Source organism: Molothrus ater, chromosome 5 (assembly GCF_012460135.2).
Source record: "Molothrus ater isolate BHLD 08-10-18 breed brown headed cowbird chromosome 5, BPBGC_Mater_1.1, whole genome shotgun sequence".
Classification (NCBI taxonomy): domain Eukaryota; kingdom Metazoa; phylum Chordata; class Aves; order Passeriformes; family Icteridae; genus Molothrus; species Molothrus ater.
Window position 1 is genome coordinate 46,872,223 of NC_050482.2, and position 130,302 is coordinate 47,002,524.

The 130,302-nt window shown below is 40.4% G+C and overlaps 3 protein-coding genes across 3 annotated transcripts; 1 reads left to right on the forward strand and 2 right to left on the reverse strand.

Annotated features, from left to right (window-relative positions):
* The first annotated feature begins 1,708 nt into the window (after window positions 1-1,708).
* On the forward strand, window positions 1,709-64,840 carry UTP20 (UTP20 small subunit processome component). The gene is given in 64 exon segments (XM_036400484.1): window positions 1,709-1,784; window positions 2,320-2,400; window positions 3,520-3,586; window positions 3,778-3,910; window positions 4,388-4,576; window positions 5,575-5,656; window positions 6,748-6,885; window positions 7,269-7,424; window positions 9,034-9,180; window positions 9,678-9,812; window positions 11,253-11,330; window positions 11,940-12,118; window positions 14,069-14,224; window positions 14,752-14,840; window positions 20,438-20,543; window positions 21,739-21,889; window positions 22,281-22,343; window positions 22,654-22,812; window positions 23,748-23,824; window positions 24,694-24,773; window positions 25,436-25,679; window positions 26,238-26,450; window positions 28,577-28,667; window positions 30,391-30,476; window positions 31,030-31,155; window positions 31,691-31,857; window positions 32,373-32,581; window positions 35,398-35,541; window positions 37,456-37,535; window positions 38,406-38,632; window positions 39,540-39,684; window positions 40,120-40,207; window positions 41,244-41,387; window positions 41,992-42,042; window positions 42,137-42,289; window positions 42,820-42,975; window positions 43,351-43,491; window positions 44,223-44,271; window positions 44,274-44,359; window positions 45,586-45,725; window positions 46,216-46,295; window positions 47,039-47,328; window positions 47,810-47,949; window positions 48,409-48,565; window positions 49,357-49,455; window positions 50,055-50,222; window positions 50,901-51,067; window positions 51,985-52,126; window positions 52,418-52,493; window positions 52,496-52,533; window positions 53,247-53,417; window positions 53,921-54,049; window positions 54,530-54,640; window positions 55,881-55,960; window positions 56,703-56,772; window positions 57,783-57,965; window positions 58,785-58,916; window positions 60,057-60,189; window positions 61,226-61,425; window positions 61,772-61,843; window positions 62,052-62,318; window positions 63,000-63,126; window positions 63,961-64,106; window positions 64,438-64,840. Coding segments are annotated over 64 exon segments (8,385 nt in total). The 5' UTR covers window positions 1,709-1,739; the 3' UTR covers window positions 64,594-64,840.
* Window positions 64,841-65,264: 424 nt separating this feature from the next.
* ARL1 (ADP ribosylation factor like GTPase 1) lies at window positions 65,265-71,329 on the reverse strand. Its single transcript, XM_036400485.2, has 6 exons — window positions 71,176-71,329; window positions 69,237-69,374; window positions 67,860-67,941; window positions 66,768-66,879; window positions 65,833-66,011; window positions 65,265-65,645 (listed from the first exon to the last, which is right to left on the reverse strand). The coding sequence occupies exons 1-6, from the start codon at window positions 71,177-71,179 to the stop codon at window positions 65,615-65,617; spliced, it is 546 nt and encodes a 181-aa protein (XP_036256378.1). The 5' UTR covers window positions 71,180-71,329; the 3' UTR covers window positions 65,265-65,614.
* A 620-nt stretch (window positions 71,330-71,949) lies between these two features.
* Window positions 71,950-117,626, reverse strand: NUP205 (nucleoporin 205). The gene is given in 44 exon segments (XM_036401274.1): window positions 71,950-72,877; window positions 73,938-74,011; window positions 74,715-74,843; window positions 75,689-75,812; window positions 76,219-76,385; window positions 77,075-77,201; window positions 77,739-77,803; window positions 77,806-77,866; window positions 78,642-78,718; window positions 79,644-79,770; window positions 79,984-80,122; window positions 81,193-81,314; window positions 82,074-82,265; window positions 82,969-83,117; window positions 84,249-84,347; window positions 84,789-85,059; window positions 86,638-86,829; window positions 87,662-87,742; window positions 88,713-88,870; window positions 89,652-89,726; window positions 90,647-90,796; window positions 91,786-91,900; window positions 92,663-92,787; window positions 94,866-95,030; window positions 95,462-95,543; window positions 96,035-96,155; window positions 96,818-97,007; window positions 97,250-97,387; window positions 98,892-98,991; window positions 99,760-99,969; window positions 100,643-100,693; window positions 101,349-101,531; window positions 102,950-103,155; window positions 103,927-104,077; window positions 105,130-105,267; window positions 106,433-106,549; window positions 108,459-108,634; window positions 109,366-109,530; window positions 109,687-109,915; window positions 111,086-111,245; window positions 112,095-112,239; window positions 113,157-113,328; window positions 114,351-114,493; window positions 117,549-117,626. Coding segments are annotated over 44 exon segments (6,042 nt in total). The 5' UTR covers window positions 117,577-117,626; the 3' UTR covers window positions 71,950-72,724.
* Window positions 117,627-130,302: the final 12,676 nt, after the last annotated feature.

Below are 130,302 nucleotides of genomic sequence, written 5' to 3' on the forward strand. Positions count from 1 at the left end.
CTACTGTCCTGGCCATACTGGTATTGATACCTGGGCTATAAGCCTGAGGCTCACTCAGGTGTACCTCCAAGTGTGGTATTCAGTGCTGGCTGACACGCAGGCCGTGAGTATCTTGCAACCAGAAACTCTCAGGAACATCAGCAGCTGCAGGTTTACCTTGTCTCAATCTTCTAAGAAATTGCTAGTTTACAAACACAAAAAGAGCATTTTTCGCCTTTTAAAAACTTCCTCTAATGTCTTTTATTTTTGCTGATGATGACTTCTGCAAGCCAGAGCACACCTGAGCTCTTCTCCCCATTACTTTACATGAATGTTAGATTTGGCTCATTTCCTTGGATGATTTTGTAGTGCATGCATCCCAAAAAGTTCTACAGCTCTATGAATAGATGCTATTCATAATGGAAAAAAGATGACTTTTTTCACAAGTATACAATAGGTAGGAGACATAGTAAGTGAATTTACTAACCACTTCTGGAGGGTTGTTTGTGCTCTTAAACAGTTGCATATTGGTTCCTAAGGTCTTGTGGATCCAGACCTCTCAACATGCTTTTGGCTGCACTTTCTATGGAGATATTTGGCCTTGAAATCACTTAAGCCAGCCTTTTCAAACTTAAATGCCTAATTAGGCATTCTCTTCCCACCTAATGCAAACGCCAGAAGTCCTTTCTATTCCTACAGCAGAAGAAAAAGGTTTAAAGCTGCCTCAGTAGCTCTGACTCCACAGGTGCTGAAACAAGCACGTTCCCCTACCTATCCAGATGACTATCATGCTAATGCCTTACTGCCTGCCTGTGGGCAGCCTTTCTGGATGCACCTGGCACTGTTTAACCTGCTGGGTCTGTTCGAAGCTGTGGGTCCCTACGTGCTCCTAATCGTGAACTTCAGCCGTGCTCAAATCCACCTGTGTGTCTTTCCATCAGGACAGCCTGCAAGCCTGGTTTCTGACAGGGGCCTGGTCTGAACAGCCTGGAGCCTGGCTTCTGACAGTGCCTTGAGCTGCCTGCAGCAGGCAGGACAGGCAGCATCGGCAGGGACAAATTCTCAAGCTGGGCAAGACGCAACCTCGAACGATGGCGTGGTTCTGAGCTGTCCTTACTACACCTGCCCGCACCAAAGCTCCTTCCCACTTTAACTTCATCTCCCACCTCACTGACACGTCCTTCCCCTCCTGCAACTGCAGCCGCAGGCAGAAGCTCCCATAAACCGTGGTATTGCAAGGGACGACCAGTCCATAACCATTTGCTCTTGTAAGAGAACTTGGTTTGCATGCACTTTATCTGCGATGAACATTTTTGTTTAAATTGTTGAGGTCCGGACAAAAATCACTACTGAGATCAGGGAGCTGGGCAGCGGCCGTTCCGGGACGAGCCATCAGGGCTGTGCTGTGGGCTGCATTCCGCCCCATCATCTTTCGCCATAGCACAAACTTCTCTTCCCTGGGCACCGCTGTGGCCTCCCCCAGGTACCGAGGTGCCTCAGCCCGCCGCCCTACACCACAGCGGCGGGGCTGGCCTGCTCTGCCCACGGCGCTGGGGAAGACCCACTCGGAGCCAAGGTGAGCCGGGGACAGGACCTCCCCCGGCTCCGGGCACAGCTCTCGTTTGGCATCGCCCGCCCCTTCCGCCGGCGGTCCCGCCCCTGCTCCCGGCAGCCCGTGCCGGCATGGCGGCGCCTGGCGCCTAGGGCCGCACGTGTGGGACCCGCTGTGGGGCTCCGCCGCCGCCGCCGCCACCGCCACCATGAAGAGCAAGCCCACGGCCCACAAGTCGGGCAACACGCACCGGGTGAGCGCCGGTGTTAGTTCAGTGGTCGTGCCCGGCTGCCGAAGCGGCACCGCGGCAGGAGGCGTGAGGGTCGGCGGCGTGGCGGGCTCTGCTCAGCGCTGCGAGGGTCCCCGGGGCCGAGAGCGGCTGCTGCCCCGTAGCCGGCAGCTCCGGCCGCCGGGTCACCGTGCCTGACAGGCAGCAGGCTCACCGCCGCCCTAGCGTAGGAAATAATTCAGTGACATTAACCAGCGTTGTTTCAGGAAGCCTGAGAGCGGGGCAGTTTGCTGAAATCTGGGTCGATTTCTCTGCATCTCTGTCATCGTGTTGTGCAGACGCGTGGGCTGTGAGCCTCTGTGTGCAGGTTGCGGGGTGGAGGGTCAGTCTTGCTCCTGGGTCTTTTGCCTTCATCTTCCTGTTGGGCTGATATTGAGGAGTATTATCCGGCAGCCCGTCTTTAGGAGTGGGATTTCTGTTCGCAGTGTGTGTATGCTGTTGAGAGATTTGGAAGGGCTGTGCTCAGAATTGAGCAAGAAATGTGTCTTTTTTTTTGCAGTTTCTTACCTTTTCGGAGCGCCTAAGCAACATTAATATTGATATTATTCATCGGATTGACAGAACTGGGAGCTATGCTGAGGTGAGAGCAGCAATTGTGATTATTTTCTGAAATAACATCACAAATAGACATACTCCGTGAAAGAGTCACTTAAGAAATTTATTTAGGAGGAAAATAGAAAGAAGCTCCTGCAAGAACTGCTTTTTCTGGAGCCTCGTTTCATGCTTTGTTCCCTTTTACTTTTTTACCTGGTCTGCAGTATTGCCATTGAGGACTTTGTCAGTACCACCCTGATGTCTTCCATGTGGCTGGTGGACCTGTTTCTGAATATGAAGGATGCTGCTGTTTCATTTAGCTATCCTAGGACCAGACTTGGAAGACTTGCATGTGCTGAGTAGCTGAGTAGTTGCAATAGAATCTGAAGTTTGAAAATCATAAGCTGAAAAAGACCTCTAAGATTATTGAGTCTGACTGTTAACCTAACACTGTCAAGTTCATCATTAAGCCATGTCCCTAAGTACTACAGCTGCACATCTTTTAAATATTTCTGTGGATGATTGTTCAACCACTTCTCTAGGTGTCCTGTTCTAATGCCTGACCACCCTTTCAGTGAAGAAATGTTCCCCAATATCCAGTCTAAACCTCCTCTAGCACAACTTCAGGCTGTTTCCTCTTGTCCTATCACTTGTTACCTATGGACACCCACGTACTGGCAACATGTGTATAAAGTAGCAACATGTGTCTTTATGGATCATAAGGATCATTTCTATGTGTTATATAAATATATAAAACATCATTATGATTATAGCACTTTGCGAGTTATTGCCACCTGGCCTTCTGGATTGTTCTGAACTTCCCACTCAATAGCTGAGAGGATGCCAAAAGAAAATCCCAAGGCATTGTGCTGGGTGAACTATGGCTCAGCGTCTTAGATTATCAAGGTCAATCAATGGAGGTATAAAAAGCAGTTATGTAAACAAGTCCTGTCATCAGAAAATATTTTCAAATGTGTTTTGAATATTGAAAGAAAGGCTTATTTTCAGGGAAACTCCATAGTGCCTGTTGAAATGAGTAATTAAGATTTCTTAGAATATTCTTTAAATGTTTAAGGCACTTGATAGTTGTCTTCATTTGAACCTCTCATCTTTACAGGACACGTTCAGTAGGGTTGGTAGCTATTCTTCATCTTTGTTTTGGCAGGAGGTTGAAACCTACTTTTTCGAAGGACTGCGGAAATGGAAGGAGCTGAACCTCACTCGCCATTTTGGTATGTCATTTATATTCCTGTTTCCTGCTTCCCTTAGACTGCTAAAATATGGTTTTCTTCATCCAGAGCCCAGTGGGAGATTATTGACTGGTTTTTGGACTGGGCTCTGGAGCACTGTTATTCTTTAACACCCTACATGCTTACCAGGGATTGGACAAGTTTTCAGGGCTTCTCTTTTGTTGTTTGAACAGTGCAATTCTATAATGAAGTGGCCAACAAATGCCAGTCCTTCAACCAGCTGGTTTATTACCAAAGTGCTGTTGTGCAGAGCTTGAAGACACATCTGCAAGTCGAAGGCAGTCTTGCTTACCAGCCCCTATTAAAGTAAGTATATGGTCACAAGAAATAGTCATAACCCTTGATGGTATTACAAGTAAGCATGGTTCCTGTTGTAAATGTTCTTTATCTTTATTGTGCTTGAGGAAAATAAGCAATGAGATGCCCAAAGTGGTCATATTTCCCTGGTAGAGCTTTACAGTTCTAAGTCTTCAAAAAACACAGTTGTGACAAGGCAAACAAATTAGCTGGAGTGTTACTGAATGTCAGACATTATATTAATGTGCTTTGCTTGACATTAATAATTCGTTTTCTTGTTTACTGTTGTCTGCTTGATTTTTTGAAAATCTTAAGATTCTTGCTATCCGCAACTGCCTAATAGGTGATATTTTTTTAAAAGTGGCACATAAAAGTGATGTTGCCTTTCTTTCCAAGGAGACTGTGCTGGATTATGCAATGTTTGACTAGGTTTTGATTAGTTTGTTTTTGAAATGCACTAACACTGGTGTATTTTCTGAAACACAGTCTAGTGGTGCAGCTGGCTCGAGATCTTCAGGCTGACTTCTATCCTCACTTTCCTGACTTCTTCCTGGCCATCACCAAGTTATTGGATACACAGGATACAGAGCTGCTAGAATGGGCTTTTACCTCTCTTTCCTATCTCTACAAGTATTTGTGGAGATTGATGGTGAAAGACATAGACAATATATACAGGTAAAAACCTTATTTAATGTCTGTCTTGATCAGCAGTTACTAGATGCTGTAGAAGTGTAAATGCCACATGAATACATGGTTTAATGCTTCAGTGTATTTTTTAGCATGCCTTCTCAGCTTTTTTCAGAGAGGAACTGGCCAAGCTCCAGGGAGTTACCAAATGCAGGGACTTCTGGGCTTGGGAAGTTCCTGAGCTACAGGTGCTTGAAGGCTGATTTTTTATGTGCTTACTGTGTTTTTAAACCTTTCCTAGGTATCTGCTTTTGGCAGGTGCTGTAGACTGACTGAGCATGTGGCCTGACCCAGTGTGACCACTTGTTCAGTTTGAAATTGCTGATGTAGCTGGGCTCTTAATTTTGACATAGACAGTGGTTCCATGTTTTTTCCTCCTAATTTCAGTTTGGAACAGATGGAGCAAAAAACTGGTTACAAATTTCCTCCCCAGCCCAGGCTAAGCTGTCGAACATATTGAAAAATGATCTGCTCAATTTGAGAGAATCTGAGGCACCACTCCCTCTGCAGTGAACCTGTGATGAGCCATCTGCCACTGTTACTGATACCAGAAAACTGCAAATATTTGTCAGCCTTGCAAACTGAATCTTTCAAAATTTTTAAGTGTACAGGAGAGCCTGTTGGCTCAACTGGAATACAAATCTGGCATATAAATCAACTTTCGTCTCACTTATTGCTGCTAAACATATATCTTGAAAATCTTGATGCTGCAGTTGAATCTGTGTAGATCTGCAGATTTGAAAGCTATTTCTGATTGTGGCTTAATTTGCTTGGCACTGTCATTTGACCTTCTTTGCAAAACTCCTGTTCTTTATGCAGGGAGAGTGGAAAGGAATATAGATGAGGGAAGGTATTGGCCCTCTCTAGAGGCACAGGTTCTTAGTGTTTGTAAAAAGTGGCAATGTAAACTGGAAACAATTTTTTAACCAGCTGATGGCAATTCTTGCATTGCCCCTAAGACAATGGTTTATTTTGTGTCTTTGTAGCCTGTACAGCACCCTGCTGGCTCACCACAAACTCCACATCAGAAACTTTGCTGCTGAAAGTTTTGTCTTTCTAATGAGAAAGGTAAGTCGGATGTTTGTACTTTGATGCTATCTTCATTTTGAGGTGGTTTTTGGATTCAATGTGCAATATTAGGTTTTCTCCAGAGAAGGGTTATCAAAGCCTGAACTGGCATACAGTGTGTCCTGAGTTGTCATTTTGGTTTTTTGTTTTGGTTTTTTTTTGTCATACTGAGGATGTCATGTGTTCTATGTCAGTAGTGGCAAATAGAGGCCTTAGCACTCTCTGTTTAGAGACATTAAACTAAATGCCTGTGGTTGGTTTATGTAAAATGACTAGAAATAGTAAGGTTATCCTGCAGAAGGGAGGCTTGAATTTGTATGTGCACATTTTTTTACTGTCTTTTTCACCAATACTTAAAGGCCTTTGTAGAACTGAAATTCTTGTGACATTTTTCCACTCCTGAAGATCACTGTATGTAACATTCCCGGGCAGATCAGCCAAGATCAGGCAGCAGCCTTTCATGGAGTAAGGAAAAGGGAGTGTTAGTATTTGGGTTTTCTTTAGTCAAAATGTACAAAAGCCAGGATTCCTTAGACTGGCTAGCAAGTTTGAGTATCCTCATTTTTGTCCTAAGTTGAGAGACCTTAATAAAGCATGTTCATTTGCTTGGTTGTTTTTGGAAATTTCTGAACTTTAGTCAAATGATCGGAAACTGAGGTGTTTACAATATTGGACCAGAGGTCCCTGCAGTATTCTCAAGTGTGGTTATAGTTTTGGACAACTGGGTTCTGTGTTCAGCTGATTCATGTCTCTGTCTCATCAGGACAGGGACTTTTTTGTTTCAGTTGTGACCAGTTTAACAGTGCATTTATGCACGTGTTTAAATGTGCATGAGAAGAATGAAACCCATATATTTCAGCTGCAGTGACCTCAGCAGGCCTGTGTACATTCTGGGGTTGTGGGAGCTGTAGTGACTGAATAGCTGATCAAATTTCTTTGAATTTCCTTGTGTGGTCACAGAAATAATGAGTTTGAACTGTTGTAGGAAGGCAGAACTAGGAGAGCATGGTGCTGTAGAGCCTTTTGATTGTCTCTGTCCGTCTGGCAGCTCTGAATAGCGGATAACAGTTTTTTCTCCTTATGTTTTGTAGGTTTCTGATAAAAATGACCTCTTCAATTTAATGCTCCGTGACCTGGGAGAGCACCCTGAAAAGGTGGAAGGTGTAGGACAGCTGCTGTTTGAGATGTGCAAGGGTGTTCGGAACATGTTCCACTCCTGTGCAGAGACGGTAAAGACAAGATTGCTGCTTTAACTGTTACTGTAACTGGCCTTAGGCGGTGCTCACTGAAACCAGGAGTGTTTTCTCCTTCACCTCAGTGGCTCCTTGGTGATAAGCATGTTGGTAATTACATGGTAGGATCTGAAAGCCTTCTAAGAATATTTTTGGAGACAGGAAGGTTGTTTTAAGTAGTTCCTTTTCAGTATTCCTGTATGCTGAAATCACACTTCTTGCTGATATTTCAGATTTTAGGTGATAGCCTATTTTTTTCTCAATTCTAGAAAGAATTGAGATCACTGGAATATTTTAGCAATACCTTGCACTAATTGGTTTTAGGATTGCTGGATTTATTTTCTAAGTGTAAGAACACTATATACTCTTTTCCTGTTCAGGCTATGAAGTTAATTCTGATGAAGCTGGGGCCTATGACTGAAGAAGAAATTGAGCTACCATGGGTAGCTGTTGGAGAAGCCTTCAAGCAAATGATCAAATCAGCTGCAGTGCATATCCACAAGGAGCATTTTGACATTGTCTTCAAGTGCCTGGAGGTACACTAATTGTTTTTCTTCTTACTGTTATTTTTTTATTCATGAGTGACAGAGAAAAAATTCTGCACTTATTGAGGAAAGTGTTTGTGTTTTACTGGACCAGAAATGGGTTTTTATCTGCTTTGGAAACACAAAATACAGAGTCATGGGAAAAATTCCACCCTTCTTTTCTAAGCTCAGAGTTACCCTGGTGGCTGTTTAGTGAGTGAGAAGGGAGCTACTGCAGGTGAGACTTGGAACTCAGTGCTGTGGCTGGGCAATGATGGTTTGTACAGTCTGCCTTTGCATGCACTGCAGAACCCTTGTTGGAATGTAGTGCTTGTTTTATGTTGCTGAACTATTGGTGGTTCAAAACCACTTTATGACAGTAAAAGGGAAGCTTTTTGCCCTTCACATCTTTTTAAGGCAAAGAGTTAGGTTAAACCTGAAAATCCAAGTTTGAGCCAAGTAGTGAAAATCAGAATGTTTTCAGTCTGGGTGTTCCTGTGTTGCTGCTTGGGGGTTACACTCTGGTTTGAAGGAGCACAGCTGAGTGGGGTGGGCTGTGCTGTGTTGGATCAGGGTGATGTAGAATAATCAGCAATGACACAGCCTGGCAGTATGTTTTGCTTACCTGGCCAATATTTAAAAGTTTGCAAACATGTGGTAGGGGGATTGAAGCCTCTTGCAACTGACAACAGACGGTGTCAGTTGTGCTCCTGAGAGGGATAAAATGGGAAACTGCAGGAAATGGTTCCCATGAGCTTTTTTAAGGTAGTCCTTCCAGCATGGGTAAATAATTCCTATTGGTTCCTTCTTGAGACTGCTTTCCTGTGATTAGCCAGTTTCCTAGAAAATCCCATTCTGTTTCTCTGGTCTCACCCAATATGATAAGCAGTTTTTACCTGACTGTCATTAGCTACAGATTTGTTTATCACTGAATGTTTTGTATCTCTGAGGATACAAACCCTTTGTATCTTTGACTCATCATCTGCAGTCGTTACGAAATCTTGGAAATTTGTGACATATTTCCTTTTATTTTTAATGAGGCTTTTTCTTTTACCTTGGAAACTGATGGATGCACAGGGGATATCTTGCTCAGAGGGAAGTATTCATGTAGTCTGTGATTGCTGTCTAAATTGAGTTCAATTTGTTGGATCAAGGGTAGAAGTTTATTTCTTCTGTCTCTCTGGACAGAAAGAGACTAATGTAGAATGTAAATTATATAAGTAATCTCTCAGCATCCACATTAGCAAAATGATGCATAAAGTGTAAAAGTACCTAAATTCTGATAATTCCAGTGAAAGCTGGGTGCTTCCAACCCATTGTTGGTGTTGAACCCAATATTTCTCTTTCCTCCTTTGTATGTCAAGTGTCAGCCTTTCTGGGGACCCTTATTTTAGGAGTTCCTTGTGTTTCTGTCCAAGGAGTCTGGGATGTGTTTTTACCTAAGGGAAATTTCACAGTGTTTCTGCACAGTTTAATTTGTGGAATATGTATGAAGGAGCCAACAATAGTTTGTTGGGTAGCTGAGATACTGATTCTTCTGAATGTCCTTCAAATAGCAGTAACTGAAAGAGAGTCTGCTCATTTATCTGAAGCATTTAAGTTCCCTATTTTATTTAAACAGGAGTCACTCCTAGATTTGCAGAAGAAAATAACGAAGGTCAACAGCTCTGTGGCTTCAGAGCAGATGGAAAGGATTCTGCAAGCTTATCTGATCTTAGTGGAACATGCAAATGGATCTAAAATCTCACTGCCTGAAGATGTCTGTCAGGTGGGTCAGACTGGCACTTATATGTGTCAGAGAGGTATTGTTTGGATATGGAAGAGGTGTGGTCAGCTGAAGCATTTTTACACATTTCTGATGCATGTCTGGGCTTGGGATTTGAGTGAATGGAGACATACATATATTTTGAGTATTGCTACCTCTCTGATCCTGTGAGATTTTACCTCTGTATGGTAATGCTAGTGTAGCCCAGCTTTAAATGAGCAGCGGGGAAAATGAGCTACTGCTTCTAGAGTCTGTTCCTGCCACTGTGGAGGAGATCCCCCCATATCACTGGTATAGGGCAGTTCTGCCAGATTCACATACATTTGACCCCATTAGGTTAGATTTAGGGCTTTTGGACTTCAGTGGGGCTAGTAGGATTTGTTTCTGTGGGCTGAAGCTTAGAAATCTGTGCCCTCCTGATCCAGGGGACTGTCCAGGCCATTCAGACCAGATAATCATTATCTTCATGGACAAATATGAGTTCTCTCTTTTCATTTCAGGTTTTAATGAAAATGTTACAGACACCATATCTCTCATCATCTTGCTGCAAGATGCTGCTGAATGCCATTTCTGCGTTCTTGCTGGCAGAAAATGTTTTGTTGCCAGATTCTTTGACCAAGGAAGCTATCCAGAAGGTAACAAGGATTGCTGCTTATACCAGAAATCCCGGTCTTCAAATTCCCTAGAGCAGGGTGATTTCTGGACATTCTATTTCAGGCTAGGAAATATGCTGTAAGGTTCCCTTCAGTCTTTTGCACAGATAATGAAGAACCTGCCCAATGCCTTAAATGAAGTCTGATGAGGTGTTGGGATTACCTGACAGTCTTGCACAGTCTGTCAGTATAGCAGTGCCACCATGGCAGACATCATTGCAATGAAATCCAGGCTCTAATTCAAACACCTACAGCCTCTGTAGAGAAAGGAAGGACAACAGTGAAGGAATGCATCCTGCCTGTGATGATAAATGATAATCGTCTGATAAAGCAGATCATTGAGTCAAACTTAGCGGAAAAAAAAATTAAGTTTCCAAGCATTTAATGAGCATGCCTTAGCCTTGTGGACAAGGTTCACACAAGTGCAGTTTTGATTTAGAAAGTACAGGGATAAGCATATTTCAGTACTACCTTTGCTCCTGGAGCATTGACATTATTATCTGCATACATTCCTATCAAATGCTGGTGTTGCAAAGATCAACAGGAGATTATACTATGGAGTCTGATTCTTTAGTTTTCACGTTACAGTAAATTATATTTTTGCAATTAACAGTGTGGACCATAGTTTTTAGTGTGTGTGAAAAAATATTTCAAATAAAAATGCCACGCGATTTACAATGGGAAAGCAAGACTTGCAATTGTTTAAAGAAGATCAAATTTCATCTGCTCTTCAGTGTTGACTTGTGCTGAAGTAAGATTGGTTTTGCCTGTGGCATGAGGCCAGTTTTGCTCAGCAGACTTCGTCAAACATTTGAGGATATTTGTGTGGGCTTCTGTTAAACTGGAAGGAGGCTTAAAGCTGTCCTTGTGTTCTGAAGGGTCTGGGAAAGAGAGTCTGTGTCTTTTATGTTGGCATTGAGGAGTACTGATCCTGGGTATCTCAAAGGACTGTTCCTATTTTGGATCATTCAAAAGCACAGAGGTTTGCTCTGCCCATGAGGTAGTAAGCTTTCTGCAACCTGCTATGAAAAAATGCCTAGTTGAAATATGTTTTGGGCCTAAGCTTTTTCCTAACACTTAGTGTGTCTGTGCTGCAGTTCTAGAACTTTCAACTTCTGTTTTCCATATCACACTGAAGAGATAGCTCAGTTGGCTTTGCACAGAGACAGTAGGATTGAGTAGTGTTTGTCAAAAAGGGTTGTGTCAGTAGGGTTTGTTAAAAAGGACTGTACATTTCTGTACCTAAATTGTCTCTTGGAAACAAACCTACTCTGTGTGCTGGAATTAGCAAGAGGGCCAGGCAGAGTATCTCAAGAGTTCAAAGAATGCTTGATTTGTATACCAAAAAACATGTCCCATGGGTAGTGAAGAGCTCACTATGAAATGTCTCTCTTTCTGCAACCTTTCACTTGCATCTTTCAGGTATTTGCAAGTAGATTTGAATGGCATTTTCTTTTGGACTTCTCTGAAGCAATGTTCACAATGAAGCAATTTGAGAGGGTAGGTGGAAGTGATTGTGCATTATGTTTATTTTTGTTGCTAAAGGGAACTGGAGATTCCACAGTATACTTACCTGCCTTGAATGCTGAAGGATTGTTGTGTATTGACATGATGTTTATTTAAACTTCTGTTATGATCTGATAAGAAGGAAAGAGGTTACTTGTGCTATTGTGTTCAAGTTGTTAAGGGTTCTCAGAATTGGAGAAGGTGATAGAAACCTGTTCACAAAAAGAAGCTTGTTAAGAGGGTGAGTGTGATATGGGTGGGAGGAAGAGAATGAGTTCTGAAGAAATTAAGTGGAAATGAAAAATAAGCTGTATAAGTGGTGATCTGGGAGGAATCAAATTAATTAAATGAAATGGGAGGTGAAAGCCAAGTCAAGGATCTGGAGTGTCCTGATAAGACTGGATTTGGTGCAAAATGAGTTTTTGCATTAAATTACAGTCCCTGCTGGTGTCTAGGGGCACCAGAACTGATAAGTCCAATGCTTTGCTGGCTTATTTGTGAGCATTTGGATTTCCCTGTGGTTTGTGTCAAGGGTTTTTTTGTGGATTTGATGATGATTAAAAGACTTTCCAAGCTTTGACTTTTTTTTTTTTGTCTCTTCAGCATTTTCTCCCATGCTTTCTAGAATACATTGGACATTGCTTCTCTGGCACAGATGCCATCACAAAGGATGAGGCCGTGGCGATTCTGGCTAAACTCATTTTGGTGAAAGCAGAGCCTCCTACAATTGGTTCAATGGCATTTGAAAAGTATCCTCTTGTTTTCAGTGAGGCATCTGTCAGGTGAGACTTGTCAAGTTCAGCAGACACTAGATGTGTCTGTGTGGCTCTAGGCCTGAGGGCAGTGCAGAGCACATAAAAGTTGCCCTCCAGTATTTGCTGGAGTTGCATAAAATGGCAGCATTGCTGGCAGATTTGCAAACCAAGTGATATAGTATGACATCACTTGACTTTTTGAAATCATATGAGAAGAGATGCTGCTTTGGAAAGGTGGTCACTGATACAAACAGAGTTGTGGTGCATATATGATGGGGATCTGTTACACCAGGATGCAAACTGCATCCCTTGGCAGTTAACCTTTGTAGTGAGTGCAGCAATTCAGCTTCTCATCATTGCTAACCTCCTGCCTGTGCCCCAGCTTTTTTCCCTGTATGCATATGTCTTGTCCAGGAGCTTTCTTGGCAGCAGTACAATAGTCTTGCCATAGAGCCCAGCTGGATATCAAAGGACATGTAATTAATCCAGAAGCAGCACTGTGCTGGCACAGCTTGACTGCTTTTAGTTGCAAACCTAGCTTGGTTGCAATGAAGTGGTTGCTTTCCCTGGAGCCTCTTTAGAAAATTAGGGGTAACCACTGAAGCACAGAATGACCATTGCTAATCTAATGATAGTGATTTTTCTAGTAATTCTAACTCAGCTAATTCAAAACTTTTGACTTTGTATTGCCTTTTATGTAAGGTCTGGTTTTTCCTTTAAGCAATCTACTCTGTGTGGTTTTTTTCTCTTTTTATTTAATAGTAGTGGAAGCACTGAGGTTTCGGGAACAGAAGGCTGAGTCAAAATGATTAAATTTGGTTTTCTTCCCTTGTTTTCTTTGTTTCTGGATCTCTGTTTTTTCAGTGGTTTGGAGTACAGAGCTGCAAGGACCTTGGTCCTGCTTGGACTGGCTTTTTGTGCTCTTGCAATGTCAGTGGTGTAAATTACGGTCCAGAGACATCTCAAGAGTTGCATACCCTGTCTCCTACCTAGTTTTTAAATACTCCAATTCTGGAGATTTCTGAGCTGCCTCTGGCAGTCTGGGCCAGTACTTTGGTATCTTTACACTTACACAGGTTGTGTTTTATTTATTTGGGCTTTTTGGCTTTTGTTTTTTTTTTTCTTGGGTTGTTAGGGGTTTTTCCCCCAGTCCTCAGTGTATAACTTAAACCTTCTTTACAGCAGTTTAAATCCCTTGCTGCTTATCTTATCTGCTGGAAACATAAAGAGCAGAATATTTCTTACTCTTTGCATCAAGCTTTTACAAATAGCAGGCTTTCATCATCAAACATGTCTAAGATCTTTCTCTGGACCAACAATCCTAATTCCTTGAGGTTTATTTCATAAATGTATTTTCTTAAGCTTCTAATAATTCTTATTGTTGGCTTTTTATGAGCTTCTGTATTTCTTGACGAGTGAAGCCTATGCAGCCTTCTGACTGTGATCTTGCAAGCACTGGGTGGAATGGAAGGACTGCTGTGCATGAGTGTGAAGGACTCCAGTTCATATGTTCCACTATGGTGTCAGCCCTTTCTGCCTGCCAATAGGCTTGTTGGTTTGGGCTCACCTTGTGATTCCACTTAAGTCCCAAAACTTTTACCTCACTGTTCGTTTTCTGTCATCCATCTGTGTCAATGTTATCATGGTATATTAACAACAGTTATAGAGATGACTCTCAGGTGTTTCTAGAGTCCATATGTCCCAGTTGTGAGGGTGTCCAACTGAGAACCAGTGTCTTTCTAGAAATATTATTTGACCTTGAAATAAAGAGCTGATATTTCTTGTGGGCCATGTTTTATGCTCTTCAGCATGACTAGATGATGTTTTGTGCAGTAGAAGGTACTAAGAAGAAAAAAATCTGTGTTATGCAAGTCCTTTTTGCTAGAAGTAGACAACATAATTTTGAATATCATAGGAGTAAAAAAAAATCTCTGATATACAGTGGTGAATTATTAAAAATTTTGGGTTTATTTTTAGCTCTAATACAAGGCAACAAACAAGTAAAAGACAAGGAGAAAACACAGGAGTATCAGTGTTGGATCATGTACTGTCTTTAATGCATTTACCGAAGGAGGAAGACATCACTGACCTTTCACAGTCTTGGGTTGCCTTGGTTGTACTACCACATATTAGGTAAGGGATATTCTAAGGTACTGTTGTCATGTATTTCTGTAGTACTGTCTACTTTCTTACTGCCTATTTGCTCTCTTTCTGTAAGAAATCACTTTACTAAGGAAAGGACAATAAGTGCTAGTGCTAGGCTCAGGAAACTGGGGTTAGAAGACAAAAACAAGTGCTGTATGGAAATACCATGAGTCAACAGTAAAGACTGGAATAGAATATCAGCTTCTTGATTGCCTACTCACTAAATATGGTGCTTTAGTGTACTGAGATGTTCTTGACACATTTCAGTTTGTGTGTTTTAAGCACTATCCTCTCTCAACAGTATTTTTTCAGTAATTATTGAAGGACTAGTTAGAAAGAAGATGCAGTGAGTGCTACAACTTAAATTGTGAGTCAGAAATAGCAAAAACATTTTGCTGCTGGTTTCAAACTTGGAATGAGCTACCTGTAATTTGATAGAGATAAACAGGATAGAAAATTTTATATGTAGGTGTGAGTGTAACAGAAATAAAAGTCTTCCCATTTATTTTCAACAGACCAATGAACAAAGACCACATTCTGCCTCATGTGACGAATTTTATAGACTCTCTCTTCACAGCCATTGACAAAGGAAGCCTCTGCAAAGGTCAGTTACAGTTACTTCCTGTTTATTTGCTTTTTGTTGATATATAAAAAAATAAAAGCAGTTTTTCTGATCGTACAAAGCATGAAAATGAATAGTGGTAGCATTGTATCCAAAATTACCAGCTTGACTTAAACTAGAAGAGCAAAACTTGGGAGGAAACTGCCTCCAGGAAAATGGAGGAACATTTGCTGTTCATAATAATGATGGGGTGACAGATGTCCTGCATAGTGGAAGACAGAGGTGATTGGGAAGAAAAAGAAGAAAGTGAGGAAAAAAAAAGAGGAAGGAAATCTGTCTAAATCAAATCCAGGCTGAAAAGGAGAGACTGACTCATAAGCTCCAATTCAAACCTATAGTGCAAAGTTTAGGACGTTAGCATCTGTCAGTGAATAGCTACTCATCAATGACAGCTATAAACTCCAATTAAATATCATTGTCTCAAACCCTTTGAGCTTTGTGTTGGGTGCCAAAGAAGACCCTTGTGGTTTAACCCCAGCTGGCAACTAAGCCCCACCCAGCTGCTCACCTGCTCATACTTGCCCAGTGGGATGGGGCAGAGAATCAGAGTAGTAAAAGTGGGAAAGTTTGTGGACTGAGATGAAGGCAGCTTAATAGGTAAAGCAAAAGCTGCACACAGAAGCAAAGCAAAACAAGGAATTCATTTACCACTTCCCATGGGTGGGCAAGAAACTTCCAGGAAAGCGGCATTATGCCATGCATAATAGTGACTTGGGAAGACAAACACCATCACTCTGAACATTCCCACTTTATCTGCTGAGCATGACCATATGGTTTGAAATACCCCTTTGGTCAGTTGGGGTCAGCTGTCCTGGATTTGTTCCTTCCCAGCTCCTAGTGGGCTGGTGGGAAAAGCAGAAAAGGCCTTGATGCTTTGTGAGTGCTGCACACTGATAACAAAAACATTCCTGTGTTGTCAACACTATTTTCAGCACAGATCCAAGCCAGAGCCTCATACCAGCTGCTATGCAGAAACTCAGCTCTATCCCAGCCAAAACCAGCACATTCCCTGCCTGTTATTCAATACCATTTATGTCATACTCAGGTACCACACTATCCAATGCAGCCTCATTATCCACCTCTTCCCCTCCCATCCTTTGATATATCATTCCCTTAGTCTGTGGACCACCCCTGTAAAATGTTCACAGAATTATCTGCTGAGTTCATTTTATCCACAAATCTGGGTTCCATCTGTTATGGTGGTCACTCAGGACAGGAGAGTTGGTGTCTTGTGTGGAATTGTTTGCCACCAGAGTCAGCTCATGTTAATTCACTGCTGCACTTACACTGCTTCTTGTAAAGCTTGTCCTCCATTGGCTTGGGTGGTTCCTGCTATAGTAGTTCCTCCAACATGTGCCTTAAACCTACCACATACAAATGAAATGGGTTACAACAATTTAAAGTTGTATCTGTTATAATCTCCACCCCAGTCCCTTTGGGCCAGGCCACAGGGCTTAACATTGCAATGAACTCTTCTCCTTGCCCCTGCTTGGGTTTGAATTTACCCACAGTCTTGTGAGGGGAATACCTGCTCCAAGTGGAGTCTTACATACAAGTCCCAGTTTCTCCTGGGGTATACCTGCTGTGGTGTAGGCTTCCCCATCACCACAGGTGTTTTGGGGTGCACCCGTTCCAGGGCAGCCTTATCCATGGGCCACAGTGCCTTCAGAGATGTACCTGCTCCAAATGTGGCCTTACCCATAGCTGCTCTCCCTCAGGAATGTACCTCCTGTCATGAACTTGTCTGTGGCCACACACTTTGAGGTGCTCCAGCGTGACCTCATGCATACCTGGGGAGGACTCACAGTGTACCTGCTGCAGCATGTACTTACCCACAGCTACAGATGCTTCAGGTGTACTTTCTCCAGCCTGGATTTACCCTTGGGTCACAATTCCTTCAGAGGTACACCTGCTGCAGCATAGACATAACTAAAGCCATAGTTGCTTTGAGATGTATCTACTCTGTCATGGACTTAACCACAGCCACAGATGCTCTGGGATATCCTGCTCCTGTCTGGACTCGTCCATAGGTCACAATCTGATTGACTCAAGTTCACAGTGGAGTTCCAGCCTGGCTGGTACAGCAGGACAAAAAGAGCAGCACTGCCCTGGCCACCTGCCCACCTGGGTGCATTGCCATGGCTGTTACCAAAATGTTCCCAGGTACAGCAGAGAAGGATGCTAAGCAGTACAGCACTACAGCTGTGAAAGCAAAAAGCAGTCACTAATGATCAGTGGCTGCTAATATACAGTAAGACAAGCAAGCCTTATGGCAGGCACAGAAGCTTGCCAATTAATATTAATAGCTAAACAGCAATAACAGCTTTCAATCAGGGTTCAGCCTGCACATTGCAACCTTGCACTGCTCAGGCTCTGTGTGCCAGAGGCACACTGCTGTTTCTTCTAACCTTGCAAGCCACATGTTGGGTACCAGAAAGAAGTGTTGTATTTTAACCTCAGCCAGCAACTAAGCCTCACACAGCTGCTTGCTTACTCAGCAGGGATGAGGGGAGAGCATCAGAAGGGTAAAAGGGGAGAAAACTCAAGGGTTGAGATACAGATAGTTTAACAGATAAAGCAAAAGCCATGCATGCAAGTGAAGCAGAACAAGAAATTCATTCACCACTTCCCAAGGGCAGGCACGTGTTCAGCTATCCCAGGAAAGCAGGGGCTCCATCACTCATAACAGTTACATGGGAAGACAAATGCCATGCCTTCTTGCCCCTGTTTTAAATGCTGAGCATGGTGCTGTATGATAGGGGATATCTCTTTGATCAGTGGGGTCAGCTGTCCCAGCTGTGTTCCACTGGTGGAGTTAGTTTTCATCACAGCGGCTGGTATGGGGCTGTGTTCTGGATTTGTGCTGAATACAGGGTTGATAATACAGAGATGTTTTTGTTACTACTGAGCCTACTGCTGCTGCCAAGGCCTTTTCTGCTTTTCATGGTGCCGTGCTGCCAAGGAGGCTAAGGGTACATGGCAGGCTGGGAGGAGGCACAGTCAGAACAGTGACCCCAGCTGACCAAAGGGGGATATTCCAGACCTTATCACTTCATGCTCAGTATATAAATTGTGGGGAAGGAGGAGGAAGGGAGGGGATGTTTGAAGTGATGGCATTTGTCTTCCCAAGTCACCCCTACAAGTGATGGGGCCCTGCTCTCCTGGAGATGGATGAACACCTGCCTGCCCATGGGAAGCAGGTTCTTGTTCTGGTTTGCTTGTGTGCGTGGCTTTTTTGCTTTATCTCAACCCACAAGTTTTCTGGCTTTTACCCTTCTGATTCTCTCCCTGATGCTGCTGGTGGGGGAGTGGGCAAGTGGCTGTAGGGGGTTTGGTGGCTGGCTGGAGTTAAATGACAACACCCCTCCCAATGCCTTGTGTACCTCCAGCCTCCCCACTGGTGGAGTGGGGTGAGGAGCAGGAAAGGAGCAGGAAAGCCCTTGTGTGAGTGCTATTCTTTGGTAACAGAAACATCCTTCTGTTATCAACAGTTTCCAGCACAAATCCAAAACAGAGCTACATACTAGCTGCTATGAAGAAAATTGCCTCTATCCCAGCCAGAACCACCACACCATCTCTGACCCAAGTGGCGCCACCAATTCTAAATGCTGCATCTTTTCTCCAGGAAGAGATGGTTACTGGTTGTCTTCCCTCTCTTGCCAGAAAAGAAAAATTAACTGAGCCTGCATAGAGCAGGGCAGTTACTCAGAGAGCTAGAAAGTATTTGACCTTGTGACAAGCTATAAACAACTTTCTGAATGCTCCAGGTTGAGTATTCATTGTTCCTTTGTTTGTAAGAGCTGTCTGTCATTTTCCATTTATAATACCTTTGTTAATATTCCTAAATGTATCCACCAATCAGCTCTATTGCTTTTGCTTCTTTAAAGAAGCTTTGTCAAGCATTTAGGTCTTCCTTTTATCATATTTGCAGGTTTTTCATGCTGTCGTGATTGTTTTATTGGTAATGTACTTAGCCTAAAAAAGGAGTATCTAGAATTTCTTTTCTTGGGTCTCATCTTTGCTGGCAGTAGTAGCAGCACTGCTCAGGCTCTGTGTGCATGCCAGAGGCACATTGCTATTTCTTCCTTTGTTGATAAGGGAAAAGAAAGTAAATGCATCCTCAGTCCTGTACTCATGCCTCCTATTGTCCCATATTACACTTATTTGCTTGGTTTTCTTCACCCTTCCCCCAAACTGGATACTTTTCTCATCCCCTGGCATTCTTTCCACCTCCATCATTCCTGCAATTCCTTCACCTTCTACTAGGACTCCAGTCTTTCACTGCCGCTGCAAGGCTCCCTGTGCTCTATTTGACCTTCCTGCCCTCTTAGCCCTGAAGCAAAGTGCAAGTTTCAGAACTGGGTATTTCTGGTGTTCTGGTTGCTGTGGAGTGCAAGGAAACGGGCTTGAAAACTGGGTCAGAGCAACAGCAAGGTATCTCTGGCAGCTCTTCAGGGCCAGTATGGAAGTGCTTCCCTTATTGATCACACAGGAGTGTCTGTAGTGAGGTGGAAGCTGCTATCTTTGTCCAGCATGGGCATACTGCTACCAAAGGGCATGCAGATTGCACCTTGGGAACTGTCCTTACACTATGCAGATAGATGCAGAAAGTTTCCTCCTGTCATTACTTGATGTTTCTTCTCTCTTTGAGGAGCTCCTTGTGGAGGTTAATGGTTAGCAGGATCTGGGAAATCACATACCTGGGGAATTACGCAACTTAGAATAGAGGAATGTTTGCAGAGGAATAAATAGGATATGAATGCTCACTTCCCTTTCTTTTCCATTGGCAGCATGTAAGAGAGCTAAATCTTTTAAAAACTTTCTTTAATTTGCCTGGTTTAGGAACAATATTTCTTTAACCTGGAAAGAGATGAAGGAGGGGAATTACTCTTTTTTTTTTTTTTTTTTTAAAGCAACCTATTTGCTAATTTAGAAGTGTGATGGGAAAGGAATTGCCCTTTCTTGCCTGGCAGGGCATTGGCTATCTTGTGCTTCTGGGAAACCCTCCATCTCGAAAGGAGTCTGAGAGGTTTAGAAAGGAGACAGAATTCAGCAAATCCACCTGCCATTCATTAATATACACTCAGTCTTTAGGTACATGGGACAGCTTTCAAGATCTTACACAGTAGTGCATTGCCAAAGTTCCAGAGTTTTATAGGCACCTGTGTAGTGGTGGCATCAGTGTGTATTTTTGCTTTGCTTTTGCTGCATTCATATCAATTTAGCAGCATTTCTTCCTTTTGAGCAGAGTGCTGTCTGTGACTCCTGCCACAGTGCTTAGCTCCAGATCCCTGCTTTCTGCACATGTGGGTGTGATGGAAACATGCAAACTGGGAGCTGTCACAGCTTTCAGTGCTGGCTTGCTGCAGGAGGCACTTACTTTGATAGCCAGGGAAGCACTTCTTTTATGTGTTATGGTTATGTGTTATGGTTAGAAAATACACATGCCAGTTCTGGGCTCCATATGCTACCTTATTTCTCTGACTCCAGCCGTTCCAGGATGGGAATGCACCATACAAGCACAAGTCACTGAGAGCTGAGTAAATTTACAAGATGTTCTTGTTCTTTCTCTGCTCCAGGAAACCTGTTTGTGGCCTGCCAAGCTGTAAGTACTCTCCTTAGTTTGGTGGAATCTGCTGAAGTACTCCATTTGTTACCTGTGGAGCGTGTCAAGAGCTTGGTGACGTAAGTAAACTCTGCCTGTTCTGTGGTGCTTCATGGTTTTCCTTGGAAGGGCAAAAACTTGCCTTTGCCTTTATATAAGAGCTGGTTAAATGCTTCTTTGTGTGCTGTCCATTCTGTTATGCTGGTGCATTGCTTCAGTATTGTGGTTATGTAATGGAGCAAAGTTGTAGGCTCTTTCTTTGGAGAGCTAGGTAGATGTAGTTCCTGTTCAATGACATTTTCTCTGCAAACTGATACTTTCTTAGCTGCAGCGTAGTGTGTTAAGTAAGTTGGTTCTAGTTTTATGTTGGAGTGCTACCCTGGTTCTGGTTTTGCTTTGGAATGCTGCACCTAGTAATTCTGTGTTACATTATAATGACGAAAGAGACAGGAACAGCACTTTCTGAGCTGTGTCAAAAGCCTGAGTTTGCTCCTGGTATTGGGATTCCACCATGTCCTTGCATACCCCTGTTTGTGCTTGCTCCACAATGGGAGGAGATTTTGTGTACTCCATTTTATTTATTTTCACTCTATTTAACTTATAATTAGCACAGAAAACTCTTTGGCTGGAGGGACAGGGAGAGAGCTGAATGCTCTCTCTAGCATGTCCGAGTCTTTAGTGGCTTGAGCTTCAAAACATCCTGTTCATTTAGGAAGTTATGGTGCTCATGTCTGGGGCATGATGGAAATAAAACAACTTGCCCAGATCAGACAGGAATTATTGGCAATGAGCTTTAGCCTAATGTTTTCCTGTCAGCTCTGTGCAGGGGATGTGAAACCTGCTTGGAGCAAGGGATGTAAGGTAGCAGAAGGAGGTTTCTCTGTGAGCAGACAGGATTCCTGGGGTCTCACCTAAACCTAAATTATTTCTCTTCTGTTGAAGTTGATCACTGACTGAGCACCTGGGCAGTACCAGAAGCCCTGGTGTGACCTATGCAGATTTATTTTCTGCAGCTGTGTGTCCAGCATGCAAGCCTCAGCTTGACAAGCCTGATTGACACAAAGGAGGGATCTCATGCCTCTTGGGCTGTCATGGGTTTTGCAGCTACAAGTCATTGTGCTGGTGAAGTCTAATTTCACTGGCCTGCTGGTGCAAGCAGAGTCTGAAATCATGGAATTTTCCCTTAATGTTGTAGTTATCACTACTGCCTTGTTTTTTAATACCAGTGTTGTTGCAGTGCTTTCTGTATGCTAATAAAATCATCTGTTGTTTTAGCACTTTCCCTTCAGACCCCTCTGCATTGCTGTTGGCTGATCTCTATTACACGAGGCTGGCTTTATGTGGCTGCCAGGAGCCCCTTTCCCAAAGGAACCTAATGGACTTGTTTGAGAAGTTGCATCCTAATATTTCCACTGGTGTTTCCAAGGTAATCTGCTGTTTTGAGCACATGCAAAGTAATTTGTATTTTAACAATCAAACATAAGTAAACTTAGTTAAATGATAAAGTCTGGAAGGAGAAGCAAGATGAGACTGTAAAGCCATTACTTCCATAGTGTCTGCTGAGACCTGTGTCAATGGGGCATGAGTTAACAGAGGTTAACTGTTAGCCCTGTCAGCCTTGCCTCTTCCCTAGAGCTAAATCAGGGCAGGAGCATAATGCATTCACTTCTGATTGCTTTCTAGACTTCAGGAATTCATCTGTTTCTCAGCTCCAAGATGAACCTAGTGAAATCAGTGTGCTGTACCAGACATTAATCTCTCTGGAGGTGTGTATTTGTCAATTCATATTGCCTGATACATGCTTCTCCTTGGAATAGGTCCGGCTGTTGACGGTTCGAATTCTAAACCATTTTGATAATCCACCTTCTGCACAGATTGAGGTAGGGCTAAAGCTTTTCATTTAACATTTCAAAGCTATCTGTGTTTTGTGTGAAGTGTTGTTCACTTAGCAGAAGCAAAATGTATCTGGTAGAGGTGGTCCTCTGCTTTTGTCCTTTCACATTCCAGTCTTATTTCTTTGTCCCCCACCTCCTGGTGTTCTCAGATGTGTGCCTAAATGGTGGAAACCAGAGCAAGTCCTTTGACTTTGTTCTTTTCTCCAGAATGGCTGTGAGTCTGTATAGTTTTTTTAAAGTACTTTTCAATGAGATAAAGGTACTCTAATAGAATTCATGTCACTTGTTTGTTCAGGGTGATGGCACAGGGGAATTCCAGCCATTATTTTCCATATTGCTCCAAGCAGAACTTGTGCCAGCAACAGTGAATGATTACAGAGAAAAACTTCTCCATTTGAGGAAACTAAGATGTGACATAGTGCAGCCTGCAATACCAAGTGGATCTTTGCAGGAGGTAAGGATTTATTGTCAAAAAGCAGTTGTCACATTCCTTTATTCCAAGAGAATGTTCTTATTTCATCACCTGGATTGCAGAGTTTTTAATGAGAGTGCATCAAAAAAGTCAATTAACTCTCAGATTATGTTTTCTAAAACTTACTTGTTAGTAGTGATCACAGATCCCATTGTCCTCAGGAGTACTGTGTTTAGTAGTACAGCAGTGGTAACCAGATAAATGGCCCACAGTCAGATTAATCTGCGTTTGAAGTCATGGAAAGGAAGGCAAATGATTCCAGGGAGAAACGAGATGTGAGCAAATTTAAACTCATGACCTTGCCATGTCCTCAGTGTGGTTGAACATTGGTAGGACTTTCACTGGCTGTTGGTGACCCCACTTCTGGATCTTGCTTCAGCAGGAAATTTTTCTATGCCTGTAATTGTTGAATGTCCTCTGCTGCTGAGCTAAAGGGGGCCTCACATCCATGAGGAAGGATTGTAGGTCACTCCTCCATGTAGCTCAGTGAGGAGCCAGCCTAGAGATCATGCCATTAGGCCTAGTGCAGTGAGTACTCCTCTGGGCAAACTTTCATCTGTCTGAGGTCCCTCATTTTGCTGTGGCAGCACTGAAGTTGGCAAGAGAGACAGTCCAGATCATCTGTCCTGAACTGGTTTTTCCATATTCATGTTATTTGGATATAGTTATGAGATCTCAGTGTAGCTTACAGTAAATGGGTTCTAGATTTCCACATGAAGCTATGAAGAAGTAAGTGGGTTCTAGATATTCCACATGAAGAAATTATTATGTATGTGACATCCTTCATCTCTTGTAGCACTCCTGAAAACTTCTTAGACCAAAGTTTCCCCTTTGAGAGAAAGAAAGGTTAGAGAAGCTTGGTTGGTCTTTAACTAGTGTTTCTGCATCTCACAAGATGGTGTTGTGTGTCATTCTAGGTGCCTCTTCGGTATTTACTAGGAATGCTTTATATTAACTTCAGCCCTCTCTGGGATCCTGTAACTGAACTTATAACGTGAGTATATGCAGTTGGATGCCGCAGTCTGTAGTTGTGTCACAGGACATTCCTTTCATTCTTCTGTGAACTGAAGCTGAGGTAAAAAATGTCCAGTTTGGAGAGATTTGTGCATGAGAACCTTCATGTGACATCTTCTGAAATTAATTTGATCTCTCAAATCTCAGCCTGTGTAGACTCTTCAGTTTACTTCCTGATTTTTTTTACTTCAAAGGGAACTTGCAACAAATACAGTCAAATAACATCAGAGTTTCAACAAGAGTTTTTAGTCAGAGGTAGCAGGATTTGATTTATGTTTCACAAATGTTTAAAGGAACAAGAAATCTCTCTGTTTCCTCATCTGCTAACTTTTCTGTCCTTACTGGAAAACCTCTAAATCGTACTAAAGAGTAGGGAAGTCTTAGCATGGTGAAAAAATAAGTGACTTCTTTCAGCATGACTTCATCTTCTTTTTTCCTCCCTTTGTTGTATGATTAAAAAGGATGGGATTTTCCTCTTCAAACCAGTGAATTAATTAAAGAAAAAAATTAAACCAGCTCTTCAAAAGATATGTCCATGGTAATTCTTCCTTTGATTCTATATGATTTGCTGTACAGAAGTCAGTAGAAAGCTTGAGAATATTTTTACTCAATTTTGAGTTCATTTGAAGTCATGGGATACAACCAGATTATTTTAATAACAGTTGACATTTGGGATCCATGAGAAAAGGCAAGGAAGTGCTACAGCTGCATTGTGCAGATGTCCTGTCTCTGGACAGCCACATTAAAGCAGTGATCAAAGCCTTTGATTGTGGTAGTTGATAACTAGCTGAGTGACGCTTGCCTTTTCTTATCTTCCTTCTAATTTCATGCTGTATTCTGCTTTGTTAGTTCTCATGCAAAGGAAATGGAGAATAAACAGTTCTGGAAGGTCCTGTATGAACATTTGGAGAGGGCTGCTAGCTATGCTGGTAAGTCACCTATCCTAAGCATGGTTATCATAGCAACCCAGGTAAATGGTGAATTATATGCCTGTTTTTCAAGTTCCCCAAATTTATGTATGATGGGGGAATTCAGAACCAGTACTGCTGTCATGTCCAGGGCAGGAGTAGAGAGGCTTGTGAGGAAGCTGTGTCTCCTGTCCTAAACACCAAGCAGTAGCTGGAAAAGGCCACCTGCATTACAGGAGGGAGTTGCAGGTTGTTGGAAACCCTGCAGCAGTTTCATCTCTGCTTAAGGCTGGCACTGCTCAGACTGGTCAGGAGCAGTGACAAAACCTGTGTAATGGTGCAGACCATCTTCCTGCTCCGTGGAATTTCTGCACACAGTGTGTGCTCTTGAGGTTTACCTATGGGCATATGCAATCTAATATTTCAATACAGAGTCACAAGTGTGCAGCCATTTGTGAACTTCTCTGTTACTCAGGGGAACTGAGCCCAGTTGAGAAGTGCCAGGGTTGCAAGGCATCCTAGAACACTTTCTGAGCAATGTGTTTCTTTCAGGTCAGTGTTAAATACAGTTGTGTCTAAACAGGTGCATGTCACCAAATGTATTACTTTTGTAATGGGGGATGGATTCCTTGCTATTGGTGATTATGAAGTAACCTGAAAAGATTTTCTTATCTCTTCTGTAGAAATGGAGCTGCAAGATGAATTAGATGAACAGGAGGAGAGCATTGCTGAAACAGAAAGTGAGAAGATGCCAGAAGGAGAGGTGGGGACTGTCTTTCTGGAGCAGCTGAGGAGAAGAACAGATTGCAGTGAACGGCTGGACCACACAAATTACAGGTTCCTACTTTGGAAAGCACTGGATAAGTTTCCGGACAGAGTGGAGCCACGGTCGAGGGAACTTTCCCCACTTCTTTTGAGATTCATTCGGTAAGTAAGATTCATTTTTCAGTTGAGTCGACACATTGCTTTCAATGTATTGCTGAGCTTTAAGAGTGGCTATCCCATTACAGACTTTATTTCTTGAATGCATGGCTGATGACATGTCTGTTTCCAGTAGAGGTAACCTTTTAATTGGAATGTGGATTCTGTTAGAAATGAAGCAGGCTGAAATGAAACTTACAGTAGTAGGTCTCTGCTGCTCATTCATTGACTTGGCATTGTCACTCTCGTTACTCAGTTACAGAGTGATTTCAGTGGAAATGAAGTTCCTCTTTAATGAAAACACACTTTAGTTTGGAATCACAGAATACCAAAGTGTTTTCCCCCAGGATGGGGAAAATACTGATTTTGTTAGAGGCTGATTCAAATTTCTGCCCCTGGAGGGAAAGCAATGGTGTGCTTGCATATGTGTGCACATATCAGACAGTATGATGGACATAATAAGATGTTACAGTAAGAATGGTGAGGTTTTTAGTTGATGTTGTTGCCCTAAAACCTTGAGAAATGTTGTGCTTCTAATTCCTTCCTTCTTTTTTTTAAACACAGAAATGAGTACTACCCAGCAGATTCCTTAGTGGCTCCATCTCAGGATCTCAGAAGGAAAATTAGTGGTACCATAGCAGCAAAACAAATAGTCGCTGAAGAGGTGAATGATGTTGCTATGGAGGAGGAGGAGGAGGAGGAGGAAGAAGAAAAGGAAGAAGGGGAACCAATTAGTATAGGAGTACCAAAAAAGAAAACAAGAAGAGCTGCTGCTAAGTAAGTATTTTTAGTTTTCCCTTTTGCTAGTGCTCTCATGGAAAGGCAGATTCAGCAGCTCACATTGAGATACAAGCTGTGGTTTTGTATATATTATTTTTTCTTCTTTTGCTTGTGCTTCATCATTTCTCAGTGGATTACAAGTCAGAGATTCTGCCTGTACAGTACTAAAAATCCAAACACATTGCCCAGGTTTTATCATTATCGCATTACCTGCTGACCTGTCTGTGGTGTGTTTTACTTTGGGCAAAAAATGTGTAGTATTCTGAAGTTTCCAGAGACTCTTGTACCTGATTTCCCTGGCCTCTCTGTGCATATCTGTTAGTCTTTGAAAACTGTGGGCATTGCCAAAGACTTCAAAAAATTAGATTATTTGTTAAGGTATAGAATATTTGGATTCTGGTATAGAATATTGGTATAGAATATTGGGATTCTGCCATTTCCTGCCCGTTATAAATCTTGTCTTCTTAGGGACCAAGGTTTTTATTTGGTAGTATGAAGCTGCATGTTGCTGAGTGTCATTGTTGCAGTGCTGAATGCATGGAGAAAGTTGCTCTTTGTATGAGTTCTCCCCAGTGATGACCTCTGTCTAATATCCCTTACAAATACAGCTCAAAGAGTTACATTCTGACACTTCTTTTGCAAAGAATCGCCCTTGTAATGACAGAGAACTTCAAAATGTCACCTTATATGTTGGAACAAGACAAGTATACAAGTATTTGATATGTGACCTAAAGTGTCATTTCATCCCAGGTGTCCTATGGGTGTTTCATTTTTTCCCCGGAGTCTGGCTTCTATCTGCAAGTTATCAGCAATTAAAATACAGTGACAGTCCAAGATATTTGGTTGTTTTCCCAGCCTCCATCTCAGAATATCTGTGCAGTGAAGTGGAAACATTAGCACCCGGTAGCTGTAACAAAGGCATGAAAGATTTACCAGGGGTGTGTTAATGAGTTGTGGAGTGACCTCCCTTCCCAGGTCAGGCCTGTGCCAGGGAGGACTCCCTTGTGGGGCTGCACCCTGTGTCCTGGGAAGCATGGCTGAAGCAGGGAGCACCTGCTCCAGGCTCCCTGTGAGGATCCTGGAAGGCATCCTACTCATCCCTTGTCTGTGCCCAGCCATGGAAGAGGGTGGCCCATCTCAAGTGTGTGGAGGTTTCACTGTAAATTAGCAGCTGAATGGGGACAGCTTCTACCAGTCCCACAGCACACATGGTAGAGGAGATCTCATTTATCCTGGTCTTCTCTGTCCCTTTCTGTCACTGACATCTTTCATGAAAAATCCTTCTTAGGATTTTTCCTTGTGAGAAGCTGCAGTTTCAGCAACCAAAAGTAAACAATGGTTATCTGCTGCTGTGGAATGCAACAGGTAGACCCGTGATTGGTCTCCTGTGGATGTTTGGATTTCCTGACCACTCATGGCAGAGCTGGCTCTTGCTCTCTGTCTGAGACACAGATCTTTGTTATTCATTCTTTTCTATTCTTAGCTTAGCTAGCTTCTGAAGAAACCTTTTCCTTTCTATTTCCTTTTAGTATAGTCTTAATGTAACATATATCATAAAATAATAAATCAAGCCTTCTGATCATGGAGTCAACATTCTCATCTCTTCTTCATCCTGAAAACCCTTGTGACCACGGTCACACCTTTCCATGAGGAGGACGTGGGGCAGATATGAGGTGACCCTGCCAGTGCTAGAGGAACTGACTCCCATCTGTCCTTGCAGCCCCAGTACAGTCTGTGGCTGAATGCAGCCCATCACATTGGTAGGAGCAACATGGGCACCAGTTATGGGCAAGTGAATAAACAAAAAGATAAATACAGAGTTTTGGTGTTCTAGGCTGGGTTGGCAGAGAAAAGTAAGCTGCATCCTTAATTTACCCCTTTCTCATGAAAAAACTGAACCTATCCAGTGCTGCTGAAGTAAAGGCGTTCTCTGTGCAGTGAAGTGACAGCTGGAAGGAGCTGCTTAGGGAGCAGGACACTCCTTGAGATGTCTGAAATAGTGCTGAAGACTTGGGATCCTCTTGTGTTGTGTTTTGTTTTCTTTCTTGTTAATGAATTTTAACTTAAGTTCCCTGTTCATTTGTCTCCTGGATCTTTTTAAAAATCATTTCTTTGTTTTGCAGGCAACTAATAGCCCACTTACAAGTTTTCTCAAAATTCTCAAATCCTCGTGCATTGTATCTGGAGCAGAAGTTGAATGCCTTGTATACCCAGGTGAGGCTCTCTGCTTACTTTTAGAAATACTACTAATAAATCAACTCTTTATTTGAGTGCCATGTCTAATACTGAGGAAAGCTGTCATTTTTTGATCTCAGCTGTGACAGCTGAAAAAGGAGCTGTCCTTGAGGGGACTTTCTAACAGGCTTCACTTGAAATGAGCCCCTTAGGCAAAGACCTGCTTAAGATACCTGGCTTAGTTTGCCAGGCACTGGCAAACAGATCTGACAGCTGACAAGTAGTAGTCTTTGGCAAGGTGGAAGAGTGGCTGCAGAGTATATCTGTTTCACTTACACTTCATGCAGGATATGGGGGAGGATTTAGAATACAAAACTTGGGGAAGATCTAAGGAGATCTGTCTTTGTCTATAGTGTTTTGTATACTAAGAGTATGGCCAGTATGTACAAGAGATTATCAAGCATCAAAAAAGGAATTTCTTCTTGAAGAATATTCAATTTGTTTGATTCTAGGGATTTCCCTGAAAGAATTGTCAAAAGTATGACTTCAAAGAGGGATTCTAATTCTTTATTTTACAATCCTTAAAATGTTTTTTTTTTTAATTTTTTAATTTCACAGGGTTGTGTTGGTTCCCAGTTTGTGGATTTGTTCCGGTCATTGGGGATTGCTCTCATTGTTCCTAGTTTGTTTTCTGAGGCTGTGGGTGTTGAAAGCTCCATTCCTTAGTCCCTGAATTTGACAGCCTCTAGTAGACATCCACTCTGTTTCAGTCTATCTCAAAGTATTGCTTAGAAAAACAGTTGATCGATGTGTTTGCTTGCCTGTGTTCTTAGCAAAATATTGGGCAGTCGTGTAAAGGTCAAATCACTGTGGGAAGAACAGCCTGGCACAAGAAGAAAGATTATTTCATCACTTAGTGTTTGCATTTCTGTGTCTTAGTATATGCATTGTGATGGCTGGTGTGTCCATCTGGCATAGGGACGTCATGGCAAAGTGACCTCTGATGACACTTGCTGTGCTATTTAGTAGGAGACTGAAGAACTGATAAAGATGCTGCCTGGGGAAATGATCTGTATTTCTCAACTTCTTTTCCCTGTCCTAATGAATCTCAGAATCACAGAATATGCTGAGTTGGAACAGATCTGTCAGGATCATTGAGTCCAGTTCCTGGCCCTGCACAGGACACCCCAAGAATCAAACCATGTACCTGAGTGCATTGTGCAAACAGTTCTTTAACTCAGGTAGTCTTGGTGCTGTGACCACTCCTTGGTGTTGTTTAGTGCCTAGGTAATGAAGAGTCATCTTCAAGAGAGGTAGAATCTCACTGAGACTTTGCATACCAAGTCTTCCAAGTAGTTTGTGTTTGTCATAGGAAAGAAATACAGATATCTTGGAATGGTTTGGGTAGTCTGCTTTTTAATCCACTCTTCTTAGATACACAGCTGATAACTGGTTTTGATGATGAATGCAAACTCATAGTGGTCCAAAAGACAGCTATAAAAAAACCATAATATTATAACTATCCTATGTAGGTAGGAAGGAAAAGTATATATGAACTGTCAGCAGCCATGCCCCTTTTTATGAGTGGAAGTTGTGCATGTACATCTTGGCTTTATACTGGCAACACATACATTCTGCTTCCATTTGAATAAGTTAGTCCAAAACCTGCTTGAGCCGGTAGCCTTTGGGTTGTTTCACTATTTTCAGTAAGCATTTCTGCCTCCTAGATAGGGACTCATTTTCTTTCTTTTGTTATTTGCAGTTACTGTCTCATCAAGACCAGAATGTGCAGAGAATAGCTCTTGACTGTATAATGACATACAAGCATCCTCATCTACTGCCATACAGGTAAAAGCTTTTATATTATTTTAGCACTGGTGAATTAGCCTGCTAACATATCAGAAGCCTGCTTTGGGGTCAGTTTTATTTGGGGTCCTGTATTTGTTGAAGACATATATGTAAAGTTTAATTTTAGTCAGCTGTATGTTTTGTATCTAAGAGAGGAAATCAGATCTTGAGGTTGATCAGTGTCTCTTTTTTGTTTAGAGAAAAATAGCAACACTTCCAGAATAGTGTCAGTAGCGTTAGTAGTTCCATCATTTTCAAAGATGTCTTTTGTACTGATGATTTATAACCACCCAAAGAAAGTGACAGCATAAAACTGTAGTTTATAGTTAAATAATTTCCTTGGAATACATCCAGGACTTACCTGTCTATATCATTAGCTTGAACTTATTGCTTGTAAAATATTTTTTTAAATAAAAGAGTGAAAAAATAGTACTTTAATATTTTGTATACAGCAAGGATAGATAGGTAGGTAATTAGATGTAGATGCATCTGTGTGTCTATCTGTCTATGTTTATAACCCTACCTGCCCTCAAATAATGTTTATTACTCTCAGGGAGAACTTGCAAAGGCTACTGGAGGACAAGAGCTTTAAAGAAGAGATAGTCCATTTCAGTATTTCTGAGGAGACCACAGTAGTAAAAACAGAGCATCGACCAGATCTCATCCCTGTTCTTATGAGGTGTGTTCTGAAGTGTGAGTTCAAAAGCTTCATGGCGAAGTACCATGAGCAGAGAGATGTAATGCTGCTTCTCATTTTGAATAGTTGGGATAAACCCATTCTTAATGGTATAGTTTAATGACTTAGTTTGTGATATTCTGTATGGTTTTCTTATTAACACATTTATATAATGTGTTATGCAAATGGTGTTTTCTTTAAAAACAGCATTTTGGTACATACTGTTTCTACTAAGGATTACAGAGGACTGTGAGGACATTTCAGTTCATTGAGTGTTGCCAGCTATTTGCAGTGATGTGAATTGTCCTGCAAAGTAACCAGTTTTGTACCTGAAGTTTCCAGCAGAGCTTCCATTGTAGAAGCAGAAGCTGATCTTTCACTAAGATGTTTTTGGGCAATATGCAATAGTTAAGTGGAGAACCTGAAGGGAGAACTTTCATTAGAGAATATTTTTAAACCGAGTTTCTCCTGCAGAATAAGAGGCTGGAAAACAGATAGCTTGCTGAAAGCTAATGCAACCTCTTTTTGGTTTTGGAAGGATTCTCTATGGCAGAATGAGAAACAAAACAGGGAGCAAAACACAGGGCAAGTCTTCAGCAAGCACTCGCATGTCGATCGTTCTGCGATTTCTGGCTGGCTCGCTGCCAGAAGAGATCCGGATGTTCTTGGATCTACTCTTTGAAGCTGTGAAGCAATTCAGTAATGGTAGGTAGGCCATAGAAGCTGGGGGTGTGGTATTTCCTGACTGTAGAGATGTGGGAGGATAAATAGGCTTAGTACTGTTACGTGCTTCAGTTTGTCTCTTAACCAAGCCTTGAAGGGATGAAAGTAAACCCTTGGTAAGGACTGGGTTTCCCCTAAATTTCTCCTTACAAAGCATGATTGCTCTGTTTTACATGTCCAAGGTCAGAAAAACTGAACAACTTGCCACAGCTGTGCAAAAAAGTTGTAGCGGGCCAGGAGTGGGTAGTGGCTGGCATCATAGGCTAGCCTGAGCATCATGGCAGTAAAAAGCTTGTAAAGTGCTCTTATTCTGTAGCAGTGGGAGACATCTAAATATCAGAGAGATGGAGACACAGAGCTGTTCTTATTTAAAAATCTGACTGTGATGATCTGTAATTTAGCGCCAAATTCCACTATTTTTCACTGAAATTATTCTTGGTGGTGGGTGTCTCCATGGTGCTTCCCTAGATAATTTGCTGTTCCTTTGCCTATCACAGGGCCTTGCCAGACTGCAGTCCTTCAAAGTATGTCAGAGCTGGATTTAGCTAAAGTCCTGCCTCTTGGGCGTCAGCATAGCCTCTTCAATGGTCTTGAGGTTGTGTTGAAAAACATGGGACATTTGATCCAGCAATACCTGCCTGAAATTCTACAGATTCTGCTCTGCATGACTGCAGTGGTATCCTGCATCCTTCAGCAAAGAGAGAAGGTACAGTATATGCAAACAATATACAAACATGTAAATTAAGTTTCTTTCTCTCCTCCTCCTCTGAGCTTACACATATAGACAGAGCTTTACTGATTCAGATAAAGATAAGATGAATGCCATGGTGGAGTGAAGCTTAGCAGTTAGAAGTCTGTCAAAATAGAGGCAAGTGGTGTTTGTCTGAAAGTGCTACAGGGCTCAAGCTGTGCAGGCAAAGTTAATGTACTTAGAAAACTGATTTGAACTGTGTTTTTGTTTGAGCTACTGAAGAAAGAGTTGGAGGTGATCTCTGTGCATTGTTCCTATCTGTTTTGTGGAGAGATGGGCATGAGAGATAAATGTTCTGTTGTAAACATGTAACAAGATGGAAGTTGAAATTTGCCGTAAAGATGGAGTTTCTTGGCTGCAAGGATAAAACATTTGAGCAGGGGAAGGAGGGGTTTAAAGTTCCTTCCCTGAAGACATTAGAGCAAAGCTTGTCCATGAGGTGTTTTGTTGCAGTGCTAGACCTCAGGGGAGCTCAGCATTGTGGATGATCACAGTGATTATCTGCCCTTTGTATCTCTTGTCATGGGACACGGGACATGACTACCAGCCGTGCTTTCAGCACACTAGAAGCATCTTCAGCTCTGTATCAGGAGTCATACTAATCCAGTGTTATTATTTGGGTCCTAGCCAGGTATCTGCAGAGCAGTGGAAATGTTTTTTCCCTTGCTGAGCAGTGGCTGTACAAGCAGAAGGGGTCAGGGTGAGGAAAACATCCTGTTAAAGATTGGTTGTACCTGAAGGTAGGGCGTGTTGGTTTATTGCTGCCCTGTGTGCAGGGGGCAGCACAGACATCCCTCAGCTCTAGTCCCGCTACTTGAGGTCTGTTGGCAGCTGCTCAGAAACTGTAACACTGAGCCAGACTTTTCTGTCTTCCTGGTGCAGAGCCTGCTCATGTATTAGGTAGGAAACAACCAAACTGCACAGTCATCATCACTGTGGTGTTGCAAGGTATTAGGAGATGATGGCCTGAGCAAGTGGGAATGAATGTTTCGTCACCATGAGCGTGTTCTTGCCAAGACCCAGCTGTGAGCATTTGAGGTTAGAACTTGCTTTGAAAAAAAATCTATCCAACAAAGCAAGTCCTTGCAATAGGCAGTATCCAGGGTCTCATAGTTGCCTGCAGGCTGGACAGAACCTGATAACTGTCTTAATTTACGAAGAAGATGAGCAAATTTGAGGATGTCAGCATCCCACAGTCTGACTTCAGCAGTGCATTGCATATGCCTGCATGTTTTCAATGAGGACAGGAGACAGGAGTTCTTAAAACTGCTTCATTAACTGCTAGGAAAGCCACATTTTGCCAGAGTTGCTGCAGTAATTCTGTCATGGTTGTGTAATATCAGGATTGACAGTCTGTTGTTTGTCTGAACTTAATTTAGCACTTCATTAGCCATGGGGCTGTTAAAAGCTCAAGGAAGAGTGTGAGAAATCTGTTTATCTTGACTAATAATTAGAAGACATTCTTGGAGTTTGAGAGTAATTTATTGCAGACTGATACTGCCTGGAGAGTTAAACATCAACTTTGACCACTTTAAGACAAGTTATTAATTTACCATTTGTGGATGCTGTAGGACAGAGAGAGAGAAATGCTTACCATTTCTCTCTGTCTGTCCCATGGCATCCACAACCATTTCCTACTGATTGTGTTCACTATTGAGTTTCTTTGTCCTCTCAAAGGCTTGATCTCAGAGAACTCATGGTGATTGGATAGTGGGAAACCCAAAATGACTTCACTTGGAGGTTGCCATTAGCAATAGTATGGTTTGTGCTTTCTTTGGGCTTTCAAACAGTTCATTTGCCACCTGGAAGCTGATTGCACTCCATTGTGCACATTCAGCATAGCTTGGGACGTCCTGTTGCAAGAGCTTGATCAGTTCCTTTTCCACCATCTCCTCTTTGTCTTTTTTACTTGTGATTTTATATTCTTGGATCCACTTGTGGATCATGATATGGGGACCCAAAAGAGCTCCAATATCAGACAGTGGCTTTCATCTGCTCTCATGTGGCTTTGTTGTTTCTGAGGCTGAAGTTCATTACCTCTGCACTGTGGAGCTACTTCTTGTGCTCGTGCTGTGAGCTGCATTGCACAGTATGGAAATAATTTAGGTTACTCAGGTCAAGACTTCTCTCAGGGAGGAGAGTCAGAATGCAGCTCTGCGTGAATTCCCTTACTGAAATGTTTTCCCAAAGAAAGGCTATGGAACATAGCCACTAAATGGGTACAGGAAGCACCTTCCTGTAACCAAATTGCTATAGCCCCCACCCTACTCCACTGGAAGACATAATTCACATTCTTTCCTTCTCTGTTCCTCCCCCCTTCTCTTCATCTGTTGATTTCTTCCCAGAAGATCTCAGTGTACAAAGTACAACTTCACTTTGAAGAGGTGATTTCGGTCCTTTCAAGTGTAAAACAGAATTGTTTAAGTGTCAGAGTTGGAAATCTAATTAATTGCAGTGCAGCTTTCTGCATTGCATCCAAAAGGGGCAGATGCTACGGGGTTAAACCTATCAGCATGGATTTTTTATGACCTGAAGGAGTCCTCTGTAACTGCCTCAATGCAGGAACAGGCAGGCCCCTTCTAGAAACATTTAGGTCAGCTCTGAGGTATACATTGCTACTGTGAACAAGTTACAAGAGAAAACAGAAGTTTCTCTAAAGAATGTGTCTGGATGTGGTCAGTCAATTGCTGGATTTAATTTCAGAGCAAGTTGTTGGTAGTTGTTCTGCCAAGGTCTTACTGGCTTGGGTTTTTTGTTGGTTTTCATTACAGGTCCAACCTAGGTTGATTAATCCACTGAAGAATTTGAGACGTCTTGGTCTCAAGCTTGTGGCAGAGTTTTTTTCTGATTATGAGACCTACAGCTTTAGTGTGGAAGAGATCGATGCAGTTTTCCATGCTGTGGTGTGGCCTCAGGTAAGTATTTCTTGTTTTTCCAAATAACTTGTTTGAAACATGCACCATGCAGAAAACTCCAGCTGTACTGCAGTCCATCATGTCAGCTCTGTCCATCGCTAGATTGGATGTGGCCTTGGACAGATTGTGGCATCCCAGTGTGTCTGTGCAAGGCCAGTGTCTTGGCTCTTCTCTGATTAGTCCTGGAATAATCAAGTCACAGATTAAAGTACAAATTAATTCATCTGAATAAAATGGATGCTATTTCCTTGTTCTTTAACCACAGAAGCAGAGTTCTTCCCTAGCTGCTTCAAGGAAGCTAAATAATACGAGTCTTTTCTAGATGTACTTTGCTACTTTTCTGTGTGACAGCTGTTGGGTAGGGGACTGCAGAAGCAGATGCTGCTGCAGGAAAGGAAGGACCCAGGAGGGTCTGTCAGTGGGCTAAGTGGTCTTGAGCCTGCCTGCGAAGAGTTCCATGTGAGTACAGTGACAAAGCACAGGCATGTGGCTTTTATCAGAGAAATTCAGATCACCTCTGAGCTTGGAAAATGCACTGCTGTGAGATGGAGAGAGAACACAGGATTTAAAATTAAATTATATTGTCTTTGTCAGTGCAGTGTCTCTGAGGTTGTCAGGGAGTGCCTGTACCAGCTGCTGGGTTGTCTCTGCTCTAAAAGCAAGTTGTGTCCATGAAAAGGTTAACTGAGTTAGAGGGGCTGACTGCAAGCATGCTCTTCAGTAGAGGCTTTTAAGGTATCCAAATGCCCAACTTCCCTGCAGCAGAAAAGCCTGTTAAAGAGCACTGGTCTAGTCTGTGAAACCACAGAGCTGCTTCTCTAGACATTGTGTTTGTTTACTCCTACACTGTTTCTCTGCTCTACCAGTAATACTATGTGATGTATAGTATGGTTGTGTGGACAAACAGTAGATGAAAAGTACCAGGCAGTGCATATAGCTCTGTTTTGCACTGGGCTGGGCAACAGGGAAGTGCATGTTCCTGGTTTGTCCATGGAGTCTTCTTACAGCTGAGGTGCTCCGTGGGAAAAGCAGTGGACATTTATTGCAGTTCCAGAGCAGTTCAGGCTATTGCAGTTCCAGGCACTTAAAGCTTTCACAGAGCACAGTGTTTGCAAATTCTGAGTAACTCTGAACAAGATGTACTTTTGTTACTAAATAGTTAGAATGCCTCTTGTCCTTACATATGTCAGGAAGATAGATGGTTTTGAAGCTTGGATGGTAGTATGATCCAGAAGCTCCCTCTGGAGTATTTTCTGGTGAACTTCATGAAGATTTGGTTTTGGCAAAAGAATCGTTTTGACTTGTGTGCTTTCCTTTTTTAAAACTACAGAACTGAGGTGTGTAAAACTGATGGAGAGGGCAAATTGGTTTAAGCCTGTTGAACCTGCAATTGGAGTTTGCTGTTGTTCATAGCCCAGGATTTTGCTGCAGAGACTTGTTAGCAGCAACACAACCCCAACACAGTTGGGGTTGTTTTGGACACAGAACCCTGTTAGGAGATCCCATTCAAGGGAAGCAATATGATGTTCCAGCCTCTCCAGTGTGGAGATACAGACCAGGTGCTGCAGTCAGGGCATAGGAGGTGGGAGAGGAGTGAGTTTTGGGTGCTGTGCTTGAGATTTCCTAGGTATATCTGGGAGAGTTTGCTAAGTCTCTGTGGCAAATGTGAGGTGTTGTGGGAATCTAGTTTCAAGGGAAGGCAAAAATGGTAGCTGGAATATTGTATAAACAGGAGTGAAATTATCTAAGAGTCATTTGACAAATATTGAGAAGTTGGAAAATTACCTTATAAAAGGTTGAAATTACTTTATAAAAAAGGTAAACTGTAGAATATGAGGTCTTTGTTGGAGAGGACGTTTTCAAGTGGCTTTACTTACTTGTGTTGCATTGGTATCTGATTTTTCTCTCCTTTAGGTCTGCAGATTGGCTTCAGAGAGTCAGTATTCTCCAACTTTTCTGCTCAAACTCATTCACACCTGGAGTAAGAACCCCAGGTAAGTGTTCTTTGGCAAAGAAGCCTAAGTACTTCGGAATACAGAAAACACAAAGAAGAAGGAGCACACTAACAGGCTGTGAATAATTGTGTCCAAACCCATATTTTCTTTTTCCATTAGGCTCTTATTCTTTTGATAGCAGTCAAAGCAGCTGGGAAAGCTTTCCAATTTATGCAAGAACTCACTTTTATAATAGGCTACTTTTTCTGTGTATTAATAACTAAGCAAATATGCAGCCCAAACTCAACTCACAGGTGAGGAGGAGGTCTGATTTCTTAGGGATATGTTTGTCTTGACCAATGACTTCTTAGTCTTGTGAGATGGGAAGTCAGTTTTACAATATATAATTTCGTTCATATTTTTAGAGTCTCTATTTCTTTCTATTTTATGAAGGAGTATGGGCAAGTTCAGCACAGAATCTGTGACTGAGAATCTGTTACTGAAAGTTGTAAAAGAGCTTTTTTTGATTGTGAGAAGTTCCAACTCAACTGTCTTGAGTGATTTTTGCCTCTTCCTCAGACTCACTGTTTTTCCTTTGCTAAAGTACCAGGTGTTTCTTTTGAGACACTTCATTGGTAGGCATGAAGACCTTATGCACAAACTTCTGTTAAAAATTATGTTGCATCACTAGGTTAGGAGCAGACTAAGAGGAGACTCAGGCTGTGGAGAAAGGGTTAGAAAAGAGACTTGATAACCTCTCAACCTCCATTCATTGTATTTTTGATGATGCTCTTCTGGTTTTTGTGCACTTTTTTCTTGGTTGAAGTGGAAGACAGTCATTATTTTTGTGTGACTTCTCACACAGAATAATTGTAAGCTGAAAATTCTGAACCTGATTTTCAGTGAACCTTTTTATAATCTTTCTCTTAGGTATTTCCCTTTGCTGGCCAAGCAGCAGCCAGATCATCCAGAGAGTGATATACTGACAAATGTTTTTGCTGTGCTGTCAGCCAAGAATCTGTCTGAGGCCACATCCAGCCTTGTGATGGACATTGCTGATAGCCTTCTCAACAGCCCAGATTTTGAACCCACGGAGCAGGTTTCCAGTTTGAGCGTGACTGACTGTGTTGTCATGGCCACTGGAGACATGACAGAAGGTATGCCTGCCTGAGAGTTCTCAGAGACCTGTTGGGTGCTTTAGATGGAGGTGTTAGATTATGGTGAGGCTGTCTCAGAATACTGGGGAAGAGGACCTCCTGGCAGAGATGGAAACATCAAGGTACAAACTTGTCTTGTGCTCAAGAACTGTAAAGTCCTGCTTGCTTGATGACTGATGAAGTCCACGTTTGAGTGTCAGGATCCTGAGCACAGAGAGATTCCTTATGAAGGAATGTTGACCTGTTCTGTCTGTGAAGCTTTGACTGATACAAGTTCAAGAACTGCATTGCTGACTTGGCTCTGTGCCTAACACCAGGTTTTATATAAAGGCCCCATTCCTGTATGCACATGATCCTGTATCACTTTTATGTTTAGTCTGTGCTCCCTGACTGGAAAGACCTGGCGTCTTTGAGAGTTAGTAGACAGAACAGTAGTGTGCTGTGTTTGATGCTGTGGAGACAGCATCACTGTGCTGCTTTCACCTGCAACACTCAAAGCTACTGGAAAGGAGCATGTGCCCTTGTTATGGCAGCTTTCATTTTACACAAGAGGTCAGTGGTGGAATAAAGAAAACCACATCTACAAATGTTCCAGTCATTTTAGATGTTGATACTGTTGAGGAATGTCCTTGGTACTTTCTAATAAGCCTACGCTTACAAGGGCTGTTACTGAAATCTGTGAGGAGAGTGGTTTGTGCTTTCTTTGATCCGATCTCAGACATGTTAGACCTGGTCTCAGCAAGTGCTGGTGCTTCTTCCCAGCCACCAGCTGCCCTGCATGTTCATAGCTCCCATTTACTAATGAAACCTCCCTTATCCTAATTTCCCCTTAGTATAGTGTTGGATCTCCCTTCTGTTTCTTGCAGCAGAGTTTATTGGGTGTTGCTAACTGTTGTATCTCTTACAGAACCCCTCAGCCTAGGTTGCCAGTTGGTCCTGCCTCATGTTCCTACCATACTTCAGTACTTCAGCAAAACAATGTTAAATGTGGAGAAGGTGAAAAAGAAGAAGTACAGAGCTCAAGTCAGCAAAGAGCTGAGTATACTTTCCAAGTAAGTGATTCTTAGAGCCTGAAATAGTTAAAAAGCTGGAAGGAGGGAGGAAGAAAGAGGCTTATTGTAATAGTTTCCAAATTAAAAAACACTGTGTCTCAACTTTTTAAAATCTGTTGTAAATACCTGGATCTGTCATTGACCTTGTTATTTGCTGGTTATTGAGGTGATAAGTTTTCAGAAGTTGATTCTAGCTGGTTTTGTTGCTGGTACTCAAACCTAGTATCTCTTGAGGTTAGAAAAAGGTGCAGAAATGCCTGCAGTCATGTGGAGCTGAATGCTTAGGCTGGGACTGTGAATTTGGTAGGCACGCTCTGTTAGCCTGGATAGGCTGACAAAGCCTTGTGAAATGACACTAGTGCTGACAGACTTCTTTGCTCTGTACTGGTGATTGAAATGATATAAAAGAGTAAATTACCTTGTCCAATTTTGCAGGATCAGCAAATTCATACAAGAAAAGAGCCAGAATTCAGTGCTTGTGAGCCTTCTCATTCCTTTCCTTTATCAGACTAACATGGAGCAGGTAGGTAAAAATTATTTCCCCGCCCCTACTTAACATATGATTTTATTTTAATCGAGTATATTTGTTTGTTTAAAAGTCATATACATGCCATTTCTCATTATCAGCCTGCAATCAAGTCTTCACATGTTTGTAGTCTGTTCAGAATGCAGTGCCAATGTGTGTAGATGTGCACTACTCACCCAGAGGTGCCAGTGTCCAGACTGATTCTGTTCCCCCTTGTCATGGGGAAGGTCTGCTGAAGTTATTTTACTTTCAGTCTTTACTTTCTTTCTCAATGTAGTCAATCCACCAAATTGCTTGCAGTGTTTGAAATAATTGCTCTTCTTCAGTGTGTATTTTATGCACCCCAAAGCCACAGGGTCTGGATTGCAATGTTCATATGTGGTTGAGTATGTGGTGTGTGTGATGTACTGGAGAGTGCTGCATTAGTCTGCTGCTTTATGAAAGGCAAACTGTATACAGTAATATTTTGGGGTTTAAATCTGTGAAATATTAGGCCACCACATGTGATTGCTGTTGAGGGAGTTCGTACAAGACTTTACTGCGCAGTGGCCGGGCCCCCTCACTGGAGATACTCAAGAAGTGTCTGGATGCAATCCTGTGCCAAGTGCTCTGGGATGACCTTCCTTGAGCAGGGAGGCTGGACTAAATTCACCCCTATGGTCCTTTCCAAGCTGACCTATTGTGTGAAGTATATGGTGCTGTTAATGTTCACCTCTGGTGAACAAGAAAAATTGCTTTTTAAAGCTCTATTAGTTCTCCTGACCTTTGAGTCATGAGGAAAGACACATAAAAGAAGTCTTTATCGTGCTGACAGTCATCTCTTAACACTGTATTGTTTCTAATTGAGAGGCTGCAAGTACTTCTGAGAGATTTGATGATTGCATTGTGTCCTTCTAATTCTTTGTTCTCGTTCAGTATCTCTGATCTGAATGAAGTACAGCAATGTGCACTTCGTGTCTTGAAATATGTCCCAAGGAAATGAAATAATCTTGTGAGGTCTCAGTACTTATTGAGAGTCATGTGTCTCTTTCAGGGTACACAAATTGACATTCTGGAGACGGTGCAGAACTTGCTGAGGCATTGCTCAAACCCTACAAGCTTTCTCAAACCACTGGCAAAGCTTTTTTCTGTCATCCAGAACAAACTGTCTCGAAATAAGTTGTGCTTGGTATTTCAGGTATTGCATTTCTACATCTTTCTATGCCTTTTTAAAATTTGTTCTAAGAGATCAAGAACAAAATAATAGGAGTATTTATTTTTGTGCATGACTTTAAAAACCTTTCTACTCTACTTCTTGTGTGAAGTGAAAATAACAGAATTCTATGTGATAGAAATTAATGAGCTGCACAAAGATTTTTAAAAGTTTTGGCTTGCAGCCTGGTTGATGTGAGCCAGGGGTCTTTAGTGTAAGAGAAGCCTAGCAAAGCACTTAAACTGCAACAAATCCTGCATGTTGATGAAATAAGAATGCATTTCAGTATCCTGAAGACAATTTTTATTTGTATTCTTCTCTCACAGTTTATAGTAGGATGTTCTGTATTACTTTGAAGTGACTTACATAAATTCTTAGCAGTAGAACACGAAACGTACAGTGTAGATATTTGGAAACTTAGGACTTAAAACACATATCCTCCAACTTACATGAGAAAGTCTCTTACAGGTTCTAACAGGAGAAAGGCTAATGCTGCTGCTTTATTTATTTTTTGTCTCAAGTGGTAAAGTCTTGAGTTATCCAAATTTTTAACAACTATAAAAGTTAACTGAATTTTTATGTTTTTTAGACATTATCTGACTTGGATGCTAAGTTGAAGTATATTACTGATGTTGTTAAGGTATGCACAGTTTCTCTCTCTGCTCCCTTTTTCCCCCCAATGATATGATCACATTTCTATCATTTTTCATTAATGACTTGTTGCTCTGTCTTAGCTGAATGCCTTTGATCAGCGACATCTGGATGATATCGACTTCGATGTGCGTCTGTCAGCATTTCAGTCAATCACAGCCCACATCAAGGAAATGCAGACAGTGGATACTGACTTCCTCATCCCTGTTATGCACAACTGCTTCTACACCATCCAGGTTGGCTGAATGTTCCTTCCCTTGCTATATGCACCATGTGTCCCTGATGAATCTAACTTTCAACTTACTTCCATTGCTGTTTTTTGGCACCACATAACATTCAGAAAGTATCTTTAGGTATTCTTACAAACATGTTTTTGAAGTTTTGTCTGTTTACCTTTTCATCTGTGTGTCCCAAAAGGCAAATACAGTGCAGCACAACTTTCTGTTAGTGAGCCCCACAAATGTTTGGTCATTTGTACTGGATAAAAGGCACATTACAGGCTTGAAAGGCTGATTTTCTGTTTGTTGCAGCATGTTCTGGTTGTGTGGATCTGCTGGTAAATGTAAAAGGTTTTTTCCTGATGGGTAGTTTGGGCATTAATTTGGGACTAGAACTTCTATAGGAAAGCTCTCAAGAATTTCTGAGTCTCTACAGGACTCGCTATGTTGTGTCCAGTGGTGCTGTGTCCAGTGGTTCTGTCCCAGCTTTTGGGTAGAGAAAGGTGTCACAGCCAGACTCATGTGGTGCCATTTCTTCATCCACTCAGCTCGGGGATATGGCTCTCAGTGACAACGCAAGCCTTTGCTTGACCAGTCTCATCCACCGACTGGCAGAGATCAGCCACACAGAAGATGAGTACAAGGAGCTAATCCAGCACACTCTCCTGGAGTCTGTGAGAAGGGGTCTGAAGAGTAAGACTGAGGTAAGGCAGTGGTATCTGATCACACATTTCCAGCTGTCTTCATGAGATGTTTTTGGGTGAGTTCTCAAAGTCCTCTACTGGGATAAGAAGTGCAGGTACCCACTGTAAACTTACCCTTAATTTGAAACCTTATAAAATTCTAAAAGATTATAGAAATTAACTGTGTTTCTCTGCTGTTGTTCAGCTTTTCTTAGTTGAAACTCGTTTTTTGGAAGGGAGGCTTTAATTTATATGCAGGCCATAATGGGTGCATTTGTTGTTACCAAGAATTAGGACGTTTGACTGAAACACTTGTTAATGACAGCACTGCTGTTCTCAGGAGTGTGTAGCAGCCTCTCCAAGGGATACTTACCATTCACTGCTTGCTATTTTTAGAGCATCCAGCAGGACTACACATCACTGCTTTCCTGCCTCATTCAGACATTCCCAACAAATCCCGAATTCCAGGATTTGGTCCAGCTGACCAACCGCCATGATCCTGACATGGACTTCTTTGAGAACATGAAACACATGCAGGTAAAAGACAGCAGGCATTTCTTAGTGCCTCTCTTCCCCTGCCAAGCAAAAGCGTCTTACTGTGAGGGGATGTTTTGAAAAGCATCTGTGTGTTGTCTGCAGAGAAATTGAACCTGTGTTCAAAAAAGAGGGATGTAGACATGATAAAGAGTGATTGAGAATCAAAGTCACATTTCTATCTAGAAATGTATTTGGTTTATGGTATGGAATGGGTCTCTTTCTGGATGCTCCCTGCTGCTCTCAGTCTGGAGTCTCTGCAGCCCCCTCCCATTCACAAACCTTAGCGATATAAATGTTACATGAAGCCTGGTTTTTCTTGCAATATGAAAATACATTTCTTCTGCTTTCAGAGGTGCAATCTGAGAGAGTCTTTGCTGTATCTGTAGTTATATGCGAAGTTGTAAGTTCTTAACTTGTAATTTTCTCTGGTCTTTGCATTTCATTGCAGCAGCTGCTGTTTGCAGTTGCCTCCCTTGTCTAACACCTCAAGATGGCACAGTCTTATGATTGTGAATCCACAATGCCATTGACTTGGAATATCTATTGAGGTAGATGAAAAAGTGAAAAGCCCAGAGATTTAAGGAAAAAGGCATGCCTTAGAAATGACTAATATGTTTATGCCATTACCTAAAACTGAGACATTTTCAGAACTAGGAGATGTAGGTACTCTCTCGTGCTAGCTGTGACTCAAGCACCACCTCATTCACTCTCTCCCATGTGACATGTCTCAGATCCACAGGAGAGCACGAGCTCTGAGGAAACTGGCAAAGCAGCTCACTGAAGAAAGCTTGTGCTGTCTTCTAAATCCCTGCAGAATTACATCATGCCTTATGCTACAACTGCAATTTTCAGTGAAAAAATGCTTAAGGTAGGCTCTTTCAATTGAATGCATCTACTTGAATATTTTCCCCCTTCTTTATATATACCATTTCCCTTAAAAACCTAACCCCCTTAGACAGCTGATATGTTTGTGAAATGAATGTCTCCATTGTAGATAAAAGTGCTGTGCTGGTATTGGTGGCAGAAAGAGGGTTTGGAAAGTGCAGAAGCAGTCTGGGCCCAGTCCTGTATCTGCTAAACTTGTCCTGCTTTTCAAAGGTTGATCTCTTAACTGTTTGGGTTAGGGTTTTTTGTTTTGTTTTAGTTTTTACTTCAGGTTTTATTTTTCTTTATTTTTTGTAATCAGCTTCTTATTTTCTTCCCTCTGCCTCCAAACTTCTGCCTTCCTGTTTAGTTGCAATATTCTTTGACAGTAGACTGTGGGAATTTAGTCTGCATCTAGTAACAGAGGTGGGAATAAATACAGTTTTCTCTGGATTTAGAGGGAAACTGCAGGAATTGGCTGAAAACATCTGAAATCAATAACAGCTTTGTAATTAAAATTTGAAGGCTGATGGTTTTTTAGTCACTTTCACTTTCAGTGAAATTACTTGTAATGTCAGTGTGGACAGACTTTCCACCTGTGGCTCTTAAAAGCCAGGTTTCACACTTCTGTAGTTCCCTGCACACTACCAGGAGAACAGCAGAACTGCTTCCATCAAGCAAAGTAAATGTCTAATTTGCTTACTGTCAGAAACATTATTCTGAAGCTGAAACAATTAGAGCTCAGGCACAGGACCCAGCCCCTGCAGCAGTGCAGTCTGTGCCCCTCAGTAGAGTGACTCTTTGACCAGAGGACAGTAAAATGTGTTGATTGAAACTTTGGTGAAGAAATAGACACATTTTATTTCACATCTGAAATGGGTTTATAGTTGACCAGCAATGTGCCATGTGTTTGTGATTGGATGCCTTGACACTGGTTCTTGTTCTTAGTTCTTAGCACAAGTGAGCCCATAGGTTTAAGTATGTGAGGAAAAGTTAAATGTGCAGAATAATTTGGAGGAAGTGGGTCTGGAGATCTGCTTGATGGACTGTGATTTTTTTTTTTTTTTCCCTAACTTGATGCTTGAGGAGGAGATCTAAAAATACTGAATCCCAAGCATGCCCACTAGACAAACTTCTGTCTGATTACTTCTGTCTCTTGTTGCTTCAGGTGCTTTAGGTGCACAATCATTGTGAATGCTAACAGCAGCTGAATTTCTCTCTTTTGAGCAGCATGAAAACATGGTAACAGCCTCAGTTGAAGTTGTTGGAGCTGTCTGCCGACATCTTTCGTGGTCAGCCTATTTGTACCACTTAAAGCATTTCATCCATGTCTTGCAAACAGGACAGATCGGTACGAAGCTGGGAGTCAGGTGGGTACCACAAGCAGTGCTGCTCTGGGTGACTGCTTAGGCACAATTCAGTGGTTTTAGGAGAATCTCATGGACTTCTGCCTCTTCTCTGAGGTGAGAGATTGCTGTCTTTGAGGTGGACTTAGGCAAGTGAAGGTAGGCATGGCTTGCTGCCTGGCGCTATGAAGTTTTAACAGGTTGTTACTTAGTTACACCATGTCTCACTGAGTGCATGGCAGCAGTTCTGTCAGGCTGTCCCTGCTCCTGGGACACCTCCATTGCTCCAGTACCACTCTCTGTGAGGTTTCACATTGACCTGGGTCACAGAATATGTGTAGCTGAGAAGGAACCAGTTTTTATTTTCTGGAGTTTTTCAGGATAAACCTCGTTATGGTGAAATGTCACTAAATCTGATGTTTTCCAAAAAGCACTTGTAAGATTTTTCTGTTGTATATGCATCCTCTTCTTTTTGTGCAGAGGGCTGATCTTTCTTCATGTTTTCCTTCTGCAGCTTGTTAGAGACAGTGCTGGAAGCCTTTCACTTTGACCATAAAACACTTGAAAAGCAGCTTGTGACCATTGACAACCAAGGTGAGCCTTTTGTGTCTGCTTGTTAAAACACTCCTCAGACTACTCAAATGCAGCTGATCAAAGTTTTGTGGTTTACTCTTGACATCAGCTACTCGTGTCTTTTTAAAATGGGCATCCTGGAAGCTAGTGTTGACTTGTCTCCTCAAGAGCAGTGCAGATTTTCCTCCTGTGTGTTGACAAAGTCAGGAGAGGTGTAGGGAATCATGTCAACATTACCACTCCATCCCAGGCTTCTGTAAGCCAAAACAGCCCAGAACCTGTGTGGTTCTCATGGTTATCTGCAGCCAAGATGTCCTCACCTTGCTTCCCTTGCCATTGCATGGGACAAAGTTGTATCTTCAGCTTCTTCACTATTGTGGTTACCTATGTTGGGACCTTTGGGTGAAGGAGGAAGATGTCTCACAGCTGTGCTTGTCAGTGCCTCTTGCCTTGTGAAATCCTCAGTTTTAAGTGAATAGCAGCTCTCTACAGTTGAACCACATTGACCTTTGCTCAGCTGAGGGGTTCAGACACAGAGTAATGTAATCTTTGCTTTAAACCTGGCCCTGAGGGTTGCTTATCAGAAACCAGCAAGCCAAAGCTTCTTTTCCACGCAGAAGAAGCCTGGTGCTTATTGGTGGTTTGCTGTCACTGGTGGTAGCTAGGAGCTTTATGTAGAGCCAAACTGTCACAGGAGTCTCAATTAAGGGCTCAAGTTTTATTTTCTTTTGTATTTACCTGTACTTTTGGCAATTACCTGGTAGAAGCTGCTGCCATGGACCTCGAGCCAGTGGTGGAGGCTGAAGAAGCCATGGAGCTGGAGCAGAGTGAAGGGGAAGAGGAGGAGGTTGAAGAAAAGAATGGGAAGAATCTCTCTGAGAAGCCAGTAGAACCTGAGCAAGCAGCTGAGCCATCTGAAAATGCTGAACAAGTGCCCAAACCTGTTTCGTTCTTACCCCGAAATAAAGAAGAGCTTCAGTGTCTGATCAAACACATTCAGGAAACAGTTACAGTGAACATCTTGCCTAAATTGCACAGGTGTATTGTTGCAAAGGTGAGGAGTTAATGTTTAAAAGGTCTTTTGTAGGCTGCTACTTTAAGGATTGGGATACAGCTTCAGAGCCAGTGAAAAAGCAACACATTAAAAAAAAAAAAGACACAACTGGAGAGAGACCATCTGAAAGCACAAAAAAGGCTTCATGCCCTTTGCTGAGTCTGGAGTTTACTGACAGACCCTCTGGTCATGTGAATATGGTGTCCTAACTTCCCTGCTGAGAACTGTCTCAAACTACACAAGTGAAATGATTCATTTTGTCCAGCCTGTTGAAGAGTTCTCAGCCACTTGCTTGCACCAGCCTAGTTTCTGTATTGAAAACACAGGGATTTATCTCACCTGTCCTTTAGCTGTCTGGGTTTTTCCTGCAGTCATCAGAGGGTAGCAGCCTGTCATACTGGCCTCTTATAGGGTTTGTTGAGAAAAAGCGGAGTTTGTTACTGTATATTAAAAGTGCATTATGTCTTGCTCTCTTAAAAAGGTTAAAAGAGACGAGGAGCACAAGCTTGTGAAATCCAATGTTGTGAATGATGATGAGGTAGTTCGTGTTCCATTAGCTTTTGCAATGGTCAGAATGATGCAGTGTCTTCCCCAGGAAGTGATGGAAGCCAACCTACCAAGGTAAATCCCAGTGGGGCTCCTTACATCCCAGTGGGGCTGTTCATTGTTCATGGAAGGAGTGCAGGCACCTTTCTTGAGCTGTGGTTACGTACATGGCTAAAGAGGGACATCCTAACAGACCTTAAATACTTCTTTTGGAAATTCCTGTTCCTAGTGACATGCACCTCTGCACCTCAGCATTTAACTGCTGTAAATCCTGACCCAAGAGCAGAGCTGTGAATCAAGGTGCAGAGGCAGGGCTGGTTGTGCTGGGGAAAGAATAATGTACAGAAAGAAAGGATAATCAGTAGAACCTGTCCTGAAGGACAGTACGTGTGTGTATGCCTATAAAGCCTCTCTGTGAGGCTGGCTGTGAGTACAGCTGTGGTTGTGAAACAGTGCTGAAAAGCAGCTTCCTTGGCAGGGTAATTAGTTCTGCTCTGCTTGGAGGTGACCAAAGCTGTTTGTCTGTGTTTCCAGCATCTTACTGAAAGTCTGCACATTCCTGAGAAACAGATTTCAGGAAATACGGGACATTGCCCGCAACACCCTCATTAAAATCATGGAAGTGTTGGGAGTGCACTACCTTCTGTATATCCTAAGGGAGATGCGGTCTGCACTCATCCATGGCTACCAGGTAATGCTGAAATTCTTCCTCTTCTGCTCTCTGTAGGCTTTTTTTCTAGTATATTGGGAGGAGAATCCAAAGGGAAGTTGCTATTGGAATTGTTATGCACTGGTAGAATAGCTTGGTATAATACAAGTAAATATTGTTGCTAATGCCTACATCAGTCTTTGTTATGCCTTGCCAAGTGTCGAATAAGGGTCTGTACCCTCAAAGAACTGAGAGTCTAAGCCATTTTCCTAGTGAAGACTTGAGGTATGAAGGGGAAGGATGAATTTCTGGTTCCAGACAGATTAGAGGAAATCTTTCCATAAGGTCATGAGGGCTAAGCAGTATCAGGGGGGGGGGGGGAGTTGCCACGAAGACTGCACAGACAGTGTGTGGTGATGCTAGTTGAAGGATTGCTTCCTAGATCCAGAGCCAAGGCTCTGACTATTAATTCATCTTTCCTCTTTCCATGGTTTGGGTTAAGAATCATTTTTCATGTGAATTACCACAGTGGAGTAGCATGAGCTTCTAGCTGCTGTAACAGTGAAAGAACCAATTAGAGCGGCCTAAGTATATCAGTAAGAGCCTTGGAGAGAGAAGAGATTCCAGCCCTCTTGCCAGTATGGGGTGGGATAGGGATCCTTTTTCTCTCGCTACTACATAGATTCTCATCCTCCCAGTGTCTTTTTTTCCTGTAATGAAAGCTCAAGTGCAGTATGTGTCTTGTGATGTCTCTGGTATGGGAGTGTCCCTATGCAGTATGATTAAAGAGCTCAATGCAGAGGTTTGGAATGATCTGTTCTCTTTTTCTGTAGCTCCATGTGCTGACTTTCACTGTGAACCTGTTACTGAAGGGCCTTACTACCAGGCTCAGTGCTGGTGATTTGGACCCCTGCTTAGATATCCTGATTGAGGTAAAAGCTGTTCAAGGCTAAAAGAAAAAGCATCATGAAGTGCTTGGGACATATTCTAGGAGGGGATGGTTTTGTCTGGATTGTCTCTGACTTGATGGCAAACCAGGCTGTTGTGTGTGTACTGCCAAGGAAGGAGGCACCAGTAGGCCCTGTTGTAGATGGGAATCAAGAGAAGTCAAGTGTCTCTGGGGCTGTATCCTGAGCCCTACATCCTGAGAGGGGATGGATTCAAGATTAAGACACCTACCTGTGTTTTCCTGTACTCTAAATGGCTGAACGAGTCAGCAGACATCTACTCAGTGCAGTCCACAGAGCCCAGGAACTCAGCTGGCCACACAGGTGGGGTATCGTGGGATGTATTGATCTGACTGCAGTCCCATTCCTTGTGTCACAACACCACTGAGGGGTGTGAGAACAGTGTTCTCATCTGGTGTACTTAAACAAGGATGTTCTGTGTTGACAAAGGAAGGATAGACATGATTTGTAGGAAACCTGGAGAATTGTTTTTTCTGTGAGTGGGGGAGAATAGTGTTGTTCTGTTGCTACTGGAGAAACCTGCTTTTCTTCAATCATTCATTTCTCTTGCCTGTTTTCCAAAGATTTTCAACCAAGAGTTGTTTGGGAATGTAGCTGAAGAGAAAGAAGTGAAGGGTATTGTCTCCAAGATCATGGAAGCACGCAAAAACAAGAGCTACGATTCCTATGAAATTCTTGGGAAGTTCATAGGAAGGGGCCAGGTGACAAAACTTATTCTGCCACTGAAGGAGGTAAGAAAAGTCAGCCAGAGTCTCTCTTACAAACTGTGAGCACTCTCAATTCTGTAAGGTGATTCTAGAGCCTCTGGGTGGCTACTTTGAAATCACCTATGGAATCTTGCTTTGGCTTCCCATTTTCCTTTGGGAAAGCAGTGAGACTTTACTGCTGATGTCCAGGGTAGGGAGTGGCATTCTGGGAAGCTTTTAACTGCTGCTCAAGTGGATACATCCCACTTTGAGTTCTCCATGCACTCTCCCTCTGCCTACTCTTCTTTCCTCTGGAGCTTAGAAGTCCTGCAAGGAGCAAGGACTGCTCTGTGGTTTAGTCTCTTGCGCATGGAGGAAATGTCAACAAAATGTATACAGGGACTATCCATGTGCAATAATTGCCTTTTCAAAGATGCAGATTTTTTAGCAGAGTGCAAGCTCACACAGGAATGGAACCCTGGTTTGCTCATTAGCTCTTGTGTCCTGGTGGCTGTAGCTGAACTGGCTGGAGGCTGACAAGAGGAAGGGAGGGATGTTGGTGCAGAGCTGAGGCGATGGGATGCTATTCACCTAAAGAGCTGGAGACTGTGACAACATGATGAGAGAGAAATTGGTCTAGTTTTTCCCATGATTTCTGATTACAGATAACAGATAATTGCCATCAGGCTGTCCTCTTAAATTCTCATGTTTTTACCTTTGCAGACTCTGGAGAGCACTACAAGCTTGAAGATAGTTCGGAAAGTGCATGAGGCGCTGCGTCACATCATGGCAGGGCTCATCTTCAACTCAGACATGAATGCAGAATCCCTCCTCCTCCTCAGTCATGGTCTCATCAGTGAAAATTTACCTCTGCTCACTGAGAAGGCCAAGTGAGTTCCAGGGTGTTGTTCAGCTGGTCTGGTATTGGTTTGCTTGCAGAAATGGCAGTTCTCAAATCCAGCTGATGAAATGCATGAGAGTTTAATTGCTTTCATTCCCCTTTTGTTTTCAATGTAACTGAATCATTTGGGCAGTTACAGGGCAAAAAGAAAGCTTAGTAATGGGAGTTAGCATTTGTGGAACTCATGGGAGTCTTCTCTTGCAAGGTCTCTGGACCTTCAGCAGGGCTTTTTCACTGTCTGATGAGTTGATAACATGCATTAGGATGTTAGGATGGAGGAACAATGAACAGTGTTTAGAAGCAGGCTGCAAACATTTCCATGGGGCCAGGAACAAGGAAAAGCATGGTCTTTCACTTTATTGCTTTGCTGCTGGGGCAGAAGATGAGGAGAACCATCAGATTTTCTCTCCCTCTGGTGGTGTCACTGCTCAGAGCTGGGTTTGGGTGTCCTGCATTTGGTGTTACATAGGCTGGCTTCCTCTAGAAGTCTGCTGTTTGCAGACTTCTTGGAGCACTGTTTGTAAGCCATCAGTAACTGATGTAATGATTAGTAAAGAAGAGCAGTGGGTAGTGGCAGGACGTGTATTTGCTTGAAGGAACTTCCAAAGTTGATCTGTCACTAAGAAAAAAGTGAGGATGTTATACAAATGATTGTGTGTTTGTTATCTCTGGAATAGTGGCATTGTTCTCAAGTCTGAGTCCTGTCTAAAACCAGTTTGAAAGCAGGCCCTCATGCTGCTTTCAAACTGGTTTTATTTCATTGTGGTCCATCTGTGACCTGCTTTTGCTTGCTGTGTGGGAAGCAGCTCAGCACAGTTCAGCTCCTTTTACTCCCAACAGCAGGATTGTTATGGAGAGGGTTCATATCTGAATATTTTCTTTTGCCATGCATACGCTGCTTTTCAGGAAAAAAGCTGCCCCTCCTCCAGACCCTCGACTGCAACCAGAGAGCTGCCTGCTGCTCCAGCCCACTCCCACAAGAGGAGGGCAGAAAGCTCGTGTCAGCAGCAGGACTAACACATATATCCTGGTTGATTCAGGACTTCGGGTAAGATCTCCTCAGATAAAAAACTTTGCATTCAAAATTTTGTTAAAGAGTATGCAAAGGAAAGTATTCTGGATATATTGTTTTAATAGCACAGCCATTAGCCTTAACTTCGCTTTGTATATTGTAACTCCAGTGCTTTGAGATACTTTTTTTAAAGTACCCAGCCTATTGAAATATTTGTGTGGGATATGGCATAAATTCTACTATAACCTGAAACAGTTGTGGGACCTTACTTGTCTCTTTTGCATTCTGGCTGACTTTGAGATAAATGTCCTGATTTTTCTACGACAGCTACTGCACATGAGCCTGAAGAGATCCAAAGTAAATTCTTCTGAGGAGCATGCTTTGGAAATGCTAGACCCTTTTGTCAGCTGCTTATAGACTGCCTGAAATCTATGGATGTCAAGGTACAATTCTGAGCTGAAGTCTGTGTGTTCTGTCTGCTGTACTAAGAGTCCTGCCCACAAATGTCATTAAAGTTAACTTGCAGGAGGAGAGAAAGCCACCAGTTTTTCAAACCTGCTTTAATAAGTGTGCAGATTAAATTGTTTGAGGACATGTAATCCCAAGGGAGTCTTGTGGCTGATGGAGGACTGAATGCTCTGCTCTGTGTTGCAGGGGGCAAGTTCTCCTAGAGAATGGTTATAAGAGGAATTTACAGACTATTTATGAGGATGTTCATGAGATCCTGTGGCTGCTGGGAGCAGTGTTCTCACAACTGTGGTTTCTTCTGATCCAACTCCAAAGTCTTTATTCCTAGCACTGTAGGCAGCCACTTTTTGGGACAGCTTTTGGTTTGAGTGAGCCTAGAGCCCAAGAGTGGAAGGCATACCTCATACCCTGTCAGATACTTGGAGTGGGGCTTTCCATGTCTTGAAGGCAGCTCTGCTTCATATCTTCACCTGATAAAATCAAAGTTATAGAATATTGAAGTCGCAGATAGTGCTTTCAGAACTAAGAAACACTTGTGTTACGCATGAATGATTTGAAATAGGTTGGGTTTGTTAGCTAACTGCCTTTTACCACAGTTTTAGATAGCCTGACCATGTCTGTCAAACAGTGAGAAGAGTTCTCTCAGTGTCATTGTACCCACATGCTGTCCTTTGGCTCTTTCTCCCAGGTCATAACTGGTGCTCTGCAGTCCTTGGTATGGATTTTAAAGTTCCCTTTGCCTTCTGTCAGTACGAATATGGAGTCACTGATCAAGCAGCTTTTCCTCTTGCTGAAAGAGTTTGCCAAGACAGGAATAGCCAAAGGCCAGAATTTCCACCTGGTTGTGAGCTGTTTCAAAGTAAGTCAGACCCAGCTCTGCTCATTTCTGCTTTAGGATTAACTTTCTAGAATGAGACTCTTCTAGCTACAGATCCCTCCTGCAACTGTCCCTGGAGAGGTAGTCTGGAGATCAAAGCTAGTGAGGAATATGTGGCCTTGCTGATTCTTTCCCAAATACAAACTTAAAGATAGTTGCTCCCTAAAAATGGACAGCTTCTATCTGAAGAAATGTCTTTATAGAAACATATTTGCCTTTTTTCTTCATTGTAGTAGTATCTTGTTCCACCTGAGTAAATCCTGGTAGCTGAATTGAGACGTGGGAAGGGTACAATTCACTTGTTTACTTTTGTCTCACAATTGCCATCTGAAAGCAAAATGTGATGAGAATAGTGTTGGCCACATGTTCTGGAGCAGCAGTTTGTCTTTTCAGGCTGAATTTGTATAAATCAAGTCAAACTTTGGTGTGCACCTTTATTTTATGGCATTGCATGTGTACTGACAATGTGCAATTTGATTTTGTAGTGTGTAACAATACTTGTGAAGAATGCAAAGAGTCAGATAACAAGCAAACAGCTCCAGGTGTTGCTTGGCTTTGCTGAAGAAGACATTTACGACTCATCACGCCAAGCCACTGCCTTTGGCCTTCTCAAGGTATTTCTGTGCAGCAGTTGTGAGTGTTCTGTGAGCCACTGGAACAGCAGTGATTCTGCTTCCTGGTGAAAGAAAGGCTGTACATTCTCACATCAGGAACAGGTTGCAGATGCTGTTGAAGCTCTCTGTTATAAGAGAGGAAAAGTCAACAAAATTTTACTGTTTGACTTGTAGTCCCTGTTTAAAAGTGTTGGGGAGGTTGTTTTATACACAGTGCATATGAGGATGTATTTGGATCTGAGTATGTTTTTACTAAAGAATCAACATCTCTGATCATTAGACCATATATTCTGTGTTGCCCAAAAGAAACAGATATGGATGTGTAAGCCATCTTTTGGTTTTCTTTTTTTTTCCTTTGAGTTGCACTTTCTGTGTGTGAAAAAGTCAGTGTTAATGTACCACCTGAGACCAGTGCTGTCTGGGTTGTAGACACTGTATAAGCAGAATGATGTAACTCCAGCTGTGCTTTCACATTTTCAGGCTATTTTATCCAGGAAGCTGATTGTCCCTGAAATTGATGATGTGCTGCAGAAGGTTGCCCAGCTGGCTATCACAGGTCAGAGTGAGCCAGTGCGAGTCCAGTGCAGGCAGGTTGGTGGAGTGAGGAGTCTCTCACTTTTTTTACAGCTGTCTAACAGCCCAGAGGGTTTAGTGTGACCATACTGCCTCTCACAGACATATGCCTTGGCCCTGCTGAACCCTGAATTCCATTTCCCCTTCTTTGCTGATCTTTATTCCCCTTGCTGTCTGGCTTCAGTTCTTGAGACTGGTACATAGCAGAACCATAGACTTCTTGCCTATAGTGAGACTGTGGTGTGCCTTCATAGAACTCTAAAATTGTTTAGGTTTAAGGTCATAGAGTCTAACCCTTAACCCAGCACTGCCCCATCCACGACTAAGCCATGTCCCTGAGTGGCACATCTATACTTCTTTTAAGTACCTCCAGCCTATTTTAAATAATCCACCACTTCCCAGGGCAGCCAGTTCTGGTGCTTGACCACCTTTGCAGTGCAGAACTTTTTCCTAATATCCAGTCTATACTTCCCCTGGCAAAACTTGAGGCCATTTCCCCTTGTCCTGTCACTTCTCACATGGGAGAAGAGACCAACCCCCACCTGGCTACAGCCTCCTTTCAGGCAGGTAGAGAGTGATGAGGTCTCCCCTGAGCCTCCTCTTCTCCAGGCCAAACAACCCCAGCTCCCTCAGCCGCTCTTCATAAGACTTGTGCTCCTTACCCTTCTCCAGCTTCATTGCTGCTCAGCATCTCAATGTCTTTCTTGCTGTGAGAAGCCCAAAACTGAACACAGTACTTGAGGTGCAACCTCACCAGTGCCAAGTACAGGAGAGCTGCTTAGCAGCAGTGACATGGTCTCTCCTCTGGAGGCTTTTAATCCTATGTAACTAAGCTTTGTTCTTTTTTAAGCCTCAGGATAAGTGAATTTTCCACAAATCCATAATTGCTTTCCTCTACTATCTTATTCTTTCCAATGTAAAACCAACTGAAAGACAGAACTGGTTACTTTGTCTCAAGCATTGGGATATAGGTGCAGTAGGATCAGGAAATACAGCTTTCATAGTTACAGGATGGATTTTGAAGGATGCAGGATCTCTTCACAGATGCCTGTGCAAATCACAGTAGTACTTTAAAAACTGATCCTTTTCCAGGCACAGAGTTTGGCAGCAGTTGTTGACCCTTTGTATAATAGGAACAGGAAGAAAGGGATGATTCTCATAAGCTTGCTGCTCTGTCATTAAATTGTCTTCATAACCTTTTTACAAGCTTACCTGAGTGTTTCTTTTAACTCCTCTCCGTATTGTTTTTTCTTTCCAGATTTACTTGAAATACATTCTGGATTACCCTCTTGGTGACAAACTGAAACCCAATTTGGATTTCATGCTTGCACAGCTGGAGTGAGTTTATATTTCTGACTTGCAGTCACTGTTCTGTGAGAAAAGAACTTTGTTTTTAAATATTATTCTAGTATGCCAAAAAGCTCTTTGTTATGAGCAGAAGGCATGGATGAAGTCTTCATTTTCCTACTTGTGAAACACTTCCCTTTTCCCAAGTCTGGCTGTTGGATGAAGCAAATGCTTTTTTCTTATCCCCGTTTCACTGCTAATATCATTCTTTATCTGTTTGTAAGCAAAATTTCTGTTGTTTGCTTAATAGTTTACCACGTGCACTGGCTGTGAATCATCATAAAGTCGCCCTAGGACACAGGTGAAATGGAAAATCCAGGAGGAATAAGGGAAGGTGCATTTTTAGGGGACTGCTGTCCCATGGCAGCGTCTCAAGTGCAATTGCAGGCACAGTTAAAACAACTGTACCGATTCCACAGGAGTGTTGTGCCTCCAGCCTCCTCCTGAGCTTCACCCGTCCCTTGTTCAAGGTGACAGCAGTTACCAGGTTCCCCAGCACAGTGTGGCTGTGCTGACTCAAGTGGGCTGGAGTCAGCACTTCCTGGGCTGTTTGTGTCCCTGTGCTCATTCTCTGACAGACAGATCACTTGTCCACAGTATCAGGCCAGGTCTGGTAGCTGTTGTAGAAAGATCTCTGTCAGTGCGTGTTTCTGGAATTGGTTGTTGTAAATTGTTGGCAACTTCATAGGAGGATTAACTCATTCCTAACAGTTAATCCTTTATTTCTTCGCAGGTATGAGTATGAAACTGGGAGGGAATCTGCACTGGAGATGATTGCATACCTCCTCGACACGTTCCCGCAGGTAACGAGCACCCCCTGGTGTTCCAAGAATCAGGCAGTTACTGTGGGTTGCAGTAACAGCATTTTCCAAGCAGTTAATTTTGGAAGCATTTGCTAGTTCCTATTATCTCTTATCATGAGCAGAACATTCACTTATCTCCAAAGAACCTGGCTTTGCTCCAAAAGAGGAATGACATACTGGAAAGTCTGCAGTACTTCTTTGCCTAATGTGTTCTGTTTGCAAGTAAAATAAAGCTGTGTCAGCTAGAGTTTGGATAAACTCAATTGTGATTTATGGCAGGAAGAAACACAACCAGTTTAGGAAACAGGGTAGGAATAGAAAGTGAGAGTTTTCTTGCTGTAAGGGTTTTTCAATATTCATGAGAGATAGTTGACAGAACTGGTGTGTTCTGTTCGGTTGGCCTGACTGGAGAGGAAGGGCTTCTCAGTGGGGTGGATCAACATAAAAGCTAAAAACTAACTGCATCTATGCAAGATCATATAGGCAAAATCCTAAGCTGCCTTGAATCTGCAGCTGGAGCTTAACTGTGCATTCAGGACACTGGGAGAAGTGCAATCAAGCAGGAATTTGGAAGAGAAATTCTGCACAGTAAGCTGTGCTTCAGCACTGCCTGATGAATTAATATTTCAGATTGGTTCCTGGGAACTCTTTAAGGTGGCAAAGAACTGCAGTCTCTGAGAGAAGGACATTTGGGTGTTGCTGCAATGCTGAGGACTTAAGCCTGTTTCAGTGAGAGTTGGGCATGAAAATGCCCTTTAAGGTTTCACACTCTTTGCTGACCCAGGGATATGGTAGCAAGTCAGAGTCAAAGCAGAGCTGGGGCTGCTGTACACTCCCTGTATGCTCCAACAACAGGGTCATCCCATTTTAGCAGTTCAGCTGCCTTGACATGGAGCCTACTCAGGGCTAACACTGCTCCTGAATATAGTGCAGCAAATACTCCTCTTTTTCTCTTTAAATCCTGGAAGCTCCTTTTGTGTTTGTGGTTGATAATGGTTGTTTCTTTCTAGGATCTCCTGCACAAATACTGTGGGCTGTTTTTTCTCTCTCTTTGTATGATGATGATAAATGATGACTCAGCCAAATGCAAAAAGATGGCAGCTTTGACATGTAAATCTCTTCTCCGTAAGATCAGCAATGAAAAACAAGATCTGATGTTTTCACTGGTCACTGAGTGGTTTCACAGCAAAAAGGTACTCTTTGGTCTTTTCACTGACCAGGTCTGAACTCTATTGGAGGGCTGAGTAAGATTAAGGCAAGCAAGAGATTGCTAGTACCAGAGCTGGTGGGTTGGTGGATTAGTTGTTCCTGACTTAAAGAGCAAGAAATGGTACAGCTTCATAAAGCTGCACAAATATAGGGACCTGCTGATGCTTTAGGTCAACCTACAGACTCTTCCCAGCTGCATTTTGCAGCTCTCTAAAAGTTCCACTTTTGGCTCAGTGTAGTCTTTGCTCAGGTTAGAGTTTTGAGCAAATTCCTTAAAGCTTTTCTGATCCCAGCATTTTGTGCTGACTTTATCTCAGACATGCTTCATTCTGTTGCTGGCAACTGGAAGGCAGCAAACGTGGTCTTCAAGATCTACTGTTTGGATCTGGATGCTTGGGTGATAAGCTGTCCTCTAGCTGAACCCAGGTTCTGTCCTTCTACACTAGTAGAGTTAGCATTCTTAAACACTTCATGGTTTCATCCTAGGATGTTCAGTTTTGGTTTGTAACTGTAAGCTGCCTGTTGCATTGTGCAGAGTTGAAAAGTAACTCCCAGATTTCTGCAGTTGGGATTTCAGCAGTTCTGGCATTCAGTTTTAGGGTGCATTCCCAGGGATAACTTGTGCTGCCAGGTGCTTTTATACCTTGCTGGCAGCATCTCCTTTTTCAGTATTCTCTGAAAACCAGCTTCTCTTAAGGTGCTATTGCTACAGGCAGAAAGTAAGGTTTGCTACCAGCTCCTGCACTTGGGAGCTGCAGGATTTGATTATAAGAGTTAATTTTTTGTTATTTCTTGCGTGTCAGAGCTCACACAGGAGGTTGGCTGCCCAGGCATGCGGTTTGTTTGTTGAAGTGGATGGAGTAATGTTTGAACGGCGCCTTGCAGCAGTCCTCACTTTGATTGAAAAAGAAATCAACCCAAGTAGATTTGAAAATGTAAGTAACTTTTCTCCATGCATGAAGCTCAAGTGAAGAGAATTTAAAAAAAGGGAAAAAGTGTAGGAGAGATTTAATGGTTGAACTTAACTGTTCAAGACTGAGGAAAGGCACAAAACACATACATCTGTTCTGAAGAGGACCTCACTGACCTAGAACCTTATTTTTTGCCTGTAAGCTCAAGTTTGATGTCAAATGTCACAGCACAAGGGAAAAGAAACTTTGCAAAGCCACCTGGCCTGAGCCTGCAACCATACAGTGTAACCAGCGGATATATTGTTCCTTGCAGTGTGGGAAATGTGTCTGCTAGCTGCAGAGATTTGTGTAAGCATTGCATGTCAGGAGTGCATGCATGTGACTGTCTGCTTTGTCCAGGGTTATCTACAGCTTTAACTTTCAAAGTACTTCCTGTACTTTAAGACCATGATTTTGTTGTATGGAAAATCTTTTTAGTGCACTTGATTAACTCAGAATAACAAGGCTGCCTCAGAGTCTGCTTGGCATGTGATAATCCCAAAGGGATCCCAGTCACTGTGCCTGGGGAGTGGCCATGAATGTTACTTATGTTCAGCATGCTGCCCTTGCACAAGAGAGAAGAGACTCTCAAATCTGTAAATTGGCAAGAGATGAAAATAAAATACCTGCAGTGAGGAGAAATTTGCTGTAATCACACTCTGTGCTGTGACATTTACTGACAACTGACATCAAGCCAGCTGGTGGTTGCAGGCACAGTGAGGCCCACAGGCAGCACACACAGTGTTGTCATAACAACTTGGGGCTTCCCAGGTGATACAGACAAATCTGCACTCAGCTGGGCTCTGACGATGAGAATCAAATCTGCACAAGTACGTGCACAGACATAATGTGTGTAATTGCTTGCATGTAGAAACCCAGCAGTTTGTTACAGTCATGTCTGTATGAAAAACAAGAAGAATGATTCTAATACAATCTCCTGCAGAGATTGTCTCCAGAGGAAATGCTTCAGTGAAGGTGCTTCTGTTCTGTTTACATTGGGAATTGGGTACAAGTCAGTCTTCTGGCTTTTTTTGAACAGTTGATCTGAAATTTATTTAGCCAGGACTAATCAGGACTATCCTCAGGTTCTCATAAGTATATTTCTTCACTTGCTGATTTTATTAGATAACTGAAGAAGAAGAGGAGAAGGCTGCAGATAGGCTGCTATTCAGCTTTCTTGTGCTGGTAAAAAAGCTAATCACAGAGTGCAACTTGATTCAGTTAACCAAGCACAGTGATGTTGTGAGCAGGATCTGGGGTAAGTATCATTCAGGAGCTAGTACAGCTGTGCTCCAAGAAAGATTGTGTGCCTTCTGGTTTTTCCCATGCTAATAGAAATGACTGAACTTAATTATACAAGGTTTCCATTCTGCAAGTGCTAACACACAGCAGATATTGGGCAATGAAAGAGAAGTTGCTAATGGAAAAGGTTACATGCTTGATGAAAACAACACACCCTCTGTCTCAGTTGCTGGGAAGTGCTTTCTATTACCCACAGAGCAAATAATTGGAAACTATTGCATGTTTCACCATAATTACATTCTCTTGGATGAAAACATTGAGGTCTCCTGAGAAGATGAGATTTCCTTGATCACACATACCAGCCAGAAAAGGATGACACATGGTAATAGTGCTCTAAATACTGTGCCTGTCAGGATGTGAAGACCTGGAAGTTACTTGATTCAAGCAATTTCCCTGTGTGCAAGATTATAAAATATGAGGCTGGTTATTGCCATTTTGTTGCCCTTATTTTAACTTCTTCATTTGCTGCAATCAGAAGACCTGATGTGGCTGGTTAGTGACTTTGAAGAGTCCAGCCTGCCAGGTGCCTTTAGTGAGATAGCAGATAATCATTGTTATCCTGGATTTTGGCCAGAGGTGAGACAGGAGAGCAGCTCCATGTCTTCTCTGAAGCATCCTTGGCCTCTCTGCAGGGGTTTGATTGGACCATCAGCAGCAGGCCCAGCTGACACAAGCCAGTCCCCCAGACATCCTGGGCAGATGAGCTGTGGCACCAAGTCCCCATGGGGACTGTAGTTGTTGCAGAAACATGACTTGCCTGATCACTGTGGGGACATTTGGCTACCTGTAGGTTTTTGCTGCTCTTCACTTTGGCTGGATTGAGTTGCTAGAAACTCTTTTATTATATTCTGAGCAGATGACCACAGTTCATTTAATTCACCTTTTTATTGCAGCATATGTTGCAATAAAAATAAATTGTTGGGAGTAGCCTCATTCTATTTTTGCTCTCAATGGACCATCTCCTTTGCTGAAAGAGGTTTTCTTTTCCCCAGATCATGTCCAGTCTCACCTGTGGTATCCTCATAGCTGGGTCTGGCTGACAGCCACTGAGATCTTTGGCTTGTTGTTTGCATCTTATAAGCCAGAAGATCTTGTCAACAAATGGAAGGAAAGAAAGTCAGGGAAGAGAAAAAAGACACCAGCAGAGCTGTCTGCATCTGCAGTCTTCTTGACTGCTGAACTGGACAAAAAGGTAATGATGTCCATACTACTCCTTCACTCTGCTCATGCCCATTCTCTGACTGGGACATAATTCAGTTTGGCATGCATGTTTCTCTTTTAGTCACTTGTCTGCTGTCTAATCCTCATCACTCAAAGCATTTGAGGAGGTGGCTCTGCTGCTGGGAGGGGGCTTCTCCGGGGTCTTATTCTCAGCAGCACAAAAATACCTTTCCAGTTTGTAAGATGCAGGCAGAAGTTGTGTTGATCCTTTGGTCTCCCCTGGGAATTGCCTTTGGTGACTGTAAAATACTGCTTTGAGTGTCTGCTGCCAGCTCCCTTCAGTGGAGTCATTCCTTTCTCATTTTTCATTTCCCCAGATGAAGGAACTAGTGTTTGCATTCTGCCATCAGCTGCAGTCCAAGTTCCTGGACATGTCTCTGAGCGAGCAGGTAAGGGCAGGAGCCTGTCTGGGGCTGCAGGAAGGCACAGAGCAGGCCCTGGCATGTGAGGGATGTTGTGTCCTAGGTGGTGGCACAGAACAGATACACAGTTCAGGGCTAGCTGCTCTCTGCCCAGGGCACAATCCTCTGTCAGATCAAGTCTTGGCTCTTACAGAGGCAACCCACAGTGACTGACTCCTCTGTTTCCACACTTCAGGTTATAAAGAATTTACTTTTTGTGGCCAAAGTTGTTTACTTGCTAGCTCCTGCCTCAGAAGAAGGTAAAGAGGCAGATGGAGAGCTCAGGTGTGAAGTGGAAGAGCAGGAGGTCTCAGAGGATGAGAGAGATACTTCTGCTCAAGGAGAGGAAGAAAGAGAGGACACACAAGAGAAAGGCCAGCCAGCCACACTGCTGTGGTTAATGAAGAAGCTCTCTGTCATGGGGAAGAGAGAAGCAGCATATTCCCCTAAGGTCCCTTTAAAGGTAAGAACAGTGTGGGGTCCCACTGCTTTTGATGAGGTGGGCACTTCTACAGGACAGTGTTGCTCTGGCTCTTTGCTTTCAGGGAAAAGGGGCAGAGGGTGCTGTGAGCTGGCATTGAAGTGAGGATTAGTAGGTGCTGAAGAAACACCTACTGTGTTTTGGGGCTCTCAGGAAAGCTTGTGCCAGTCCTTGCTAATGCTTCCAGCCTCTTGAGGGGTGGGGGAAGAGTGGTAAAACCTCAAGGCACCAAACTGAAGAGAACAGAGCAGTACCTTTGAATGCCCAAGAGCGCTCATGCAGGCAGGGGAATGGCAGCATGGAGTAACTTGCTAGGAGGAGGAGGGAGGTGTGGGAGAGCCTCACCAAAAGCACTGTGGTTTCCCATGGTGCAGAGATAGGTTGAACTTGTGTGTCCTCAGCTGTTGAGAACAGTGAGAACAAGCCTGTTGTTCAAAGTGTCAACAGCTGCCAACCCAGTCCCAGCTCACACAGCAGGGGTTGCGTCTCTCTAAAGGCTGTACTTGAAAGCAGTAAGACCTTGAAACAGCAGTGAGTTTGTGACTCAGGTGTCTAAAACAGCACCTGCTGTGTTGAACAGTGATGCATGGCCCTCTGGTAGCAGTTCAGTTAGGAAGCTTCTTCCAGCTTTCCTTACTTCATGTCCCACACACTTCTTTTCAGAGAAGCTGCATCTTTAAGTTCCTGGGAGCAATCTCGGTGGATCTGGGGCAAGACAGGATCAAGCCCTACCTTCCAACAATTCTCACCCCTCTGTACAGGGAGCTGAACAGCAACTATGCAGAGCAAGGTAAGGGATTTCCCTCACAAAGAGGAACGTGCATCACAGCTATGCCCCAGTACAAACACTACCTGCCATTCCTTTTGTCTGCTGAGGCATTGATACTGTAATCAGTGAATTTCACCTGCTTGCTGCCTAACCAAAATACCAGGAAGGGAGGAGGGTGTATGTCAGCTGAAATAGAAATGTGCATGTTCAAAGATTGGAATGAAGTTAGGAATGCTCCTGTGTTCAAGTGGGTAAAGCTTGAGCATGTGGTGTAGTGGGAAAAAAGTAGTACTCAAAGGTGGGCTCATGGTGGCAAGACTTAGAGAGTCCTTCCTGAGAGGAGCTTGGAAGAACTGTTTGAGAGACCGGGGGAAGTATTTGCCCTGCTCTCAGTTTTCCTTTGCACCTCTTTGTAGCCTTTTTTCACCCCCAGAATCTTTTTTCCCCCCCAGTGATTGTAGTTAATATATTGCCATTAACTAGTGATTCCAACAATTGTTTTGCTTACCAAGGGTGCTGACTGGAATAATCTTTATTTCCAACGAAGCCTATTTCACTAGAAGCCTACTGGCTACATATAGAAAGAAAGCCTCTTGTAATTAACTTTGGAATGACTTCACCCTTCTAAAAATTTTTTTGCTTCTGAGAAGATTTGTTTGTTTGTTTGTTTGCTGGTTGAAAAGCTACTCTCTGGGAAAGCTGGTGGAGCACCAGCAGATTTCACAGGCACCGGTTTGGGCAAGGTTTATCAGTGCAGCCATCCTTTATTAAAGAAAGAGGAATCCATATTGTGCTCTTGGCTTTTGTTCCATATGCTGAAAAGATAAAGTAAGTAAGTCAATTTTGTTTTAATAGATCCAACACTGAAGAACCTTTCCCAAGAAATCATAGAACTTCTCAAGAAGTTAGTGGGGCTGGAGGCCTTTTCGCTGGCCTTTTCTTCTGTGCAGAAACAGGCCAACCAGAAAAGAGCAATGAGGAAAAAGCAGAGGGCTTTGCAGGTAAGATTCCACTTTCTCTTGAGAGGAAAAGAAATAGGGCTTCTCTAAAGGCTTGAGAGATGCCCAGGAACGGGAGTTTGAGGAAGAACTTCATCTTTATTTAGGACAGTTTCATCAGTTCCTTTATAAAACGTGGAAGAAGCTGTGTATGATCGGCCTCTTGCACAGGTTCTGGCTGACAGGGATGGTTTCCTGCTTACCTGAAGGGCAAAGCAGCCTGAATACCACCCATGTGTTGTCTTAGCAGTCACCAGTTTCTCAGGAAGTTCATGATTTTCACAGGGACTGCTGTTAGTTGTCAGTGAACTAACAATGTACTGTTTTTCCTTAGACTGTAGCAAATCCTGACATTGCTGCAAGGAGGAAGCTGAAGAGACACAAGAATAAAGCAGAAACCAGGAAGAGAAAGATAGAATCCCTGCGTCCTATGTACAAGGCCAAGCGACATCGAAGTAACGCACTAAAAGATTTGGCAATGGTGGAATAAAAGGGCTTTTTCTTCCTGGAGGATTAATTTATGAAAAGTAATACTGAGTTAAAGAACTAATTACTGTTTTAAAAAGTACTTACATATTTCAATTGTATTTATTAGTATTTTTATGTCCTTTTTCATCAAGGATCTTAAGTAAAAACGTCTAAATTTTTTCCAAATCTGTATATTTACCAGAGCATGTACAGTTGAATGGGCAACAACTATGATCTTTTATATTAAATTTTACTTCATTTGTAAGAAATGGGTTCTGTGATGATTGCATTTCTGCCTGTGAACACACTGGTCTTGGAGAGACAAGTCTGCCTCCTGACTTTGATTTGGCCTTCAGTTTCTGCAGCTATACTGAGCTACTTACCTGTCACTTCTGGCTGAGAGTGCAGGAACAACAGCTCATGAAGGTGGAAGTTAAATTCAAGTCACTGCCCTGGCACATCAGGGCAGCAGTGTGTGCTGAAGACACTGGTTTTCCTTTCAGACACCCACTGAATGCCATGTTGGCAGCCAGAGGTGCTCTCTTGCTGTACCTCACTGTAACAGTGTGTCTGCACTGCAGGTGCACCTCTGCAGGTGTTCACCTACACGGCTGCTGGAACTGGCAGCCCTTGGACTCGTTCCTGTAAAGCAAGCAGCAAGCAGGCAGCCTCTAGGAAGCAACACACCCTGGGTATAGCTGACAGTTCCAGATTTTATTAGTGTTCTATCTACACCAATATGCTGGCCACCAAAACCATCAAAGGAAGGGGGGATGACAAAAAAAAAACCCACCAACTTTCTCAGCCAGTAAGACTTTCATACAAATTACCCTAAGTACATTCTTTAAACAAAAAGTAAGAAATGGAGTTTCATAATGTACACATTCACTTATTTCAGTTTTACAATTGGAGAGAGGCATCCACATTACAGAAGTCAAACTCAAATCTGATCTATTTACAAGTATCTGTGGCCTGAACATACTTAACTGCAGAAAGGAGGATGCTGGCTATAGCTGACATTTCTTGCACTGGTCAGTTTTGTTTCACTGCCTGCTCTTCAAGGCCTCCACCAACCTAGGAAAAAGGTTAAGTCAGTTTACTGAAAGGTCATTTCAATTCTGCTGAAATACTTCCAGCAGAAAACCAGCCATTCTTCTAATGTGGACTCTTTTATGTCAGACTATCCACAAATCCAGTCTTATAAAACCCCAAATGTGTAAAATTAGATATATGAATGAAGCATAACTAGACTGGTACTCACCATTCCATTGCTTCATCAAGCCCTGTGCCTTTAGTTGCAGAGGTTTTGAATATCTGCCATTTTCGGTCCTTCAAAGCTGGTAAGCCAAGGGCATTTGCCATTTCTGTGGGAGTCATGGCCTGTTCCATGTCCTGTTTATTTGCAAACACCACCAAAATGGCTTTCTTCAGCTCTTCTTCCTAAAAAAAAGGGAAATTGTGGAAGTTGTTGCAGAGACTTCTATGGAATTTTAGGAGAGAAAACCTATATAATAAAAAACTTACATATAAAAAAAGAACTTCAGCAGCTCTCAATTATTTTGTTTGCTGATTTCTGTTCTGTAGAAAATTCTTCAGTGAAAGAATGATGTTTATTTTCAATTCCAGTATGATACTGAAATTTCAATACCAATATGAAACTGTTCCCTACAGGAGCAGTTTCAAAACATGGCCAGTCCAGGTTATGAAACGAGCTGGTAGCTGGATTTAACAAGGCACATTAAATGAGCTTGCAGGTATTTTGGGTGGCAAGGCAAGAGAGAGAGAAAGGAAGTGTTGCTCAACTGATCTTCTATTACCTTGTTCTACATTTGTTCTTCAGCTTCAAAACATCGTAGGATGTCAATTACTAATTACTGTCAATCCTTCAGGGCTTGATCTTGCCACACTGCAGTATTGAGCAGCTGTCCTGGCAGGCAGGTAAATTTTCATGTGACTGCAAGGCTACATGAAATTAACTGTCCAGATAATGCTGCACAAAGCCATGAAATACCTGCAGAGTATTCAGTGCTTTTGTCAGTCAGAAGTGCTGCATGGGCTATGCTGAAGGCTGAAGTTTCACAAGTGAAGTTGAGTTTCACTTGGTTCACTGAATCAAATTTCATATTTACTCCAAAAAAAAAGTTTTAATTTCTCAATTTATTTTACTGATAACGACTGTGATCCTTGTTTTCTTACCTCTAACATAGCAACAAGCTCTGATTTTGAAGTGCCAATTCTGTCTCGATCACAGCTGTCCACTACGTAAATGACAGCGTCTGTGTTTGAATAGTAACACCGCCAGTAGGGCCTGCAGAGGAGACAGAAGTTCCAGTCATGTCATTTGCATGTTAGCAGTTCCTTTTAGCTAGATAATTAAAAACAGATCACCCAGAGGAAGTAAAAACTGTCCCTGGGGTGAAAAGCCCCAGGAGGCAAGCAGATTTCTTCAAGAGGCTACAAAAACTAACAGATAGTACAAATACTCTCCGAGGCACAACAAAAAAAAACCACCCAAAAAACTCCAACCCAACACAAAGCAAATAAAGAAGCAACTTGAAAACAGGGAAAGAACAGATATGCTGGGGACAGATTTATTTGGGAATCACATTGCAGGACATCAGGCCCATAACTGAGGGACAGGAAAGCAAAGAAAGTTTAAAGACATAAGCATCTGCATTATAATCACCAAAGAAGGGTCACCAGAGAAATCTTAAATGAGTAATTAATACAGGCAAGTAATTAACAAGGATCAAAACAAAACACCTTTTTCAGAATTACTGTCCTGAAACTAAAAAGGGAAGGAACCTTTATCTCACTAACTGCACCTTCCTTACCAGCTAACTACACTGCACCTTGCTACTAAGCACTGAAAAAGGAATCACAAGGTGATCACACAGGGGTACTGTTAATGACTCATTACAAAACTTGTGAAGCTTGCTAAAAAATTGCCATCTATACCTAAAAACAACTTCACTACTCTTAAGAATGCAAAGCTAGGAAGTATCTTTCTGGGTTTTTATCACCCCCTCCACTCTTTCTCAGAATGCTACTCAATTGCCTCCTACACTAATAAATTTGTTTTTCAAAGTAAAACCAAATAAAAATGAAAACACTGGCTTGTTTTTTTCCAATCTGTGCATCACAGGTTTTACAAACTGAATTCCATTAGATGAAAATGCTCTCCTGAGAATGGGCTTTTAAAAACTTAAAACAATTTTCAGAAATGCCTGCTATGAGAATTCCAAGAAGTTTTTAGAGAAAGTTAATTGACTTTAAGAAATCTATTACCTTATGCTTGTCTGTCCTCCTAAGTCCCAGACTTGGAATTTCAGATTCTTGTAGGTCACCGTCTCAACATTGAAGCCAATAGCTGAAACAAAGTCAAACAATTTCACTGTTGGTGATTTTCCTGTTTTTCTGAAGAATATCACAGCACTCAGTTTAAAATTTTCAGACCTGAAAATTCTCAGTAGCTCATGCCCTTTGAAAAGCTACCCCAACAAACATGACTCAAAATAATGCAGAAATATTTTTTGAACTAATAAAACCACATTGTAAACATATTGTAGAGATTTGTAAGAAATGCAAAGGTTGTTAAAAATCAACAAGTCTGAAATCACTAAAAGAAACAGAGCAAGGGTTAAAGAACTGGCCTGCTGTGATTACCAAGTATACAACTGACAGCAAGAGAGCACTGAGGAATGTGTCCTTCTGTCCAAACAAGGTCTGCACTCTTTTAAGAGCCACAGCAGAACCAAAGCAGAACCAACTTCTCAGGAGAGGACTTGATACCAACGTCTGGAAGATGGCAACAAGGCTGCAGTATCACATATGTCATTCCTTGTCCTGCCAGCCCAGAGAAACGCAGCACAGGGAAGTGAACAGTGGGCACAGGCTGCTTAGAATTTATGGAGGCTGAAATAAGCAAAACCCTCAGGCAAAAAGATTAAGTCCCAGCAAACTGTTGGCTTCTAAAAGGTAATAGAGGCCTGAGCAAAGTGAGATTCAGGAAGAACACAACAGACATGTCAGGGACATAAAAAAGTCAAGCACCCCTTGTCCTTCATGTTACACAGAGTGATCATGGCCCTTGGGCACACACACTGGGTGGGTGTGGCTGCATGAATGCCAAGACAAGTGGTGAAATCAGTTGCATTTTTTTAAACAAGCATCATCCTCTCCCTTGAAACCTCACATTGAGTTCTATTACATTTTCTACAGAATGTAAAGTTAAATCATCTTCTTATCCATGTTAAACAAAAGTGTTTATACAGCCCTTGTCAAAAAAAAAAGGTACACCATCCTATGTACAGCAACAATGACCTCTGAAGTTCACATAATACCTGTATTTGGAAACAAACTCATTATAGAGTGCACATTTACCATCTATTGAGTGCTGACCTACCACAAGTAGTCTGTGTAATCATGCTAACAATCTTGAGGTCAAATGCTTTTTGAATTTTTTAAGGCAGCATAAAATATTTTTTGTAATACTTTTATCCAGGAAAAGTTCTTAGATACAACAGTGCAAGGCTCCCACACCATAAGGTCCTTCTGTTTATGAAGGAAGCATGTAATAAGTTCAGCTGGCAAAGTTTCTGTGTCAGAGCTACAGGCAAATCACAGGCTCCAGGCAAATACTCTCCCTATGGGCAGATCACTTACTTGGAATGGTGGTAACAACTTCTCCAACCTGTAACCTGTAGAGAATGGTTGTTTTTCCTGCTCCATCCAGCCCGAGGATGAGAATCCTCATCTCTCGAGTTCCAAACAAACTGGAAAAGATGGTGGAGAAGAAGCCCCCTACAAAAACCCGAAGAGAGAGACATTTCAGTGTCAGCCAGCTCTGTGGAGAATATGCAAAGGCAGACGGACTGACCTCATCTCTTACTGGCCTACAAGACATTTCTCTTCTCCACTGAAAAAGGACAAGTCCAGGCTGTTGCCCAAATGGCTGCTCATCAACATCATGTCCTCCTGGTTTATGCTGCCATTTTATGATTTTATGGTAGCTCACTCCAGCAAATCACATTGCAGCAGTATCAAATCTCACTGCAGTTACAATTTTATTTTTTCCTTTTCTCTCCTTCACCAAAATATGAGTCATCTTCTTTTTGGCTTGTATCAGACTCTACCTTTTCAGTGCCAGAGATTATACAAGGACCAAAAGAAGCCTGAAAGAATTCAGCAACAGAAGATGTCTACGGCCTTCCACAGGACCAACCGCTTCTTTTTTTCTTAAAATTAGGTATAAATCAGTTTGACCTATTAAATCAGTTCATTACAAACAGCAAAGCTGCACCAAATCAAGTATGGTAATGCTACAGAGAAGTCTAGCAGCTGATTTTAAATGTCCTTCTCATTCTTTTTTTTTTTTTTTTTTTTTTAACTGGCTTGCCCCAGCATCTCATTTATTCTCTAAATGCATGCAAGAGTACTTGTGGCCAGGCTAATATCTGATTTATGCCTACTAGATTTTTATTCATAAAAAGAATACTGATGTTCTAAGCCAGTAACAATTCCCTCTTTTCCAAAGACTTTTATAACAAACATATCTAATGTTAAATCATAACTTTGTAAATACACTTAAAGCCTGCAAAATGTAATGAAACATCCAACAAGCCAGAATCATTGACAACACTGACAAATGTATCAGAGAACAAATTAAGAAGATTTGCAACCAAAATCTTACTGAAAGATACTTTCCCTATGTTTGCCTATCTAGGCATCTGCTTTTCCAGGGAAAGGAGGGAGCAAAACTTATACTTCAGAAGGAAATGAGACTGATAACAGGTTGCTTTATTTCTTCTAGGCCCAACCCACCACAGAAGCCATACACTACAGACCTGGAAAACAAGAAGTTATAAGGGACCATGAGTTGCCAGTCTGCATAGTGCTGCTCATGGCACCTCTTACTGCCAGGCAGGCAAATAACCTTAAGAGAACTGATCTGGAAAAAGGTATTTCGATAGAAACATCACAAGCAGAACGTTACCACTGGCTGCATGGAGGCCTAAGATGCAAAAATTCTTTCAGTCAGTAACTTTGCTTGCCACCAGACACCTCTCACTCCCTCTTTTTATATGCTATTGTGCATGCTTTTCCCACACTAAAACACTGCTCACACACCATCTACAACAGGACAGGTTCACCTCAACCACTCAACCCTCAAATTCAGGGCCTCTCTGTAATATACCCTCTACTTCATCTACTGGTCTGCAGGCCCTCCTCTCCTAATCCGCTCCTTAGCAGCAGCCCATTACAGACTCGATTCACAGTTTAATTTTGCCAGGTGTCAGGAGTACAGCACCTGAGGATATGACCGAGCACTCCCTCCTGCGGCTGCTCGGACGAGTCCCCATCGCAAGGCAGCCCCAGCGCGGCCTCCTGCAGGGCCGGCTGCCCGGGGACCGGCCCGCGGGCAGGGCCTGGCCTGAGGGCGGTGGGCATCGCCAAGCGCGGCCCTCAGCCCGCTCTGCCGGCGCCGCCGGCGGGCTGGAGACCCGCGGGAGGGCTCAGCACCGACCCGTCCGCCCTCCCCGCCGCAGGGAAGGGTCCTGATGGACAGGTCCCCTCGGTCAGCCGCTTCCCGGCCGCTCCTCACCCATGTCGAGCCGCTCCGCCGGCGCTCCGGCCCGCCCCGCTCCGCTGCCCTCGCCGCGCTGGCCCTGCCGCCTCCGCCCGGCTCCACGTCGAACTCCGCGGCGAGTAAACAAAGCGCTCCGCGCCCGCCGCCGTTTCGACACACGGAGCCCGGCTGCGCCCCCGGCGCGGAGAGCACGGCCTGGGAGCGGGACCCTCGCCGCGCCCTCCCTGGACACGCCCGGGCGGGAATCAGAGCAGGGAGAAAGGTCTGGAGAATAAAAACCGCGGCCCCGGGGCCCGCGCGTGGCGAATCTGCGGCGGCGGGAGCGCGCGGCGGGCGGGGCCCGGCGGCGTCACCGGCCCGGGGCCTCCGCGCTGCCCCGAGAGCCGGGCGGAGAACGGGAGCCGCACAACTGCTCGGAACCACGGCCGGCTGCCAAAGGGCGGGAGGGGAGACCTCGGAGCCAGCACGGTTCTTGGGTTAGGGACTGGTTCCCTCCGACTGGGGGAGAAACAAGAAACATTCCCGGCTGGAAGTCAGCAGTCAAAGTCCGGCTGTGTAACACTGATAGCAAGCTGCTCCTATGGATTAGCTAACAGGCTCACCTGACAGCAGCACTGTCGTCATCCCTGCATAAAAATGATGTCAGCCATGTAATCAGGTTGCACAGATAAGTAAATATGAAATCATAAAAAATGTGACATAATGAGAACTCAGAGGAAACAAATGTACAAGGCACACATGAACTGGGCCATAAGCTCAGACTGAGTTAAGGGAGAAGTGCAACAGATCTCATGTCAATAATCAATGATTATGCTTTTTTTAATAGCTTTTTAACGGAAGATACAGGGATATGTGAAAGTCTCATAAGAGAACAATCTAACAATAGAAACAACCTACCACTCACGATTACTGGCTTCCTCCCCATGCACCTTATTCTGTCCTTATACTTGTGTTGCAGCAAGAAAAGCACAGAAACCTTTACTCCCCCAGCCACAAGAACCAAACCTATAGCAGTTACCTTCCATGACTTTTATCGCTTTTCTAATTTAAACTTGTTCAAAGAGAAGCAGCTTGTACTTCTTCAGCTGAATAAAAGGTAGGACGAGGGGGAGCAAAAATTAGCAGTTCACAGTGCAAAATGAATATAAAATCCACATCACAGTAATCAGTCTGCAAGTGATGACACGTCAACTCTATGGTTTCATTAAATCTCTGTGTGAAACAAGAACAACACAGACAAAGATGTTTTAGTTTTCTCTGAAAGCATCAACAAATGTATCATCACAGCTGCAGAACTTCCTGTTTCCTTGAGGCCCTCCATTAGAATTCTTTCTTGCTTGAAATTTTACATTATTCATAACTCAGTCGAAAAGAATCCTTTATTTTTTATGTCACGTTGGGAGCAGTAGGAAAGAATACACAAAACTCATCCACAGGGATAAAAAAAAGTAACAAAATAATTTTGGCAATACTTATAAAATGTCTGATCTATAAAATGCAATGATCCAGAAGGCCTGCCCTAGCACACAGCTTCACTGGGCAAGCAGCATCTACCAAGTGTCTTTTAGGTCCTTGATATCCTTAGGAGACCACGGATACGTCTAACGAGAGCTTGAATAAAGGTGTACCGCGAGCGAATCTTGGAGTATAAACCCTCAATGTCCAGGAGCTTCTTCTGCAGAGATTCACCAAAGCTGTTTGTGGCTTCAATCTGAAGCTGAGAAACAGAGATTTGATGCAGTCGTCAATACATAATCTTTTCTTCCTGAAATGCCAGCTTGTCATCCACTGCCTGCCAACCCCTTCACTATGATTTATTCTCTGACCTGCTTTCCAAAGAATGGGTTTTTCTCTAATAAGTACTACTTATTCTGTTTTAGGCATTATTGGTTATAATTCAGCTTCTTCACTCATCATCATACAAACACATCTTCCGATTAAAATTTTCCTAGTCCTTTAGGGACTCTTTAGAGAGTCTGTGTGCACCAACAACATTTTTTCATTAATGCATATGTAAAGAGTCACTGAATTAACTCCATTTTAAGTATTTTACCAAGATGATACTGAATACTTTACTTTTGAACAAACAAAATGAATTACACATGCCTCATCACAAAACACAGCAACTTTTCTTACAGTTCTAGATCTTATAAAGGTACTTGAGACTGCCATTTTGAAGAATAGTTGTTTTCTGCATAGTCATAGAAATGTCAGTGAGATTTATTAATATCTTTTTCCTGCCACTTCTGCATCAAATTTACACAAACTATTTTATTTCTGTGTAAGTGAAATTACTTCTTTTCTACCATTCACATTTTATAGTCTCCTCAGTTCTTGTTACTGTTTTGATCTCATTTCTCTATAGCCTAGCTGAAGCTGACCCATAGTGAACAGTTTGATCACAGAGAATTGAGAAAATTGCCCTCATATTGCAGGTCTTTCAAGGCTATCTGGTGTTTTTGGAAAGCTGTTATTAAAAAACACCATTTGACTGGTTGGTAAGAGAAAAAGAATTATTATTTTATAAGTATAGTTCATTTTTTACTAAACTTTTCATATTAAGATTCAAAGATATGTGCACAGTAGCAAAAGTGCCACCTGTTTCACAGTATTTTCCAAAACAATTTTGTAATGCTTCACTAATTCTAAATTAAGTTCTATGCTGTTGGTGTTACTGCAGGTTATTCAGAAGTGGGAAAACAACAGTCAGACTGCTTCTAATAGCTGCAGGGTAGCCAGGAGCCTTCTGTACCCTGCAGCAGACTGTCACATCTCACCTGGTCTATATCGTGCTGGCTCACTCGATTCAGTCCACTACTGAAATCCAAGCTTGGCTCTGATCCAAAGGAATCTGGCAACAGAAAACAAGATGTTAAAATTGTGTTGGCTGCTCCACACTATCTCTGTATCAAGTCATAAAACATAAAAATTTAGAACAGTGTTCCAATTTGCTCCAAAAGTAAACTTAGGCATTAGAAATTACACTATTTTTTTACTTAAATAACTTAGAGAAAATACATAAACAGTGACTCATAAATAATTTTGAACACACAACATGGCACTCCTCTGCAAATCCACTCTCCCTGATTTCCTTCCATTTTCTTTCTTTTTTTAAAAGATTAAATTCAACAAACTTAAAATCCTCTGGCAAATCAATGGTGGCTATAATTCTAAATTTTAAATACTTTTAAAACCACCAATATTAACTTTATTTCATAATTTCATCTTAGATTGTATTGAAATATTTTCCTATACACTATTTTGGATCAATTATCTGATTGTATTAGCTGAACTTCAGTTAGTTTGAAGGGCAGAAATAAAAATAATTGTTACTTCTACTTTCCTTTGGAGGTTGTGTGTAATACACATACCCCAGAAGTCTGGGAGTAAACAATATCAGCATTGCCAATTCTCCAGTGGAATATCTAAAGGTGTGCCAAATCCAAAATCTCTTTTATTAAATATAAAAGGCAAGATATTAATAGTAGGAAATCACTTTTAAAGCTAATCACAAGAAGGTATTCAAAGGCATTTTGATGCTTGAGAAATTTTACCTTGCAGCCTTCCTTTCTTAAATGACATCCTAGAGGACAGCAGCGGGTCTTGGGAGTCAGTGGGTGTGCAGTGCAGTAGGTAGTGTTCCAGATGGCGCCAAAGGATGAAGAGACATATTTCTATGATATCTGCAGACACATCTCAGTGAAGGACTCCAATTTGGTTGTCTTTGGATTGTACATTATGTATAACATATATGAGCATATTTACACACTTGGAAACAGCTGAAGAGGTCAGCTCAACCACCTGTCACCTCCTACACTGCCATAACCCAGTGATGGATCGCTCACACTCACTGTCCTCATCACCCTGCAGAGCCTCAATCCAGCCCTCAGGAGGAGAGCAGAGTATGGAGTGCTCATGTGGTTTGTAAAGGTGCCTCAGCTGCACACAGTAAAGTAAAGCTGAGGTTATAAATCCAGGCATGGCAGGAGCATCTTAGGTGACAACAGAGAAGTGTGCAAGAGCACATCTTTCCCAAGGGAGGTTGCAGAGGAAAATTCTGATCTGTGGAAGACAATTCTTTTGTGCATGACTGGTTATTTCCATAGAATTACTGGTGTTTATGAGATTTAGGTTTATGCAAGGTTGGCTGTAAGACTACAAACTCCTATTATGACAGGCACATCAAAATTATTTTTCAAAGTATTTCTTCCACCATATTTGGACATGTGTGAATGTTTATGGGGTCTGGACACTAAAATTGAAGAGCTGGGCTGTAACAATTCCTTTATTGGCATATTGCAGAAAGCCCTAGCTGGGTTTCAAAATGGGAATCATTAACTTGAAAATCGTTACATTCTGGCAGTAGCAGAGCAATACCCTTGTAAGTTAATTGTCAGTATTTCAAATTTACTTTTTGCGAAGAATTTTTGTTCAAAGTGGTCAGAAATCCAGGTAAAAAAACCCTATTTCTATCTCTCTGCTTTTCTGGATCATCACCTTGAGGGTCATTTCAATTTTAGAAGGATACAGGAACAGAGGGAGAGCAACTTGGCTCGGTTATTTATTAGTTTCACCAGGCGCCGCCTTGCCAATACATATTTTTGGGAAGTGGAAATCTTGTCAACCCCAGCTGGCATAACTGACTGACACAACTGTGATGGGAAGAGAAAAAAACAGAAAGACAGTAGCAAATTACAGAACATAAGAGAAATAAGCAAATAAGATTACTTACTAGTATCTTGAACTTTCTTCTAAGCTACTATTTCTTTACAACCTTACTTTCTATTTTGAATTTGCACAACCTTGCTGACCAAAAAATGGAAAAATGAAACCCATCTCCAAGCAACTATAATGAAAGTCACAACTTTTACAAAGTTAAGCCAAATATTTTCCCTGAAGTTTTAGATCACTCATTCTATGGACCCCCTTCACCAACAACAGAAAAGAACATGCACAAGAAGTGGAACTACTCGCTTACCAAAGATGCTTTGGAGCCTTTGTTACAGCTGTGTCCAAATTACTACAATACAGTAACTACAGACTCAGAAGAACAATTACCTCTTTTATTTCATCTGGCGGCAGTTGCTCCACATTTTGCAGTTTGTTAACACTCTGACGATGGCTGTCATAGTAACTGAAGAAATCGCTAGTGCTCTGTTTCAGCAGGTAAACAATAATGCCCAGGCCAGGCAAGTGCCAATATGGGACCACTGGTGCTTGTGTATCTAGACAAGATGTTGAAGATAAGAAAACAAAACTAATAAACCCCCAAGAAATCAATAAGCTGTGCTCTCTGTCAATAACCTAGACAGGAAAGCACTGGCAAGTATGTTTTGCCCTTGTGTCAGAAGTAACCTAAATGTAAGTCTAGGCAAAAAATTCTGTGACTGCATTACTAAAAGGCAGTCAGCCTAGCGCAGCAGTGAGTGCAAAATGTGAAATGTAACTAGATTAGAAGACTTACTATTTACATATTTAATCCATTCAACTGCATAATAGCACAGTGTAAACTCTTGCCATGTGTTGTAATAGAGTTCCAATCAAAACACATCTTACATGTCATAAATGAGGTCCTACTTTCAAATAATGTAATCCAGCACAGATGCTGAAATCTGATCTTGACTTTCCCCTGTCTTGTGCTATTTATTTACATACACACATTTCTTTACTGACATATATTTCTGAGGCTGTGAATGAAAAAACAATTTGTTTGTTTTAACTAGGATTAGTTTCCTGATTTGGCTTAGCGCAAGGCTGAACAAGCATGGATGCCAGAATGAGAGAGTGAGCAGCTACAGTATTGGCATAAAGTGACTTAAACAGTATGTGAAACTACAGCCTCTGGTTCACTATTTTCTAGTAGCCCAAATGTCACACTGTTCAGGCTCAAAAAACAGCAAGTCAAAAATCTCACCCTGCCGAGGCCCATCTCGGTTGGTTGACTCTGACAGGCTGGGAGTAAACAGACAAACAGTGTGCTGGAAACTGGGGGCGCTTTGCAACATCCGTGACTCACAGTATTCCATCACGTTGGCACAGATCTGCCAGCAAAGGGAAAGAAAACAAGGCAGCATGTCAATTACAGTATCTACAGGCTTTGAAGCATTAAATTTTACATGGACAAATGTCAGTGAACAATATGCTTTGCTCCTCTATTCCCACCAGAATGTGATGAATCTATTTGCTCATCAGTTACAAACTCTCTTCTACTGCAAGTCTAGGACTTGCAACTTTGCCTCTTTCCCAAACCTGCTAGCTAGAATTTCTGGAAAATTTTAAGTCCCCTTAGGCTTTAGTTAGTGTTAGCCATTACCCTCTATACACAGCTTTAATTTTGAACATTCTATCAATTTAAGCCTTCAAAATTCACAGAGTTTGTATGCGAAACAATAAAGGTTTCTAATGCAAATGTAAGTAAATACATTTTCAAGGATTACTTTAAATAAAATGTGGACTCCTATACCACACTAAAACCAGTGTAGAGCATTACCACTATCATATGAAATAACGATAACCAAACAAATCTGCACAGCAGGTAAAATGTTGAGACTGAAGCTTCTTTTATCTTGTGTCCTTACCTGTTGCATGGCCAACTCAATTTCATCCCTCTTGTTCACTCTGTCTCCTGCTACGTTATCATCTGCAGCTTGAACTGCCGTAGCCTGTCTGACCCTCCAAACCGACTCAGAAGTCCTAAGCACTGGCGCTGCCAGAAGAAATGAACATTAAAATGAAGTGCACGATTCTTTCATTTAAGTGATACATGTTCCTTAAAACAGTATTAAGAAAGCGATGCAGATAAAACTTAGAGCACTTTGTAAACAAAATTTAAGTTTTTAGTGTTTTAACTTACCTTGATTTAATTTAGAAATTAATGGCACCCTAAAACACTGCCAATGAGAAATGATTGCAATTCACAAATGCACAACTTTTCTTGTGTCTCTTGCAGACTATTATACAGAATACTATCAATGACAGTTTAGTTTTACCCATTCCCACACCTAAAACACCTTTACCTATACAGACAAACAAAATCTAACATCCAGTAAAAGCAGAGTACAAAAACTACTTCAGTAACAAATACATGAACCACTAGCATGTCTGATACATCAAATTGTTGAGCTGGAGACATGATTGTGGCCGAAGTGGTAACAGACTGTTTCTGCATTACTTCACATGCTTTGGTGTTGGCTTCAAATTTTTCTCTTCACCTAAGTCCTAAGCTAGGAAGGGAAACAAAGTCCCAGTTGCAACCCTGATGTTGTCAAGTGTTATCTTTTCTAATGCACAGGGAAGTGTGGGGAGACACCAAAAAACAGACCATCCCACTCCCACGAAAAAAAACCTCCCACACATTCTTCTTGATGCTGGAAAACATCTCTTTCCCAATTGCTACTATTCAAAGTAAAAAAAAAACAGGAAGAAACACATCAAGGTAGCAAATTCTAAAAGGACATGGCTTAAATATATGACTTTATTACCTGAAATCGCCCTATGTGTCCTTGTAGCTCCATCTGTGTCCCTTCATTAACATCCATGTCCAGCTCATTTAGCACTCCTGATAAAAGACACAGCCATTAAGTAACTGTTTGTTTGGGGTTTTTTAGCAGATTTGTGCATTATATACATGTAAATACAAGCATTGTTCAGAAATATTTCAGCCAAACTTTCAACTTGTTTTTTGCATGTTTTTTGAGCAAAACATTGAGATATGAATGCAGCTACCAGGAGATGCATGAGAGCATGGAGCTTACTGTTCTGGTAAGTAATCAAATGAGGGCAAGGAGGAAGGGAGGCTGGCATGGAAACTACAGCTGTTGTGCAAAGCTCTGTATATCTAAGCAAAGAAGCACCTGGGCTTAACCTACAGCTCTGCACTCCTTTCTACAGTAGTCAGACATCTCTCCTGAACAAAGAAAACCATTAAATCAAAATAGAGAAGTTATTTTGAATTGGTGCAGAAGAAACCACTATATCGATCATAATCATTATTAGCCCTTTGTGAAGAAGTCACTCAAGAAAAATGGCAGTATGCTAATCTGCAGTGCTTTCCCACAGGAAACTTTATATTTTAAACAAATAAAAAACAAAGAAGACATTAAAAATGGGTATGCAAACAATTTTCTATCTTAATTTCCTCAGTTACAGAACTTATTGAGTAAAAATTGTTTTTTGGTGAGACCACAGATACTTTGAGCACTTCTATTTGTAAATCGCCTCCAAGACGAAAAGTACTTAGTGTGAGGTAGCATGCTGAAAAGAAAATGGGAAATCAGATACATATGGGTAAGAGCACTATGTCTACTGCATCTTTACTTCAAGAAAAAATTATTTAACATTTCTCGATTTTTCTCAGAGCTCCACATGTCAAAAAAAAATCTGTATTGTCATGGAGATTCTCTTCTGTCTTACTGTTTCCTTACAGAAAACAAAGCCTGAGATTCATGCAAATGGGGCTGAGACTTCAAAACTGCAGTACCTACCAGGCAATGCTGCCTTGCTGATTATTCCTGTCAGGGAGGCCAGCTCCTGGAGAGATCCAGCACTTACATCTTGACACCTCAGGATCGCCTGGATTGTATCTGAATGGGAAATGAGGAACTGCAAAACCTGCACCACAAGAAAAAAAGAGAAAACATGAATGACTCAAAATTTAATGGCAAGCAGAGAGGAAACAATGCTTCTGAAGAACTTTAAAAGACCTCGTGTACCAGTGAGGGTGGGATTTAAAAAAACCAAAACAACTTACTGTCAGAGCAAAGGCACACATAATTTCTTTGAATGAGCAATACCAGTGGTACTCAAGCAAGTTTTGGAACTTACCTGTCCCGCAGCTTGCAAGTGCTGTGCCATGCTGGACGTGAGGATCACTTGGCACAGCTGGAGAGCTGGAAGAAGAATCTGGCGGTAACGCTCCACTGGAGCAGGAATGAACACTGGGGGATCTCTCATTGCATACATTCTTAGCAGGTATAAAAAGAAGGGAGAAAAAAAAAGATAAAGAGTGCAAGAAGAGTGAAATCCACTAGTCAGGCAGAGCCTCAGCCTACAATCAATCAAGAACCTAAAACTATTCATATTTCAATAAGATGTCTAGACCTGAACTGACTTTATATTGGAAAAGCAACACATTTATGATACACAGCTGCTGCCAGACATTTTCTTTAAGCAGGGAAAATTACTTCTTTGTATTATGCTACACTAAACTAGGTAACTTTGTTGCAGAAATACCATACCTGCTTACTGATATACAAAACTAGGTATTCTCAAATATTTTAGGAAGAGTTGTACTTAATTCTAAAGCAACTGTTAAATACAGTCCTCCACAAAGGTCCTGTAGGTTTTATACAATCTTATTATGTCTAAGTAGAACTTTCAAATAGTATACCTTGTCTAAGTCTTAAATTTTTCCAAAGCGTTTCTGTTATTAAGAACTGTGAGTTTAAAAAAGGAGCCAAGGCATGAAATCAACCCAGGTAATTTCCCCTAAATATGGAATTTCTTTCTCTGAGATCTTCTCTCAATCACCTCACAATGACTAATGTGGTATAAAACTTGTCAAGTGGCACATCAAGACACTTGCCAAGCAATATATAACTGTGATTTTTTTTTTAAACACATCATAAAACATTCCTGAAATAGCATTTAATTCACTGCTCTCTCTATGTTTTATGATGGAGGACAGACTCTGCCCTTCACAAACTGCAAAGCCCCCAGAATAAGTTTACAGTGTAAGCTGTTTGTCAAACATTACAGTATAAATTATTTAATAATAATAATCATAATTTTTATCTGAGATATCAATTTTACGTAGTCCAAGTAATTAGCATGCAAGTACAACCTCATACCCACACCTGAAATTTTCCTCTCAATGAAAGGTACCTTTGAACTGAACTGATAGGTTTAAGAAACACACACACAAAGAATAAACCCACAAGTCTGCTCAAAAGTCATGAGGCTATAAAAAGATGTGATGTGCTTCCAGGAAGACCATGTTATGGTTTCACCCCCAGCCAGGGAAGCAACACTTACCCCTGATGGTCTGTTTCGGGTCGCATGTCATACACCTGGCACTGTGCCAGCCGCACAATGACGCCGGACCGCAGCAGCTCTAGTGCACCTTGCTGACTTTTGGCTATTCGAGTGAGGAATGCCTACACAACAGTAGAGAAGGTTAAGTTTTGGAGATGCACAATGAGGCTTATAATGTCTACTTTCTCATTTGATTTTTGCATCATTTCAAATATACTATATTAGTAAAATGTCCTTAAGGAATACCTTCAGTGCAGGTAGCTCAGTGTGCAGCTGCAGATTGAGCTCTGGGTGGCAGGAGCCCCAGGCAAGAGCCTGTGAACTGCCCACCCTTTGCAAAACAAAGGGCACGAAGGATGTGGGGCACCAGCCAGAGGACTGGACACTCAGAGAAACGGCAGGAGACAAGGACTCAGCTGAAGACCCCAGACTGACTCACACAGACTGCTGAGAGTACATAAAACCCAGGGGCTCCTTTGTTCAGGGTCCCTCCTCAGAGGCACCAGCTCGGGCTCTTGTTCTGTTGTTGCACCATGATTAAATCATTTTAAGGATCCAGATGTCTGAGACTGGCCTGGGAAACCTAGGGTCAAACCTGGGGTAAGGAAACCTGGTCTGAGTGTGTGAGTGTGGTGAGGGTAAAGCAGGGCACCCATCGGTCACTGGAGCCACTCGCTATGGAGGGGCTTTGATCCCAGCAGTTAAAATCTCTGGTGGTGCAAGTGTGACTGCCAGAGTGCTCTTGAATGGTCAGACAGGAAAGCTTCCTTAACAATATCTGTGAGTACAATCAATGCAAAGTGTAGACAAACAACTTTTACTAAAAAGTAAAATTAAAAAATTAACACTGTAACACAAAGTCATTTCTAAAGTACTGTTACCATTTTGGACTCATAGGTGTACAGCGCCTTGAGCAAAGGGGGCTGAGGTGTGAGCAAGCTCTGAAGAGCCAGATCATCATCTGCCAGGCTATCCACAAGCACCTTCAGGTAGCCACTATTGGAGAGATACAACAGCCACTGCTGCTGCTTGTCTACTGAAACAATGTGATCAAGTAAAGCCAATGCCAGCATCTGGGATGAGGGAAGAAAAACAAACAAATCAAAACAGAATTAAACATATAAGATCTATGAGATTTTTAATAAATACCTAGAAACATGAAATGCTAAGCAGTTTCTTCTAACAGCTTCTTATAAGCAGAATGCATTTCTTCACTATAATTGCAACTATTTATGTGGAAAATATTTTAAGAATTCTTGACACTAGTATAGTATGAGACAATTACCTTTCTCTACTATTCTTTTAAAAAACATTACAGATATTGTTGACCAACAACTAAGGCAAAATATTTTAAGGAAGTATTACCTCATGCACGATTACTATTTAAAACTAGATTGCCTTCTGAGGAAATTCTCAGCTACTGGCTACTATCAGAAATTACTTTGTCATGAAGTCACATCTTCCCAAAGTAAGTCCATGACTTAAAAATGCTAACAAGTAATGGTAACAGGGGTCCCTACCTATGTCAATTGCAGCAGAGCTTTCTACCCTTATTTTTAAACAATAGGACACATAGCCTGATTGAGAAAAAAATTAATATGCACGTATGGCTCTACTTTCAGCAGCTTGAAGGATGAGTGGGAGGACAGAAATATGAAACAGATCCTGTATCTATAGAAATGTTCTAGTTCTACCTCATGAAACTTCCCATCTTTGCACAGATGATGTTCTTTAAAACAAACAGAACAGTAACTTTAAAAGAATAGATTCATTTACCCTGCCTATCTCGTGGCCATCACAAGCATCACGACAGACCACCTCCATCAGAGCTGCCCCATAACTCTCAATAGTTGCCATGTTTTCCCGTTGCAATTTACTAAACATATCTTCAGGAGCTGTCAAATGTTCCCACATAGTTTTTTTAGCTGTAAAAAGCAAATAAAACAAAAAATGAAAACATTCAAAGATAGGCATCTTAGCATTCACTTAGCTACATCCTTCAGGGCATTCTCTCTACGCCTTGCAACAGAAATGCCCCAAACCAAGTCAAGGGTTTTTAAATGAACGGCAAATGTTCTACAAATCCACCCTTCCTTGAATATCACACAGACCAGCCAGAACAAAAAGTGTGGACCAGTATAGATACATGACCCTTGTAAATAGTCTGCTTAAAATAATTCAAATGTTCAGTACTTGTTACATAGATAAACTAAGAGGCCTAAAACTGGAAGTGTTCAAGGCTAGATTGGATAAAGCTTTGAGCAACCTGGTCTGGTTGAGCAACCTGGTCCCTGCCCATGGCAGAGGGTTAGAATGAGATCATTTTAAAGGTCCCTTCCAACCCAAACCATCTTAAGATTCTACGAACTTTCACTGGGACTAAAGCATTAAGTGTGAGCTAAATTAACAATGTGACTTAAATGAGAGAGAATGAAACCAAAGTCAGTCAGACACTTCAAAGGGGTCATAACAAATTCATAGTTTGTCTTTTTCCTTTTACTACTGTAGCTCAAAACCCAGGTCAAGTAAAAGTCTGCATGCAGATAACTAGCCCCAAGATTTCTTCTCAATTCCTGTCTGAACAATTATTAGAAACACTAACAATTCAAGTATTTTAGCCATTCACAGAGAGAATGTGGTATTTACCATAAGCACTCAAGGATAAATAGCAACTCTGGTTGGCTTATTCTTTGCTTATTTTTTTTGGGAGGGGATGGTGGTGGGGTGTGTATGAGGCTTTTGTGTTTGTTTCCCCCCTAGAGGGATCTTCAGATAAAGGAAGAGAAAGGGTTAAAATTATAAACAAACCTTGGGGTTTGTTTTGAGGTTTTTTGTGTGGTTGGTCTTTTGCGATTTTTTTGCTTTGGAATTTGTTTTGGTTTTTTTTAAATAGGATCACTATGGTGTGTGAAGGCATAAGCAATTTATTTCAGAGGCTCTTAGAGCAAGATGTTTTCCACCTATTTCCAGAAGACAACTCAGCATGCAGAAACTGTATCCTCCAGGGTTTAATAATAACTTTTTTTGCTCTTTTCCAAATACAGTTGGGACCATACCGGCTTCCAAAGTGTCTGGTTCATCTGGTCTCTGGGCAATCTGCAAATAATAAAGCAGTGATCCATAAAGGTGTGTCCTCACTCTCTGGAAGCCACCACCTGTTAACAAGAAACATTCACAATTAAAACCAAACAAATGTAAATTCCATAACACCATCTTCTACTGGCACTTAATTTAACTTTCCTATGGCAGTGCTGGCAAAAGTAAATAAAGCAATTAGATTCCCTAAGGTGAAGTTCTACTGCTTGCATAAAAGTGTATTTATGAGTAAATTCAGCAAGTTTATGCTGTTCCAAAAGAATGAAAATATGAAATTCTCTTTACAGTCACTTACATATTTCTCTTAGGTTTGTTGTTCAGATTTTTTTAAGTGCTTGCTAATTTTTTTAGTTATCAACATTGCTTACATCTATACTAATGACGTATGATCGATCTGACTGTAACAAAAGTCTTCACTGCAGTATCTGAAAGCAGCTCAGCCCATCTTTTTACTCTTGGCAGTTGGAATTCACGTACACGCCCTGCAGAAGTCAACACACCTGTTTTCAAAATGAAATCCAGCAGCTTTTTTAAGATGATGTGGAGGGAGGAGTCACCAACAGAAGCAAAACCCATGGATATGCTCTCGGAGCCAGGTGATGAGGTAAAAGAACCATCCAGCATCAAGACATACTGGGACTGTCCTGCCATGGAGAGTGCAAGTGGCTGTTTCTGCTCCGTTTTCAAAGACTGGCTCAGGTGGGCAGTCAGGGTGAACACAGCCCCTGCCACCACTGGCATCAACTCCTGAGCTGCATCATCATCAAGGATCTTAATACAGAAGTAGAAAGACCAAAAAAAAGGCAAAAGAGAAAACAAATGTTTAAAAGTGTCTGATTTCATGAATTATTAAAGTAGTTAAATTAGCCTCTCAACTATTAAACTTATGTATGCATAAGGATTTCATTAACATGACAGTATTTAAAACACATAAAAATCAGTAATGTCAGAAACTTGTTTAGAAACCTGAGTTGAACATATTTTACTTGAGAAGACCACTAGCCTTCTGGATTTTTTTACATAAATCACAGGCAGACTCATAATCAAATCTGGATGGCAGAAAGGGAAGAAATGTGTTGACATTTGAGATGCTTTATTAGTAAAATATTTAAACCTAAGCTAGGGAAAGAATAACTGGTATCTGCTTTGCTATATAGCTATTTTATTACCATTAAAAATGTAAAGGTACTACTTAAAAAACCCAAAGGGTTGAGCATCAAAGAAGCATTAAGACAACGTGGAAAAACACTAACAAGAAGTTTGCATGTATTGTTTTTGCTCACTCTATTATTTGGAAGGTAAATCTATCTTTATTGCTAATGCTGAAGGAGCTTTCATTTTAAGCAATGTAGTAATTTTGAACAGTAGTTCAATTATTTGCAGTAGACAGTAACAATTTTTTTTCTCAACTTCACAAAAGTCTTCACCAAGATGTTACAGAAAATTAGGAGTCTGGAATTTCTCTTTGTAAAGATTTTAGGAAAGAAATTTCTGCAGCTAGTGAAGGCCTTCCTTGTTTCCTGTTTTGAATTCAGTTCAAATAAAAAACAAAACCAGCACTCCACTAAAAATAGGTAACTTTCAGGTAACTCCTACAGAAAAAAATAATGGTAGTAACAAAAAAGTTATTTCCTTGAAAAGATAAAACTTTTTAATATATATTTCTCAAAACAAAACTCTATTAATCAGAACTACAAACCACATAACTCTCATAATAAAGCAAAAAAATAATAATACCCCAGCAGACTGAAAAATACAACAATCCTTCATTAAATTTTGCCTTTTAGAATGGATGGGTCAGCAGTAACTGTCTAGTCTGTCTCAAAAATTATTACTATAACTCAGCAGTAAAACACCTAGACTTCTAAGACAAACTCTCATACTTCCAAAAGCCCTTCTAATTGTAAAATCTTTAGTTTTTCTACTGTGAAGTTTCATTCAGCGCTCTAATTTTTCAAAAACAACAGCAGTAAGATTTGCAGTGAGTCATCTAAACGCAGTAAATTAGCAAATGCAGCAGTTTGCCTTCAGCCTTCAGTAAGTTCTTTGTTTCTCATCAAAGCAGGGTGTTTCTTTTTCACACACCTTTGCCAGACTACCATAATGCTGGATGACACTGAAATGCCTCTGAAATCTGCCAATATATGGTTCACAGTTCAACAATAGCTATGCAAGAATACAAAGTATCGCCTCTGTATCATCTATCAGCATTGCAGCAATCAGAAAACTAAAACCAATACTAAAGGCAGACAACATTTCTTTGGATTACAATCAAAATTGCAGCACTTTCACATAAAAAGATGCAGCAACGAAGTTGAAGGAGTGGGCTGATTTCCAGCAGAGCACTACCTTGTCATGCACATCCTGCAAGAGATCCCGGATAATCAGCTGCCTGTCCTCAGCCTGGATGAGGTCCTGGGGGCAGGCAGTGAGTATGATTTCCACCAGCTGTCTCCAGGACTCCAGAGCATGCCTCTTGGCATGGAGGCACTGCAGCAGCTTGTTGCGCTCTACCACGTACTGCAGGATAGTGTTGATCTCCTGAAAACCCCCCACAAAGAAACTCAGTTACTATGGAATAAAACAAATTCATTGCCAAGACAGACTTCAAGATGACAATTTTTTCTATCAGTAGTAGTCTTCAGAATAAAATATTAAGTCTTCAGCTTACTAGAAACAAGGTGCTATTGCTACTTTAACAAGGTAGCCCATTCCATTTCTGAGCTGCTTTTCACAGGCCAGACATCATGAATGTCTCAATCTCATAGGAAAAAAAAATTAACCAGGAAAATTTTTTTCTAGCACTTTGAAATCAAAACAAAAACAACTAGGAAAAAACTATTTGGGCTTCTTTTTCCCATTTAGTCTGAGTAATTTCTCCTTTATCCTTTGCATCCATGTAACCAATTGTGACTTAATTTAAAAGATGGCAGGAAACTTATAAAATAACTGATCTCCAAGTCACTGAAACTATATCTGTGTAGAAAAAAGGAGAAATAAATCAGCATCCCCTGTGAGAGAAAGGCAAAATGATCTTGGCCATAAGATGAACATGCTTGTACTTGAACAGCCAATCTTGACATCAGTGTGTAACTGCTTTCTGTACAGTGGGGTGAGGAGCTGCAATTGTTATCACTAATGAGGAGGGAAGAGGTTAAAGAAAAAAGGAAAACAGACTGCAGGCCACCTGTTTAGGGAACAGTATGGTAAGAAGTACCTTAGCTTATCAGTTTTGTGGTTTTTGTCTTCAGGAGTTACTAAATCTAAGTTAGGACTCAAATCCACAATCTTTTATAGTAATGCTTACTGCTTGACAGGCTACGAAATCCATCAAGAGCAACAACAAACAACAGTTAACTTTTTCTGTACTTACCTCCATAAGTAAAGGTCTCTGGCCTATTGCTGCCATTCCTTGAAGGGCATTGACTTCTGCAACCAGAACTCTGTGAACGTACTGAAATTAAAAGTGACACTTAAATGATTGTACCAGTTTAACCTGGCAGGTAGATAAACACCACACCGCAATTCACTCCCTCCCCCAGTGGGATAGGGGAGAGAACTGGGGGGAAAACAAAGTGAAATTTTGTGGGTTGAGTTAAAGACAGTTTAATAGAACAGAAAAGGAAAGCAGGGGGGAACAATACAACATTTAAACTAATACAAACAAGGGCTGCACAAATGCAATTGCTCACTACCTGCCAACCACTGCCCAGCCAGTTCCTGAGCAGCAGCCCACAGCCAGTTTTCCCCTTAGTTTATACACTGAGCATGGTATCACACGGTATGGAACTTTGGCAAGTTTTGGGTCAGCTGTCCTGGCTGTGTCTCCTCCCAGATTCCTGTGCCCACAGCCTATTCACTGGGGGGTTGTTTGAGAAGCTGAAAAGTCCTTCACTAAATAAATATTGCTTAGGAATAGCTAAAGGATGAAGTGTTGGGAACATTACTGTCATCCTAAATCCAAAACACAATACTATACCAGCTACTATGAAGAAAATTAAGAGTACTTGAGTCAAAACTAGGACAAGTGACAAAGGAGATGTATTTGTATCTCCTAAAAGAATCTAGGAGATGGCTACATAGTGACAGATGCAACAGATGGACTGGGATTCAAACAAGTTTTACTCATTTTTTAGGGTCACAAATTCTTCAGGACAATTTATAATACACATGTCAAGTACTTGTCACAATGTGATACCTTTGTAAGTAAAGCCTGCAAGAACTACCATGGTACACAACAACATTGCACAAGTAATTGTGTACACGTATGTAGTTGTTAATAGCAACCAAAGAAATACATACCTGAAATATACACCTTTTATGTAAAAGCAAGTTTCAAAGTATCATTAACACACTGATTTTTTTTTTTAATTATTAAGTTATAAAATAGCACATGCAACTTGAAAACAAAGACCAGTGCTAACCTTGACGTTGCAGACCACTTGTCCACGTGCATTCTTGTGCTCACAGTTAGTAATGACTTGCTCAATTTGAGCCCGGTCAAAAAAATCCAGTTGTAAAGGCTCTGGAATGTCCTGACTGAAGTCAATTGAATCCAGGATATTTAAGATTTTTCTGCGTACTGGAAATGCAAATCAATTCAAATTGTATTCAGAATTATCAAGGGGAAACAAAAAAATTAACAAATAGAGCCTAATTTACCTTTGTAAATCTAAATCTTCAGCTTAATGTGTAAAGTTTCAAAAGAAAGCATTAAATCTTCAGAAAGTGCTATCAACCTATGTAACAGGTTTAAAAACATTTTAAGACAAACTCTCATACTTCCAAAAGCCCTTCTAATTGTAAAATCTTTAGTTTTTCTACATTTAAATCCTTAAGATGTCTTATACTGTACAGTTCTCCTGTTATACATGCATGTCATCCAATATTTACAAACACAAGACTAATTTTTTCTCCAAAATTAAACCAGGCTGGTTTTCAATTATAACCACTGCAGTCTTTTGTTGAGAAACCATAAAGAATCTGAATTTATTTATTTATGTGGGACTTACATTCTTTGCCATGAAAATACAAATATGTTCAGCCTTAGCAACAGTCTCACTGCTTCTACTTGTTAGCAATTAATTTGATAGACTGCCACTCTCCCATTTCATCCTTGCCCAGATACCTAAACATACTCTTCAAATTGCCTTTCCAGTTCAGTGTTTTTCACTCGCTCCAACCATCTGTATCAAGGTTCTTTTTTTTTTTTTCCCATACTAAATAAAATTGTTTCATGCATTGCTGCTGTTTAGAACACCCATTACTTTCTTTTCTGAAGTGTCCTTTCTGGAGGTGGCCCTCCTGCCTGTTCAGGAGCAGATAGACTTTACTGATCAATAATCAACAGTCATAACAGTTACCTTTGGAAGCAGTGTCAAAGTGGAGAAATCCACTGACTGATCGACTTTCGTCTTCCATCCCTCCTTCACCATCAGCTGAAGGTAATAAAACATACTAAATAAATTACAAAAACAAATCTAAGTGAAAAATATCACCTACTTTATTAATAGTGAAAGACAGGGCACAATGATAAACTGATAAACCTTTCACATCAAAGCCTTCTAATACAATATAGCCTTGAACTCCTAATCAAATGAAAAAAATACTTATCTGACAAAAGCTATCCAGTTATTATATACAGATCAGAAAATCTGAGAAATGCTTAAATAGACATCCTACTCTTCAGTATGAATAATGCAGTTGGGTGGACACCATAAAATGAGTAGCATATCTGAGCACAGTTTCCCATACTCAGATCCTCACTAGGAGGAAGAGAGTGCTCAGGCTGATAAAAGTAAGGGAAAACACCATACTGCAGTAGCCTGTTACAATATCTTCCAATATATTCTACCTTCTTCATGTAAAGAGTTTTATTGCCATCTGGTTTTATTTTTCTTAATTTACCCCTACCCTGTTCTAAACCTCTAAAATCTTGCCTTTTTATTCAACATTGAATTTTACACTACATTGGGATGAAATATCACTTTTGTGATGTTATAATGTTAAAAGCAAAATTGATGTGTATCTACTATCCTCTGTGAGAGATTAACTGTTTACCATGGAAGACCCTCCACCTTCTCTATTTTGTAACAATTTTGAGTGGCAGGTCAAAATAAATTATTCCACAATTTAATTTTTTTTAATATTGCCACTCCTACCTCATAAACAGTTTTTAATTTTTCCACCAGCAATGAACAAAACGATGCCCTGCTTTCTTTCACTTTGGAGTCTACAATCATCTTTCTTCCCATACCACAAATGAACTGCCACAAGCTTATGAAGAAAAGAATTCAAATGAAGTGTCTCATTCTCCATTTATTACAGCCTATTTAGCCTCACCATAAGTCCCTCTTACCCAGGTATGGTTTCACAGGCATGTCATCGAGCAGCAGATGCAGCAGCCTCTGCGTGTGGGAGCGCTGGCGGTTCAGGGACGTCACGCGCATTTCGATAGCTGCAGTCTTCATTAGCCAAGACATTTGGTTGAGTGTTGAAATCTCATGTTCTGGACAGGGATAAGGCAACAATTATAAAACAGCATAAATAATATTACTTACTCCAAGGAAAGCATTTTTAACTTGAGAAAGCTTTTAGAGGATGTCATTAGTTATTATTTGCTTACCAACTGTTTACAGGACAAAAAGAGAGATCTGACAGAAGCCAGTAAATGAACATGTGGTTATTTTGAAAATAAACCATGTACATATATGCAATAAGCATATACACATACACAACCAAACTGGACACAACCAACTGTTAGAACAGTCATCGTGAAGAATGCAGTGATTCATGAGCCAATGGGGTCAGTTACAATTTCAGTGAAAATAACCAGGCATTTACCCACATGAACTGTAGCTTTAATCAAAATTGGTGAGACTGGAACACAGGTCTCCTAGAATCTTCCTATATTCATCTAATTTAGATTCCTAAGTTACATAAGAATCATCTAAAGCACTTTATACATGCTGGATACATGTACTTGAATGCTAAGTTTACTGTCATTGAACAAAAGACTGAGGGTCAAGCATCTGACAAAGCACATTTATTCAGTTTAAAACACCTGAGAAATCTTGATTTGAAATATAAAACATACTTACTAGCTTAAAAGTACTTTATTCAAAGAAAGGGGCAACACAGGTGGTTACAACCATCAGCCTTATAATCCCCTGGTTCTTTATAATACTCTTTTCAATTTTTTTTTTTTTCTGTAGCGTGATCTAACAAAACTACAATGATAATTGCAATACAGATTAGGATGTCGTTCTGGAGACTTAGTGCACTCCAAAGCTAACATTCTTTTCCAAAAGTTCAGCACTAAAAATCTAAAAACTTCTTAAGTAGAGAGAGTTCAATTTTTGCAGAATTAAATGATTAGCAGAGCCTGTAATAAATTCAGTTTAATAATGCTACCTATGTTTCTTCTTTCACTCCTAAGGAGTCAAAAAATGCATTGAATTTTAAGCATGCACAATCTTATCATAGCATAAAAATTACCTTTGATAGAAAATGGCAAGTACTGCAGCTGAGTGAATAAGAAATCCTGACTGGTCCTCAGATATCTCATAGTTGGACCTGAAGTGTCAGAGCATGCACACAACTGATAGATCACCTGACAATCAAAAACAGTAGATATCCATGTATGGAATTTATTTGAAAACAAACCAACCACCAAATCAAAAGCATAATACTGTTCTACTGCTCAAACAATATTACCAGTATTTACAGTAAATTTTCCATCAGCTTTCTTCAAAGTTGAACATATTATTTGTAACAGATGTTGAATTATGATCTTAAAAGTACTACCAGCATGCGGGTGACCACAATGGCTGTTTGTTCACAACATGACAATAGATGAGCCTATTTGTTCAGCTCACTTAAAAATGAGTATTTTTCTGTCTGCATGTCCACCAAGAGAGGATATGTAATAAATTTTCCCTGCTTCTACAGAATTGCCTTTTGCTTTTAATAATGTTTAAAATCCTTTCTAGAGCCCATGGATTTTCAACATGATACAAGTGTGCAAGCATCAGCTACCTCACACATATGTCTAACTCAGCTGTTTCCCCCACCTGACACCCTCTCAGCCACACATATGTACATTCTCTATGGCTACAGAATAAAACAGAGAATTTCATTGGCTTAGTTGGAATTTTATGTTATTTGTTATCATACTACACTTCCAAAATTTAAAAAAAAGATTTAAAGTTGGCATGTTGCAACAGACTTAGAGGCTGACCAAAAATATTTAGGTTAAGTTTTACTATTAAAATATTATTAGAGCCATAAATAATCTGTGTTCACCAACCAAGGAGTAGCCAATTTTATTTAGAGTCTACTTTTAGTATATGCCAACAGAAAATATGCTGAATACCTGGTAACAGAGTTCTGCAAGATGGGGAGATTCCCGAACTGCTGTAGGCCCACTCCTTGTTTCAGTACCCTTCTCCAGGATGTTCAAAATAGCATGAAGGCAAGTCCGTGGGCAACCCAAGACACCTGAAAAGAGAAAAATAACTTGACATTCTTGATCTTACTTTCCTCCATAGCCAGTATAGGTCAAGCACACAGAAATACAGAACCTAAATCGTTCAGATACCCTGTGCTACACTATACTGCTCCACAGAGCTGCAGCAAAAACTTCTGGGAAAGTTTTATCACCATTACTTAAAATCAAAGAAGGAACCATGTTTCAGCAAAAGCCTAATGAAAATATTTATAGTTAGTCTGTAGGCTTCTGAGATGCTAGTGAATCAATTTGAATTCTTGTTTTACACTTTTAAACCAAGAGCCATTTGACAATTTCAAAGAACAGCTTTAAAAAACTCCTGTCTTATTTTACAAATACAGCCATTATATGACTAATTCTCCTAAAGGCAGAACACTGCAACCATAGGGAATAGGGAATAGATTTTAATACTGAAGTCAAAATTCTGTCTTTTTGCATTCTTCCCTTAGCCAATTAAATCTTAAATCAACCCAAAAAGAGGTCCTGAAGCAGCAAAAGCATCAATAATCAGAGTTCTTACAGGGGAAATAATCTCTGTTTGAACATGTATAATTTATGCTTTAACAGGAAATTATTATCTTGAGGTAAATGTCTTACAGTCATTATTTCTTCACATTATTAACAAGAAAACTGAAAGATGTGGGCAAGGTCTCTCACACCCTTGAGACAGATTTCCTCATCACTGACCTAACATATGATAGATGCCCTGTAAAACTGTGTGGGTGCAGATCAGTTACCTGTATTGTGTAACTACAGATATTTCACAATATCTGAAGAAATAAAACTCAGGTCCTATCTATATTTCATTTAGAACTATGAAGAACTAAAAACTGCTGGTCCATAGCATCCAATACAAACCTGAAGATAATGAGAAATATTTTTCTCAAAAAAACGAAAATCAAATTATTGAATGTTGTTCAAACTTGTTTATATAAAACATCCTTGAAAACAGTTGAGAAATGACCTTTTATTTCAGAGTGGAGGGACACCATGACATCTCAACACCAAACTACTGTTAGCTATGATATCAAACCATTGTTCTTGGCTTTAGACAGTTGGGTCTTGAAAACCTCCAAACATGAAGACTGCATGACCTCTACAGCCAACCTGCTTCACTGTCTTCTGGTGACAAAATTTCTAATATATCCAAATTGAGCCTCTCTTGTTTCATTTCATGCCTACTGCCTCTCATCTTCCTGCCACACTCCTCTGAAAAGTCTGGGGTTTTATCCTGTCATTTATGTCTTTGCAGGTGTTCAAAGATTTCTATTAGGTTCTCTCAAAGCCTTTCTCTTTTCCAGACTTCACTCAGCTGCTCCTCACAGGCTCAGTAATCCAGCTCCCTCATCATCCCTGCTGGACTTGCTCAGTCTGTTTTGTAAAATACCAATTAGAAACTGAGGAGGCAAACAAGACACAAAGTCACACACTATTACTCTCATCAGTTCAACTTGAAAGCAGCAGGAGTGATCTTTCTGGAGTTTGCACTGTCATATATATATATAATTAATGTATTTATATATTCCTAGCACTAGAATGAAATCCCACATTGTCCTAAAAGGTTTTCTTCTAAAACATTAAAAAACTAAACTAGTTTTCTTTCCTATAAAATTATAAATTTTAAACAGGAGCTTGAGGAAGGACAGAACAATAGCCAAGAAGTAGAACCAGTTAAAAGCAACAATCTCTTTTGTAGGTTCACACGTTGTCATATGTAGGTACAACTTGGATCATCAAATCAACTTCTTTCTACTAGGGACACAGCTACGCTGTATTAAATAATAAGTACATCAATGTTTCCCTTCTAAATTATCATTTTCCCCCACAATTCTAATTTCAAGTCTGTTCCAAAATACAACTTAAACAAAGACTCAAATCCTAAAGTTTTTAAATGCTGCATTTGAGTATTAATACATCTTTTCATGTAGCTTTTGAGGACTTGTTCACGACCTGTTGTTTTATTCTTTAATTGAAGAGGAACTGCTTTTGCCCATGAATTTCCCAATAAATATTCTCAGTGTTGTTAGCAGAACTGATTAAATGACAGCTCAATCTCTCCTCTTCATACCTGGATCTTGCAAATTTGTGGTGCTGACAGGTTTCTTTAGTTCAAATCCCAAGAGATACAGAGCTAGGCTGGGAGGACTGCACTCAAGAGAGGTGATAAGGAGATTCAGAATATGGATCCTGGTTTCATGATGGATTTGTGCCCGCTTCTTCTCCGGCTCCAGTTCTTGATTAGAAAAAGAAAAGAAAAAGGAGAAAAAGCAGATATAGTGACTAATGAAGTAAAAAATCCATCTAATAGAATAATCTTCAGTGTCTTCAAGTTAAATACAAGAATGTTGAGGGATGGACTTATATTACTGCAAAGAGATACAAGAACAAAATTGCAGATTACTGTTAATACAGCTGTAAATAGTACATCCAAAGCAATGTTAAATACTTGTCTTCTGAAAATAGACTCAGTTTGGAGCTGGCTCACCATACTGTGGACATACTTTAACAAAATACAGGTGCTTTTCATTCTGTTAAAGGTCCAATTCCACAGAAAACAGAGGAAGATTGTTTCCTGACTTAAGAACACTTTTAACACTTCTTTCATTAACTTCATTCCATGCAAAAGACAACTGTTTAAGCCATTTTAAGAAGCCTTTTACATACCCTCATCTGGATTAATTAATTCTTCTGCATCTTCATTGTCTAAACATTCCACAAATCCAGCCATCAGCTTCTGGCTAACACTCTGTATTCAACAATGGAAGGACGGAAATGAAGACAATTTTAAGAGAACTAAACCAAATACTTTTCATCATTCCCTTCATGTAAATTGATAGAACTTTTAGACAAAAATTATATAATCTACTTAATAAGCAAGAATTAAGAGTCACAGCTGTTCTAAGAACAGGTCAGCAATTAGCCAGTGAACAGGAAAAAAAAAATCTACTGTTGTTACATATGCTAAATTATTCTCACAGATTGATGACTATAAAGTCACAAAAAGATCTCCCTATCTCAAAGAATATTGCCCTTTTTCTTCTTGAAAACCATCATGATTTTGTTTTGTTCAATTAATGAAGTAATTGTTTTTCCAATGCCACAGTAAAAGATGTTTTATATGTGGGTAGATATAAAACAAAATATAGTTTTAATGTAGTTTCCTTTAAAGAAACATTATGAAGCCCTAGTATTTCTCCACCAGTTTCTCTTCCCAGATTCAAAGAAACAGATACTTACCTGATCATGTGTGAAATCACCAACTAGTTTTATCTGGATGTTGGAATTATCAGAAATACAGCACAAAATCTTGGCACTTTCAAAAGCTAGTTCAGGATTGCTGTTTCCATGGTAAAGATACCTTCAAAGACACAAGATTATGACAATGAAATTGTTGAGAATTTAACTTTTTAAAGATGGATAAGAAATTAAACATTTAAAAATGAAACATTTACAAATCAAATTACATGAGATAACATTAAAGCTTCTAACAAAATTTCACTCTGCATGAAACAATGAATGTTCCTCCATTGGGAGAGATGAGTAGGCTGAGTAGGGATAATAACCTTTCCTGGAATTTTTATCATTCTTTTTAGTCAATATCTACATTAAACACTGCTGCAGAAGTTGAAACAACTGCTTGTAGGCATTTAATACAGTAAATAATGGGCAATACTGTAAAACGTGGCCAACAACCAAATTCACTGAACTTTCCCACTCTGTGACGACCAAAGTCTGGGGCAAAATGAAATTATATGCAAGGGAATCATTGAACATATGGTAGACAGGAAGAAATTATGAGGGGGGGGAAATTCAGAAGAAGAACTATAAATACAGATCGCAATCTTGCACTAGACAATCACAGATCATACCACCTGTGAAGACATCTCCTGTCCCTCCAAAAAAATTCATGAGATGCTCTGTGTGAAGAGGAGCATTGGCTAGTGAAACCAATGAAAGGATTCAGGATCCAAACACTTCTGTGCCTCCAAAACTCCTCCCTTCTCAGTACTTTGCACATACCTAGCAATATTCACCACGTGATCAGCCTTTTTAGTGCGAGGATTGATTCCTTGAAGCAGCTGCTCCAGTGGTGTGACAATAAGGGAAAGGTGGCTCTCCCGCAACAGATCCATAAAAATGTTCTCCTTCTGTAGGGTTAAGTTTAGAAGTGCAAGGCAATACTGTACAGCCTTCTCTAAATGCTTCTTCCCTGCAGTGCACAAAGAACATAAGAAATACAGAGGAGAAGCTAAACAGAGTACATTCAAAAATGTCATTCATCAAGCCTTGCACCAAGAAAAAAAACCCGTCAGTTGTTTACCAGTAGGAAAACTTCCCCAAAATACAATTTTTATATACAAGAGATACAAGTTACAGATAAGCAATGATAGCTTTAAATCCTACTTACTATACATTTTAACTTCACATTAAAAATGAATTCTAGGCACATACCAGGAAACGGAGCGTAAGTATCAAGCTGCTTAACCCCTTCTTCTAGCAAACTAAGGCAAAGTTCCAGCATTGGGGACTCATTCAACAGATGATACATCAAATTGAATCCAGGTGGTTTATATGCTATTATTTCTTCTCCTAAAGACAGAAGGAGTAAAAAAATATATAACCTCTAAAAAAAAAACCCTTCTATTACTCAAGTTAGCCTAAGCTACAAAACATAACAGCCCCCATGGGTCTAAGCAACATCCTTTGTACAAAGTCTTGAGAGATTTTTTTATAAAGAAGCCATTGAGGAACTTCTAAAAGTTTGGGAATAGTTGTAAGGGCAATTACCATTACTTTCCAGTATCCAATACCACATTTTCAAATTTAAACCCAAAAAAGATCTTACCAAAAAGAAACTGGAAAAAGTTTATGTCCCCCCCCAAAACCTGCACGAAGACCCTGAATGAGGGAAAAAGTAGTTCCAGAAGTCAAAGAGAATGTCCACCAAAAATTCCTATGACTGTTGAAATAATGTATGCAAAAACAAAACTAATAGCCTAAAATTCAAAGACCTTCATGATATGAAATAAAAGGAGAAGACTAATGCTTCCAGTTTGCCTAGGCTCTTCATAAACTGTGGTATATAAAAGCAGGAAAAGAGTAGGAATCTTTTTTAACACACAAGTGAGAACAAGGGTACAAAGGTTTCTTTTGGCACCAGCTTTAAAAATGCCCTTCTTCCATTCATTCTGTGTGTGCAACTCCATCACACACTAACAGAGAAGACATGCCACTGTGGAGCCACACATTGAATCTGTTCAAAAAATGCACCTACTCAAAACTAGATTAACCCAGTTCTCCAATGCATCATGGAACCCACAAATAATCATACGAGTTGAAGGATTAGCTGAGGACAGGAACAAGCTAACAAGTTTTCTGAGCTAGGTATGCTGCCAAGTACTCTTTGTCAAAGTACGAGGCACACAGGTCTTCCAATCCTAAAGCTGTTTTCAATTAAAAAGTGGTTCTCACAGCACTGCGACAAGAAAATCCACAAGCATCACAATGGAATTCATTATAAGAAACTTTGTTTCAAGAAAAAAAAAATCTGGAGTCCAAATAAGCCCTAGATTTCCTATAATGAGGCAAGTATAATCTACTTTAGCCTTTTAAAGAACAGTTGCTCAGAATCAAATGACTTCAGGTCACAATTCCACCATTACTATCTGCTTTCAATAACTCATGTATTAATAATATTAATTGTAAAGGTTATCTCAAATACAATGCTGCTTTTAAATTAACCCTACAAATAGTGGTGATTTAGATAGAGACCAAACAAGTCCAGAGGAACAAGCCAAAACTGAGGTGTTGTTCAAGTGTCAAATGTTGCTCTTCAGCCAAGTCAGAAACGAAAGAGACAGAAGTTATTCTCCTAGCAGAGACAGAGAAGTAGAAAATAGTGTACATGAGGACCTACTGAGTCAGCAACGCAGATCTCAATACTACGTGGAAATTTTTAACATCTTCCTATTTTAAAGTCTTGGCCTAGCTTTCCACCAGCTTATTTGCAATATTAAACAAGACCCCAAGATAGAGGCAACAGAGCAAAACAAGCTACAATTCTGTTTGTCAGTGAACAAATGAACAAGCTAACCTTGTAACTCCACATATTGGTCCACAAAGTCTTCAAGTTGAGGCTCATAGTCCCGCAATAATTTGTAAAACACTTCCAGAACTACCTCAGCTACTTCCCACTGCAGACAATGAGAAAACAAATAATACACAGATTAAGGCTGTGTAACAAAGCCAAGATCACGAAGAACACAACACACACTGCAATGATGTACCGGATCAGAACTATGGCTAGCATTTCAAAATTATATAGTCATGCCAACAACACTATACTTCATCGTGTCAAATAATTTGAAAGCCCAAGCTTTCTTTCTGAAGTGAAAGGGGAACACTGAAACAGATTTATTACCTGCTTTAAGCTCTATTATACAATATACATATTAGGATATTGCATTATTGGATTTATTGCTTATTAGGTTAAGTTTAAAAAAATAGTTTTAATTAGGTATACAGCTAAGAATAGATTAAGAATAGCCAGCTTCCAGGATACAGTTTAGCACATGCCTCCATCCAGAAGTATTTCATCCAGAACCAAAGCCAAATTCCTTGGTTCAGCAAGTCAGAATTATTTTGTGAGGTAACATTGAGAAAAGGACAAATGTGACTTATAGGTTTGGGCATGTCATGTTCAGAAATCATTAGCCATGTAGTAGACTTGCAGAATCCTGCATAGCAAATTGAAATTTAGGAATACGAACTTCTTTTTTAAAAGATACTTTATACAGGCTCCTTTGAAGTATATCCTCATCCGTGAGTTGAAATATCACCTGTTTACAGAATCAAAACACTATCAAGTGCTCTAGGTTACTTTTGCACAGCTTTCTCAAACAGATCTAAGCCACATCAACAACTATATCCTAAGGAAAAAAATATTTTCAACCAAAACTTACTTTTTCAGCAGCTTTCCGGTAAGCTCTGGTGCGGAATCGGAGAAACACAGAATCCCTGAGGAACTGGAGGTAGGGATCAAAGCCTGGAGGGCGCAGACCTGCTCCCAGGTTAGCTGGGAATGAACTCTCCACTAGTGTGCTGATGAGTCGACAGAAGGCACGGGTTAAAGGATATTCCTCATAGCGGGACTCAATCTCATTCAATTCAACCTTCCCAGGAGGACAGCAAAAACAGGAGGAGACAAATCACAAATTTTGAGGGAGGAGGAAACATGTGAGAAATAATATAATTTATATAATTTATAATAATAAATTATAATAAAAATAATGTCATTTATATAATATTATAAATATTATATATTATAATATAAATAATATAATGTGGATTACTTCACAGCAAATCAATTTAGCAGCATTTCTGCCTACAGCACAACACAAACAGAGCAAAAGCAGCAAAGCATCAATACTGTTATTTCAGTTCAGCAACACATATTCATTCTTTTCTGAGCTACTTGAAGATAACCCTCAACATTTACCTACTTTGTTTTTATTTACCACTGTTGTTAGACACAAAGTGAGCTACACCAAGATGTAACAAAAGTGAGTCCAATTTAGGAAAAAGTTAGTAAGAAGTGCTCATGAGGAATTTGATGGGTTTAGATGCTGTTCTGTTACTAGTATGAAGCTGAACTAGATGCAAAAATGGATAAAATTTTCCAGAAATTACAAGCAGGCTTGAAAGTAAATTACAAAGCAGTGAAACAACAGCATCTATTAGAAAAGTTTCCCATGGACACATGAAGGAGAGGCAGCCTCTGCAAGTGCTTCCCAAATGCATATGCAGATGATCAGAGAGGCTGCCAAAGTACAGAGACTTTCTTACCTCAATACCAATTGCTTGTCTCTGGCCTGGACTTCTCACAGTTTGTAATATCTTCAAAACAGAAAGAGAAATGAAAACAGACCAACACATTTCACATAATCAAACTGCATCTCCACAATTTTTATCAGGAGTAAAAAAAAAAAGAGACTCATCACGTTTTAGATCTAAGAAGAGGTTTTCTAAATCCTTTTAAAGGATAAAAAGCCAAGATTTTTCTGTCTGAGAGGCTGAATTATGTTTGACACTTGTATGCTTCCAGCTTTACATTCTCCAAGATCTGCATCACATTTTCAGATTAATGATTTTTATCTTATATTGAGTAGGGGAAAGATATTTCCTTCATTATCTCTTACAATAGTATACTTTAAGAAATACCATAAATTAGGAAGCAAAGGTGGTGAGATGTCATTATTGTCAGGATCTCTTATTAGCAACTAAAAATAAGGCAGCAACTACAGTTCAAACAGGACCGTTAGGACATTAGTACTGATGTAAAATAAGCACAGCCAATGACATCTCTGAGGTGATACTGTCATTTTCAAAATAAGTTCAAAGCATTAACGCTTTAATCCCATTAACTGTGAAAAAAATTATATTCAACAATGGCAAAAAGAAAATTTAGGAGGAAATGCAATACTATTTCAAATACTGGCAATTTCAACAAACTCGGATGCTACAGTTCTAAGCACAGAAAATCCTAAGATACCTGTGTATATTCCAGGGACTGCCAGAGTGAAGCAGCTATTTCAGGAGATCTTCCAAAAGCAGTAAGGGTTTCTAATAGCTCTGCTTTCAAAATAGGAGGAATGCTGCACTGCAGAAGTCCCAGGATGACCACTACTGGTGTCCACTGAGGGTGCTCACAAAGAGCCAAGCGAGCATTCTCACTCTACAGAGTAAACAGAAAACAGAACTGCACATTATTACTTTGAAAGCTTTTCATGTCTTACAATCTCTAATTCACAGTTCAGCATGAAAGACTGCTTTGTACTCGAAAGTACACAAGATATCAAAAGAATAGTAGACAATTCCAAAGCCAACTATTTTAATTAAACAAAAAGCTGAGTATAAAGACTTACAAGTACTAAAATTGTGCCTATCCACACAGAAAAATTATTTGGATAATACAAGCTTCTTATAACAATCTGCTTTTTTTTAGTAGACAACCATTCATGGAATTAGTCTTTAAGTACTGACACTCTAGCAGCTTCTTCAACCATGGGTAGAGGGACTTTTATTCATTTTTCTATTACAAACATTCTATATGCTCCTATCTCTATAAATTTGTATGAACTCACACTTCATTTGGATGTTTTCTAAGAACTTGTATCAATTTGTTTTAGTCTAAGAACAGGATCATCACTCACGTAAACTCACTGCAGACTCTAGGATGAACCACTGGATAAGATCAAGCCTCTAGCCTCATCAAATGGTAATTCCCTGCATCCTTAGAACAAATTTATCTTCATCCCAGATTATGATTTAATGATGCCACGAAATATTACTTTTAAGAGTTCCCTTTATCCATGCATATCCAACGCTGACATTACAGCTCGAACAGGATCACCCCGCTATCATTACCACCAAAGACAATTTTTTAAAATCGTATTTAGTTTCACTGATCTGTCTTGTGTTTGTGTCAGCAAAACCAAGGCTATCTCCCTATATCACAAAAATTTTAGGCTGCAAAATCTGGTGGGTACTTAAGAGCAGAATTATACACTACTCAGAAATACACAGACAATTCACAACACAAAATTATGCACTGCAATTTTATTCTCCTGGAATTCTCTTCCAGTCAATTAATTCAAATAATTTTACACCCTTGGTTTGGGGACATTTTAAATCATAACCCTGGAGGCAACTTTCACAGCTGATCACATTCCTTGCCAAATTTATACCACTTCCTTTTGAATTCAACTATTACTTTTGCTTTTTCAAGCTCATAAATAAAAGCAAAGAGCTTTCCTACTCCACAGTGATTTATTGTGAATATACCTCACTTCTGAAAGACATTACCAGCTCCATTACCAGCACGATAGTCAAGTAAGCAAGAAAATCAGCAATACCAAGAACACAGGAAAAGGAATCATCTCTTTCTGCTTCACCTACACCTTCAGTGTTTGGTCATTACAGTTACTCCTGATGCTTCCCATGCTTATGGAGTTCACTAATAAAATGACAATTGCTAGATAAATTTTCCTTACATACTTTTTTTGGTCAAGGAGAACTTCAGAGCTGAATGATGATGATTTGCAAGGAAAAAAAAAAGTTTTAACAAAGAAAAGCAAATAAAATGCTACTTACCCAATTGACTATAACAGTGGTCAGCTGTAAAAATGCAATTAATCCATCCTGTTCTTTCTGTGTGATGCCTCGGAGAGGCAGGTGACGGTACTGGACACTGTCTGCACTTGGCAAGTCTTTCCTTAAGTGCTCATGATAAAGCATCAAGGAGTGGAAGAAATGCTCCCAGGAGACAGGACTGCCACCTGCTCCTTGGATGTTTTCCGCTAGAAAAATGACAAACAGGTGACGAGATTTTCTTTCTACTCTTTCACAGAGTGAAAAGCAGGATGGCTAAAACTAAAAGTTTCTTATCTAAAGAAAAAAGTAAAGTTCAAAGGAAAGTTATTGTATCCAAAATTAATCATTTATGTTTGGGGACTTTTGCTTGTTTATGGGGTTTTTTTGAGACAGAAAGGTGCTAATATAAAGAACTAGTATAAATAAGTTTTCTGTTTTATGAATTGGAATCTTTGCAGCATTTTTTCTATTTTCAAAGGAGGAGAGTTTTTTATAATTTGACCAATGCAAAATGAATGCAAAACACAGGACTGACTAGCATCTCCTACTTTGAGAAAGTGCTACTGTAGTAAATGAATCAAAAAATTCTAACTGAACAAAGCGCTTCTGAACAAAGTTAGCTCAGGAAAGTTACATTGTGTATTTTGTAAATACAGCTAGCTTTAAGACATTACTTATTTTTTGTTTTATAATAAGCAACACTGACATTCTGCATTCCTTATGGTGCTAAGACATGGATTTTTTTTTTTTTAAACTATTATTTTGCTAGGTGAATTGCTCACATGGTGCTCAGACATCTAACTACCTCATCTGGCAGGTTTTATTTCAGATTACAGTTTCAAGTAAAGACTTCCAGTTTCACCTTCTAACTACCAATGAAATGTTAAAAGTATGAGGCCACAATTCATCTCAAATGAGTCTTCGCACTTTTGGAAAGTAAAGGAGTTGAGAAAGAGCTGAAGTGTCACTTCTCTTACCATGACTACTGCCATTGACTTTTAGCAAACTAAAGCAGTAATGAGCACACTGAGGCCCACTAGCCAGTCCCCGCAGCATTTTCAAGTATGGGATGTAAATTGTGGAAGGAAGTAGATCTCCCATTTGCCTAACAAACTTTGACAAGACAACCTAGAACAAATAAAGATCAGTGTTTAAAAAAAAAAAGGAAAAGCTGAGTATTATAGGAAAACATTAAGAAGTAAAAGTCAGAAAACAAATTCTAACGTAATGAGGGCAGGGTGGACAAGTTCCTTTGTAGACTGGCCTATTCAGTCAGACATGTTTGAAAGAGGAACTAAACAAAATAACTCATGTGACTGCAGAATATACTAACTCTGCAATTCAGTATTTCTAGTGATAAAATTTACTTCAGCTCCCAAATGTTCCACAGGAGTATTTTTAGCACATCTCACAGTGCAAGTAAAGAATTCAGTGTGCCTGTCATATACCTGAACAGTGACTCACACACACAGTGGTTCCTTTCAGGGACATTAGGCTTGCTTGCACCTGGCCCTAATTTAAGTTGCCAGTATTCTGGGTGGGTCTTGGGATGTGTCTGATTTTTTTTGGTTTTTTTTTTTGGCTAGGTTTTGCCTAGCACTGCACAGTCCTTCAAAAAGCATTTAGGGCTGACAGAACCCAAGGTACCCCAAGAGTTTTTTGAATGTCTACTTTATCTGCTTAGATTGTGTCTTCATTCGATTTTAAGTTCTGTCTCTTATGGACTATAATTTTAGGACTTTAAATAATTAAAATATTCTTAGGACTTTTTACCCCTAAAATACTATCAACTGCAGTTAATAAAATTTTGGTTTGTTTATTGTTAAGGAATCTAATTTCTCAGTTAAATGAAAAAGGCATGCAGAAGTCATCAGACAAAAAACACAAGAAAACTATCAGAATCCATTCAGCAACTGGAACAAATCAAACCTAAACAACATTTTCAAAGAGGTTTGTTAGTACTCTTTCTTGCTTAGTTTATTGACAACTGTGAATGGCTGGCAGAAGCAACAACCATGCCATGCAGAGCAGGACACATGCAACTCGGTCACTGAAAAAAGGTAAGGTCTTCTTAGAGCTTATCTGTAATAAGGATACCAAAAAGAAAATTTGTTGCTTGAGGGTTTTTTTGTTACTTTGGTTTTAAGTTACTGGTAATTACTCAAGAAAATCGAGATAACCTGGCGCTGAGGGGGTCGCTGGTGAGCTACTCCAAGGTAGGAGCCCATGATGGTGGAGGTCTGCAGGGGCTCTGATGGACACCAGTACTCGTGGGCAAGCTCCAGATTAAAGGGGTCCTTCCTGTACAACTCAGCAATCTGTCAGAAAAAGGAAGATGCAAGAAAAGTAACAACTCCAGGAAGAAAAAAAACAATTACTTCAAAAATAAGCAGTGCTTCTAGATTAGCTAAAAAAATCTGAGAGGCAAAGCATCACAGGGCTGGTGTTCCAGTTCTTAAAATCACAGCTTCTAAATAACAGAACTGGAACTAGTGACAGCCAGCAAAATTCGAAATGTAGATATTAGTGAAAATTTAATAATTTTCTATTTAACTATTATGGATTAAATCATTGCTAAAAAACCCAGTGTCATTTCTCCTTAAACAACCATATGCCTACCTTTATACATTAATTTTACAAGTTAGGTAGTATCATAATTAGAAACCTTATCTGCTATCTGAACATACAATTTCTCAGAGCAAATTTTTATTTCTTCATTTAAGTTTACTATAGCTATATGAGATGCTTAAGAAAGCATTTCACTACAAATTTTCCTGCTGATGTCCTATAACCTGAAGGATATCTTTGGAAAAGACTAGTAATACAAACTTTTAAATTATCAGAAAATATAAAACACCTCAGTTCAGTACGCAAATCTATTTTTCAACATAGATTTTCCTGAAAGTGCAGTACAGTAACCCTAATAGCTAATATTTAAACAAATGTAAGTATTTTTATTTCCATTTTATTTTATTTTTATATTCTTTATTTTATTAAAAATATGACAGAAAATCATTCTTTTAAATGTATGCTTATGGTAAAAACTCTACTGAAATAAGGGAATTTGTAATTCCATCAGTCTTGATGGAGTCACCTTACTGAGCAAATATCAAATAGTCTTCCCAAACTCTCATTACAAATATATCAACACATAAGAATTATTTAAACATTTCAATTATTTATCAGAGTAATTGTCAACAGTAGGGTAAAACTTCTAAAACCTTCAAATTTAAGAAACAATGCAGTATTCGCTTACTAAAAAATAATAAAAACCATGGCATTAACATCAGAAACCAAGGCAGCAAATTAACTCCTTTATATGAAAAATTATAGAAAAGTGTCTGTACTTAAGGAAAAAAAAAAATTCATCCCAAAAGGGAAAGATCCAGCACCATATGGTATCATTCAGATACAAGTTTCAGATGACAAATGCAAGTCACAATCATTATTTGTCACAGTAATTTACAAGAAAATAAGGCTTACTAGAAGCATTAAATGCTCCAGATCTCTCCGAAGGGAAATAGGTGGATCGTTACCCATCTGAATACTCATGTGGATCATGCGAGCATCTTCGTCAGCACGGTTCCTCAGCTGTTTCACCTGCACGATTTATAAAGTGGAAAAGGAAACAGTGGTCTATATTTAGCTAAGAATGAAATAAACAGAAATAATGGAATTGTCTACATGGCCTATTAAAACTATGAAAGCAAATGTACTTGCACGAACATGACAAGAATATTCAATTTTCTATTTTTTCAGTCCTCCCTCCCTCCCAAGAGCTTGCACGTAAAGTTGTAGTGATTGACTATAACTTACTGCCAAAGCCCTTAGAACATAGCAAAAGCCCTCAACTTGTATCATGGGAGTTTCTCCTAACTGATTGCACCAGATAATTTGGTTTTGCTCCAAAAGGTGGATCCTTTTCCTCTTTCTAATTTAAAAGCTAAACAGCTTAGTTTCAAAGGATGCTAGACCATTATTCACAAGGAGTGAAAAGAAACATGTAATGTAAATGCAAACATGAATGCAAAATATTGATTCCTGTATATAGATCTCTGGATTGCACCCTTCTTCACCATTAAAGACTACTCCTACTTGCAGCTACTTTACAACTTGAAAAGGTCTGAACTGATGCAACTTTGGAGTTACTCCGTCTCAGCCAGAAGCATTATCACATGTCAATAAATACCACAGGAAAAACAAGAGAGAAGAGCAAGAAGAATGGCAAGCAATTTTTTTTTAAAGTAACCATTTAATCAGCATCCTAAACTTCTTTGTGTTGAAAATGCTAATTATTAAACAAAAAACAGCTGACATTTAGTTTTAAATTCAAAAAGCTTTTGACATGAGACCTCAACAGAGGCTTATAGAAAGCAAACCGACATGAGATTAAAAGTTTTGTTAAATATTAAGGAGACATTGAAGAATAAGAAACAGAAGTAAGCAACCAATTCAACACATAAAAAATAAAACATGTTGACAGTCCGTAGAGACTAGTTCATGGTCTATAATATATCTCAATGTGCAAAACTGAATGAGAAGCAAAATAATTGTTTAAAAAATAGTTTAAAAATAATAATAACAATAAAAAATTATTAAAAACTCAAAATAACTGTGGAAAGGGTCAAAGCAAACTAGCTAAATTGGTATACTAACTGAACAAAATAAAAACTGTTGGTAAGTTAAATAAACAATAATTTGAGGTACTAAAGCCAATTATCAAGTTCTGAACAAATATAATGGAGGCAACCAAAAGATTTCCCAAATCATCACTGGCAAGGAGCATAAATGCAAAAACTATGCAGAAGAATTAATTAAAATGGTGACTTAGAGATTTAAGTAAAACTGAACCAAGGTTACACAGACACACAAAGCAAAACAAAGATCCTGCAAAACAGACACTTCTTTTTACCTAAAATTTGAGATTCAGTAGAAATAACTAAGGACATAAGCCAACCACTACCTATCAACAGTTAAGACAAAAAGTTGCCTTGTAAGGCTATACCTCAATTGCCTACTAACAACTCCCTGTGAAACAGCTAGTACTGACTTACATCAAACTAGAATGCAAGTCAATGGTCTGATTTTGCCTTATATTCTGCATTACAAAATCCTGTTTGTAATGAACATCTCTCTTTGTCTTCAGGCATTAGCTACAACTAACTGAAAATCTGAGCCAAAGCAGGAAAAAACCAAAAAAACCAAACCCAAACTGAAATGGAATTTCAGCATTCATTTAAATTTTAATCATGTAAAACAAACACTACTACCACCATAAAAGCTTGTGTTGCAAATCTCACCACACTGAAGTGTTTTAAAAACCACATTCTACTTCGGTGTGGAAAACAAACCCCAAACATTATGGCTTCTATAAAGAAAACAGGTTTTCTGAAGCTGGGCCTCAAGCTGAGCATCACATCCGAATCTCTGTGCTACCTTGTCCAAATAACAGAAACGTAGAAGAGATGCCCACACTTCTCAGTAAGTGCTACTCACCCAAACAACTTACTTTCATTGGCATGAGTGCAAGGAAGTCCGTGACAAGGTTATGGATTTTGCGAATGTAAAATTCCTCCTGGTAGAAATTTTCAGACGCCACAACGGATTCAGTGAGGAACAGGAAAACATAATCAGCAATTGCTAGCTCTGCCATTGCCTCGTCTGCCTCAGTGAATTCTGCTAGAGCTGGGCAACAAAATTCACAAGAGGGGAAGAAGTAAATAACAACCTGTTACCAAACAAATATATTTCAGGATACACAGGCATGCAAATTTCCATGCTTCTATCAGCTCTGTTTTTTCTACTGTACAGGAGAACTAGACTGAAAAAAAGATAAATTAATGGCAGATGATGACCTCTACTTTCTGTTTTAATAAATGTTACAGTGTATATCCATTTACCCCAAAAAAACTAAGGCAGTCAACCAAGAACCACAAACCAACTTTATTTAAACATTAATTATATTGTTTACATTTTCTTTTTTAGATATTTTGGAGTAGACTCAATTTTGACGTAGTAGAAAGCTAGATGGTTTGTGAGGTTCAGAATGGAAAAAATAAAATTATGAATAGATTCATCATCTCAAGATACTGAGGTCTAACATCTACAGATGTAAAAAAAACACAATCAAGAATCCATTCTGGATTTAAGCAGATTCAAATGATACTAAAGCTGAAAATTAAATACTTGAATTTTCCAGTACGTTTAAATCTCTTTCACTTCAATGAGGCACTATTACTGTCTAGTAAATAATTACTTCTACATCTGTGTACATTTCAGAGCAATTCAATTCACTACAACGAAACTTATATAGAAAAAGTTTTAAGGAAGTAAATAACACTTCAGAAAGGTAATGGATCCTTTGACTTACACCACTTGCAGTCTCTGAATACGAATGTGCAGCAACTGAACTTTACCTGTCACATCAGAGAATTGGGATATTCCTCGCAATGTCAGTGCCCAGGCTAATCTGACAGTGGCTTGCAGGCCTGGTAATTTCCAGGGCTGGCACTCCTGAAGCCGAGTGTGGATCGTTGCTATGTACTGTCTTTCTGATAGCAGAGGGAGCCGGTGCATCAAGTCTTCAACAACAAAAATACAAAACCAATACTCAGTAAACAAATGTGAAAAAACACATGCAAAATCCTGCCAATTTGTTACTCATCAATAACAAAACTGCTCAAACTACAATTTATCCATCTGCACAATGTAACCTCTGTGAAAGTTGCCAGCATTACCTTCACGATCCTCTGCTCCTTGTTCCAGAAAGCTGACATCAAAGCAGTAAAGGAGAGCCATGAGAAGGGACAAATTCACGCCATCCAATGAGCCATCAGCTTCCACTGTTACCTTCTCCAGGTAACTTATGAGGAGTAGAGTGTCATCCTTACTCAGGGGTGACTGACAGGTCCACACAAAGAGACTTTCAGCCAAGGACTGTCGGCATTCTTTAATGAGATCAGAAACCTTTACAAGACAAACAACAACAAACAATAAAAACCAACCTGGTGAATGTATCTATTCTGGTAACATGTTCAATTTCTCCTTCTCAGTCAATCATGATGACCAGCTTAAAGTAAAAATCCCTCTGAATACAGCAGCTACAGAAAATGCTGGGTTTATTTGCTAAACAAAAAAAGGACCCTTCTGCTTGTTAATTGCATTTATATTCCTATGTATTTCATGAGAGGTGTGAGTAGATATCTGGGAATATGACTACACATAAACCAGTACCCCTGCCGAGGTCAAGAGACATCAATCTAAATAAAATTTACACAGCTGTAAATGGATCACACAGAAGGCACACTCCCGTCTCTAATTACACAACCACACTGGCAGTTACCCCAGTTACAGTCAACCTTCCCTTTGCCCCAAAAAATCAATCTTCAGGTGAAACTAAGGTAAATTAAGGTAATTTAAGATAAATGAGAAAGATACTCTTTTCACAGTTTCTAGATTCATAGTAAAAGTGTAAAGCTAGTTCTTTATCCAGTGGAAAGTAAATTGATTTATTATTACACAGAATGATTTTGAGGCAGATCACCCATTAGAAATGACGTCAAAAATTAAAACAATCATGTTTAAAATCTTCCTGCCAGCAAAATTATGCTGCAGTTAGTCACAGTGTCAATTAAGCCCAAGAACTACAAAGATGACACTGTATTTTCAAGCAATTTTCACTTGAGTATTAGAAATGCTTTCATTCATATTAACACAATTGGGTTATTAAGAGAATTATTCACCTGACTCAACTTGGTTTCAATCTGTTTTAATAATTTGTGAATTAGTTCACTTTTCTTATGTCAATAGTGCAGATAATGGTAGTGCTGATAATTTAAAATACAGACTTCAGAATTTAGAAAACAAGAAATTTACACACAGTGTAAATATTAGGCTTAGATTTTTACTGTTAATTCTTCACTAAAAATAAGACATGCCCTAGCATCTGGGAGCAACAGCAAAATAGAAATGCAGGAAGCAATGTAAATCCCACACTGATATTGCACAAGCTGTGGAGCAGTACCTGTAATCTCAGACAGCAGCAGACTTGTGCAAAGGTAAAGGACTCCTTGCAGTCTAACTCTATCCTAACGTGTTGAGTAACACAGAAGAATATCCATGCTCAGTGAATTTTACCTCTTTGCGATGTTTCTCACTGCCCAATCCTCGCTCTCGCTGGAGTTTATCAAATTCATTGTTCAAATCAATGTGAGACACAAGTGTGAGGATCTTCTGAGTCAAACCCTGCTCCATAAGGTCATCTGTAAAGCGTGTTGTCATGGAAATTAACTCTTGACTGAAATGGAAAGAATATAAATTTAACAATTAATCATAGTTTTCCAGTCACAAACATGTCTAAAATACTGAATCCCATAAAATGTATTTGATGACAAAAAACCATACAAATAAATTATATCCAGAGAGCAACTAAAGATGCATCACTAATCAGTAAGTAGTGCCCTCAAAACATTATGCTGAAGGGATACAGAGTCTTTAGGCAGCTGTAGGTTCAAGAACATGGAATATGAGAATACAACAGTGATCAGCTAGTTAAGATTTCTATTAAAAGGAAAAAGTATTATACACAAGATGCACATAACTCACAAAATCAGGCTCTTTCTTACTAGTAAATGCAATTGTCCAGATACTGCACTTGGAATTTATATTTACACTAGAATACATTTTTTCATCTTTCTCTAGCCAACTTGGAAGCAGTGTGCACTGCTTTCTTTTCAAGGCAAAAAATACTACCATATAATGTTCACCAGTAGATAGTACATTCCTTTTAAGAAAAGCCAGGATCACAATTTCCTTTTACAGTACACATAAAGTCAGAACACAGCAGTGTCCTCAAATACTGAGCAACGACCAATAGTTAGAGCAACAATGGCTGGGACAGTGTCTGAAATAAAATACTGCCAAAAGGTGAGGTAGCATGAAAGAACTGAAAGTAAAATAGATATCCCTATAATCCAACAAAAATATGTGCAAAAAAAGATTATGCTTTAGAAACTAACATGAAAGCAGCTGCATCATGTTATGAGAAAAAAAGCAAATTCGAGACTATACACATTCCCTTAGTCTAATTAGTTCTAAGAGCACTTAAAACAAAGAGTTTTGATCAGCTTATTGCCCTGATACACACCTGAGTTCCAGTGTCCACGTCTTGCCTTGGCGTGACTGGATGAGGGTTCGCAGTGAATTGGCAATGCACCTTTTTCCATCCCAGTACAACAGAACTGCCACTAGACCTCTTGTCAGGCCAGGAAAGTGAGGCTGCTGGTGTTCTCCTAGTGAATGAAAATGCACAGAAATAGACAAAGAGAGCTGAACATACATGCCTTGATAACAGCTCTGTATCTTTGTATTTCTAATTGAAATTCAAATATCGCATTCAAAGTAACTGTGGTTATTCACTGCCACTTCGATCTGTTTCAGACACTTAAAAGAAATCCCAGATATTTTGGGTGCTATTGGTAAAATTATTACTCAACTACTAAAACATACAAAATTTTTTTAAATGCTAGTCCAAATGGTATTTGCCACTGATATGTACCCATTTAATAATCAATTTGAGATGATTATCAGAGAAATATATTTTATTCAAAATGAAATTTCCTATCTGAAACTACACTGAAAATTCAAGTTCAAAATAGAAAGTGAGCCTGACTTGGAGATAGCTTTCCAAAGGTGACAAATTTGCAATCGACTTCTTTAACAAATTTTTCAAGTTAATGAACAGTAGCTAGTAATAACTAACAATTTTAACATAATGATTCTAAAATCAATCTTCTACACAAAGAATGTGTCACTCTCCAGAATACTTCTCTTACTAATCAGTTATTAGATTACAGAATCACACAGCAATGTATAACTAACATATAATTTGAAGAATCAGTATCTATTACACTGCTTTACGGAAAAATTCTCAATCATGTTTTAATTACGTTTAAATTCAATGATACAGAAAGTAATTCATAAAACCTCCTCAGAATATATCCCCCCTTGATGGGGGGTATATTAGCTGAGCATACAAACATTAGGGCTTGCTACCATATGACATTACAGTGAGAATTTTTTTAAGAACGTTCTGTGATAGGAAGCTAAGGCCTTCATTGTATCATGCATTCACCTTAAATGTACACTTAAATAAGAAGGCCCTATTTAAGCAGTATTTTTCCAGATCTTGAATATTTTCCCTTCTCACCAGCTAGAAGGAGCTCAACAGCTGCCAGCTCTCCAATATCAAAGAGGTCACTGAGGATAAAGGCTTCTCTGATGAGCTGCTCTGGCAAAAGCCTAGTTCCTTGCTGACCCTGGATGGCAACTCCCTCTGTGCTTGCTTTCTGAATTTTCTCATGCTGCTGAACATTTTTTGGCTGCAAGAGAAACAAGCACAGGAAGTTATTCAAAATGGCAAGATCAAATACTGAATTAAAGCTTTACTCATTAATCCTTCCTCACAAATACAGTTCTGTCAGGTTAGGTTGTCATCATAAAAACAAAGGCAGTGTTTTTAAACAGATAGTAAAGGCATCCTAAAAATGCTTCATGCTTGGACAGCAGTGGTCTCTTTGTGGGAATGTAAAAAACTAATCTTATACAATCAGTGCTGACATTTAGTTTACTCAAAATACTAGTGGTTGAAAATAAACTTTGATAAAATTCTCAACAGGAATTGACATCAACTCAGTTAAAGACATCTGGGTTGTTGATCAGAACTGTTATGTTACTCCCAACTGTTCTCTACATCATTCTTTTTCTATTAAACTGAGATGCTAAAATATACTGATGAAACTCTATAGCTGACTGTTAAATTTTCTGACCTTTCAATTTAAAAAAGCCATCTACTATTGGAGAAATTACACCCCTGAAAGAAGATATATTTCTAGTTACTACCTTATGATCCACCAGCCAAGAAACAGGGAGTTTTTTTTACATTATCTGGCATTCTGAACAAGACATATTCTGTATTTTTTAAATTCACGTGTTCACCTATTTTTTGGTTGTCAATCTGACTGAAACATGAGCAAAACCAGACAAAATATCTTTGTGCTTTCAGACACACAAGAGTAACAAAAAAAGTTAATACATGACTGATGAATCATCAGATACTTTTATTACTCCTTTCAAAATAGCACTCAAATAATGAGAGAAAAAAATCATCATAGATAAAATTATCCTGTAGATGATACAATATAATATGCATGTATTATTTTTTCCCACTTAATACTACTTGTTTTCTTACAGCAGAACAGGACTGGTATAACACATCTGTGTTATGTACTGTAAAAACATGAAAAGAATAGTCATGATCTAAAATGGCATGTAGATAACAATATAAGACAGAGTAAATCCTCAACTCTCCAGCTCATTCCAGAAGAGAGCATCAGTCCAGTACCGGATTTCTGAAGAGAGAAATGAAGTCAGATTTGTGCTTCTTTAAAACTTGATCGAGACGATGAACAGCTTCAGGTTGCCTTTTCCAAATGGCATTCATTACAGTCTGCCATATGTCCTTATATGGACCCCACAAGCTTGCAGCTAAAAGGAGAGATAAAACAATGTATTTGAAATAGAGAGAGGAAGAAAACAAATTATTTCTCTATTGCTTTCAATAAGTAGACCCTTTTTTAGTTTACTGTTACTCTTGGCATGTCAGAATACTCTTACATCCATGAAGAAAAGTATATTTTCCTTTCCTAAGGCACAAAACCAAAAAAAAAACCAACAATGGTCGGATATAAAACTTAATTGCATCTAGAGAAGTAAAGAACCAAAAAAGATTATGTCCACACCTAAATTCTGGTGCTGAAAGTCATCTTACAAGAATACTCACAATACAGTTATTAGGTTGGAAAAGACCTTTAACATCATTGAGTTTAAGCATTAATCTGACACTGCCAAATCTACCACTAAAACATGTCCTGAGGTGCCACATCTACATGTCTTTTAAATCCCTCCAGGACTGTGCCTCTACCACTTCTACAGAACACTCCAGAAAAGGAATCCCTTCACTATTAGCTAAACAACCCATCAAATCAAAATATGCAATACTCTTGCATTACAGCAGATGGCTGAAGAAATATTGTTTCAACCATTTCCAAAGTGCTTGAGTGAGCAAGTTGGAAAACCAAAAGCAGTTTAAGCAAAAGCAAGCTATTTACATCACCCTTATTGCTCCTACATTGTCACAGTGTGTACTGAGTCATCTGGAAGGGGTGTAAAATCCTGCCTCACTAATCAGAGAAAAACATTTGCTGTTGAGAGACCACAAACTCCTTTGGTTACTCAAACTAAAATTGATATCCCTCCCAACAATCAAAACGCCAATCTCCTAAGCATCAAAGTGCCTCTAGGATGTCAGATCAAAGACTCCCATACTTAAATGGTGAAGTCTACACACTTAAATGGTGAAGCCACTCATGCTGAGTAGCTACATGTGAATTTACAAATGACTGAGACAACACATTTAGCAGTGCCAAACGCAGTGGCTGTGTCAGGCCAACCTGTAAAAAAGGGACAAATTTGCCTTTTCTGAGCATCAGTGTTTTAACTCCTACAATGTCACCCCTGCCTAGAAATAACTACTACTGCATGCATAATTTCACACTCAGCTATAACTGGCTGTCCCACACAACATCAGACTTCAGATTTATTTCCACTTGAAATTGTCTTTTCACTCTTACTACATTACCATGTCCACTAAACACCAGCAGCAAACCACAGTGTCTGCCAAAAGGTGTTCAATTACTTCCCTGGCCCATTTGTTTGCTCTTGTCCCTACCACATAATTGCTTTGCACCAGCCCAAACACGTGAACTGTACTCTAGGGAATTAGAACAAATTAAGGATCTAATTTCTCAAAGCAAAATCTAATCCAAAAAGGGGTTTATTTTCAACAGGATCACATCTTCAACCCAGTTTGCTCTGCAATGGCACAAAGATGAATTATTGCAGAGAAAGGAATAGGCCCTAGGAATAGGAAGAAGTGGGACTTCAGCAACCACGCAACCACTTAAGCTGTTCTATTATTACTAATTTTAGAACGGCTGACTGTCCCATCAGGGACAGCAAGAAAAGACAGGCTGAGCTGCTTCTCTTGGCAACAGTAGCAAATGATGCATATATGCCTGAACACTTTACCAAGTGACAGACACTACCATGATGTGTCTGTTCCCACAAACAATATACTATACCTAAGGCAAAATCTTTACCAGTTCTAGTGCCACATCTCCTTTTAATTTTTCTCATATTTCTTGTAAAAAACTCCTTCTTCCCCTAGTTTTTTTTAATTATAAGGTGATAGACTCTCTTGCTGTGTAACTCATAAAATAGTCTCATTTGAACTACTCCAATTTTCACTTCAACAAAGCCATAGTTTTCATTAAGAGTCTTTGCTTTATTACTGCTTTTCTGTGAGGCTACAGGGATGCAATCCATTCAGTGAGACCAAAAATCTTCTCTGTAAAATCTGCTTGCCACAGGAATGGAGCTTTTAATTCTATTAGCTAGAATTAATAATGACTATTAACTGTCACTACTGACATACAAAACCTTATTTACAGATCTTTTGGCCTACATGCCAGTGATAACTGTTTTTCACAGGGTCTCCATTCTCCTTCTGTTAACCTAATGAAGCTCAGCAAGAGTAAATGCAACATCTTGCACCCAACACAGAACCACTGCACAGGCTGGGAACCAAAGGAGCTTCTGGAGAGCAGCTTTACCCAAGTGTCAAACACCCAAGTGTCCTGGCGGACAGGAGGCTGAACACCAGTCAGCAGCACAGGCTCATAGCAAGGCTCCAGGCTCTATTAACAGCTCTATTAACAGCTCTATTAACAGCTGTAGCCAGCAAATGCAAATAAGTGATTATTTAGGCGTCTCAGAGTCCTTCACTCCCACACTGTGTCTAATTTTGGGCCCTCAGAGCTAGACACTGAAATAGCGAGCCAGAGAACAGAATGAATGAGAGGCTGAAAGAAGTGACCTGGTCCAGCCTTACAAAAAGAAGCCTAAAGAGGGATAGGGGCTTTGTTTTCTCTAACTGCTGAATGGCACTACATGCAGAAAGCAGGGCAAGATTCTGGATATATTTCCTTTTTGCCTCTTACATCACACAGCATTAGGAGATGAGTGTAAAACCGAAGTGATGCGTAACCACGTGCACACCGAGTTACACAGTCCCCTGTAAGCAAGGGGGCCTTGGCTGCCTGACGTGACTCCCCGCCAGGACCAGCCAGGCATGGCGGCAGCTCTGACCACGGAGCGCCGTCCCCGGCAGCACTGCGCGGCCCGAGCCCGGGCACCGCTGCACGGGAGGCCGCTCTCCAGCGCCTGTCCGCACACCGCGTCCCGCACCGGCCTGGCGCCCCGCACCGGCCTGGCGCCCCGCACCGGCCTGGCGCCCCGCAGCCCTTCCCCGCTGCCGGCCGGGCCTCGCCTCGCCGCCTCGCCACGCCCGGCCTGCCCAGGGCGGCCGCCCCGGTTCCGCTGGCTCGGAGGAGAGGCGCAGGGTCGCCGGCGGCCGCGGAGCGGGATGGCCGCGGGGAGAGGCGGAGGAGAAGCCGCAGCCCCACGCTCAGATTGTTCTTACCCGAATTTACCGCCAACGGAGCCGCCATCTTGGGCAGAGGGAGGCGCGTCGCGGCGCCGGCGCCCGAGGAAGGCCCGGGCGTGCCTAGGCCCCGCCTCGCTGCCGCGGCACCGCGCGGCTGGGCCCCAGCAGGGGCAGCGGCTCCGGCGGCGCGGGGCAGCCCCGCGCCCGGGCTGCTGGGAGCTGTAGTCAGTGTAGGTTCGTGGTTCAGCGTGCCGGCCGGCTTCGTGTTCGCTGCAGGCGGCTGCGGGAAGGGAGAGCGCCGGGCTTCTGCACTCCCGCCTTCCCTCCTCTGATGTAAATAACACAGCGACTCCGTGCCGTTCCGTTCTTCTTTCCCTTTTCCTTTCCATGCCACGCTCAAGTGAGTCTTTCCTTCCAAGCCCTGCCCTATAAGCCGTTTTCACTGAATATGGCTAAATACCTGAACTCAGACACTGCACTAGGAGATACATTCACTAGAATATTTAAATTTATTTTTTAATTGAAAAAAAAAATCATCAGGATGATTCCAGCTTGTCTGGTTTCTGATTGAAATCTTTAAAAAAATAGATACAATAAATAATTTTTGCATATGAATGAGGGTTTACAATCTTGTATAGGGGAGGATTAAAAAAAAACCCAACACCCCCCACAAAAAAACAAACAAACAAACAAAACAAAAAAAAAACCAAAACCAAAAAAAAAAAAAAAAAAAACCAAAAAAACAAACCACCAGATCTGATAGGAGTTATCCTGTGAAGAAAGCTGCATTTAAACTCAATGTGCAAGAAAGAAAATGAAAAAGTACCAGGCACAAAGAAAAGAAAATAAAAAGCATGTTTATACACTTATTCATCTGGAGCTGAGGAACAAATATCAGTATCTTAGAAGTAGTCTGTGTCTGAAGTCAATTTACCATTCTCTGCCCCAGTAGTAATCAGCATTCTTACAGAAATTCCCTCCTGTATTATATTTAGGATAAAATATTCCACCAAAAGTATTCATTTTTAGTTCCAATAGTTTCCCCTCTTGAACTTTATTAAACCAGTATTCCATGGTTGCAAAACCATGTCCAATGAACTAGACCCATGGGAAATTGGCAAAATAACTATCTTTGCTTCTGTAGATCTCCCCTGTAATGGGATGGCAGAAGGGGTAATAGAGAGAGCAGAGCTCCTGGGGTGAGACTGAATTGGCAAGGCAGCTCTAAGAAAAAGGAGACAGAAAACAGAGAAACTGTTTCACTTAGAAGAGGAGAGAGAAATTAATATTTTAGAAAAGAGGGGAATTCTCAGAGTTCAGTATATGAATGTGTTCTCAATAATTTGGCCTAATTTGTTGATTTAGTCAAAGATTTCATATTTCTTTGAGATTTACCTTATCCTGGTCTTAACCATGAACAGACCACACCAATAATTATGAGAATGACAGAGAATTGTTCATTTCATTCCAAGAAATGAAGAATGCCAGGCAAGAGGTAAAAGTAGGAAATAAGTGAAGTTATTCCCCAAGCAGCTGAACTAAAGCAGCCTTGGTATCTGGGTGGGGCATTCCTGTATCCTCTCCTGTGCATCCTTCCTTGTGAAGCCATGGTCCTGCAGGTATCAGACAAACGTGGAGATGCATGTGCTGATCGCCTGGCCACAGCAAAAAGTAGTGGATAGTCTGAGGTTTTGCTTCAGTCTTTCCTTCCACAGCGATTCTAATTTTGATCTTTTTCCTTAATACATTCCCAGATTTGCACTAAGTTTATGAGCCCTCTAGCTTTTGATCAGATTAGGTTGGAATTGACTCAGAAATTGCAATAGGTTCAAAAGTTACTGAAAAAGTTTGGCTTACAGTGGGATTTCCTAAGCTGTGTTTCCTTAAGAAACATGAAGTTTTAAAGTAGGGAGAGAAATAAATAATTGATTTTTTTTCAAGCCTTTCCCAGGCATTAAGAGCTGTCATATTTCTTTTGGCATTCAGATACAGCCAGATTGCACCCACTTTTTTTGAACTCTGTTGAAGGAAAAAATCCTTTCTAACCACTGCAGATTTAGTATTTTAAATTTCCAAATAATTCTTTCCTCTTCTTGCCAATTGACCTAGGGTCACATAGCAACAAGAAAAAAAAGACAGCCTGAAATAGTGGATAGCAAGGGGTAGGTCATTGGGCAGCTGAACTACAGAAGAAAAAATACCACATTTGGCTCCAGCTGCACAGCATTTATTATATTCTTTCTCTGTCAGCAATGTGATATTTTAATGCAAAATAGTTGTGACAGTTCAGTTCCTAGTATGGATGAAGTAAGAGAGGCATCTAGCTACACCATACCATACATTCTGCACATATTTTTATTGGCATAACTGCATCCATCCATTCATGCTTTAATGAGTAAGGAAGTCCATTAATAGTAATTCTTGCTTATTCTTGATTTATTTGCTGTCCTTTAATTAAGGTTCCCATTGTTTACCCAGGATCACTGGCTGGTTTGGTAGTCTATTTTTGACAAGTCACTATAGGGAAAGAATACCTCACTCCTCTCCCTAACAATAGCTCTCAGCAAGTTCTGCAACACAGAGGGGTTCAATAAGGGACACCAATGTCTTTCATCCTTAATTACTAGACAGAAATCTGTGAAGTATCAAAGGTAGGCTGACACTAAATACCTGGGATGGATATTAATTCCCCTGGATTTCAGGGAAAGGAGGTTCCAAATTGCCTGTAGGGTAGCGAATTCTGCTTGTGTGGTGAGAGACCTACATTAACTTCTATAGGTGAAAATAACTCTGAGTAATAATTCAAATGAGCTGCACAGTGGGAACCTCCTCTTTGTAACTTGTAGGTGGTTTGTGATGTGCTACAGGTGTAACATTCTTAATTTTGATAGTACTGTATTTGATGGTTCATAGTCAAATCATACATCAAGATACCAAGATAATAATGATGATGATGATATAATTTCCTCTCTTTACATATTATTATTATGAGGAAGAGTAATTATTAGCCAAAAAAAGAGTATTGTTCAAATGCCTAAGAGGCCCTACTTAATTTCAAACCTTTAATCTTTAGTGTCATTATGATCACATCTTTCACATCTCCATCACACGATGGAAAAAAATTAGAAAATTCTTTTCAGCACTGCAGCTGAGACTGAAAAAGTTGCCTTGTAGAAGTACATCTACATAAATAGACCAGTCCTTGCATTGTGAAATATGCCTCTTTCCCAAAAATCCAGAAACATTTATGGCTACTGATTAGTCTAATAAGACTTCCTGGAGCTCTTGTTTTGACTGACACCAACTCTGTGCATCTCAGCTTACTGTTCTGTAAAAATAGGTATAGCATCTCACAGTAGGCCTGGAATGCTGATCGAACAGATCTTCAGCTTGGCCCCATCATCTGAACAGAGGAAAAATAATGTATTTTTGTTTTATGTTAGTTGGCAGAGTAAAAAATCCTGTATTGTCTTATGTGCTGGCTAAATTTCCTAGAAACTTCTTAGCTATAATCCTGTCTTTGCTGCAAAAAGCATGCTTTATACATGGAGATAGTTTGCTTGGCATCAAATCTTAGAAAAAGGTCTGAGACCTTTGCCTTCAGCATTTCTCAACAAAATAATTTTGTAATTTCTGTCTTCCATCCCAGGTATTTCTGGTGTCACCATGGTATCTAAGCTGATCAAAGACACTGTGTGAGGTTGTCACTAGCTCGTGTAAGTAGTTTATCTAGCCAAAAGCAACAATGAGCTAAAAGTTCTCAAAGTTACATGAACACCTTCCTTGGGGTCAGGGAGCAGGGGAAGACGAACAGCAGGTGCTGCCCTTCCTGTGTAGGTGAGGACAATTAGTGACTATAGGCATTTAACCAGAAATGAATGCCTTGATAAGCAATATCCTGCTTGTCAGTTGGGTTTGTATGAGCCTTGTTCAGGCTTCAGAGGTAGAATGAAAATACTGTTCTTGGCTCTGTCATGTATCGTGAGTTATTTTTTTCCTAATTCCTGCTTTGGGGCCCTTAAAGCTATCTGTTTTGTTTCTGTTTCTTCTCTATTCTGGAATGAAGAACAGTCTTTCTGTAATAATTTCTCCATTCAGCTACTGAGGGCATTGAGGCAGCTATTAGCCCAGAAGGTGATCTGATTAGTGTAAAGATGTAGCTGCCAGTAATTGAAAACGAGAGGTTCAGAAACCTACAGCCATGGAAATGCTGGAAAAACAAAGCATAAGCAAAGTGAAGATATTTGATATAGTAAATAGAAGTCTTGGCACATCAACATTCATTCTGTTCAGGGATTTACGTATCAGATTTAAGGATGGCTGATGTTTTTGCAAGTTGCCAATTTTGCAAATTCAGGCTTTATCCTGTAATTCATTCTGAGCACTTTCTAAAGCATGTTGTATATATTCTGCAGCTGACTTACATACTTCTTTCATTCTTTTGGGTTCCCATCCAAGAACGGGTGGGTTGGAATAAGTGCAAAGCTATGAGAGAGTATAATGAGTTCACTTGGGCAACACTGAAGATGTGTAAAATTGCACAAAAATCTCTATGCTATTAATGTAAAGCAGAGGGTTTCTGTAACTAGATATAATGCAAGAAATGGGAGAGGGAGTCAATTTAAACTAAATTGATATAAATCATTACTTCATACTTACAAACTGAGTGAAATTGATATAGGAACCAATGAGCCTCAGGAAAAGGCTACCTTGCAATGCCATCTCCACTGCAATGTAAAATTGCTTCACAAATTATGCTACCATTTTGTTAATTCTCTTCCCAGCACTGTCCACTTCTTTGGACTTCTCTGGACAGAAGACAAGAAGTATCCTGTATCCAAAAGATGTATGCAAAATATAGTTTGTGCACTTCTGACAATTTGTTACTGAAATACTTTCCCTGTCTTGATGGTCTGAGAAAACTTATTGGAAAAAAACCCTGTGTAAATAGATAGCATAAGAAAGGATTTGCTTTCTGTTCTGGTTGATTTTTTTGTTTCATGTAAGTTTGCAGAGAATCAGGAAGAATTATGTTCAGGAGCAAGAATTTAAAGAACATGGACTGAACAAATTCAATTTCTGGAACAAGAAATTGTATTAATCGATTCTGATGTCAAAATATTTCAGTGGAGGTCACATGTCTGTTAAAGTCTTCTGCTGTATTTGCATCACTCAGCTGCATTCCTGGGCATCTGCCTAGTAACAATATAATTTTGTTTTTCTTATGCATCACTCTGAGTCCTCTTTAATGAGCAGTTTGTCTGCAGAAACAAGTAGTTATGGTGAGGTCCAGCCCAGGAGAAGCTTGAGGTACTGACTCATTCTGAAACACTGTGGGAAAGGTTTGCTTGCAGGTATATTTAGACTATAACTACACAAGGACACTAAGCTATGAGAAACCCCCAAAAATTAGGTGGCCATAGTTTTAATGAGGATTTGATTATGCCTTTTGAGTGTCTTAGTTTGACATTGTTTCATATTAGATGATGATAAATGTGTTTCAAAGTATGTTTTCCCAGAACTTCTCAGAAAGTCTAGTGTCAGTTTTGAGGTGAGATCTGAAGAGCATTATAGGGAAGATTGATGCCTCCCTTTCACTGAAGGAGTTCAGATTACTTGTTCAGGTTGTGAGAGGCTTGCTAAATTCTTCCCTCCCAGCTTAATATGCAACTGCTACCTCCCATGAATGTTGGAGAGGTCTTTGGCATTCTATGCTCTCAGTCTCTTGTTAGTGACACTTCACTTTGTGAAAATCATTAAACCTCCACCAGATATGCAACTGGAACCTGCCAGGGAACAGGGCAGAGAAAATCCCACCATTCAAAAGGCTAACCTGACCACCAGGTGAAGAATATTTCTCTTGTGATTTGTCTCAGTGATCAAGACTTTTTAACAAACACATCAGCATGTGTTTGACTCAAATATTAATTCACTTTATTTTCACAAAAAAAAAAAAAAAAAAACAAAACCCAAACTTCTGTGTTAACTACTTTGGAGGCTTCTTGAAAGCCTGAATCATATGTGAAAGTGAACTACCAGCTCTGTCAACATGACCAGCTGTAACTTTTTTCCTTTACAGATATTCCAAACCTAGGCAATCTGTATTCAGAGTGGATTTTTTTTCTGATCTGAGCAAGAACAAAAGCATGTTTTCATTTTCATTGATCACAGCCATTCTTTCAATACTTTCTGGTTTGTTTACCTACTCAGATAAATCAGTGAGTCATATATCCCCAGTGCTCTCAGTAAACTGATTTCTTGTTTGAAAGTTGTGTCTTTTCTCTCTATTCATGGCTCCATGAAATAATGATCCAGCTCCAAGTTTTGCCTCACACGAACTTTCACACATAACACAAGACAAGGAGCTAGCTTTTTGTGGAGCTAATATCCCTCTAGAGTTAACAGCCTACTTCATTTCTAGGAATCCCTGTCTGTAAGAAACTTACCTCCTCTTTAAATACTGTGCAAACACAAACTTGGACACCATAAAGGGGATAGTTATTAACTGCTGGTATTTAAAATCAAGGGGAAGAATACAATGCAGTACAGTAAGTGCACGCTCAGCTCTAGTATCACCCAGGGCAGCGTGTGTTGTTCTCACCATGCTTCTCTGCCCATATCCTACATTTTCTCATCCAAATCATGGCTTACATAGCTTAGTAAGAAGTTCTTCAATTTAAGCATGGCTGCCATTGCTAGAACCCATTGACACAAGGACTGCTGTGGTAGGACAGGAGTAATCACTTCTTTGGTAACATTTTGTCACATGCTGTAACATGACCAAACTGCTGAAGCTCAGCCTTTTCTCCATAGGGCACACCTTGCAGATAATTGTGCTGTCAGTCTGCTCCATGGCAGTTGTCAGCCCTCTGCAGACTGAGACATGTAGACCTCCTGTAAGGAGGACATACCCATGCTCTAAACTTTAAAACTCTATATAAGATGAAGATGAGTCATGAAAAAGTAATTTGACTCTATTCATCATCTTTATTCCACAGTTATCTGAGAGGAAAAGTATCAATTAAAGGTGAATGCTGTATCAGAGCTAAGTTTTCTTAAGAAGTACACTGCTCAGAATATTAGACAAGCACCTTTTACAGCTTTGATGGTTCAGTCATGTCAACAATTACAAAGCAATGCCCAATAAAACTCAACTAGGCCACCTGGTCCTTCTTTTTACAGGAGTACAACAGAACCATTATTCTTTCAGCAGTTTGCATCTTTTGAGATCTGAGTGCTTTTCTGTGCATCAAAGTAGACGTACCTCAAAAAATAGATACCTTACTTTTTAAACTATTTTTAAAAATATCCATAGTGGCATTTTCACTTAAATTATTAAATTTAAATAATCTTAATTTTTCATCTTCAAGATCTCATTAAAATCCAACTCCCTTGTCTTGACTAAGAGCTCAGCTGAGATAACTCACTGTTTACCTGTCCTGAGGTGAGAATGTATGACTTCACTCTAGTAGGAAAGGTCTGGGACTGTTCCCTCTGATTTATGTGTCTTTGAAGTAGGCCTGAGATGAGTCAAAGTATATACTGCTCAGAAGAATGAGGAAAGGTATATATTACACAGAAGGAAGGAAGTCCAATGTCTAGGTTCCTATCTGCAAAGAGGAGGAGTGAAGAAGCAAACAACCAGCAGCTCACTTCTCTCTTGTCCCTGACTTTGGCCAAGTCTTTTTACACAAATGGGAAGCAGCTGGCTACCCACATAATCTTAATGCTTGTAATATTGTACATTATGTTTTCCACAGTGTACGTCTAATATTCAACACAGAATTTCTGTGTGGAAACTTGCAGAATGGAACTGTGTTTCAGAGAAGATGAGTCTTCATGTACCTCAGGAGAAGTTGCAAATGCTCAGTTGTTTTGGAAATCGGGATACTTTCAGGGGATCCCATGCAAGTATAAACACCTAAAAGTTTCAGATTCTGTGGCTTTTAGACATTACATTGGTTTGTGTACTAGTCAGGAGAAATACTGCTAGGCATGGACTAAAACCACACAAAACACTGAGCATATCCTACCTTCTTCCCATGACAATCTGACAACTGCACAGTACATTTCAAGGCCCAGCATAAAGCTTTGCATAAAACAAATTATAAACACTTCAGGCATGCATGACACAATACACTATCAGTGGAAATGTCTGGGGCACATCTGTTCTGAAGCTTTCCATGCTTCAGAATTTTTTCATGCAAAAAGTATTTTTTTTTTCCCCAAGTATGGTAGCAACATAAAGAAAGTAAACAGGAAAAAAAAAAAAAAAAAGAAAATGTGAAAGTAGGTTAAAATAAAAATCAGTACCTGATTTATTTGCTTTAGAAAACTATGGCACCTACCAGAGCTGACTGGCTACAGTTTAATATAACCTATTTAAGATGAGGTCATTTATCATTCCTTAAAACCCCACAAATGCTGGATTATTAGGAGTAAAACAAACTGGGTCTACCCAAGGCTTTAATTCCATGGCTGGCCTGTTAGCAGGAATTCTCATATTCATACACTGATGTACCAATGATTTTAAAATGTTGCCAAGGAAAACATAGTACAATTTTAAAATTCATATGGAAGAATAAAAAAATGTATATTAAACCAGAAAAGTATATTTTCATGCTTTAGGTGTCTTGGTTAATCTATAAAATATGGTCAGGATACCAGCTTGGTCCCTGCTCTCCCTGGATATGTTCCTGACCCATAGTGGCTCTTGGCCTGGTCCTGTCATGGTGCAGAGTCTGGGGGAAAGATGGAGCAGAAGGGAAAGAGAGCAGAGCAGCACAAGGCACACAGCACAACCTTCTCTCTGTCCTCGTGTCAAGCACAGACTAAGAGGAAATGTTCTCTATCAGAATATAAGAACCAAATTTCTCTGTACAACAAGCAAAGATCTGTCATAAAAAGTCTCAGTTACAGTGCTGCCTATGTGTAAAACTCATCTAATTATTCTTGGATCTCTCATTTGTCCTCATTACAGCTGGTTTCCTGCAGCTCCTTAAGGAACATATTCATATTTCTGATTAATAAATGTTTTGACTTTCCTACTTCATCTATTACTTTGCCTATCTAACCTATCTAATCTCAGGCTTGTCTCTCTATCAGCATTATTTATATAGCATAAAATTAGCTGCAGTAGGTCACATTCCTTTTGGCAGAAGGAAATATATCTGTCTGGAAAAATGCAAGGTTGCAGGTGGAGCTTGGCTGGTGCAATATATTTACAAGCGTCAAAGTTCACGCCAACCCTTTAATGCAACGTCATCTTTCTTGACAGGTGAGCTCCTGTCACACCTGGCTTATGCAGAACATGAGCTCCAACACAAGAAAAAGTCAGTGGAAGTTCTTGTAATGGACAGTTCCTGTTTATACAGCAGCCATGGAATCAATATGCAGGAGAAAGTATTGCATTTTCTCAAGTCATGCACTTTTTATTTCATCTCAGCAAATCCCATATGGCTGAGGCATTTTTATAAGAATGTGAGCAATTTTGAGCTCTGTGGAAAATGCTGAGTGCTGTTGGATGAAGGCAGAGAAGGGCAGAAGAGGAAAAATACATTCCTTTGAATGCACTAATATAGAAGGCAATTAAGGAATATGACAATAATGAGCAATCATTCTGTCTTGTAATCTATGTTTTGCTTTAAAGAGCAGGTGATGACTCCCTGAAAACAATAATATGTAACATAATGAAGTCCTGTCTACACAGGCATGTTACTTCAAATATTTCAGATGAGTTGGCTTGAGCATATTTGTAACAATTGTTTTAAAGTGGCTGGCCTTTCTTTTTTTGCATGAATGAAACCCAGGCTCACTAGCCCTCAGCTATGAGCTGCATCCAGTTTATGAGAGGATTCTGCCCATTTTTGAATAATTTTCCCTCATTGTGTAATGTGATAAGGTTTCTTTGGTGTCTGGCCCCTGAGTGCTCTCTTCTGTTCCAAGATCATCTGGATCAAGTATATTAATCACTCCTGCTGAATGCTGATGGCTTCCATTGCAATTCCAGTATATGTGTGTTCTTCCAGATGCACACTTTTTTTCTGAGTACTACCTCTTTCCTTCCCTGATATTGTCTCATGGGTTGTGTGTATCAGCACATCCAGCCCAAACTTTATGGCACTGCCTCAAATATTACTCTTTGTGACTGTTGGTCAAACTGAATGCAAGAGAGGGACATTCCTGAGAAATGGAGCAGTGCTGCCATAAAGCAAAATAAAGCCGGCTTTTCTACAAGAACTGAAGGGATGTGAACAGGACTTCCAGGACTTCTAACGGGCCAGAATAAGATAAGCTGTGAAAGATTTATCCATGGGAAGTCAACTGTTGAACCTCTCTATTGTAACAGACCCAGGTGACTTACCACAGCTATCAAATGATGTCACTTCAAACATGGAGTTGTAGGCCTAATATTGTTTTCAAACCACTGAACTGAAATACAAAGACTGAGGTTACAAAAAAGCTGTTTGAAATCCAGAAAGGTGGTTAGCCTGAAAATGCTGCTGAGGGAAGTATTCCTATCACGTCCTATATTATGTCACAGCTCTGCAACTCTAAGCCAGGTGGTATCCAGATGCCATCACTGGCAGGGGAAATTGAGCTGTATGAACCATGAGCCTGTTTCCATCTGTCTAGAGCCACCTTCTCTGCTGTGGCCATCATGGTGCTCCACAAACAAGGTCCCAGTCTTGTGTTCCCACCTTGTGCTGCTTGCTACACATCTGGGCTCACTGCTGCTCTTCCTGCCACTCAAAAAACTCTCATGGGCAGCATCCCATGAGTTAAAAGGAATACAGATTGTAGGGCAGGCATATTTATTGCAACATCAAATGCAGAAAAAATAAGCAATAGCAAATATACTTTGGCTTATAATTTGTTCAGCATTCTTTAGCTTCCTTTCACATTTTATAAGATGAATTACCAAAATTAAACATTTCAAAATGCTGAGATTATAAAACACGTGTAATCAAACCTTCAGCAATATAAAATTCTTGAATTCAGGCCAATTGCTTTACAGTCTGTTCCCTTCTGGTGCACATGATGCTGACCTGCATGTGTTGCAGGAGGTCTTAGGGCAAAGACTGTGCTCCGCTTTTATGCACAGAGCAAAGCAGTGCAGCCCTCTTGGTTTCTCATGTGTATGGTCTCTCTCACTTCTGCAGTTGAATATACTTCAGTACCCTTCCATGCAATGCTGCACATCCTTCTGATTTATCCATTGGCTTTTGCTCTAAGACTTTTTCTCAGCTCTTGGAAACATATTCAAGGTAACATTGCTACAGAGGTGCACGTAAAACTGCAAACTCAAGCCCTGTTACTATTCAATAACAGGAAACTATCTCTCTCTTTAGCCCAGCATCTTCTTCCCTCCTTCTCATTCCAAGATGAGCACAGGATTTCTACAGAAAAGAGATGTAGAGAGAGAAAGGCTTCTTCTTTTTACGCACTGTGGGGTTTGCTGAGAACAACCACTTCCTAGGGAAGCCCAAACTGAAAAAACAGATGGGAATGACATTCCAAAATTGATTTGAAAAATGAAACCTATGATCATTGGCACTGAGTTCAGTGCAGAAATAACAAATAACTGCAATTTATCTCTGACAACAAAGGCCCCATTATGATGAGGAACTTTAGCCCAACAGGTTGCTTAATGAACAAAAAATACTTCAAAAAGGAAGAGAATAGGAAAGAGAAGTTCAAGGATTCTATGAATGGATTTCAGCACAGGAGCCAGAAAGCAAAAAAAGAGCTGGAAGGATGTTTATGACAACTTGTGTTAACTTGGACATGAGTGTCTAGATTCAGAGGAGTTTGGGATAAGTGAAAAAGCCACCAGCAGGAAGATTTGCTGTAAATTGTAGAAAAACCCCAGTCCTCTGAAGAATATTAGGATGTTATGCCACTACTTCAAGTGCACTCTGTGATCAACAAATAGTGGGAGCTTCTTGGAGATCCCCACGACACCCTTTCCAGAAAACAGGAATGATTTCTGCTTTCTGCAAAGATAGGTGCACTTAGCAGATAAGGTGTGCTATGCCAGAGTTATGCTGAATAAATAAGGTTGCAATGAAAAAAATTGGCTGTAGCATCCCATTGAGGTTCTCATTTTCCCCTAATAATCGAAAACATAATAAAGATACATCTCTCTCCTTATCTTTATAATATATTAATTTTTCACCACTCTATTCTCTCATTTAAGAAAGAGCAGGACAATTCACTTACCTTGTTTTCCTGAGCAGCACAGAGATCTCCTTTTCCTCTCATGGACTTCCAACAAGACATAGTGAACATCTGCCACTTGCAGCAAATATTGATCAGAGTGTTTGTAAGGCTCCTCCACCTGTCCTTAATTTCCCAACAAAGCCCTTTATTATTATTTTACAGTTGGTCAGAACAGTCATGCAGTTCCTTTCTCCAGTGCATTTGCCAAGTAAAAGGCATCATTAGTCAGAGAAGCAGAAAGATGTTTAGACCTCCAAGAGTGAGAAAAGGAGTGGACACATCAATAACATCCATTGCAGTCTGCAGAGCAATTCTTATTTCTGTTTCAGTAAATAAGGCTGAATTTCCAAAAAACCTGTTATTAACCATTGTATATAATTCTATAACATAGAACTTTCTGTAGCGATTGATAAGGCTTTGCTTGAAGAAGCTTGAGAAAAAGAATTTTTTTTCTATTTATGAAACCAAATTTTCAGCTTGAAATATAGGCACATTCAGCCACTGCTGCCAGCAGAGCTTGGGGTCATAAACTTTGTAAAACAGGAAGTATTTCCTCAGTACCAACACA

Coding starts and splice junctions, on each gene's coding strand:
- ARL1 (XM_036400485.2), bottom strand. Junction 67,942..69,236: donor AGTTGTTACCACCATTCCAA/GTAAGTGATCTG, acceptor ACTTTGTTTCAG/CTATTGGCTTCAATGTTGAG. Junction 66,012..66,767: donor AGCTTGTTGCTATGTTAGAG/GTAAGAAAACAA, acceptor CCTTTTTTTTAG/GAAGAAGAGCTGAAGAAAGC.